The sequence below is a fragment of the Apis laboriosa genome, unplaced genomic scaffold, assembly GCF_014066325.1.
Source record: "Apis laboriosa isolate Shangri-la unplaced genomic scaffold, ASM1406632v1 scaffold14_cov150, whole genome shotgun sequence".
NCBI classification, from domain to species: Eukaryota; Metazoa; Arthropoda; class Insecta; order Hymenoptera; family Apidae; genus Apis; species Apis laboriosa.
The window spans coordinates 3,115,898-3,239,529 of NW_025221798.1; the positions used below are offsets into that span (position 1 = coordinate 3,115,898).

Here is a 123,632-nt window from a genome sequence, read left to right on the forward strand (position 1 = left end):
TGGCGACATCTCAACAACACTTGTTTCGTTACTTTTAATTTCAATTCGCCTAATAGAGGGCGCCGATCGAACAGCGCCCTCTTCTGAGAGATTGACGAGATTCCACGCATGCACCGCAGTGCCTTAATTATCAAACAAACAGGCTCGAATTCCTCTGAATTCGCTTCGAAAAAATCACTCGAGGAGAAAGATATCGAAAGGGATCGGTTCGAATGTGGTTAAAATGGATAATTGTGTATTAAAGAGTTCGAAATTGGCCATATAGGCGACATCTTACATTATTTGGGGTCAAATTATAGCCAGATAATATTACATAATATTCATTTAATTAAATTTATTTACAATTAATTAAAATCATGTTTTCAAGAAATACGATGTCCCTAACATATTATATAGATTTTCATATTTCAAAAGGGTGTGAGACGCAGATTAAATATGTTTATTTGCTAATTTTTTTCTACTAAACCGGAAATTTTAATTTACGTTATGTTCGCATAAAAATATTTTCCTTTTGATTGATTATGAAAAAAAATTCCGAGTTGATTGGTATCCTTATCGAATATATAGTGCAAAGGGTTAAGAATTCGTACGATCCCGCTTGGGAATTTTTTCTACCGAACAATCTCGTTGAAAATAAATTTTCGTAAGAAACACGATTCTTATCGATATATCGAAATTTATTGAAATTATATCGAAATTATCGAGGAACGATATCGATAATAGGCTCGACTCGCATCTCCATCGACTTCACGTTTCTGTCACGGTTCCGTCGGAGAAATTAAAGTATAACCTAAAAATTATGTGATTGGGAAAATATCAAATTTTTCTTTTTTACCTTCTACTTTCTCTACTACTTTCTCTACCCCTTCGAGCAATAAAACAATATGCCTCGTTCGAGGAAGGAAAAGTTAATGTTTGATCGTTCTAAAAAAGGACGAGACACGACTAAAGGGAATCCGAAAAAACAAGTTGCTTTGCCGAAGAAAAAATTCCAGCTTTTCCCGCCGTTCGTCAAAAAGCCCGATTTCCCTCCCAAGAAACTGAAAGAGAGTAGAGTCGTGTTCGAAGATATCAATCTGCCCGTGTGCGGCGAGGAAAAGTTCATTCCAGATATGAAAGGAAAATATATGGTTCGCTGCAAGGATATCTGCATCCTGTGCGAGGGTTTCCTGCGTGGAAAATTAGGTGCGTATTTCGATCGATAATCGATCGATACGTAATAAAACGACGTAACGATACGTAAATAAATCGAGTAAAATCGATAAAATCGAGATCAAGCTCGAAAAGCGACCTGTTCGAGAACGTGATTGGATGGTTGGAAGAAAAAAAAAAAGGAGAAAAAGAATTAACGCGGAATTTGTTTAAAAAGGGAACATTGATCACGTTTCGCTTAATTTTTCACAGATGACGCGGCCGTCGAGATAAACTTAAACCGAGTTTCGACATTTCTTTTGGACAGTGGCCTTTCTTTTTATTTTCTTTTTATTTTATTTTCTCGTTCGCGCTAAATGTGAAAATCGGATCGTATTTTCGTCGAAAAAGAGAAGGAGAAAGGAAAAAGTTTAATTGCTCGCTCGATAGTGATGGAAGATCGGTGCTTTTTCTCTCTTCGAAACCGGAGGTGATCTCGTTTATTATATTTCTCCGTTTCGCAGATACGTTGGAACATTTCGACGATGTTCGATTACCCGAAGTGGACGTGGACGTGGACGTGGACGTGGACGTGGAGGAGGAGGAGGAGGAGGAGGAGGACTTGGAGAAGGAGGAGGAAATCAGAAGGCTAAAAGAGGACTACTTTTGGACGGATATGTGCGAGCATCCCATTATGCATCCGGACTTGGACGAGTGCGAAGAGATGGAGGGTACCACGCATCGATACGTGTCTCACAAGATGTAAGCACTGAATAAGATTCTTCTCTGTTAAAAGAATTCGTCCTCCAGTCCGTTTTTTTAATTAAATTCTCAAAGAAAAACTTTAATCGAATCCCAATTAAAACAACGAATTCTTTCGTTCCGAGTTTAAAATCGTCCACCAATGTCCAAGTTTTCGTTACTTTTCCACCAATTTTCAATAATGACCGAGTCACGAGAATAGAAGCAATCGCAATTTCCGTCCACTCGCCGCGGAATCTTTTCTTGGAATCGCGAAAGATTTCCATAACTTTCTCGATTCATCACACGCAGGATTAATATCGACCTTTTTTTTCATTGATTCGATAGATACGTGCCGCACAATCAAATTCCAAGGCCGAGAACATTCCAGCGTCGCAACAAGGACATTTATTACTTCGTTATGAGCTTGCCTAAGAAGCCTTCCTCACCTGTCAGGTTCGAAATTCTCCGAAATCCAGCGGGAAAACTAAATTTCACGCAAAGAAACTTTATCCTTACTTTTATAATAAATGCGTATATAACCGCACCCACGTTCCTTCTAAATAATTAATTCTCAAAATTAACGAGATGATATATTTCGAGGACACTCTCTTCCCCTCCCCCTCCCAAAAAGAAGAAGCGAATGGCGGAGGAGGAGGAGGAATCCATGGAATCCGTTTCTAACCGATAGGAAGGATCCGAAACAATTCGATCTGGAGGGCGCGTACGAGGAGTGGCGTCGGAAGCAGAGCGAGAAAAAGGAGAAGACGATACTGGACGAGTCGAAGAAGCGCGTGCTGGACGCGCTGAAGGAGTTGATCGCGAGCAAGACGCTGCAGGAGGCAGCGATCGTATCCATGGCCCTCCAAGCGGTGTACGACCAAATCTCGTCCACGTTGACGGACGCGAAAATCCATACGGACGTTCACACGTTCATTAACGTCGCCCTTATCTGGGCGCTGTCCGAGCTCGAGCTTTTCGACCAAGATTTCGAACGGTATTTCAAGACCGGGTTAACCGTCCTCGGATTGCCGGAGGATTTCATGCTGTGCAGCTTCACCCGTACGTCCTTTCCTCGAGAGACCTCGATCCATTTCGGTTTCGTTTAATCAAGGCGGATTTTTTAAATCACAGGGAAAAATATCCTCGATATCACGAAGGATGGTGGGATGCGCAAGGTTCTGTTGACCGTCTACCGGATGCCGTTCAGCCTCAACGTCCACACGACCTTGCATCACCGTTTGCCGTGGGCTTACATAGGGCCCTCGCACCAGCAAGGCCACGCCAAATTCTACCCCAACACGATCGAGAGAATCGGGGAGATACTCGGCTACAAGGAGGCCGCCTTCGACTCCACCTACATCTCCGACGTCATATGTTTCCACTTTATGGACGTGTCCGAGGAGTCTTACATCGCGTACAGGAGGAAGATATATCTGTTCGAGCTGTCGGGCATCATCGATCACAAGTTGACCGAGAATCTCTTCCTGCAATTGGTGCACTTTATATGACGCTTTAAAACACGGATAATTATTTTTCCTCCTCTTTCTTAATGCTTTAACTTTCCTTTCTGCGCTCAACCCGTTTTATATATATATACATACATGTGTGTGTGTGTGTGTGTGTGTGTAAAAGACAGTGCGTATTTAGTTGCAAATTTAATAAGAAATTTAAGGAGAAAGACGCCTCTCACCGGTTGAGGGAAAAAGGAAAAGTTACCACGGGTGATCGATCGATTCCTCCATTTTGTTGTTTCGTAAAAATACACGAAATCGAATTCCTTCCTCTCGCCTCCAATTTTCGCCGGAGAAGCCTTTCGAAAAATCATCGTTATTTCGAGAGATTCGAAATTTCATCCTGGAAAGGAGTTTATCCAGTGATCTTTCGACGGAGGAGGGTAAATAAAGGATCGCGGCACCTGCGAGCGGTGCTTCGATAGATCTCGACGTAATTTCACTTCGCTGCCGAGTGGAAAGTCCATTAACCGACGCCCTGTTGCCTTTTTTCCCCTCCACTTCGTCACCTACTTGGCCCACGACCTTCCATTACGATAATACGTCGGTCGAGAAGATTAGGTTCGAGCCCGCCGGCCCAATAGAATGGGTGCCTCCTCTATCGTCCAGATATTGAAAATCGAAAGACTCCGTCTGACCCGTTAACCCTTCGAAAGCTTTGTGAAACGGAGCCTCCCCTATCTCTTTCGAGGCAAAATTTTGCAAGATTCAACTCGCGTTTTATTCTTATTTTAGTCCGCTAAAATTTGTCGACATTTATCGACGAGGGGGAAAAGGAAAATTAAAGTCGATTAAAGTACGTTAAACCTGTCTCTGTCACTCAAAACTCGAGGATCGACGCCGCTCCTCCAACTTTCAACCCGCGAAAAGAACACGAGCCATATAGGTTTCCAAGTTAATTGTTTAAAAGCCGCGTATCGGGAAGCCGGTTGAGAAGCAAATACGGTTACCAAGTAATAATTAATGCCCGCGTACGTTCAACTCTAAACTCGGTTAAAGTTAATAACGACGACGCAGCCAGGCGATTTTAACCTCCACCCGCCTGGAAATAAATTCCAATAAATTCGTTACTGGAGACACATTTTTGGTAAGCTCTTTCTTCCTTTATAATAAAAGTAAAATCGAATTTTGAAACGATGGTAGGCACGAAACGATTCCAAAAGTACTGCGACCGAATCTGGTAAATATTCATAGGAGCTCGGTGAAACGAGGCTTTAACGAGGCAGCCTCCGCGATGCTGGAGATCGACGACGATGGAAATCGTTCGCAATCGGAGCAAGGACGAAATAAAAAAAAATGTAGGATAATTTTTCTGGGCTGGAATCCAGTTTAAAAGGACGGAGGAGGATAGGAAAATTAGATCAGAAAGAAAAAGAAAAAAAATGGCGAAAAATTGGCTTTCTCGAATTCGAGGATAATCGAGCTCCGATAGTCGAATTTCCCGTACACGCCGCTTTCACGGTTACATTTTAATCCGGTATTACGGCGCAGACTGTACATCATAATCTCGGATCGAGCAACCGTGGCTAAATGCGTTGCACGTGTAGCGGCGGTGACTACTCCCTATCCCTCGTAACTGGAACTAACTGTCGCCAGCCGAGCCGCTGTCGTCGCTCCATTTCCCGCACTTTCCTCCGCCCGGATCAAACTTTGAATTCACGCGCGTAAAAAGGATTAAACTCTGACATTTCGCTTTCGATATTTCGTAAATTCGTCTTCGACGAGGTGAAATTTTCCTTCGAAGCTTTTGCGGGGCAACAAGAAGCCGAAATACGCGAGCCAAAAAATTGTAACGAGGCTAAATTAGTTTCAGCATTTATCATCGCAGGTATCGAAGAAACGAAAACGTATTTTAGAAAATTCCAAAAGAAAAAAGTTGGAAAGTGATCGAAGAGAGGAGAGGGAATTTTTAATACAGAAACGTTCGATTTATAGAGATTGGACGTCGAAGACGAGAGAACTGCGTTACAAACGTATCGGATTATAGAACACGATATTAACAGCGGTATAGAATTCAACGGTAATTGCAACAGGGTCAACAGTAATGGTAATGGTATCTAACAGATTACATATACTATGATAATGACGAGGCCAACAATGACCCAGTATCGTGTTTGCTCGTATTAAGATAAAATCGTGTCGATAATCTGTCCACGGATACAACAATATGAAACTTGTACATTCACGCGCTGTTCAAAGAAAGTTGTTTCCTTAAAAACTCGAAACTCGATCATCCTAAATTTCAGGTTAACCCAAGTTTCCCCAAATCTTCGATCCGAACTTTTCTCCCTCTGAAACTTATAATTCCGATCAGAAAACAAGTTAAAAAACTAGAAGAGGGTAACAGATGTAAGATAGTTTTTGCCCAGATCGCGAATATTGGCGAGAAGAAACGAGAAGAAGATTGTCCTGGATATTAATTTCGAGCTTACTATCAAGGGAGGAGCCTCGTAATCGACATTCCCTGGGGGATGGCCAGGACATTTTCCAGCTAGGAATGCGCGATAACGGGTAATGAAACGAATAAGGAAATTTCCTTTGGCACGTTGGAAAGGGGATTGGGAGGTTACTCGAAATTACTCGCCCTTTAACCTCGTTCGAGGTCTTCATCCGCGCGAAATAACAGAGAAGAGGGCGAAATTCCGTGGGAGGGTAAAATCCAGGAGCGCATCAAATTTTTCATCGCGGAGAGTCTGAGAAACTGGCTCTTTTCAACCCTTTTTCGAAGGCGCGACAACGTGCTTGGGTTAGAAGAGGAGAGTCTCGTCGCTCTCGGCGCTGCCTGAATGCCGGTGGTATCGATTTTGATACACACCTGATCCAAAAGGTCGAGAACTTTTTCCCTGCATCTGTACCAATTTGATTTGGGGATTTCGTCTCGATTTGTAGCCCGATCCAATGTATCTCACCCTCGTTATCAAAACCAGCATATATTCGAGTATTTATTAATTTTTTCCCAATTTCATTTTACGAATGGATTTTCTTTTTTTATTCTATGCTAATTAAATAAATGCGTTAACGTTAACTCGTTTTCTAAAAACGATAAAGCTGAAAAAATAACTTCTTTCGAGCCACTGTTATTACTACTTATTTTCTAGAATATTTAATAATAATAATAATAACCCGTTCGTTTTCGAAAGAAAAATTTCGACGATTTAAAAGTAGCTCGAAATCGCGTTTCGTCGAAGGATCGGCTCGTAAATAAAAGAATTTTCAATCTGCTCCCGCAACTCCCACTTTTCCGCCCGAATTTTTTGCTTTTGTTTCTTCCTCTCTCCCCGGGACGCGCGAGATTCATAACAGTTTCTGACCAACTTTTACGATGGAACGAATGGCCGATAATATTTTTCACGCTTGTTTCGGGCACCGTAGAGGGGTGAGACGCCGGCGGCAAGAAATACGATGGAAGATAATCGACGGGGAAGAAATAAGTAGATACGCGCCTCCTCCCGCGTTTTATGCCCCTTCTTACGACCGTTAACGAGCCCAACTTTGTCCTTACCCGTGTTTCGTAGCCATCGTCCACCAAAAACCATCGTTTCTCGCTTTCTCGCCTCTTCTTCCCCCTATGTTTTATATACGAGAGCGAAAAACACACCCTCGTCGTTCCTCTCCTCTCTAAACTCGAAGAAACTTGGAGAAGCGTTGTATTCAAGGGGAGGATGGGTTCGAGAAAAAGGAAACGAGGAATAAGGATCTCGAGGGGAGGTGAATTAAATTTTCCACCGGTGTGACAAAGTGTCTCTCGCGGGAGAGGAGGGAATTATTATTACGTTCACCCCCGTAATACGAATTTTGCGTACGAAAGGGAGGCGATAAATTTTCGAAAGAAGAAAACCTCTATCATCGATGACGCGTTATTTTTCATCGCAAAGGAGGAGGTTTAAAACCACTTTGCACCGCGGCCGAGTTACAGGCCGCCTTCGATTTTTCCTTCCTCCTCTGTTTACACTGAAATATTACTTCTGTCTCCCCCTCCCCCCGTGGCGAAAGAACATCCGTCGAATAAAAACGATTCCATCCTTTCGTCCCCTTCCTCGATTAATTTTTCAACGCATCCACTCGCAACAATCGCTCTCTCTAGTAGAGTTTACCGTAATTTCGATAATCGTGGAAAGTGCCTCAATCTTTTTTCAAAAGGAGAAGGGAAACAAGGTATAAAATGGCGAACGTGGCGGAAGGGGAGGAATCATGAGCCAAGGAAATGAATTACGAAGCGTGGATGGAGGAAGAGGGAGGGGGCGGTGAAACGAGCAGAAACTGCTCCCTTGGGGAATAGAAGGGAGGAGAAGTAAGTTCGTTCCTACCTTTCGAGGATCCCTGGGACCCATCACCGCGCAACAGGAGGATCAGGGGAATGAGAATTTAGGGAAAAGGGCACCTGATTTTATCATCCCTTGAATAATCCCGCGTTAACCCTTGCCTCGAAAACTGGGTCATGCTCGGGTAAATTCGATAAAATTCGAGCCAAGAATTTCGAAGAAAGAATTTAATTACGCGCCCCTTGTTGCGCCCTGTTTAAATAATCAATATTGACGTAATAACGTCGATACGCTCGGCAAACGGGAAGATTTCTAGACGGGTTTCGGCGAGCTCGTTGAATAATAAAACGGATACCGCTGAAACTTTTTCACGGACTCGTTACTCTCTCTCCATCCCAAACATTTTCTTAATTCTCCTCCCCCAATATTTGCTATTCCTTTCTTCCCTGTTTTTTCATCATTGTGCAACCATCGTGGAAACGCTTTGATCATCGACCAGCCGATATTCGAATCGAGACTCGGCCAATATTTTCCTCGAACGCGCGTCCCAGAAACAAACAAACTGGGACGGACACGGGTCGACTCGTGAGCCTGTAATACCTTTTCCAGCAAACTTAATTCTTCTATTCCAAATATTTTTCCTCCTCGTAAATCGTGGCCTCGTGGTTTTCCAAATTATTAAATTCCCGAACGGATTAAAAATTGCGATCCTGAGAGAGGAATGGAATTTTTAAAATTCCACTTCTCTTATCTATTCTCGCGCTAACGAATCGAAAGATAAATTCGGTCCGTTCGCGGATATTTTTTTCTTCCTATATTAGCCGTTAAGAAGCGAAATTTTTTTTTAAGTTCGCGTTTGATATAAATCATCGCGGAGGCGTGATGCGGAAGCGGATTTTCAAAGTACAATTAAAACTCTTCTACTCGAAACTCCACTTCGCTCCGGAATTTTTCTTCCGCTTCTCTCGTCATTTTTTCCTCTCTTCCCTCCTGATTCATTTCGAACGAAACGAATAACGAAACATTCCATCTCGATTTACGAGGTCCGATCACACCACTCGGATCGAAAGAAAGGAAGAAGAGCGGAAATATTTAACGTTTCCTTTTTTTCCCCCCCCCCATCCTTTTCATTTTCACCCACCGTCGAGGCAAGAGTTTACTTTGTTTATCGAAGGAACAATGCTTCTGTAACGGCGCGCAAAGAGGAATTGTTCTTTGGAACAATGAAATCGAGGGGGGGGATTTTTCTTTCCGTCGATGCACTTTCAACTCTGATTCAATTGTTGTCCTCAATGCAATAACCATATACGCTGAGGAAAAAACTTGTACTTGTTTTGTGAATAAATATTTCCAGATTATTCCTACCCTCTCCGCAACTTTTCGAAAAGGAGATTATTTAGACGCGTTTCCCTTCTCGAAATTAAAAGACGACTCCTTCTTAAACTCGTAAGCCGTAAAGTGCACGCGTCTGGCAAGTTGGCCTCGCGTTAGATCAGAAGCGAACGACTTGCCGGCCGCCCTAACTTTCCTCCGGAAACTTCACCTGCCGAATTCGATAAACAATAAACTTACCCTCGCGCCCCAAACTTGAAACACCAGAACAAACTCGACTCGCTTTAACCTACTCCTTTTAACCTACTCCTTTCTAAAATTTCGGAGGGAAAAGAATTCATTCACGAATTCTAAAAATTCTAAAAAATTATATTATATATTCTAAAAAAAATTCTAAAATTATATATTCCATAATTATATATTCTAAAATTATATATTCTAAAATTATATATTCTAAAAAAATCAAACGTAAATAAATATTGTAAAGAATATTAACTCTTTGCGCTCCAGGCTCAGAGCTTAATCTACTCACGAATTCTAAAAATTCTAAAAAATTATATTATATATTCTAAAAAAAATTCTAAAATTATATATTCTATAATTATATATTCTAAAATTATATATTCTAAAATTATATATTCTAAAAAAATCAAACGTAAATAAATATTGTCGCCGCAACATTTCCAGTTCGCGTTAGATCAGAAGCGAACGAAGCGTCCTTTTAACCTACTCCTTTCCAAAATTTCGGAGGGAAAAGAATTCATTCACGAATTCTAAAAATTCTAAAAAATTATATTATATATTCTAAAAAAAATTCTAAAATTATATATTCCATAATTATATATTCTAAAATTATATATTCTAAAATTATATATTCTAAAAAAATCAAACGTAAATAAATATTGTAAAGAATATTAACTCTTTGCGCTCCAGGCTCAGAGCTTAATCTACTCACGAATTCTAAAAATTCTTTTCTAAAAAAATCAAACGTAAATAAATATTGTCGCCGCAACATTTCCAGTTGGCTTCGTGTTAGATCAGAAGCGAACGAAGCGTCCTTTTAACCTACTCCTTTCCAAAATTTTGGAGGGAAAAGAATATTAACTCTGCGCTCCAGGCTCAGAGCTTAATCTATTCACGAATTCTAAAAATTCTAAAAAATTATATTATATATTCTAAAAAAAATTCTAAAATTATATATTCTAAAATTATATATTCTAAAATTATATATTCTAAAAAAATCAAACGTAAATAAATATTATCGCAACATTTCCAGTTGGCTTCGTGTTAGATCAGAAGCGAACGAAGCGTCTAGGAATATTCTGAAAAAATCAAACGTAAATAAATATTGTCGCAACATTGGAGAGAAAAGGGTTAAACGATTACGTTAATGTATGCTATCGGGAGAGCACGTTTGTCGCGTGTCTGGAACGGATCCAGGATTCTCTAACTTTATAAAATAATATTGACGCCAGTGCACGTAGGAGACTTTTTCAAAGACAAATAGATCGATGTCGGGGATAATGCTCCAACGTTCCGCATTCCTCTTGTTGTTATGTATCTTATTAATCGAAGAGAATCCACGAAAGCGAGAAATTGCAAACTCTCCTTTTTAACGCTTTTCGATAAAAATACTTGAACGATGTTTCCACGTCGATGACGCGATTCCAAGGAGGAGCCTTCAGGATTCCTTCGGAAGACGGCTCGGATTTCCCTTCGACTCGGATATCCTCGTCGATAATTGACGATATCAATTACCCGCCCCGAATTATATTTCGATTACGTATAATCCGCGCAATTTCCGGGGAAAATCGATACCAGGGAGAAAATTGTATTCCAACGATCGATAAAGTTAATACGTCTCGTTTTTCCGCGAGCTTCCAATTATGGATCCCGATAATATCTCGATTCGACGTCTCTTTCCGATCCAAGGATCTAGATCTAGTTTTAGAGTTTCTTTCACCTTTGTTCTGCGAAGCACTATTACTGGAAAAAAATTATATCGTATTCGTAAATATGAGATCAAAAGAGAATACTTTGGGGGATTTGGAATAATAAAGTTTAAAAAATAGAGCAAATCGCGATGAGCGAGTCGGTTGTAAGTCGCTGGGGACTACACGCTTCACGCTATTTCGCATTCCTCTTTTGTTTCCATTTCGCAAACGAGAAGGAGGAAAAGAAATAATCTTTAGAATTTTTTATATATATTCTTACAGGTTTTTAGAAAAATGAAAGGTAAATATCTCCAACTCGCTTCGTTTAATTTGGAACATTAAAAAAGGAGTAATAGGGGAATTCGAACGTGTTCGGGTAAAAATGAATAAAGGAGGATGGAAAACGTGTAAATATTATTTTTATACCACCGTCCGTCGCATAAAAACGCAGGAACCGTTTTAATGATCGTGGCAATTTCGACGGTTCACCGACGTTTTTTAACGGCAATCTGCACGTGTCCCCTTTCCACGTTCATTCGATAACACGCGAGCCGGCGAGATGCATAGCTGTATTGCGTTTAACGTATGCAGAAACGTATCCTGATTAACACCCCAATTATACGCACGCGTCGTTCCCTCATCCGATAGAATTCCGTTAAAATATTATCGTTCGCAGACGAACAACGGTAGACAATTTTCCAAAAGAAGGAAAGAAGGAAAGTGTGCAAAGTTCTCCTCGCTTTTTTCTACCTCCTAAATTTTTCTCCCAACAAAACCGCATAATAAAGCAATTAGCTCGGACAGACAGCTGCCAATCGATCGATTAATGCCGCGGAGGGAAAAACTGGGATATAATCGAAGGAAAGCTCGATTCGTTGTCATTTTTCGCGATAATTGTACGCGCCAACTTTTTCAAAATTGAAAAGCTTCCTTCTCCCGATTCACCCAAGTTTCCAAGGAGAAGGGTGATCAAAGGATGCCCTAAATTCTGCATCCTATGCTTCTTTCTCTCGCGCATAAACTCGTACGATGTCGCAAAAAAAAGAAAAGAAAAGAAGAAAGGGAACGTTTCCTTCCGATGCGAATCTGTCCTTTTTCTCTTCCTGTTCTATAAACTCGGTTTCTCGCGATTAAACGAGCAATTTTTAAAACTCTCGATTCGAAAGAAATAATAAAGGAACGATATATTCAATTTCTGTTGGATACAAGGCGGGTTGCATAAACGAGTTTTACAAAGGAACCGGGAAATTGCGAAACATTACGCAGTCTCTTTCGTCCATTTTCCACCTGACTTTCCTTCCTCTCCCTCTCTCTCTCTCTCTCTCTCTCTTTTTAGACATCTTCTGTATTCTACGCGGAAGTAGATGGGCGCGTCCCCTCGAAATAGTTTTTTTCAGCTCAAACGGAATACGGTACGACGTACGGCGTAATCGAGAGCTTCGCAGAGGGACGAAAGATGGAATCTCGATAAGGAATCTCTCTCGAATCGTTGAAATTCGCCGCCGAATGTTAACAGCCTCGGTGACTAACCGGATGTTTTCTCTTTCGTTTCGCCTCCGTAGTTCCCTTCGAACGAACGGAATACAGAAAACTGGGCCGCTCAAATATTCCTTTTTCCCCGATCGTCCACCTATTCTCCCAAAAATAATAATTTATTATATATATTTATTATATATATAAATATTATGTATATAAATATTTATTATATATATAATTTATTCCGACGAAAGGAAGCTCTACGTATTTAACGGAAAGGAAAAATTATTTTCAACTTTGGTCTGAGAAGTTGCTCGTTTTCTCTAATAGGAATTTCAGTTTCAGAGTGCAATAAAGGATCGATCATGAGCAAAGATTATCCAATCGCGATTTTGAGGCGAGAAACAAGCGATGGCTCTCTTATCGCGGACGTATCATTTCTCATTCGCCCGTTATTATTGCGAGTGAATAAAGGCCGTTACCGACTCGGGCCAGCGTGTCGCCCATTAATAACTTTGCTGGACGAATAACCGGACGTCGAGAGTGGTCGCGCCCCGGAACTGGTATTCGTGTCGTGGTGAAAAAAAAAAAAAAAAAAAAGCCTGTATTGTCGCGCGCTTTAATTAATCGCCCCCTCGAATTATGAAACCGGCGCCCTAACGCTTTATAAATCCAATCTCTCCCCCTTTAACCATGATTTTCATCAGCTTCCGGGGCGAAATTATTTCCCACGCGTGGTATAATTAGTATTTTTGTTGAAGTTAAAATTAATAAAAATAAACCTTCTTCGCGAATTCGTTTTCCATGCAGCATCCAGTTGCCGAAGTTTCATGCACAAGACGCTCGTCAGACGCTTGCCTGAAAATATTCTCGCGTTCTTTGTCCATAAATTTACGTCACCGTCGTCCAATTGTTACCACCAGCCGGATCGATCACATCTCCCCCCCTCTCCGTGCGCGCGTCTCGCCAGACACCGTAAGCGAAAAATTTTGGGACACCGAGTTGCACAAAGTCGACAAGTCGTTTAAATACTAAAAATTCCACTCATAAAATCAAGCGTTTTAGATCCAGCTGATTATTTATCCCGAATCCTGTTCCCACGCTGGAACATTGGCGACGGGTTGAAATCTCGAAAAATATTTCGCCTCGCGTGTTAATTCAACATACGCGTTCCGACGAAAAGCGGAGTGAAATAAATTTCGATCGAATAAAAATAAAGGAAATAAAGTAAAGGACGTGTTCTCGTCACTTTTTCAGATAAAGAAAAGAAAGGTACTACGAGGACATCGATGCACTTGGCTATCAAAGTCGATTGTTGCCTTGCGAAAGTGAGGGACGAGAATGAACGTGTCAACTGACGTCATATTTCATCCGTAGACGAAAATAGGGAAACGGGCTTTTCACGCTCGTACGTGGCTCGAAAGGGTGACGAAACTCTTAATCGATCTTTCTTAAGATTCGTCAGTTAATGGAAATAGAGAGAGAGAGAGAGAGATCTTTTTTGATAAAAATAAATATCTGTTATCGACGCGATTAAAAATATTCTTGGAGAAAATCTGAGATAATCTCTCCTATAAACGCTATAATTAGCATCTGAACTTTGAACCGAGGAGAAAGATAAAGGTTAACTACGAGAAAATACTTCCGGGTTATTTCGAACGGAAATTAATGATTTTCCATACGAAACGGGAGTCGAAATTACCAACAATTCGATATCAGGAATCTTACTTTCGAAATTGCACGTTCAAGATTTTTAAAAAAAACTGACCGTTAGCCAGAAGCGGTTCGAAATCGATTTTACGTTCTATATATGACGCAGGTGGCGTTCGACTATTTTTGATACTATTCCCTTCGAGAGTATAAGGGTTATCCAACTTAACGGCGGGGGAAATTGAAAAAGTGAAGGGCAAGTTTTGAAATATCGATAGAGTCTTGGAATCAACACGTGTTCCGCCGATAAACCCGTGTTTGTAAACACGATATTATTAAAACGATTCCGTGAATAAACACGCGTACGAACGAGGAAAATTGCGGACGGATTTTGAAGAAATTTGAAAAAATTACCCTTTTCCAAAGTTAAAAGCAGCTATATAAACAGATAGGAGGAAAGTTTCGATTGCTTCGAACTGTAAACAGTCGACGTTAATCATAAATTATTGGAACGAGCAAAGTTTTCCTATTGCAAAAAAAAAAAAAAAAAATTCATCGTATTCGATGATCACGAAAGAGTGCATCATCGAGCGAATAAATCTCGAGTTCGAGCGTGACAAATTTGATCTTATTAGTCGCGTGCGAGACGGAATTTATCGACTCGTATATATACGAGATGGCCGCCATTTCGATCGAGCGGTTTACGACACTTTCGACACCTGCTACCCTCTTCCTCTCGTTCGAAAGAGGCCATCGAAGGAACGATCGGGCCGAAAGATGTGGAGAGAGAGAGACAACGGGCGCCGTCCTCAAACTTGAATCGTTAAACTTTATGGCGTATCTTGCGTATTTACGAGGCGAAGGTTTCTTCATAGTCGCAGCGATCCGAAGACACGTCTGGACGACGTAAAATTCTGCTCGGAGTCTGCGGCAATGCAGGTGACGCACCGCGACTGCGGGAACACGATCGGAAAGGAGAAGGAGAGAATGAGGAGAGAGAGAGAGAGAGAGAGAGAGAGATCTCGATCCTGCAACGTAGCCAGAACCAACAGGAGAGGAGACTACTCGCTCCACCCTTGGTTCCAGAATTATTTATTTAATGGCCCTTCGAGTCTCCTCCTCGACGGAATCGGAAGATGAGGGGGAACAACGTGGAAGAAGTTTTCAGGGATACGTGTTTTAAACTGCGATCGAAAGAATCGATATAAATCGGTTCGTCGATATTTGACAGACACTCGAAGAGAGGAAGATGTTGAGGGATAATTATTTCGTTACGATCAGTGGCGACGTTAATACGATTTATTACCATCACACTGCCGTAGCCAATTACGATAGACGATCTTTCTTAATCTGATTATACGCGCTTTCAGGATAGGCTTTTAGAATTAATTCCATTCCGAACAGCCACTCGCGCACCCTTTTCTCGACGTATCTCAATTCTTACGAATATCCTTAGAAATCGGAAGAATCGAAATACGTTTCATAAATAAAGATACGGCTGTCTGGAAAGATCGATGAAACGTGTGAAATCCCGGAATACGAAAGATCCGCGAGAATTATAAAGAGGGAGTGAAATTTCAGAAGCTTGACAGTGTTAGATTGCGGTCTTTCGTTCCGAAACGAGGAAGAATCGGTTCTCCTGTCCGATTACTCTTGCACGGAGGGACACTCGAGATTGAAATGAAAAACGTCAGCGATAAATCGTTGCACCGTGTCGGAACGTGATCGATTATCGTAACGGAAGACGATTAATTGTTTCGGAAATTGATTGCCGAGAACGCTATTACGACGTGCAACGATATCCGTCCGAGAGAAGCCTCGACTCGAGAAATTATCGAGACGAAATTATTAATACATTCCCATAAAATTATTGCCTCAAACAAAATCATCCGTTCGATATTCCTACGCCACGGTTGCAAATTCGAATTATTCGAAATTACGCAACCGATTACCGATTCCGGAGTTAAAGCTCTCCGACAGGAGCGCGTAATCAACGGAGCGAACCTCTCGAAATCTTGCTTCGCTGTTTATACCATTAACGTGTCTACGTATACAACGGTTGCACGATTACGGAGAAATTTGCACAATCTTGTTCCTTCGTTCGATCGATAGTAATATAATATATATATATTATATTTGTTTCCAGTTGAAAAGTTGGATCGAATTTTTCGATACGGTTGGGGAATTGCCGGGAAACGTTGGTTAATCGGAAGTTGGCGCAGCCGAGAATTCATTTTACAATTTCATCCGGCACGTAAGCCGGATGCGGCACGATGCTTATCGCGCCGTGAATTTCGCGTGGACGGTTTTTAGCCACCCCGATACAACTAACTCCCTTGGCGATCTTCCGAATGCTTATCCGCGCACCCTTGTTTCGCGGCCGTATAACCTCCCGCCTCGTGAATCCTCGACGAAACACTCCGCGCACCTACTTGAATGGATTACGATTGTTTCGAAAAGTGACGGCTCTTTGCTTCGAAGAATACTCAGAGACGCTCTTTTGGTTAGGCGAAAACACTAGCGCGCGCATCAACAAGATACACCGTATAGAGGAACAAAACGATCCGACGAAATAAAAGAATATCTTTGTTCGATCGATTTCCGATAAACTCGCAGCATGAGAAAGGGAAAGATATAATGAAAAAAAAAAAGGGGGGGAGAAAAGGGAGAAACGCGAATAGTGGAATAATAACGAGAGAGAAACGAGCGACCCTGTTCGCGAAACGGTCGAGAGAAAAGGAGAGAGAGAGAAAAAAATAAGACGCGTTCCAGATGTGTGTGTATGTGTATGGACGGGATAATTGTTATCTCTATGGGAATTGCCCGTGTGTAAGTTGGTTTTTTCCCGCCGCAACTTCTCTCTAGCTCGTATCCCCTCGATGACCTTTACTTTTACAAACGCTCGCCTGAATTACGTCCACGGCAGCGGACTCGTTTCTTTTCCTTAAAAAACGATAAGTTAATATTTCAGGCGAAGCGCGGTGTATTACGCGTGAGATTATAACTCTCTTTTTTTTTTACCTTCCGCGTTTCTGCTCGACTTATAAATCGTTAATTCGAAAACACGTGTAAATTTATTACATTCCGTGTAATTGATCGAGTAGTTCCCTTTCAAAATTTTTTTCAATCGATCGTAAAATGCTCGACATCGCGGTTACTACTCGCTCGTATAAGTATTCAAGTTGTAAACGATTCGTTTAATATAGAAACACAGGTGTCTGACCAATCGTTGCGAAATTATGCGGAACAAGCATAATTCGCATAATTTCCAGCTATATATATATTATATATATATATATATACATACGCCATTTCCCGTAACCCGATACCGTTTTGGTAATAAATTGCGCGGTTCTTCGCGCTCGTTAGCAGACAATTTACACGTTGTAACCGAGCGGCGATTCGTTTCGAAGGGACTCGTTAAATGACACGCACACCCACGCATATTCGCCTGATTAATTTCACCGACCGTTTCAATGATAATTAAGATTGATGCAATCGTTCGCGCCGTCAATCTTAGTCGAACGCGGTTTATCCACGGATCGTTTCACCGCGCTTTCGATCGCATCTAATTTAAAGTTTCGCGGAAAAATTAAAGCCCTTTGGATCAATCCCGACACTTTATATACATAGGCGCAGTAATTTGAACTCGGTCGAAATATTTTATCGAACGATTCCATCTCGCTGGAAATCGAATCCCCGCCTATTTGTGTTTACGAAACTGGTGATCGGAGGAAAGCACAAAGAAACAATCTACGAGGCTGTCACAATGTCGGCTCTTAAACAACCACTCGAGGAGCGGAGTTGGCTGCTCGCGACAGGATCAAAAGGCCATTTCCTTGGGGGGTCGTCGATCGACGCCGCCGCCCTTGCAACAACCGATCGGCGTATCGCGCTTTACGCGTCACAGTGTCGCGATGGGTACTCGAGGCCACTTCACCGAGAAACAAAGCACGTCCCTTTGATCCGCTCTTTTTCCTTTCCCTCCAACGCCCGCCTTCTCTTGCGCTGCTCCGCTAATGCCCCGGATAAAAATGATCTCGCCACTTTTCTCGGTCTTACCGAACGGAAGTTATGGCCTCGTTAAAGGGATCAGCCAAATGAGAGCGCGGTAAGGTAGAGAAAGAGAGGAAATTTCCATTCTTACGCGTCTTCTCGCGTAACATCTCTGACTCCAAATTGAGCGTCCCGACGAAAATCGCACGAATTCCTCGCGAGGATCCAAAGCCGATTTATTATAGGGAGAATAAAAATTCGGATTGGATTCGAATTCGCGTAATCTCTGGACGATTCTCACTCGGTATTTAGAGAAGTTTTATTCGAAGAAATGGGGCGTGAATCCGCACGGCTCGACCGATTCGACCGTGTTAATTTTCGACCGGGTGGAGGAATAACGGATCAGTTTTCTCTTCCTCGAAACGACGGGGTATTTCACTTTAATCGTCAAGGATAATCGGCAAGAGTAGGAACGCGTTCGTTTCAACACCGTTTTACGACCGTCGAAAAGTTTCAAGTATCTAAGCGCGGAAACGTTTAAGGGATACTTGAAGAATCGTAAAATCTTCCACGTACAAATGTGTCTCGTTTCCATCTCGATTTAATCGTTCCGTAATTTTCTTCGAGAATTGATACGTTTTCGAGAGTTTTGAACGAGCTCATCGTTAAAAGGACACGCGAAGAAAACGTACGCGCGTCGGAATCATTCGCATGTTTCGCACGATTCGATGCATTATATATGTATGACGTACATTCCATCCAGATCTGCCGCAATATTCGTTACCGATGCATTCATGCATATGTAACGCCTATCCGATCGAATATTTGAAAGAAAATAGACCCGTGCAAAGATGTACGTTTGTGTAAAAAAAAAAGAAGGAAAATAAAATAAAAATACTGTCATTCGCGTCGCACGAAACGTATATCGAGAAATTATTTATCGATCTGGCCTATCGAAACAGGAGGGAGAATACGAAATGCCAAGTTTAGATCGAGTTGAAAAATTTAATGGACATCTTTGTGGTATCTACTTTGAAGCGGATAAAAGTCGTATCGATCCCGATCCTCCTTTTGCGGTATATATTCTTAAAAAAATTGCACACGTAGAGTATAGAAACGAGATTCGAGGAGAAAATTGCTCCTATAAAATTGCGGTCATAGACGCGACTACCTTAATGGAACTTACTATTTAACGTCCTAATTTACAGTCCTATTACGCCTCTTCTACCGACTACGTAACTACCTTGATATAGTCCGCGACTGGGAGGGCCACGCCTATTAGCACAACCGGACTATTAAGTCCTTTCTCATTGTCGGTAAAATTAAACTGCATTAACGCGTAGCGGGATGCCAAATTCGTTGAACCACGCCTGCGAAGATCGAGAGATCGTTAGAGGATCATCGAATCCCTACTTGCAGAGATAAACTAAAAAATGAATATAATTTCGTTGGAAGGAAAAGTTTTCGTTTCGTATAATTCCACTTCGATCGCATTTAAAAGGAAAAAAGCACCTTTCCTTCGCTTTATCCTTCGTGACAACAATTTCGAGAAAGCTATCGCGGATATCGATGAAAAATTCGTGGGACAAAGTGGAACGCGCGATACTCCAGAGATCTAAATAAAGGGGAGCCGAGTCGAGATACACGTGTAACGCGGCTGAATATCCCGCGTGGGGATTCCTTTCTTCTTATATCGTGTTTAGAGACGACGTCGTTCGTAAAGAATCCCTCACGTTCCCCGGGGTCGCCGCTCCTTCTTTCGTCCCTTGACCAGGAAACCGTAGCTCCACCGACGTCCGAACGAGCGCTTTCCCCCTTGTTCTCGCGCAAACGTGGTTCGCGGCCGACTCGGGAGGGGGGCGGTTGATAAATCGTGCCGGACGAAAATTTCACGGGGACGGTTGATAAATAGGACGCCTCTGCGCTTCCAGCGGAATTAACAGAGAGTGGGAAGAAAAGCGAGGAAAAATGAGAAACAGAGGCGTCACTGGAGAAGGCCGAGTTGGCCGGGGATCGATTCCTTCGTTCGTCGAGCAATCGAGAAATGACGAATCAACCGAGTCGAACGAACCGTGGTTGCCAGACGGGGAATGGCAGCGTGCCGTTCCTCCCCTCCGAGACACGAGTGGGACAGTTTGAAATCAGTTTCGCGATACGAAACTCCCGTGGGTGATGGCGAAATTTATGGCGTCGCTTAAAAAATGAAAATCGATAGCGGGAATGGAAGTCGGAGACGGCGAACGAGGTTTAAATCCGCGAAACTCCATATTGGAGTAAATTAATTCCTCGATATTTTGTTTCGAAGAACGAAGGGCGAAGGGTCAAAAAGGCCATTTTAAAAAATAGCTCAGCTTGAAATTCAATCTCCTCCAATTTCTTTAAATCGACCCCCCCCCCCGCGCCAATCGTCGCTCGCTGTAATCGATATTTTAGCGATTGGTAGTAATTGGTCGTTGAAACACAAGCGAACGGATTTTTAACGAGCACCGTTGATTAAAACGCTTCTACTAAATAATCCCGGTTAACCGAGGCGCTAGATCCACGCCATTGGCCTCGCGCGTCCATCAGGCCTCCGGGATCCACGTTTTCGCGGATACCTGGACAAATTAATGACCATTGAATTCGCAACATTCGTGTAGGTACGAATTTGCACACGCCGCTAAGCACCGATACCCGTCCATCTGCATTCCCTATCGTTTTCCAATCACCCGTGTCGTTTTATCCGTTTCTCTCGATTCCCTTTTTTCACCATGTTACGAACGACGTCACGCTCGCCTCGTATCCTTTTATTCTTACGAATAGAAATACAATACGTTTTAACGACGAGTCGTCTCTCTCCCCGAAGTAGTCGTCGAACGAGTGCATCGACCGTTCCATCACGCGCCACTGCCTAGTCCCGTGCGATCACACGAAAATTAACGATGCGAATTATACGCTTCATATACGTTTTGATCCTTCGAGTCAAAGATTTCTTTCTATTCCGAATAGATGAAAATATCTCTTCTTTCGATGCGATAATAATCGGAATTCAGCCGCGAGAATGTAAATCGAATTACTTCCGATTACTTTTTAATCGCGTTCGATCACGTTTCAACGGCGCGTTGCTTTTCCACGCGCATGCGCGTATTTATATACTTCAAGTGGAAATACTTCGCGCCCGTTAAACCGTTTTCGATAAAACGAGTTCACGCACGCCGTAATGAAACGAACGAATCGAGTTTGATTTCTCTCCGTCGATCTTAATTGCGAATTCGTTTTCACGCGCACGGCCGAAAGCATATTTCGTGCGTTATTCGGCACGTTTACGTACGCTCGAACAAATCGTTCCATCTTTCCCAGCGAAATAAATCTAATCGCGAAGCGATCAATCGTTTTCCTTCTCGGTCATTTTAAACTGTTTTCGCGGAAGAAAGAATACAAGAGAACGTATATGCGCGTTGTTATATCGATTATCTCGCGATCGAAATTTGACGAGAAATTTCAGGATTATCGCCGCCACGAGAAAAGGGAAGGTGGCTCCTCGATCTTTGAATATTCCGCCGAATATCCTCGTAACCATAACCGCTGTTACGACCTACCGAATAGCGGTTACGCTTCCGAGCTTCTTAGAATTTGCGAAACCGTGTAATAAACTCGCCATTCCACTCCGTTGTCCCGCGAGTCCGTGGCCTCCCTCCTTTTATATCTTTTGAAAATTCCAACGGCCGTAAACTTGTTTTTGTCGTTTTTATCGTTACTTCCCATTATCCGGCCGCCCTCCTTCTCTTTATTATTATTACGGGCTAACCTTCTACATATATATATATATATATACACGTTAATCACACTAAGAGTTCTAAACGCAGCTCGTAAAATTTCAAACTAACGAAACGTTATTTAAACTCCTTCTTTACGATCGAGTTTTAACGAGTTTATCATATCGTTCCATTCCATTACCGTCTTGAACGTTCGATCAAAGTACCATTCGAGAGTGACGAGATGAAAAATTAAAAATGCGCGTGGAACAAAAGTTCGATCGGATCGATCAGAGTATAATCGAAATTACAGGAGCGATGTTTTTCCCGGCTACACTCGCGTTTTAAATTTTGCATCGGTGTATCTGCCACGGAATGTATACGGATAATCTATTTTCGTCCCGGGACACGAGTTACGAAGCTGCGTTTTATTGCGTCCCGGAAAAATTGAATTTCGCGATAACTTTGAACCGGAATATCGGATTATAAATTGTCGTAAATCAGGGAGGAGTCGGATCGCGCTTACGATACTTTCGTAATGATTACAATTAATAGCGCGTGCTTGTGTACGTCGCCGCGACGGATTCTCCCGTAAAACGGATGATGCATCGTCCGGAATGAAATTTTATCCCCCTCGAATTTACAAAGGTCTCGGCAAGATCGTTGGCGAGAAATTTATTCACCTCGTCCACCTCGAAGTTAATTCGATAAATCCGATTGGAGGGATTTTGGATTAAAATTTTTCCAAGCGCGCAAAATCGAATGTCGATGTTTACGGACTTGCCGCGCGTTTAAATTTTAAAAAAGCGAAACGATGGACCGACTGCCACGACTGCTTATATTTAACATTTGCGAACGAAAGGGATCGTAAAAAAAATAAGAAAGGAGTATTATACGTGTTACATACGTGTATCGAGAGAGAAAGTTACTCGATGTCGTCGAGTTGCGTGCCTGCTACGAAATTGTACGACTTATATCCTCTCTCTATATTACGCCAGATAATAAAATGGTTGAGAGACGAGACAAAATCCAACGGCCGATATTTTTCTAGAGAAAATCCGCACGATCGGTATATAGAATCGATCCGAGTTGAGCAACGAAACCGAAAACGATCCGAAATCGTTAGCAAGATTCGCGAGGGAATGGAGCGTGATCGGAGCGTGACCGTAGCCCGACCGAAACGTAACCATAAATCGACCCTTAACTGGCGTCGTTCGCTCGGAGAACGGAGCCTATCGAGAGCCAAGGTCGTCTCGTTTACAGCCAATATAAACTTGCGCGGGAATTTCCTTCGAATTTCCCTCGTTATCATCGCTAATAATTTGGCGAATTTCCGTACGTCGTGCCCAATGCTCACTCCGCTTTCCTCCTCGACTAATGGATCCGCCAACCAACGAATGCATTTCGCGATGCATGTCGTCGGCGGAGAATCACCCCTCCACCGATGCTTTCTCCATCGGTTTATCGGTAATTTAATTACGTCGTGCAGCGGCCGCATCACGGGGCGCCGTAATTACTATCTCGCCCCTAATAATGCCGGATAATGCCACCCCCTCCCCCCTGACTCTACGACACGTACGAGTTAGTCTGTAAATTAGAGACGTCCTTTCGCCTCGCCTCGTATTCCTGATTTATCGTACGTGCCCCCGCTGCTTATCGTCCCTTGCGCAGGCCCTCCCCCCAAACGTCTCGTCTCAAGGAATCGTAATTCAACACCCTCGAAACGAAACTATTCCTATCCCCTTCCCCTCGTTCGAAATTCCTCGAAATCCATGCGACATTATTTATTACACGCGCCTAAAAAGTCGAACTTTCTTTCGACGGTAATCATAATTTAATCGAGGCAATTCGTCAATTACGCGAACGACGCGTCGGATTATCAATTAATAACAATAACTCGACTCGCTAGAACCGAGTTTCCATCTCGCGTATCTGCAAAGGGATCGGGGAACGGAGATAGTTTCGAAACGTGTTTTTCAATTAAGGGAATATTGCATTTCTAGCCGCGCCGATTAAATATGAGATTCGCCGGAACGGTAGAGAGAGGAAAAGATTTTAATTTCGATAGGAATTTACGAAAGCTCGGGAGCATAATCCGATCCGAAAGTTTTTAGAAATAATGGCGTGGGTAATTGGTTCGTAAGAGGATTAAAACCGATCTCCTTCTTGCCCGCTTCCACTATTGACACTTTAACGTTAACGAATCTTTGAAAATATCAGCCTCGAAAAAGGCGGCGCTCGATCTGAGATGGCCAACCTTGTCTACCCTTTCCGCGATCGAAAGATTAAAAAACTCGCGCAATTTATGGGATAGAATAATTCTCTTCCCCCGTAATTCTTATGAATTTTTCAAGAGCTCTATGCATATGGAACGAAACTCGAATCGCCGTGAACGATGTTTAATCACGGTTCCGTGATTTCCGTTTAATTAAACGAAAGGAACAACAAATCTCTCTCGATGAAATCTTGACTCGAAATTTTTCACGAACTTACCCCTTTTCCACGGGATACACGACGATTCAATTTTACGTACGAAACATCGGTACGAGAATTTCTCGAGCTAAAAATACGAGGAGATAAAATTTCACTTTAATTTTATCTCTTGGAAAATTCTTTAGAAATCAAATTTCAAATTCCACTCGTAATTGGATTAAAACAGCTTGTAAAAACGTTCATTAAGGCAACGTCGAGTTTTTTTCCATTATATAATTTTAATTATACCGGATTCTGATATCCCGTGCAATTACGAAATTTTGACCGGGACGGGAAGAAAAACATGGTGGAAATCTTTGAAATCGTCGAAAAATTACGAGAAATCACGTCGAGACAAGAACTTAATTTCCCGCGGAATGAAAGAATCAAATTTATCAATTCTCGAAACGTGTATGGCTGCATTCGGTCGAAATTTTTCCTTCCGTTTCGAAGTACCGAAATTTCGCACCAAGACGCGATCCCTTCTTTCTTATTCAAAACTTACCTCCTCCCGCGCGTAAATCATCGAAATACACGGAACGGGGTACATATACACGGGTCCAGAACGACCTCTCCTTCGCGTACCGTTATAAATTACATCTCTCCGTCTTTATTGCGTCTCTGTTCAAACGGCTGTCGTTCTTCCCGCGTATGCATATGTATTTAAATGAAGCTTAGCGTTTCGGGGTTACGCGATAAACAGAGGTAAACGCGGTGTCGTCCCCTGGCTGGCATAATGCCGTCCGAGGGACAGACATCCTGCGCGCTTAGACGGACAATGGAACGTCTCGTGGACATTCCGTAAACGTTTCGGACACTTAGCCGAACAATGGAATGCACAGGTTCCCGAGGACCCGCCACGCGAAGAATATTCGAGGCGAATAGTCGAGAACAGTTTGTGGAAAGGTGGGCCAACTCTATCCAAACTCGATGCGCGATTCCACTGTTTACGGGATGGTTGGCAACTCGATCGTTCGTATAATTCGATTGCGCGGCTCGGAGATTTCGCTTTCGGTTGGCGAGATTTTCTTCGCACTTCTCTCCAACAATTATCCATCTTTTTATCTCCGTTCAACGAATTTCGATTTCAATTTTTAAAACACGGAATTCTACAATTTATATCGCATCGTGTACTCTCGGCTCGATGTCATGTAAAAATTTTAAACGGGGATCGTTCGACGCGTAATTAAATATGCACGGGAAATAATAATATACGAGAGTAAAAAATAGTTGAAAATGGAGGCGTACTTGGAAATTGGGCGAAATACGACGTTTAATAAATTGCAGCTCGGTAATAAAATTATGGGATACATTGTATCCGATATTTTCAAAAGTGCTTCGTTTTAAACGTAGATTTAAATTCGAATCGAAAACCGAGTAGTCTTTCCATTAACTCGCCCCACTCACCGTCGTCGTATTTTCGCTCTACTCTACTTTCTACGGTGGAAATAACGGAGAGTAATAACCATCCAGGTAATACACAAGCTTGTTCCACCTTCCACGATTTACGTTTGCTTCGAAATCCTCGACTCGTGAAAATTGACTCCGAGAGATAATTTCGTAATAATTCAAAGCGAACCAACTTGATTTCCAATCTGCGCTTCTCTCTCTTTCTTTCTTCTTTCGTCCATCGATTCTCCCTATATAAACGAGATTAAAGAGAGAATACGTATATTTCGGAAGAAGATTCGTTCGAATTAGAATCGTCGAAAGGAATGTCCGATTGGTTCGATTTCCAAGGACGAGGAAAATTCCTCCGTCAAACATGAATGCCCCCTCAAGATTTATTATATCGTACGTCGACCAGAACCAGGCTAAATATTTCCACACGTTCAATTTTCTCGCGGGAAAGAAATCGTCTCCGCCTGATGGAACAATAATCGGGAAACCCTTTCTAATTTATTACGGACGAAAATTTTATCAGCCGCAACTGCGTTTTGTAATTAAAATTTCGCATACACTCGGATGTAATTAATTAAGAACCGTTTCTTCGAATTTTAAATTTAAAATAACTTTGCCCGGAGTTATTTTATCGTCGAACCGCGTTATATCAAATATTATAGATATTTAGAGAGTCTGTATCGAGAGATAAATTATATAACGGATAATTCCGTGGCATTAGAAACATAATATGTTGATCTGATTTTCAGAGGATGATTAATCGATGCGTTGACAAATGATCATCGCAAAGGATTATTAATCTCGCGTGGTAACGAGGCAAGCGAAATAATTCGGAATATATAGGGTAAGAAAGGAGGGGGCAGCTTCCGTTACATCGCCGGCTTTATAAAGAAATAATTTTCATTTTAAAGAAATAAATGGGATGGCCGTTATAACGGTTTGGTTCGTTCGCGTGGTTTTTTTTTTTGCAGAAACAAACGTGACAATGATACTACAAAAAAAGAAGAAAAAAAAAAAAAAGACACGTTCTGAATATTCCATGAAATACCGTATTTTAAAGAGGATTCTACGTTCTGTATTTTCATTTATACTCTTGTACGAAGGAATGTATAGTTTTATGAAACACGTTTCCATTTTGAAAATTCATCGGTGTAGCTAGGAAAAAGAGCAAGTTGCGAAAAAAATAAACTTCATTTTCGTATCGTTCAACTTGCTCTCTCCGCTTATTCCATCTTCTTTCTTTTTTTTCAACCGACAAACAACTCGTTAAAACTACGCACATCGTACACAGGGAGGAGCCACCAAGGATACATAATTTCCATAAAAGCCATCAATCGAACAATCCCCAAACGATATCGAGGGAAGAGGTATCGAAAATTTCGAAGAGGTATCCGCTTGCACGAGGGCGTTAAGCAGACGGATTTGCAGGTTGTGTGATAAAGCAGCGAAAGCTGATCCCAGATCTTAGGGGATTATAAATCAAGACTCGATAATGATCCGTAATGGATGGTTCCAGTGGTTCGGTGGTTTGCTCTTGCTCGACCAACCTAAAGTTGCTAAGACGGCCTTCACTCCCTCCGACATCGCGATTATTCATACTTTGGCGACTTTTCCATCGTTTCGACGAATTAAGCCCTTCGACGTGACGCGAATCTTCACGGGTCTCCTCCACTTTGCTTTCCAACCGAATTTTCTTTCTCTCAAGGGGATTAATTTCCCTTTGACCCCTTCGACCGGCAGCTTTCCAAGTACTTTCTTAAGTAAACGAGCAAAGGGGGTCCAAGTTTCCGAGCATTTTTCTCTCCCAACCCCGAGTTTTTGTCGTCGGTACTCAGCGATTTAGAGTTTATTACATCCACTATCTGAATTTATCGGGATGCTCTCAATTTCTCCTTTTCTTTTTGGAGAAAAACGGAGAGAAACAGCGAGAATAATCGAGTCGGGGGATGGACTCGCAAGATATTTTCCCATCTCTCGGAGAATTACAAACGACCCTTTGTAATTACGCGATTAAAACTCCCCACGGAATAATTATACCGTCGCGTATTAAACGGAATTACACTCTTCTCGCCGAATGTGTATTTTTTTATTCGAAAAATAAAGCCAGACACGCACGCCAATTTAATTAATCTCTTTCAATTCCAATAGAATTTTCGATATAAAACGAGCGATTTCGTTTCTTCGATATCGACCATCTCTATCGTCCTCTAACCAGAAAATCGACAATTCCCCCCCCATTTCTGTCTTCTCGACTAAACAAAAAAAAGAAACGAGAAAAGTAGATTCGATTCGGAGAAAGAAATTCCAAGCACCGCGCAAGGTGGACAAGGAGGAAAGAGGTGTTTAAATTGGGCGCGAAATCCGCGAAACTCACCCGTGTAACGGATTTCCATAACGATGCGTTCGACGAAAAATCTTTCCTCCATCGTACATCTCGGGATACACGCCCGCCGAGCGTTTCATGAATAAATAAGAAACGAGTTTGGAAACAAGCGGAGGAGGACCAAGATTCCAGAAATTCCGCCTCCGTTCTTTCCACCCGTATTCAATCTCCACGCCGCCTACCAGTTTTTCCTACTTTCCCTCCCTATCCTAAAGAGGGTGTCTTTGAAATTTTCATATATTACGCAAACGTCCCCTCCCTTTTATTTATCCCGCCACTCTCTTCTCTCTCCCACCTTAGGTAAACGCGTCACGTAGCCCTCGGCGTTTTTCCACGCGAACGCTCGCCCGAATTTCTGTCGTTCAACATCGGATCCAAATCGACGCCTTTCGTTCGTCGTCACATTTCTCCCTATTCACGTATCGAGGGGAATCAAGATTAGCTCGAGTGTGTAATTTTACACGGAATCCTCTTACCGGGGATGTTTTAATTGGACTCTCGTCGAGTGCCATCGATTTGAAGGAAAGGACGATGCTTATTAACGGAGTTGTTCGATAATGGCCGACTCGCCGTTATTCCGTCTCCCTCGCAATCCTCCCTTCTCTCCCCCTCCTCGAAATTAAAAATCACTTAGGTTTTTTAAGGAGAATAATAAATAGTTTACTTACGTCGGGGGATAATCGGTGCAAACGTAAATTATTACGTAACCTCGAATACGCTGAAAACTTTAAGCAGTTTTTAATTCCAACGATCGACAGAGGAGATAACGCGTTCTTCCTCGTTTCTTTCACGTTAGATAACTACGGAGAAAGTTCGAGGTCACAAGTTGAACTTCTCGATCGGATCTGATTGCCATGAATTTAAATATTGGCCGTTCCAGTCGGTTGTAACGCCGATATTCCAAAAGTTTCCGCGCTTTCTACGACAGGGAGTCAGCTAATTTCTTATAATCCTTCCCCATTCCTCCTCAACTTTTTCATCGATTAGCATGATTGCATTAAATATGCAAATCCGGGAAAAGTGATAACCCTTCTTTCGATAATTCGATTAATAATCCTTTTTTCTACGGGATAAATATACGCCATATCGATTTAAGAGGTAATTTTAGAATTATTTATAATGATAAAATTTTAAAACCTGCCGAGCTCTCTCCCTTCGAACTACTTCGCATCACGATTTTAATAAACGTTCGAGATTTCCAAATGTTTGTTCGAGAACGATAATTTTCAGCGAGGATACTCGACAACGTGTCCTAACGTTATTAACAACGCGCCAATGTCCACGCTAATATGTATGTATATACTCGATATCGTGACGCACGTTTTAACGTGAAATGAACGAAGACAGAGAGAGAGAGAGAGAGAGAGAGAGATATTTTCCATAAGCGGATAATTGTTATTTATCTACCACCCAGTTTCGTCAATGTTTGTCAGAGGGTTTCGATTTATTTTTCCACTCGCCATAACTGCGCTTTCCCCGTGTTTCGCTCGGGACGGACAGGCGTGAATACAACAACGTATAATTTCCCTCCACCCAGTTAACTGAAAATGTAAGAGGATTATGAAAAACCCCGCGGGAAAACCTTTGTCGGACAATCGTCCGCGTCGATAACGCGAAAGTATCCTCCATTGACGCTAGATCGATTTGCCATTTGCATAAGGAACGCTTCTTCCACCGATCTCTCCATTAAACATCGATGAACGTCTGAAAAGTTAGCGAGTTACGAGTTAAAAATGCAAATTCTTGTGGCGCGGCGTTATTTATAACGCGTGCGCATTAAATTTTCTTGAAATTCAAATTTCCGCGATTCCGCGCGCCATTAGCTGCCGCTTTTTTTCTTTTCTTTTGCATGGTCGTTCCATTCCAAATGAATTCCAAATGAAAAAGAGAAAAGAAATCAACGATCTCTAACGATCTCGCGAGAATTATTTCCCATCGAAATCGTTACATTTTTTCCAATAAACCCTCGGAAACGCTATTTCGAGGTTGAATATAGCCAAGATTCGTCGGGAAAGAGAGAGGAAAAAAAGATCGATTAAAAAGATTGCAACTCGATGGATCGGTCCGATCCGAATGCACGAATCAACAAGGACAGGGATAATTAGAAACGGGCATCATTAATTATCGCGGTGATTGATGGCCGTTCGTGGAACACGAGGATGAACAAGAACGGGAAATCGAGTTCTGTCGCGAAATTTGTGCGACAATCGGGACGAAAATTTATTATAACGTGGTGGCGCGAGGGCTCGTATTCGGAACTGAATAAATTCTTCCAACTTTGAAAAAGGGAACTTTGAAATTCGTTCGATTCGATCGAAAGCTTTCAACATTTTTCTACGAGCAAGCATAAAATTTTTAACCGTTGCGATCGAAGGAAGGAAAAAGTTATTATATCGATTCGAAATCGTAGGCGAAACAAATATTCGCGTCGGCGTAAATCCATCGATTCTAGAATTAGAATTTCATCGGCAGTATTCTACGGAGCGATAAATTCGAACGGTTGATGTCTTTGTCACAGCTATAAATAATTGATGAATTTTCGAATGATAGAGAACGGTGAAATGATGGTACAAAGGGAGGAAAATGACGCGATTCTTTCATTCAAATCCAGAGACGTTCTCCGCTCAATGGAACTGTCACAAAAGCTGGTGTCACAGAGGAAAATACGAACGCAATTTTCGTTTCGATGAAACGAAATGCGAGAATATTCTTCGCCGCACTTTCCCCTCTCCCCCATTCTCTAATTTCATATCGCGATCGTACAACGATAACCAAAGGAAATATACGATATAATAAAAGGAAATATACAACATAATTCCCGTCCCGAATTATAAATCTTTCTTATAAATTCAAATTTATCTAGCATTCACGTATTCCAAAGACGATTAATTTTTACATTTTGTAATAATATTGGTATTTACGATATTTCGCGTGATAAAAATACATATTATTTAGAAATTTATTTACTTAAACAATCGAGCTTCCATCTCGACTAAATATTTTCGTAATATTCTGCTACGAGAAAGAATTTGTGGACACACGGATGAATTCGAGTATCGGATCGAAGAAGGCAGTGTCGCGGTGTTGTTTGCCTCGACGCGATGTATTTTCATAGAAAGCGTATCTACGAATATTTACGGTTAGCCTGGAGCCAGCCTCGAGTTTACGAGCGTGCAAGAAAATTGTTTGAAATGAGTTGCGCGAGAACCGAGGTGAGGTTGTCTCGTTCTCGTAAACGAGAAATAACGCAATTGAATTTCTTGCTCGTGTTTCGAGCAAGGTTACCACTGCCCCTCCCCCCTCTCCCGTTCACGGCCACCATTCCTCGTCTCGCTTTCTCGCCATCTACCGCGAAAATTTTGTCGAAATGGAAACAAGTTCTCCACGGGGACAACGTGCACGGAAAATCCATCCATCGTTCGAGATCAGCCGTCTCTCTCTCGTGGTTTGGAAAAGTTTCGAGCGTATCTCCGATCGTTAACCGCGCAATCTTTCGATTAAAAGTAACGAGGAGGACGGAACAGGGATGATTGTTAATCTATCGGAGTTTCCTCCTCGGTAAACGAAACTCGGAAAGAACTTGTCCCAAACCGGAAACTTCGAAGTTTAGCGAACCGAGAGCCTCCTCCGCGGTTTTGTCTATCGATTAAATTTAATAGTAACGATAAGTTGAAGCCGTTTTAAGTGTTTTGTATGGTGCTTAACGATAGAGGGCGAGTCGGTAATTGCGCTACCGCGAGAAGAAGAGACGGTTTTTCCCAAGCTTTGAAAACTTTTTAATATCTTGGGATCAGATTTTATAAACTTTGGCCTCTAAGCTAAAAAAAAAACACTAAAAATGCGAAACATTTTTCCAAGAGATTTTTCGTCGAGATTAGAATTTAATTAAATTATTCTCTCTCTCTTTTTTTTTTTCCTTTCCCTTTTGCTTTCTTTCACTATATTCTACGAAATTATATAATTCCTTTGGATTATATTCGAAGAGATTACGTCGGTTTCGTATTCATCACGAGTAGATTCTAGAGAGAGAGAGTATTATACAATTATACGTGATATATGGATTACATCAATCTAATTAAATATATAATACAGAATTTGTAATTAACAAACGCATGTATATATATGAAGGATAAACTAAACAATAATTGATTACTGACCAATAATACTCCCCTTTCGTTCTGTCGATAATCACTTGCAAACTATCGATACCGATTATCGTATCACGATTGTGTTACGATCGTTAGAGGTCGCGTTACTTTTTCACTCGATTCGAAATTTATTCGAGAAAGATCGATAGTATCCATACGTCGTTAAGGATATAGCGAAACGTAGCTATCACGCATATTGCGCCTCTAGATGCGAACACGCATTAATATCAAATATCCAATTTGCTTTACACGCGTATGTGGTCGGTGTATCGATAATATCCGCATTGCCCGGTTTCTAATAAATAAGATAATATTATTAAAGTTATTCAAGTATATAGGGAAAATCGATCTTTTCGTGCAAAATTTAATTTTCGAATTAGATTCGCGTTTTAATCTCGTCGTGGCTGATGCTCTATCGCTCCAAGTTTTTTTATTCTACCAACTACCGACTCATTTCCGAGAGGCGAGTTTTCAAAACAATGAAACTCGTCACGACCAAAGTTTTCAAACGGGAAAGTTATGGAACTGGAAATAAAAAAACTTTGCAACGAAGATAAGGAAGAATCGCAGGAAACGAGGAAAAGATGTACTCCATCCACTAATTACCCGCTTAGATAAATTGTTCATTTTGGCAATAAAAATTTACGCAAAAAAAAAATTCGTATTGGAATATATTTAACGGAGGAAATGTTCGTAAAGATGTTCTACATTTTTCTTTTCACTCCTTCGTTCAATTTTTCCCGGTTACTCGGTTAAGGTTCCGAGGCTGACGAAGAGGATGGAAACTTTTTGCCAGATTATATTGCCGTCGACTCGCGGAATTAGCGGGAAGCTGTGTCGGATCAAGAGAGGCAAGATTTCGGTTTTCTCGTTCCCGGGGAACGAGCACTTCCCGACCGGAAACAAAAGCCGCAGACGGATCGCGTCTGGTTGATCGATAACAAGGATTAATTTGCCAGCCGAGGCCGGTCGCGCCTACGTTTCCACCAAGACGATGACAATACGCTACCCTTCCAGAAATTACGCGAAAATTCCCTCGATACCCTTCCTCCCCCCTCCCCCCAATCGATTCCTCTATTTTCCTTAGGAAAACACCAATTAAGCGACCGCTATCTCATCACAGATTTAATCGATCCGGCAAAACTTTGTTTACCTCGCAAACACGTTTCGAGGATTCGATTCTCGGTAATGCACCGCCTTTAATTTCATCTCTATCCAATTAAAACTATTTTAAAGAAATCGTATCGTTTGATATTTAGATCGAAGATGTGATATGATTTTGCTTTAACGTTCGCGTGTATTCACGCGGAAAAGAAAATAATTTTAATATTTCTCGTAGGAAAAATGAAAAAAAAAAAAAAAAAATAAAAATAGAGAGAAATGAAAATTACGCGTATATTTGTCTGGATCTGGTTACTATAACGAACGAAATATCAGAGTTTCCGTAATAAACTTTGTAAGTGCGTACAATGAATGCTAGCGATATTATACCATGAAAGTGTTTCCTAGCACAGAGTTTACATTACATTTGGTACAATAATAAAATATGTCTTTATTGCAAATTCGCTATGTTCCTTCGTAATAAATTCAAGTACTTAGTATCCTTGCTGTAATTTATTCTTCTTAATAAATTCTTGTACGTAAGTAAGAATTAAATCTATCATCAACGATGATAACGCGCGAGATGTAATGCATTGTGAAAATGCGATTCCCTTTTCCTTTTGAAACTTATTCTCGAAAATCTCGCACGTAAGGATCGTGATGACTAAAAGGCTAAGAACATTTTAAAGAAGCTCGTGGAAATATAGCGCAAGGAAGCTCGATTTATGACGTTGATATAATGAACTAATTTCCGTGCTTTCAAAAGCTTCCTTACTTTCCCAATGTTTATCGAGATCCCGCAACTTTTACGATTTAAAATCCCAACACGACTGCCATCGAGTTCGAGAACAGCGTTTATCAAAGTTTCGAGAACACGACTAAAGAAAATTTCCTCGAAACATCGTAATATAGAAAGAAAATTTAATAATTTAATAATTTCGATCGTAATTTAATTTCGAAGATAATCATTCGATACTTCGACGAAAAAAAAAAAAAGAGGAAAAGAAACGTAATTTAGGAAATTAATGAAATCTCTGTAAATTTTAATACTTTATCCGTCATTAAAAACGAAAAACGAAAAAGAAAAAGAGAAAAAAAAAATATATAAATCGATGGTCGAACCAACACGCGGATAACACGAGGTAGCGCAAAAACACGTTCTATCGGGGACGAGAGTTTAATCCTGACAACAGTCACGTGAAAATAATTACAGGCCAAAGCTGCGTGGCTCGTTCAGCGCGCGATAAATCAACGCGCGCAACGGGTGGGCTTAAACGGTAACGTACAGAGCAAACGCGGTAATACAGAAAATTCGTGCTGACATTTCGTCCAGCTATCGCCTAACCTAACTATTTTCCCTCCATACATTTATATTCGAGTCGAAAACGTGTCGCACGATGATATGGGATAAAGCACTACGATATCTTAATGACTCGCGTAAATAAAAGTAAAACATGCGAAAATAAAGATGTAAAATCACTCACCCTCATGGTCGTAACCTCACATGGTTCCTCCCCCGTTGTTGAAAGACACCGTCGAGCTGCAGCGGATCAGGAGTCTCGTGTTTATCACCCATTCGCCATGCCGAAACGACGACTGATTTCAAGGAAGAACTACCGCGAAACGTACGACACTTCGAACGGAACTAATCGATACACTGCTCGATATTACGTATCACTCTCACACTTGCCCGATATCTTTTGTTTTGTTTTCGCGAATAAACTTTACGATCGAACTACGATTCACTTTGCAACTATTTGGCACTATTTCTTGGGAGGGGAAAAAACCGATAGATAAACAACGATGGTTAGAATTATATCGAGATGTCGAGTAGGTGTTGTTAAAATTCGCGACACTCCGAGTTATAGATAGGATACGAGAAGCGTGGCTTTCGATGTTTCGACACGGAAAGGAGAGCAAAGCCAGACGAGATGCGAGGTCGTGGCCCGGCAGCCGGCGACTGGCTGCTGCTCGAAACCTCGCAAGCTCGAACCAGTCGGCCTGGCTAGGCGCAAGCTCCCTACTCAGCCTCCAAAACCCTCCCATGTGAAGCTCCCGATGCCCCTGAATTTCTTCGGTATGTCACCACGAAAAATGTTGCTGCGCGCTCCGTACACTCGCCTCTAACCTCCATTGCCACTCGGTCGCGTTCACAATGAGTTTTTGTCGCGTCGATCGAGTCGCTTACTCTTTGTCATCTTTCTCGACATTGACGATAGATTAATATACGTAATATCTACAATATTGACTCTTTAAATATTCTATATAGATACACAGATCGCGAATAATTTATTAAAACTGTATTTCTATCGTGTAGTAAATGTAATACATCTTTTGACGCCATCTATTGTGCAAATGAAAGATTTTTGTTCGGAAAAGAACGCGATTCAATCGCGCCAATCAGAGCACGCCTTTAAATATCTTTCACCTGATTGGCACGCTCTAGCTACAGAAAAATTTCGTACTAAGCTATGGCAAATATATCGATTGATTTTTAAGGTTAAGATCGATATTTTCTAAAAAATTGTTATATCTTGTCGTTAGTAATTTAAAATTGAATCGCTTGTTTTAAATTTGAATTATATTTTTAATTTTTAATTGAAATAAAAATTATTTATTCATTCGCATTCACTTAATGATTAAAACTGAGAATATAATGAATACATATCTGGCAAACATCCGTATATTTGTTTCATTTCTTGTAAAGAAATGAAACAAAGGTACAAGAATGTATTATTTGAAATATATTTTCTTGTTTTGAAATATAATTAAAAATAGAAAGTTTCTAAAGCGAAAAGCAATAAAGTGCAAAGAAACTTTTTACATTTATATCACTATTTTATTACCTTTGTCTCTACTTTCTTATTTACAATTTTATTCTATATATGCAATTATAATGTTTGCTTAATAAAATATACTTTTTATATAAATTACTTTACCGATTATCCTCCATACATAAAAAACTAATAAGTTTTTTTTTCAATCGAACGCAATAAGATATTTTTAAACACAGTTACGATTAAAAAAGGAAAAAAAAAGAAATAATAACTCTATTAATGATAAAAAAAACCGCCGATTAAGCTAAATAACACTCCGAATTACTGCGACGTGACTTTAACGTTCTCTCACGAGCGCGTCTCTTGTATAACTGCTCGAGTCAAGTAAGCGGAAGTACTACTTCAATCAATGTATATACGCTTGCGTTTCACTTTGAGTAAAAAGATTCGTTCTCCTAGCACTTTTAACATCATTGTTAAAACTACGATTTCTTACTTAAGCAATTTATTTATTTAAATGTTCATAGAAATCTTCATAAAAGAAAAACGAAACTTAAAATGCGCTTATTTTATAGTAATCTATATACGATAAATGATATACTACAACACGTTGGATAAAATATTTTGAATTTTTCTTTTTCAAAAACGCTTACCTCTTCTTTTAGATAAGAAGAAGTCTCATCCTTTCTTATCTCCTCTTTGATATCTTTGACGTTTTTATAAATATTCGTGATTCATCCAAGCACTTGATACAAACACTTTGCATACTTCCTTCTTTTCAACGCGCAATACTTTATCCAATTAACGTTTTACGAAAAATGTCGATCTTTTATAAACTTTCGGGTACCAAGGGCCAACCAATCAGAACACATCCTTAAATATCTTTTACGTGATTGGTGCATTGCTGCTATCGAAATTTTTCGCAATTAAAGAAAAGTAACAAAGGAATCTTTCTTGCTTGTTTAATCACAAAACAAATACTTTTATCCTTATTTTCTTTCAAAATTTTTAAACTAATTGGAATAATATAAGTAATTTGTATATTATAAATACATTGTAATGTAAATTGTTGTTCCATAATGCGAGAATTTATAAAATTAATATATTTTTAAATATTCGCGATTCAATTAAGCATTTTATACGCGTTTTCCACTTTTCAACACGAAACATTCTATTCAACTGACATATTTCACGAAAAATGTCGACCTTTTATAAACTTTTGAGTACCAAGGCCTAACCAATCAGGACACGTCCTTAAATATCTTTTACGTGATTGGTGCATTGCTGCTATCAAAATTTTTCACAATTAAAGCAAAATAACAAAGGAATCTTTCTTGCTTATTTAATCAAAATAAATAGTTTTATCTTTATTCTCTTTCAAAATTTGTAAGTTAATTGCAATAATATAGGTGATTTGTATATTATAAATACATTGTTATTCCATAAAACGAGATTTTATAAATTTGATATATTTTTGAATATTCGCGATTTCTTCAAAAATTTAATACAAAAAATTAGCACGCGTTTCTCTTCTTAATACGTAATATTCTGTTTAATTCACGTTTTATGAAAAATGTCAATATTTTATAAACTTTTGGATAAAGCCCAACCAATCAGGACACGTCTTTAAATATCTTTTACGTGATTAGTGCACTAGTGCTACTAAAATATTTCGCATTTAAAGAAAAGTCGCAGAAATTCGCAAAATAAATACTTTTATCTTTATTCTCTTTTAAAATTTTTAAACTAATTGGAATAATATAGGTATAGTATATATACTAATATAGTAATTTGTATATTATAAATACATTATAATGTAAATTGTTATTCCATAATGCGAGAATTTATAAAATTAATATATTTTTCAATATTCGCGATTCACTTAAGCACTTTGTACGCGTTTTCTATTTTTCAACACGAAATATTTTATTAAACTGACATTTCACGAAAAATGTCGACCTTTTATAAACTTTTGGGTACCAAGGCCCAACCAATCAGGACACGTTCTTAAATATCTTTTACGTGATTGGTGCGTTGCTGTTACTAAAATATTTCGCATTTAAAGAAAAATCGCAGAAAATCGTTTTTGCTTATTTATTTATAAAATAAATACTTTTATCTTTATTCTCTTTTAAAATTTTTAAATTAATTGGAATAATATAAGTAATTATAATAATATGTGTATATTATAAATACATTGTAAGGTAAATTGTTATTCCATAATGCGAGAATTTATAAAATTAATGTATTTTTAAATATTTGCGATTCATTTAAGCATTTTACACGCGTTTCTCTCTTTTCCACAAAGAAATATTCTATTGAACTGACATTTCACGAAAAATGTGGATCTTTTATAAACTTTTGGATAACGGAACCAAACCAATCAGGACACATCTTTAAATATCTTTTACATGATTGGTGCACTAGTGCTACTAAAATACTTCGCATTTAAAGAAAAGTAACAAAGGAATCTTTCTTGCTTATTGAATCACAAAATAAATAGTTTTATCTTTATTCTCTTTCAAAATTTGTAAGCTAATTGGAATAATATAGGTGATTTATATTACAAATACATTGTAATATAAATTGTTGTTCCATAAAGTAAGAATTTATAAAATTAATGTATTTTTTAATATTCGCGATTTAAGCGTTTTCTACTTTTCAGCATGAAACATTCTATTAACTAACATTTGACGAGAAATGTCGACCTTTTATAAACTTTTGAGTATCAAGGCCCAACCAATCAAGATACGTCCTTAAATATCTTTTACGTGATTGGTGCATTGCTGCTACCGAAATTTTTCGCAATTAAAGCAAAATAACAAAGGAATCTTTCTTGCTTATTGAATCACAAAATAAATAGTTTTATCTTTATTCTCTTTCAAAATTTGTAAGCTAATTGCAATAATATAGGTGATTTGTATATTATAAATACTTTGTGATATAAATTGTTGTTACATAAAGTAAGATTTTATAAATTTGTTATATTTTTAATATTCGCGATTTATTCAAAGATTTAATACAAAAATTTTACATGCAATATTCTCTTCTCAACACGCAATATTTTGTTCAATTGTTTTACGAAAAATGTCGATCTTTTATAAACTTTTGGATATCGAGACTCAATCAATCAGGACACGTTCTTAAATATCTTTTAGGTGATTGGTACTACTGCTAAAATATTTCGCATTTAAAGAAAAATTACAAGAAATCTTTTTTCCTTATTCTGATATTAAGTTATGCCTTAATAATTTTTGAAAATTTTTCCTGCTTTACAAATTCCTACTCTTTTTTTGTTGCAATAACTTGATTTTATTTTTTTATTCACTATTATTTTAAGAGTATAGAGAGTATAGAGAGTGTATTTAACCTCTAGGTAATTTTACTCATTTTCCTATTATATTTTCACAAGTTTTTTAGCTTGTAAATAAAAAAAAAGAAAATTTTTTTGTTTAATTATTCGCAAAATAAATGTTTTTAAGCAAATTGTTCGAATAACCTAAGTAATTCATATTTATTATAATAAATACATTGCGACATAAATTGTTGTTCCATAATGCGAGAATTTAAAAAATTAACATACTTTTAAATATTCGCGATTCATTTAAGCACTTTACACGCGCTTTCTAATTTTTAACTCGCAATATTCTCTTCAAATGACGTTTCACGAAAAATGTCGATCTTTTATAAACTTATCTGTACCAAGGGCCGACCAATCAGGATACGTCTTTAACTATCTTTCACATGATTGGTGCATTGCTGCTACTAAAATATTTCGCATTTACAGAAAAATCGCAGAAATTTGCAAAATAAATACTTTTATCTTTATTCTTCTTTAAAATTTTTAAACTAATTGGAATAATATAGGTAATTTGTTATAAATACATTGTAATGTAAATTATTATTCCATAATACGAGAATTTATAAAATTAATGTATTTTTAAATATTCGCGATTCATTTAAGCACTTTACACGCGTTTCCCTCTTTTCAACACGAAATATTCTATTGAACTGACATTTCACGAAAAATGTGGATCTTTTATAAACTTTTGGATAACGGAACCAAACCAATCAGGACACATCTTTAAATATCTTTTACATGATTGGTCCACTAGTGCTACTAAAATATTTCGCATTTAAAGAAAAATAACAAAGGAATCTTTTTTGCTTATTTATTCGCAAAATAAATATTTTTATCTTTATTCTCTTTTAAAATTTGTAATCTAATTGGAATAATATTGATGATTTGTATATTACAAATACATTATAATATAAATTGTTGTTCCATAATGCGAGAATTTATAAAATTAATGTATTTTTTAATATTCGCGATTCATTTAAACTTTATACGTCTTTTCCACTTTTCAGCACGAAACATTCTATTCAATTGATGTTTCACGAAAAATGTCGACTTTTATAAACTTTTGGATACCAAGGCCTAACCAATCAGGATACATACTTAAATATCTTTTATGTGATTGGCGTACTGCTGCTACTAAAATACTTTGCATTTAAAGAAAAATCGCAGAGAATCTTTTTTGTTTATTTATTCGCAAAATAAATACTTTTATCTTTATTCTCTTTCTTAAAAAATTGTTAAACTAATTGGAATTATATAGATAATTTGTATATTATAATATACATTGTAATAAAAATTGTTATTCTATAATGCGAGAATTTATAAAATTAATATTTTTTTAAATATTCGCGATTCATTTAAGCACTTTATACGCGTTTTCCACTTTTCAGCACGAAACATTCTATTAAACTGATATTTGACGAGAAATGTCGACCTTTTATAAACTTTTGGGTACCAAGGCCCAACCAATCAGGACACGTCCTTAAATATCTTTTACGTGATTGGTGCGTTACTGCTACCGAAATTTTTCGCAATTAAAGCAAAATAACAAAGGAATCTTTCTTACTTATTGAATCACAAAATAAATAGTTTTATCTTTATTCTCTTTAAAAATTTGTAAGCTAATTGCAATAATATAGGTGATTTGTATATTATAAATACTTTGTGATATAAATTGTTGTTACATAAAGTAAGATTTTATAAATTTGTTATATTTTTAATATTCGCGATTTATTCAAAGATTTAATACAAATATTTTACATACTTTTCTCTTCTTAACACGCAACATTTTGTTCAATTGTTTTACGAAAAATGTCGATCTTTTATAAACTTTTGGATATCAAGGCTCAATCAGGACACGTTCTTAAATATTTTTTAGAATTGGTACTACTGCTAAAATATTTCGCATTTAAAGAAAAATTACAAGAAATCTTTTTTTCATTATTCATACATTAATAGATTGTCTTAATAGGTTTTTGAAAATTTTTCCTGCTTTATAAACTCTTACTTTTTTTTTGTTACAATAACTTGATCTTATTTTTTTATTTACTATTATTTTAAGAGTGATGTAGAGAGGTATTTAACCTCTAGGTAATTCTACTCATTTTCCTATTATATTTTTACGAGTTTTTTAGCTTGTAAATAAAAAAAAAGAAAATTTTTTTGTTTATTTATTCGCAAAATAAATGTTTTTAAGCAAATTGTTCGAATAACCTAAGTAATTCATATTTATTATCATAAATACATTGCGATATAAATTGTTGTTCCATAATGCGAGAATTTATAAAATTAACATACTTTTAAATATTCGCGATTCATTTAAGCGCTTTCTATTTTTCAACTCGCAATATTCTCTTCAAATGACGTTTCACGAAAAATGTCGATCTTTTATAAACTTTTGGGTACCAAGGGCCGACCAATCAGGACACGTTCTTAAATATCTTTTACATGATTGGTGCATTGCTGCTATCAAAATATTTCGCATTTAAAGAAAAATTACAAGATATATTTCTTACTTATTTATTCGCAAAATAAATACTTTTATCTTTATTCCCTTTTAAAATTTGTAAAAAGCTAATTGAAATAATATAGGTAATTTGTATCACAATATATTATAAATACATTGTTGTTCCATAAAAGAAGATTTTATAAATTTGATGTATTTTTGAATATTATTCTCGTTTTTAATAAATTTGTAATATACGTATCTCAAAAGCTATTCCATCAATTCGTTTAAAAAGTTCAAGAATAATAAAGAAAATACTATTTATTTTGCGAATAAATAAGCGAGGAATATTTTCTACGATTTTTCTTTAAATGCGAAAAATTTTGGTAGCAGCAACGCACCAATCACGTGAGAGAGATTTAAGGATATGTTCTGATTGGTTGATTCCTGGTACTCGAAAGTTTATAAAAGGTCGACATTTTTCATAAAACGTCAGTTGAATAAAGTGTTGTGTGTTGTAAAGTAGAAGAAAAGAAAAGAAACATGTGCAAAGTGGTTGAATAAATCGCGATTATTCAATTTTATAAATTCTCGCTTTATGGAACTACAATTTATATCACAATATATTTATAATTACAAATACGAATTATCTAGGTTATTCGATCAATTCGCTTAATAAATTTATTATAATATAAAGCGAGAATATTATACAATTTTTATTGATATACTTTTGAATTACGTTTAATAATCTTTTTTCGTTCGAATCAGAAATTTTTTTTGACGAGAAGTGGACCATCAGTTTTCAAATGTTAGGATTACAACAACGCATTAATTATTACTTCTTCAGTCAGGTATGTAAGCTTGAAATTTTCATTATCTTCTATTTTATTAAATCTCGAGCGTACATAGCGGATATACTTTTACACGAATCTCGTAATTACGACATTTGATTTTATTATTTACATATTACATCTCGTTTAAACTCGTTTTTTTTTCAAAAAAATGCGCAAAACTTTAAATCTTTTTCTAATTATGAATAAAATAAATTAATCATTCCTAATTATAATCAAATTACAATTTGAAATGGATTAAATGGATCGTTATCGTATAATTAAAAGTTTCATTATCATATATCATACCTTCTCCAAAATTCATAATCTTTTTTAAAAACACGGATTTCGGTCCACATTTAACGTAAATTCAGAGATTTAAGTTATTTTTCGCAAATCGTTCTTATTACGTAATTCAGTCACGTATGAATCCTTCGAGTGAACTTTGCTCGGGCGGCATTCGATAACCATAAAAAGTCTTATCGTTCATTTCAAAGCCATCAAAGTTTAACGCTGGATCGATTTAATTCACAATCACACGAAGACGCAACTGATTTCTATCAATTATTCTTGTTGGCACATTAATTTTTCATCGTGACCTTTTCTCCCAAGAGATGCAAGCTCTAACCACGAGCTCGTAGTTGGTCAAGAACGATTGCTGTTAAATGATTAATCTCAAGAAGCTTTAAGATCTATGCAGACGAAAGATGCAATTTATATTTTCGACGTTGTAGAAATTTATCTTATCGTTCAATTTATGTTATTCGTTACAATTTCATCGATAAAAATATAATATAAAAATATAATATTCACACGTTAAATTGTATGATATTTCTCGAGCCAATTTACAGCATTTAATTAATTTTGCTTCAGGCATAAATTTCGTTATGTCAGATGATGGCAAAGTGAGTATACGAGTCGACGACGAATAGGTTTGCCTTCAGATTTTGCGTTAGTCTCGGCTAATGACTAATTCCAAGCGACTGCTTTGGTAGACGAAGATGCTTTCATTGTGTTTGCATCTCGTTGCTGTTTAATATTTAACGGTAAAGTGGTGCGGAGCTGGATGGTTGAACGACGTTTCAAACGCCGGAGGAATTCAAGCTTCGGTTACTTGATGAACGACCTCTTGTTTCTCGATAATTAAAGAGGTTTGTTAGAACAGAATTATCGAGTGTGAACGAAGAAGTTTGACTCGATTATCAGGATCTCTCGATAACGTAACGCGACGTTGTTATCGCATATTTTTCGTTACTCAAACAATTTAGAATTGAATTAAATCACGACATCATCGGGAAATGATGGATTAAGATAAATTTATTCATTTATCGCGTACGCAAGAATAGAATTTATTTTATTAATAATTCGAAAGAATTCGTTAAAAAAAAAGCCGAAAGATCGAATGTCAACCGTGAAACTGGACGAGCTTCGTAACAAACACGTATTTGACTTTTCAAATGTGCCTCTTTATGTGCCTGGTTTAGTCCGAAATCGATGCACGCGTTTCAATTCCCTCTCTTCAAAAAGTGTACACAGATATATTCGATCGATACGGTGTTTAAACATCCAAGTGCTACCCCGAAATGGATAGGATTTTGCCACGACTCAACAACTTTTTAATTATAATAGTTTCACGCATTATCCCCCCTCCCCTTTTTTTTTTACGTAACAATCCACGGCACAAAGAGCTATCAATAAAATACGCTTCGTTACTTTTCTCTCGAACCAAAGCCCGATGTATAATTAAAATTACTTTCACACACAGCTCTTTTACGAGATTCGCGCGTTCGAGTTTCCGTTACGTATTTTAACGAGAGAGAGAGAGAGAAAAAACTCGTAGCAATAAAAATACAATCATTGCGCAAAATCTGCGATTCATCCTGATACGGATAGCTCGGTTCAGCGGGTTCAGAAGTTCTAACGTACAACGTTCCACGAGCCAGGCAATAAATCAACGACCGTCAATTTTACTGCAAGTGGTATAACATTATTTTGGTCCGACAAAGCAACGTCTTTCCGGGCGCGCGCTGCTAGATACGAATAAATCGGTGGATTTTCGTTACGCGTAATCGAAAATTTCGAGGAGCCATTATTTTACCAATGCAGATGTCCTGCTGGGAATGATCCAACAGCAGCCGTGGCCTTGCGAGGCGTGGCCCAGCGACCTGATATTTTTCCCGGATACGTACAACGACCTCGTTACTTTTCGAGTCGTTGTTCCAGTTTCTTCGCCATTCTCCCGCAGGGTCCAATATCCTCGGAGTGTAGTGATCATGATCCATGACCGTTGATTCGTCTCCACCGCTACTTTGCAGTTACTCATATTTGGATATCTGAAATTATGCCATTTGAATCTTCACATTTCTCGAATTACGCATACTTGGTACACAGCCACTTCGATTACCTCGAGTATTTTTACATTTTTGGAACTCTACCAGTTGACCGGAACATTAGGAATAGCTCGATGCAAAATAGTTCAAATTTCGGTTCGCAAATATTTTCCAGCTTTTGTACGAGCATGTAACGTACAAAAGGAAGGAAGAGAGCGAAACGTACGTCTCGTTGATCGATATATTCTTATTTAGAAAATTTATTCGTCCGAAACTTCACTCGAATATCCTTCGATAATCGCAAATTGTGAAAAAGCGATGATTCAGTATGATAGTTTCGTAAATTCTCCTTGCTAGATCGGCGAGATGATCGAGGATAACCATCTATCTAGCGAATGGGGGGAAAGAGATCAATCGTCGCGCTTCTCCTTTTTCTTTCCACTTTTATCGCCATGAAAAATAACTAAATATCGTCGCGTCGAAATATTACGTACAGCGACGAATAAATTTTTGGACGTATCAAGTTTGTTTTAAAGCCGACGTCCGACGAACGATATTGCAAAAATTGTTTAAAACATTTTTAATATCGATGATATTACACTTATATAAGACACTCTTCTTATACCCGTTTCGAAACGAATTATTCTTATTTTATCGCGATTGATCTCGCTTCATTTTTCCTACTTCCATATTTCATCCCCGTATGGCCGGTTCACAAGACGGAAAATTAGGATAATTCGCGACCTCTGCTATTCGTTTATCCGTCCAAGGGAAGAGAGAAAAGCTGGTCCACGGGAACGGAGGTGGAAGAGATTGGAGCGTGATTCGAAGATGTGCATTTCCGCCCTCTGTTCGCGCGTGTCGAGCCGGAAGGACATTTTAAAAGCGACGCAAGCCTATTTGTCTGCGGTGACCCCGATGGTCGCGTCACCGCTTTTCACCATCTTCGTGTCATCTCGTCCCATTTTTTCCCTTTGTGCTTTTCCTCATCCGCGCCCCTCCCTTTCCAATCTTCCCCCCTGCCCGCGATTAATGACGCTCGTTTTCTCCCCCGAGAAAAAGGAAACATCCTCTCCCCTAATGGACTACAACCCTTCGAACTATCGCGCATAAGTTTCTTCCCGCTGATAATTACCGAACATTGGCCTCGTTTCACGAATTTGTTATCCTCGTTGGGGTAAGAAAAAAGAGGAAAAGGAAGGTTTAAAAGGTTTGCCAGAGGAGATGAGGAAGGGTGACAAGGTCTGTTGGAGGGGATCGAAACTGCCTTATCGACTGTTCGAAATGGAGGGTCGATTTCCTCGGAGAGGAGAGCGATTTAATCAAAACGACAATTACCGTGGATGCAGCAACTCGATGTGTTCCGCGATTTTCTCGATCGAACGATCCTTGCCCCGATGAAAGAATTCCGAGATAATGGCGCGTGGCGCGGAATCGAGAGATCCTTTTATTCGTGCAATCTCGGGGATATGGGGGAAGGGGAGGGCGATGATATAGAGAAAAGGGAGGCGAAGAGAGGCTCTTACGACCCCCTTCTTCCTCCTCCTCTTCTACCACGATCGTCAATTTTCATCGATTGCTCTTCTATTTCGCGTGCCAGGGATCCCCTATAAACATCACCATCCATCAAATACATGGTATCGTGACTCTGTACAACGGGGTGGCTTGGAGAATATGGCGGCGTTCTGCTCGGGACATCGATGGTTAATGTCTCGTTTAGAAATCGGATTTCACGCGTCTGTCGAACAATTCCAAACTTTTCCTTCGCAACTTCGTTACGTGACACTCGATGCGCGTAAACTGGTTCTTTTCACGAGCGCGAGAGGTATAAAGCCACGAAGAGAGTCAGCCATAGTCTGTCATTTATCGAGCAGAAGAAGATCGAATGGGATAAAGATCGAGCTTTCAGCTGCGTTATATCGTATATATTTTGTTTAAATATTTTTTTACTTCCACCGATAATTAATTTGCGAAATAATCCGCGAGGAGTCGAGATACAAATTTTCCCTATAGTAATTTACGAATGAATGAAATTTTCCAAATTTGCAAATCCATGCGTCAACGCTGCAAATTACGAAGACGAAAATAACGAAACGCTTCGAAATTTCATTTTGAAAATCACGGTCGAAAAAGTTCGAAGAAGAGAAGATTTGAAAAAGCAAGGCTTTCGAACGTTTTACAGTCGGCTAATCTAAATCTAGTGGTATAAATCTCGTCTCTCGCGATAAAATTACGTCCTTCCACGAATGTTTCGCATTTTAAAGTTTTCTTCTTAAAACGGTTGACCTACAAACACAATAGATGTAATCTTGAAAATTACACGTACAGAAGCACGGAAGAGAATTGAGCGGAAATAACGTTTCCGTTGTTGCATCATTTTTATCACGGACAAATTCGTTTAAAATTTTCAAAAAACATTCCCACATTTTTTTTTTATAGTAATAGATTATAAAGACTTTACTCGATTCACAAAACTCTGTCGTACACTCTGTTTCCCTCTGTAACAATTACAACCGATGACTCATCCACCCATCACGCTGGAACACGTGGCGCGCTATCTACAACGTTGCCGTGGTTCATATTGGCCGAACTCACGCGTCACACGTGGAAACCTTCGAAGAATCTCTCGTTAACGCAGCGCGTTAAAGGACGCGGGGTCGCGTTATCCGCGCGTGGACCTAATAAATGGGTTGATCGGATGAATTAGCGTGGTGCAATAACCCGGCGAACAAAGCGCGCTCGCATAACGAAACGTCACAGTGGCGAATGCGCGGCAGTCGTTAATTAATCAGCCCTCTCGCCTCTCGCTCGTATCGGCCCGCTCGAATAAATGGCGGAGCATCGGAATCATCTCACCACCGCCAGGTGATAAATATCTCCGCATTATTCGTTATTCATATAACATGCATATATGCATAGGCGGGGCGCATTGTGTCGGGAAAGGGTGGATGGAGGTTGGGATACAGGATGAACTGGTTAATTCGGTATAAATTTACATGTAATAATATTTCCGTTTCGCTCGACGGGCAACCACCATTCTTATCGCGACACTCGCGATATATCGCGTTCATTGAAATTTTCCTACAATTTGCGATTCCTTCGTGCTTTGTATGTTTCTCTTTTTTTTTTTTTTCGGACGAAATCGAAATTCGTTCCCGTAGGAAAATTGACGATATTGTTATCGTCGTTGGATCGAGTGAAATATTATTATTGCTATTATTATTATTATAGTTCGATCCTGGAATTTTCGTAGAAAGAAATTTTTCCTAGGAAGAAGTTTAATATTCAAAAGTCGGAGGGAAGAAAAAGTTTGCGCCAGTTTCAGGGATACTTAGCGTCGCGTAACTACCGAGATATGTTCCGATAGTGGGATGCTCCCTTTTGTAGAGTAGAAATCTCATGATTCTTGTACTTTCTCGGCCAACCTAGAGCCTCGCGAGAAGACAAAGAAACGAGGACGATGGGAGCAACGAGGCCTTCCTTTTTCCCCCCCCCCCACGTTTCCTGTATCGCGGTTTCGAATATTTCACGTCCGTTCTTTACACTTTCGATGTAGTAAATTTTCAAGTTCTCACGGGGATATATTTCGGTTTTAATCCGGATATCTAGTTTACAGGATAATAATGGGGCGTAGTTTGATTTGTTTTGTATTAGTTGCCAAGTAACACGGAACTATATAGTTTACGATGTTGTTTGACACCGAGCTAATATTGACGATGGCCCCGTGTTCGTCACTCCGCGCTCAATTTGCATAATCGATTAATCTTCCTAAAAATCGAATGTCTATCGCGTCGATGCGATTCTTGGAGAAGAAGGAAAGGAGACGAAGGGAGGAATAGAAAAAAAGGAAAATATCTCTCGAGGAAATTAAAATGCCAGGCTGACGCGGAAGCTCCGCTTGCTTATTTATTCCATTATAAAAGCTCGTGGTTGTTCCGTTGAACGCGCATTAAAAAATTCGGGGATACGATATTAAAAACGTATCCCTCTTGAACCCCGAGCTTTCGCCTATTGCTACAAAAATACGAAAATCGCGCCACGATTTATCTCTCCGTTCTCTCGAAAAATTTCAAAATATACGCTATTCTTTTCGATGGAACGTCTCCTTTCGAAACGTTCCTCTTATTATTCCACGTCTTTGTGCTACCCCACGCGGCGAGTCAGAGTTCAGTGCGGGAGAGAAGCGCGGTGGAAAAATTGCAGAAACGTCAGCCGCACAAAGTCCCGGTTATTTTCCCGAGGCGGAAGTAACAACAGGACAATCCGCGTCCGAGTGGAGAGAAAAATTAAAAGTCCTACGTACGTCTCGCGACGTGCAAAGGGTTAACGAAGAGTCGGGCGATGATCGAGGAGGGGATGGAAAAAAGTGAATTCTTTTTCGTCCGACCGACTACAGCTCCTTTCCGTTACGTGCCATCAGGTGTGACGCGACCCGTTTTCAAATTCTTTACGTTTCCGCTTTCGTTATCTCTCCCTTTTCTCTTTCCCTGCGCGCCACCCGAAAACAATTTTCTCTCGTCGCGAGTTAAAAATACGTTCGTAATTTTCCGGAAGCACGATCCTCCTCCTCCGCGTTGCGTCGTAATTTTTATGTAATATTCGAAGGAACTTTGAAAAGGAAATTTTCAAAGTCATTTTCCATTCGCTGTTATTCGGAGCCGCGATAAACTTTCGTATCTTTCCATTTTAAAATCATATCATCCGCGACGCGAGTTCATAGAACAACGAAATCTACGAAATAAAGTTCCCTTTTCGATAGATTTATCCGCGCGTGTTACACGCGTCGATACATCGACAAGCTGTCAAAAGCGGCGCGGCGTTTTGTAAAAAAAAAAAAAAAAAAAAAAAAAATATACGACGAAACGTGGCGGTGGATTTCATCCGACCACTTTGTCCATTCTACGCGCGAGTCGAATATTAAAAAACGTAAAAAGGAAAAAATCGAGGAAGAAAAGGAAGGGAAAGGGAGGGGGGGGGGAAATAGGCCCGACGAACGAGAGACGATAAAGGGGATCGATATCGGTCGGTTTTTCAATTGTTTAATCCGCCCGAGCCGTTCTCGGTGTTTATCGATTTTCGAAGAATCGGCTCTTATTATTCGAGGACAAAACTCGATGGCGAATTCGCCCCAACAGGGTGTTAACACGGAATACCGCCGCCCCTTTTCGATTATCCTCGCTTTGGCCAAGTTTCCGTATCTTGGGACGGGAGAATCGAAGGCCGATCGGCCGATAAAACTTTGGGGAATTATTTAAATGGCTTCGATTCGCCGTAGAGTTGCGCGGAGTAATCGGAGCAGTCGATCCTCCCCCCCTCCGCGAGATTCAATCATGCGACCTCGCCTCGTTCTCGAATTACTTTCGAGGAACGACCAATCTTCCTTCTATTAAACGGCCGATCGATTTTACAATTTTGTTGCATCCACGTTCTTGCTCGGGATTAAACTTTAAAACGTGCGAAATTTGCCAATCGGTTTCTTCCTCCTTTGTGATCGTAAACGAGTTCGAACGAGAAGCTTTGGAGGAGAGATACTCGAGATTAATCGAATCGGAGGGATGGATGGTTCGCCGTGTTATTATACCTTTTATCGTTTCTATCCATCGATCGTTGCTCGATAAGATAAGAGGACTGTAAACTTGTGTACGAACGAGTCGAGTGCGACCTTCGAAACTCGTTTTAAGAAAGGATCTTTACAACGATATATATATATATATATACATAATCGAAGATGATAATTTTGAAATCGTATCCTTGGAATGAAGACTTAATAGATGTTAAAGCGAAGAAATTAAGATGAAAAATATCCTCGACTCTAAGGATACATTACTTATTAAGGCACGAAAAAGAATCGATCCTGCTTATAGATGTTCTCAAGGCAAGTCGGTGTTCGAGTTAATAGGGATCTGAGGTGCGCGCCAGTTCGGAAGAGAATGGCTGTAAGGTGGGCCACGGGCGCAAAGCGTCGCGCTAATAGGCCTGCCAGTCCAACTGCTGTCGCAGTTCTCTTGTTCCGTTAATCGTTGCGGCCGCTTTGTAATTTGCGGTTCGAATAGCATCGAAGAGGCGATGCTCGATACGAGCGAAGCTCTTTCGTTTCGGAAAGAGGTCAAAGCAGGCTACGCTACGAAGCGATTTCTTCCAAGCGAAATCGGCCCGGATGTTTTCCATTATTAATTAACCGTTTTCACTCGTTCGTAAAATTTGAATAAATTCGCGCGATCGGGGTTTTTCTACGTAGCGTTTAGCTACGAACGTGTAATGGATCGGTATTCCGGGTCATCTGTGATAGGAATGTGATTGCATCGATAAAAAGCTTCCTTTCGGCGAATTGCGTAAACGAAAATAATGGCAAAGGTCGCATTTTCCACCTAGCTAACGATCGTTAATCACGAACGATCTTGCAACGACACGCTTCTTGTCGGAATTTATTATTATTCCGCGTTCAACTTGACCTTAATAAATATTCATACATCGATTATACACCGACGGCCAAATTTTTGTCGAAAGAATTTAAAATTCTTTACGGATTTCTCTCTGTTTTTCGCTGTTATATTAAAAAACAATCGATGGGCGATCAATTAAGCTAGCTCGACGCGTTTGATCCGGAGCAGTCGTTCGGTCGGTTCACATCTATACACCTTCCTACCAAAGTAGAAATCAATATTTTGAAACGAAACAATTCAGTTTCTACGTAAAATACTCTGCCCGTCCAACCTCGAACGTACAAATTCGTAATGCAAATTTACAAAGAAGCGTACGATGTTATTAATATTTCTTTTTTTTTTCTTTTTTTTTTCTAACGTTTAAATTAACATCAGCGTTACGTAGCGGAATTTCAGGATTGTACGAGAAGATGGCACGATTAGGTCAGCTATCTAGTTCAAATTTTGCGCGTAATTAACACATACCACGTATGATATTTTGGCACGAAATTTACATATACATACATATACATATATATATATATATATAAAGAAAAATCTCTCTCGATTCAACAAAATTACAATAATTAACCATCTTACGTACTTAACCGTGAACAAAATAAAATAAAACAAAGAAAAACGTCGGCCAAGCCCGCGAAATGAGAGGCTCTCCTTGTCTCGCGCGCGTCCGCTCAATGGCTGGAGAGCGAGAGGGAGAGAGGAGAAAATGGTGAAAAGCTTGAGCGGAGAGGCGCGTCCGAGTGGAAGGCACGATCGGGAACGGCGATCCATTCTCTCCCTCTCGGTTTCTTTCTCGTCTCACTCTCACCGGCTCAGCCGAGAATCGGGGAATGTCCTCGTGGCGAGAGCGGTCGTCAGTGTTCGGTAGACCTCCGTCTGGAACCTAGCTGTGTTCACAGGAAACGGCTCGCTCGCGTGTCTCTCGGTGTCACGTGTAAACGCGAGGCGGAAACACGCCGTGCCCGATGACGATCCCGAACGTAGACGAGGGATCACGGTGATCGCGATTCGACTCGCTTCCTCTGTCTTGTCGGTGGTACCATACAGAAGGTGTGCCATATAGAACGCTTGTTCGCTCGGTGTGATGAAACAGGATTGGGACTGGGCTCGCTCGCTTTTGCGTCGTCGTCTCGATGCGTCGTCACAGGTGACGATCCTCGATGACCCAATCATTTTCCCGTTATTCCTCTCTGTCTTCCACTTTGTTCTTGCAAAAGTATAATTTCTATCGCTTTTTGAAATCTTGAACGCGAGTTTATCGGTTGAGAAAAGAGAGACCATGTTTGTCCACCGTTTTGGAAAAGCAAGATCGATGGAACGACGAGAAAGGCAGGTTGTTAAACGCGTACGAGCAATTGATGGGAGGCATTGTATCGTTGATAGTTGGCTCGTTCGTTGTTAAACGAGGCATAACTCTTTCACCCGCGATCCCGATGACACTGCATCGGCGCTGTAGAAAGCCACGGTGTGGTTGGCGGCGTGATGCGACCGCGAAAGGAAATTGCTCGAAATGACGGTGGGGGTGAAAATCTCTCGAGTGCGATTTGCGCGCAATTTAATCGAACGATTCAACTGCATTAGACGCGGCCGGGGAGGGTGCGATCTGTGCCTGGCTGTAATCAGGAGGAAATAATTTGTTTGGTCAAGCACCAGTTACGCGAAATCTGATTGGTTACAGATAATCGATCGGTTTACGTAGCGCGAGGAGGAATTAGGGTCCGTTTGCCGGTTATCATTGCTAATCGTTCGACCGTGTTCACTTCACGGGAACCCGAATTTTGATTTTCATCGTATATTTACTCACCCGTTTCAAACGAATATTTCCCCGGAAAATATGAAATCGAAATTAATTCGTTTCAACGAATGTTTAATTGTCCGGTAATCGATCGATAACCTCTCGTTCGCTCGTTCGATATTTTCAATTACGTAGTAGTTTTCCTACGTTAAATTCGTTATTTCGATTTAGGTAGTATCGAGAAATCGAGAGATTCTTTTGATAACCAATTAAAAATATGTTGTATAAGATAGGCGTGAAATTCGGATATCGATTAAACATTTTTCACGTAACTCGTTTATTCGGAATTTTCATCCGCGGTAAAAAAGCATAAAGCAAGAATTTGAGCAATCTTTCTTTGATTAATCGATAAAAGTTGCACGAGAATATTCTCGTACGAAATGTTTCGTTTCCGGTTCGAGTCACCGGTTTTTCGCGTTCGCCTTTAAGATTCGAGCCAACAAAAATCGGCGACTTTGTCGGTTCGCGACGGGAGTGGCTGGCACGACGTTACACGACGGGAACGTTTCGCGAGGAGGGAACGAGTGAAAAGAGCGGAAAGCTCGGCAAGGATGAAGAGACTTCGATCCCTCTTTGATACCAGGATTTCGCCCCTACTTTTGCATGCGGTTTAAATTCACGAAAATCTTCTTTGGCGATTCCTTCCACGACACCGGAGAGCATGCTCGAATCGCTCGATTTCCAATTTTTTTCTTCCATCGAAGAACGTCGAAGAATTTCAAAAAAAAAAAAAACTCTAATGATTCGACCGTTAAACACCTTCAATTCGATAATTTTTATCTTTAGAATTTTAAATTTTTAAACTCCGTGAGAATTCTCTTGTTAACGAGTATTAAAAATAATCATTTTACGTTAAATGAACTTTGCACAAGACGCGACGTTATTTTTATCGTAATTAAATTTTCGCGGCATGCGATATTAGCCGCGCCCTCTAGCGGTTAATCGATAATCGATTCTGACATTAGATCGTGCGCGGCAGTCGTGCGCCCGGTACTGTAACGTTGTCGTGTTCTTTTTGTACGAATCGTCGTTAACTCTTCATTTTTCAGTTTCAAACCATTGAAATACTTCCAATTATCGCAGTGTCTTAATCTTGAGTGTAGTAATTCGTTCTTTTCGAATCGTGTGAACCTCGGGCGAAGCTTTCAATCGCGTAAATGCTCTTCGCGATTCTTTCTCGAGTGTCGATACACGGTGTTCTAATGGTGTGTTCTAGCTGAAACAAGTGTTGCGGGGAGTCGACAAATTTCAAGTGACATCGCTAGTGCCGCGAAACGATCTTACGCGTTATATGCCGTGCAATCGAAACCAAAGTTAAGGACGAGACGAAGAACGAGGAGAGGAGAAGAGAAAGACACCGAGGGAGCAACTCCTTTAACCAGTTCGAAAAAACGGTGAGTCGGCGAAATAAAGTTTAATAGCTTTTACGGTCGTTACTTTTGACGCATAATTATCCTATAGTTTAATAGTTTTCGAAGCGATAACTTTGTCGCAAAATCGCGAGGTAAAAGATCGATAGAAATTGGTAGGAAATGGCAGAAAATGGCGGGAAATGGCGGGAATATGGTGGGAATATGGTGGGAATATGGCGGAACATTACGTGACGTCACGATAACATTTATCGATTTCGCAACGATAATCGATAATCGATAGAGATTGGCGAATACATAAATCGAGACGAAATTTTATAAGACGTAAATGCTTATTTATTAATAATCATTAATACGATCTATTTTCAAGCGATGATATTCGGTCGTGATATTAGATTTTTCTTAAAAAATTTCGAGGCTATCGCGACATCTATGAATCGTAAACTATATTTCACGTACACGTGCGCAATGTTTTCGCGTTTTCTATATATTTTCTTTTCTTTGTATTCTTGATTATTTCTTAATTTTCTGATTAATTTTTTAGAATCGTAAAAAAATAAAAAGAAAAAATCTTTAATGCTTAAAACTTCGCATTATATATATGCATATATATACATAGGGAAACGGGGATCATCGTGTAGGAGGTTATGTTCGAGGTTATGTTCATACATATTTTCGAAAGAAACACGTTTCTATCCTTTTTTGATAAAGATAAAAGTGAAAAATTAGTTTTTGGAGATTTCATTTAACGAAATTACGAATTTTAAGTGTATATTTCTTACGTGTACAAAAATTTAATTTCTGTCCACGACAAAATATATTTAACGGACAAGACAGGGTAAGTTTTGACATAATCGCGGACGATAAACAGCTTCGCGAAGAGTTAACGAGTAATTAAATAAGCGGAAAATTATTTCCGTTCGCCCGAAGATAACTTTTTGCCAGGATATACCCGATAATTTTGATATACGAACGGTACGAGACGACACTAATTCTCGCGATAAAATTAACCAGAAAATGTTTTGGATATCCGATAATAGATGGTTCGTGGAGAAATTTTGTTTCGTTGAAAATAATCTTTACATTTTGAAATTTTTCACGTTTTTCCTAACGAAGATTACCGCGGGAGGAGGGTCAAGGATGGAGGTAGACAAAGCAACGAACGAATTTACCGAACATTTGCCTGCTAATTCACCTATGCGAACAGTGTAATCCGGTTATATTGTTGAAACCACAGGAATGTGCGGCTGCGTACCTGTGCGGTTAATAGAACCTCTCCTATTCTCCGTCTATTCGCGCGTATACACGCGTCCCCTGGTGTATTTACACGTGCGCGATTTGGTAGGCGCGCGCGCGCGCGTGCGTCGCTTGGCCGGTATGCATGGCTCGACCGCGAACAAAAGGGTGAGAAAGAAAGGAACTGGGTCAATGTGATTTCGCGAACTCTTTCCATACCCGCGATCGCAATTTAACTTGCACGACCGCGTGTTGTTCGTTGTGTTTTACGAACCTCCGTTGCCCCATTTCGCCCCTTCCTCCTCCACTCGACATCCCGTTTAAGTGAAAGAACAACCTTTTAATGGGTGTAATCGGGCCGATTTTCACAGACAAAGGAATTCCACGATGAAATTTGCGCTCACCTGCGAATAGTTTTCTTCGAGAGGAAACGTTGCTCCTGTTGCTCGAGTATTCGATATCGGCAAAGGTGTACTGTTTTACCGGTTTGATCACTTTCACTCGGTGCTAATATATTTTGCTCGTTACTCGAGCAACGCTTGGGAAACAAATTTATCCACGCATCGGTCCTAACACGATTTCAATACGATCTCTCTATTCTACACTCTTTTGCGTCATTCGATAACAATAATCGTCGGACGTCGTTCGCCCGGATGAGAATAGAGAAAAACCAGGAACAAGGTGGGACGAAATTCCGTGTCTCGATTATCGATTCCACACCCCCCTCGCTACGTGTCCCGCAATCGAATTGGCCGGTTTGTCGGGGCTTGGCGAACGTTTGCCCGCCAATTTACTTAGGCACGACGTGCGTGAACCTGCGACAACCTCGTTAACGTTATCGGGTACACGGTAACGTGCAAATGCGCCGCGATTATCGCCCCGTGCAAATTACGCTCATCCCATAGATTAAAATTTTCCCGTTTCACGCGACGTATTTCGCGGAATTAAAGAAAGAATCGAGTCCACGGATTTTATTCGCAACTTAATTGCTCTTGATAATGAAAAATAGGGATTTTTGTTAGGGGATAGATAGAGAGGGATATAAATAGTTGAAACAACTTGGTAACTACTAATCAAATACGAGTTGAAGACTATCGAAATAGAAAGTCAAATATTTGGGTGGGAAAAAATAAAAGAGAAATCTTGGAATAAACGTTGAATTAGCAGAAACTGATTATCCAACGCGTACTTATCTCCATCAAGAACCTCTTAGTCCTTCTTATCGTTATTAAGAGCTTTTCGCGAAGTGAAAATAGAAAAGAAAATAGAGAAAGTCTGCACGGTGTCATCCTCCTCCCGGAAGTTTTGAAGAGCATACGCGCGATTCGAAGAAGCTCGACAGAAAGACAAGAGAGAAATCGTAGAAAACCGTGATCGATCGAAGCGCGATTAATTAAGACGACTAAGTTCGTTTGCACATCTCGTTACATCTTCCAACGTAACGCGAAAAGACGTTTTGCAGTGCTCAATTATCGCTCCATCGTAAATTGGAATGCAATTTTAGACGTCGCATAAGTATGTTGCGAGTTGGGAGCAGTAGACTGGCACGATTGTTAATTTTCGGGTTGGACGTCGTATCGCGATTATCCGAGGGTGCAAATTGCCTCTCTTGGAACGAACTTGAGAGTTACCTGGACGTCTTAATGGGGTTGGCTCGTACTCGTCGCGGATTTAAACAACCTCCGCTCGGGAACCAACTTAACTTCCAGTTAACCGCGAATCTCTCGTTTCCTTTTCCTCGAGGGTTGAAACTCTCGTTTCGATCGAAATTAAGAAAACTCTCCGGTTTAAATTCGTAAACATTTTCCTACTACTTTCGTAGAAGACTACTCTTATCGATACATCGTCGCCAAGAGATATTCTTTCTTCTAGCATTTGTCCTCGAACATCCCATTTTGTCGAATAGTTATTTTACGTTATTCACGGGCGACAGAATGCGACGATACGTATTTTAAAGACTGGGAAGAAAAAAGGAACGAAGATTGAAATATTTCACGCGTAAAAATGAATTGTTCCAGGATTAAATTGCATTTTTCACAGCTTCCAAAATCGGTATTTATTACGTTCCGCGCATATCGTATCGCGTATCCTTCTCTCGGTATCCGCGATAATAAATCGAATCTCGGCTCGATTGTTTCCCGTTGTTAAATATTTACAAAGAACCCGTGTATTTTTTTTTTTTCCCTGCAATTTGTTCCACGGTAAACAGAATCGGCGAGCGTACGGTCATCGAAATTGCATAAATTTTATTATCAATTGACCAATTCTAGCGCTTTTCCCCCCGTACGGTATTATCGACGTCCGATCGAACGAGCATCGATCGTGATTCCGGTGTAATTCGTTTTGTATAAAAACAGAGTCGCTCGATAATTTTTTTCTTTTTTCCCGCGAATTTTGTTTCGGCAATTTCGGCTGTGAAATACTCGATTTCGATACTCGTTCGACGATGATCGATTCGACGCGAGAATTTATATTCCGCAGGGATTATTATTCCGTATGGTTTGTAGCGGGTAAATCTGCAGGGGTGAATTGGTTCGAATAAGTTGCTAGATAGACTAGAATACCGGTTGTTTAGATATTATCGATTATTGGATATTTGATTCGATTAAATCCGAGCATCGATTCATTCGTCCCCGATTATGTATAATCGATATAACTTTTGTTCGTATAATATTCTTTTATGCGATATTATACAATTATACTCGAATTATTGGTATCAGCTTATCCTTTATTGATGTAATCAAGGGTAATCAAGATATTGCATAAATGGTTTAAATAAATATGGGAATATTAGATGGTTAAAAGTTAATTCCCTCATTCAGGTGGCGTTAAAATTCAATTGTAAATTGTATAGATGAATAAAGAATAAAAAAAAATCGTACCGATATATCGCCCAAGTTGGAGCAAAATTCGCAGGGGGGGGGGACCCTTATTTGCATACCGTCTTACGTCACCCAATCTGGCGCGACGAATGCTATAATTCTCGTAACCGCGACACTCGTCCCCCTTCTAACAACGGAGACGGGAAACGGTTGGAAACTCGGGCGAAATGACTCGGGAAGTGCTAAACCGCGAAACGTCGCGAAATAATTGTCGTTGCGGATTCGTCCTCGCACCCGTCAATTACATCGCGATCCACCAACAATTCCGCCATCCTTTTTCCTCTTTCGTCTGTCCTCGCGTCTATTAATCTATCTTTAACAAGAAGAGTGTTCGAAATTTCCACAATTCGTCACAAACAGCGTTTCCGTGGAGAGCAGATAATTCCCTCGTTCGAATTTATACGATATTTTTTCCCGTGGAATATACCAATATATTTAAGTCGAAATTTCAAATAAAACGAGAGAAGCGAAGTACGTTAAACAAAACGGGAAAAATTTGTCGCTTTATTTCCGTCGATTCTTGTGGCCGATCGACGGTCGACGCGTATCGCGAATCGGTTAAAAATCGATGGCATTGCGCTCGAACAAGTTTGACCGTTGGTCAGATTGTTCGGGCAACATTCCAATCTTTTCGAAACTAATTACAGTCGCGGAAATTCATATTGATCTCGGCCCCCGATTAATTAAATAACGCGATCGCTAATTTTCTACCTCGAGGCTCCATCGTCGCGATACCGATATGAAATAATAATTTCGAAATTTTCTCACAACGACAGCCGGTAATCTCGATCGTAATATTTCCATTTCGTTGTTGCGGGCCGGCTATTCATTTCGCGTTACATACATTTCCAATAATTAAACTTCTCATTATCCCCTTCTTTCCGCTTCATTTTCGAAGCGTTGTGTTTATCGGTAACCGTGCTTTCCATGTCATTTAACAAACAGAATGGACAATTAACGCGACGATCGAGTTTAAAAATCATTTAACTCCCCCCTCTTTTGCGGTTTTTCACCGAGGCGATTCGAAAATTGTCGGAACAAATTCAAATTTATTCTCCACGCGGTGGACATCGAATCGAAATCGAGGGGACGGTCGAAAAATTCAAGGACCGATCTGTGCACGGAATAAAAATTTCGAGCGAAGGTGTCGTTCGAAACAACGGCCGTGCTCGATAATCGATCCAATACTTCTCTGCGCGCTGTCATTTTTCCTTCCTCCTTCCCCTCCTTCCCCTCCCCTCGAACCGAATATTCCGTTCCAAAACGATGCGTTCGGATTAAAGCGTCGCTCGAATTACGATTACTTTCCGTTCGCCATCACGTTCCGTCGTTACGCGCGATTGATCCAGCGAGTTGCAACATCCAGTGATTTTCTCGTATTTACGTTGACACCTTGTAATTCTTTTATTAACTGGCGATTTATTCAATTACGTCGGAGAAGACTCTCGCTCTCCGCGGAAAACGTTTTATTATTCGCTTTATCCGATAATAATATATTGATTGCTCGTTTCTGCTCGTTTTATTGCATCGTTAAAAACTTCATAAAAGACGATAGATCGAGGGAAAAAATTAAAACAAACGAGCGATTTTTATAAAACGCTTTTTTTTAACCGAACAAACGTGAAACGAGAGGCAATTACAGTGACAAAATACACAATAATCCTACGTAAGTAATTGTGAAAAGAAACAATTAAAACTGCGTATATATACGAAAGCAACACGAGCTTTCAAATATTTCTACGAAACATCGTGACTAATAATCCTTTTACGTAAACGTTAGACCGCGCCAAGGTAAAACGATCGCCGTGCGTATCCATCCATTTCCGCTTGGTCGTCGTTCCAGCTCTAATTACGCCCCCCTCCCCTCCGTATCTCCAACGTTAATGCTTTCTAATCCCCGTTCTGGACACGGTGCACACGTGTTCTTTTGTCTCGCAGAATGCGCGTTGAACGGAGTTAAAGAAAAAAAAAAAAAAGAAATCCGCGATCTCGCAACCTCGATTATCCGCGATACGCGAGATAACCGCGCTCGATTTCCCCCTCAACGAGGGAAAAGTTAGTTTTCGAGGGGGAGAGGGGATTAAAGGGGAGAGGAATCGGGGTCGTCCAGCCCGATATATCTGGGAGCCGGCTTCCCCGGAGGCGGAATAATTTGGTTGGAACCGCTTTTGTTTCGGATTGGGAAAAAATGGCGGCCCAAATTGGACCGTGTTTGTGAATTTTCGTTTCGTACAATTAACTTGGAGCATGCTAATTGCATGCTACTTCTTCCTCGTCGACCCTTTAACCGACAAATGTCTACGTTCCCTTACGATCCCTCCTTGAAACGGTGTATCCCATAATCTCGTCGGTGCATCGAGTTCGATAAGAATACTTTGTCAAATTCTCTATTATATTATAATATATTATAGGATTCGTTTCTTCTATTATCTCTCTCTTGAGAGTTAGAGGGAAACGTACGATTGCAGGAAACGCTGATACTCCGTTTGATGGAAGGTGATAGGAAACGCCGCGCCTTTTAACGTTAACCTGGTTGCGCTCTTGGTTACGAAACAATTACGTAAGGTCATCGCGTGGCAGTGAATGCAACCAGGTGGGTTTATTGTTCCGTTGTCGAAGGATATAACGGATCGCGCGCTTCTCTCTGCGATCGCGGTGAAAATGACGCAACATGCGAATACCTCTGTTTATTTCCCCTGCACGACGACGTAACGTAGAAATTTTCATCCATTTTCTTCGCGAAAGTACGAAAACCTCGTTGAAACGTATTTATACACGCGTCGATAGGTTAAATTTGAGAAAAAAATTTGGCAAGCGAATTTCGATCGATCGATTAATCGGTGGCGGAGGTAGCAAATGTTTTCGTTTCTCGTTAATTGGATCGCTCGTTTCCATTCGATTCGAGATAATTAATTTTTTATCGATCGACAATAAATGTTGCGAAACCGGAACTCCACCGTTTCGAAACAGCTATGGATTCGGTAGATGGGAAACAAATTTGGGAAAAATATTTTCGAGAGTTGGATGATTTCGAAAAGGCGTCCACTCGTGTCGCACCGATTAATCGCACGGTTGGCCTCCCTATCGAAGCGCGGAATCGAATTAACGATCGGAAAGCGGATTGGGACGGTCGATGCCTCGTACTTTGGGGCAAGAAACTGTTTAATCGGCTCGATAAAAACGGAGCTATTTCGAACGGCGGGGGCAAGAAGTGGGAAATGATCGAGGTTAATGGTAACGCGATTCGGCCCAGATATGATTTCACACGAGAGGAATGCGGCCTAGCGTCTCTATCAATCTCCACCGAAGCCACCGGTCGGATCGCAAAGAACTAGTCTAAGAACCCGTTTTAGAAGCGAGACGTGACCCGAGCAGCGAGTGTCCCGAATGCTTGTCGAGGCGACCACGTTTCGAAAGAACTTTACCATTTGCTTCGCGATACCGCGAATCCCGATAATATCCGCCGACACTTGGTAAATCGAAGCGGAGAGGAAGTTGGTGGAGCAAATATCAGGCGTAGAAACTGTTGTAGAAGCACGCGGAGTGGACCGTCGCCAAACTTTGACAACGATCGGGATAGAACCCACTTAGGATATGTAGAAGTTTGCCAGACCGTGGTGGACACGGTAGAATTCCTCTGGATTCGGCCAAATTTCGAAACTATGTAACCGAATCGATACCGGATATCTTTTCTTTCCATGCGTTCGTCCCGTGTTTCTAAAAATTCCTACCCCTTATCTTATTATTCGATTATCGTTTACCCTTTCGAAGAATACGATTCGGAGCAATGATTTATTTTCCTCGAAACGTGTGACTGGATATTCGATCGTTTTTCGCGTATTCCGATCGAGTAGAAGCGATCCAGTCTAATCGACGTGCCTCGATTCGACTAACTTTCCGATCGTCTCCGCTGATTCTATTGACGTTTCGCATTGTCCCTTGAATTTTGATCACGCCACCGATATACGGCGTCCGCGTGAACTATATTTACGTAGAGAAATATTTAGACTACGTTTGAAAATAAACTAGGAGGCAATACTTCCTTCAAATCATTAATTGATGAAATTCGTTGGCCGTATTTCTCTCGGTTCTCTCGGTGTATATATATATATTTGGTCGGTCGATTCTGGAGCAATTCGCGAGTAATTGAAACTCACGGCGCGCGCACGGACTTTATTAAACTCGAGCAATGAAACTTTACACGCGGCGTTATTCTTTTTAAACGATCGGAGGGAAAGTTTTCTCATCGCGATAAAAACGATCCTCGTTTCATCGAGACGAAATTCGGGAAGCAAAGTGTCGCGAAACCTAAAATTCTTTCCCCCCGTAAAACCGGAATAATTTCCGTGTTTATATCGAACGTCGCCTTACGCAAATCTTGCGTATCTTTCTCCGATGGAGACGCCTTTCTTCTCTTCGATTTTTCATTTTTCTGCGGAAAACCGGTTGGAGGCGATTTCTGTGAATTATTATTATTATATGCATGGTGAAAAGATTTGGATAAAAATTTTAGTTGGTTTTTTTTCTTCAGACAGAAGTGGATTAATTAATGAAAAAAAGAGAAAAAAGTATAATTCGAATTGGTTATTCGGTTTGTGTTTGTAAGCAAAATATATCGCGGTTTTATTTCGAGATAGCGAAGATGGGAGGGAAAAAACTGGAGGCGAAATCAAAGGGCAGCAACGTTCAATTTCAAAGTCGTCATAGTGGTAATTATGCCTCGCGGCCATTGCGTAATTATGCGCTTTTTATCCCGTCGAACGTAAAACGCATTTTATGGACGATATTAAGGGTAATGGACGCGGAGGTAGTAAAAGAGGGTCGATCCATGGAGTTTATCGATACTCTCCTATCTTCCTTTCGCGATCGCGAGATCGTCGTCTCGATTCTTCTCCCAGATATAGGTAAAATATAAAACCGTATTTCAATTTCAATCCGTTCGAAATAACAAGATTTATCGGCGAGTAAACCGTTTCCTTAATAATTAATCCTTATTTACCACGACGTAAATTTAGAGAATTACGAGGTGGAAGTTTATTAGGCGGTCGTTTGTCAGTTTATCGGGTTGGCCGTGACAACTGGGCAAATTAGCGATTGTTGGGGGGCAAAATTTGGTTTGCGCGGCGATCTCGTTTGACACAGCCGTGAACGAAAAACTCTTTCGTTTCCCCATTCAATTCTCTTTCGACTAATGAGAGTTTCATCCGCTCATCGGATTCCGCGTGACAAATGGTCCTTCCCTTCGCCAGTGCAAACTTGCTTCATTAAAACGGCTGCATTAATTTGTCACAGATTCGCGAGCTCCAATCTCTTGAATTTCCGTCTAGGATTATGTCAAAGAGGAACCACCCATCCCTCGGTGAATATATATCATATCCATCCCAACTTTCTACCTTCTATTTATTCTCCAGGAAACATCCGTTGTACGTATGCCTCTCTTGAAAAAAATTTCGCTTTATTAAAGCGTCAAAAATCATAGGATAAATTACGCGAAACTTTTGAGAACGTCATCGCGACTCGAGCCAATTTTTCACCTCAATCTTGGAAAGAAAAAACAAGGTGGAAAGTTTATCCCTTACCAAAGATGGATCTTCGCCTAATGGAAGTGAAAAGTTTCGAACGATTTTAAAAAAATTTCCCTCTTCGAATCGACGCGGTAAATTTTTCTTCGACAAATTTCTCGCTAATGAATTTATCTTAATAAATCTCTTAGAGAAAAATCTCTAGAATTCCTTCCCCTCGTCGACTCGTTCGTCCAACCGTTTTCTCCTCAAATGTCGCGACCCACTCTCGATATAGGCGTCGTAGCAATCGTCTCGTCGCCACGGATCGTTTCGTTCGAGAGATCGAGGCATCGACTTGCGAGTCGAGCAGGCGATCAGCTGACTCAGGAGATGGCGCAGGTGATTCGTTTCGACCCGTGTCTTCCTCCTCTTCGTTCGAAAAGATCGATCGCGATTAGGCCGACCTTTCGATAGCTGACCGCCCTGGAAAAGGTAAACCCTGGCTTCAGGTGAGCAAACAGGTGCATTCGACCAGGGGATCAGGTGACGCGAGAGATCGCGTTTCGAACCGGTTCCTCGCTCGCTGGAATCTCAGGTGCGCGACAAGTACTCGATCGAGAGATGTTCCCTCTATTTTCGTTATATTTTTCACCCTCCTACGTTATTCAATTATTAACGCATTTTTCCAATTTCGCCGTATATTTACATAATTTAGAAACATTAACGTAACCAGATTAATTAAAAATGATGATTTAGCTCGCTCGAGCGAAATTATATTATATAGCGGGTAATAAATTAATTATTTTAGTAATTGCGTTATAAACTCGCTTGATTTTTTTATCAACGCCTCGACCCTCCGTAATTAATATTGTTATAACGGTGTGTAACGAATTTACATATTTCGCGACACACGTTTTCTCCCCTCGGATTAAAATCTCTCCCGATCTTGTCGACGAAATTTAAATTTACGCGTTTCCACGTGACGAATAAGTTGATCCGCATTTACGAAACGCTAATTCAGCGTAGAATATTCGTCGTGTCGTAACGCGAACGCGACGTAGAACGAAAGCCGCGACTCGAGCGAGCTATTCCCTAAGAGGAGAAAAGAAAAGTAACAGGAAGATTGGCGATCCTCCTTCTCGCTTGTTGTCCTGGTATCGAACACCTGTTCGCGCACCTGAATCACCTGGAACGTGAATTTATCTGCGCACACGGGGTCACTCGTCGAGAATCCTCCTTGCGATCTTTACCGCTCTGGTAGAAGAGCTGTCGTTTTGTTTTAACCCTTTCAAACCTATGACTTCCCTTTCTAGAGAACAATCCTCCCGATCCAATCCCGGATACGTTCTTCTTCGAAGACACGTTTTCTCCTAAAATTTATTATTTTAGAAATCCGTATTTTCGTATACATTCTGGTCTCTCTGGAATAAGAATAGATTAGAATTTTAAAATAAACCGCGTATTTATATTCGTTTTAAAACGTGTTTAAATTTCTAGGTCAATGATCGGTATTAAAATATTGAAATAGGAAGAAAGGATGTCTGTTGTTTAAATACGAAGATACGTTATTACTTTTAACGTTCAGTTTGATGGTCGTGCTCATTTACATGCGTGTATAATTTTAAGAGAAGACGAAACAAAATTTCTTCGATCAACGAAGGATCGTTGTTAATACGTTGAAATATTGTGTTTAAACGGACTTGTGTTTAAAATTGCCGAGAGTCGTAAAAGTCGGTACACGCTAATATTTTTGAAACAAGAGATATGTTTTTTATTTACAAGATACACATTGGACGTATCGTTCGGCCGTTGGTCGTCAATTCAGGTATATCGGCCGATTCCGTATGTCAGGAGAGCAGGAAATGCAGGTAGGGAACATCGATCGCGTTCCACCTGAGGCGAGTGCAACGTGCAACGTGTCTTGGTGCACTCGACTCTGTGAATATCGTTGTAGTGCATCTCGGACTAGGACAGTATACCTCGACCATTCGTCGTTACAGTTTCGCCGTTTGCGCGTATTCCGAGTGAAATCGAAGGCAAGAAAGGGATAAAAAGTTTTTTAAACTTATTAAAGTTGGAACAAGCGTTGAAGGTAGAATGATTCATTGCAATTCCCTTCGGAGGATAATGTTTATACGCTTTGCGATGATAATTAGATTCTCATTTTTATATCCCTCTGTTTTATTATACGATTTTATTATACGATGCGATTTTTCACGTTTCGAACTGACACTTTGCAAATAGGAACGACCCGATATTTATGACCGTTGCATTCCATTCTCGATGAAAAAGAGATAATAAAGAAGAAAGGAAATACCAGAGAGGATGTTGAAACTCGTAATCATCTTCCGATTTCAAACGACTTTCTATGGAAAAATTTCCTCGATCGCTTCGCATCGACATTTATTTCATCTTGGCTCAAAAATTAAAATTCGAGTCGAAACTTGGAAGATGATGTTACGAATCTATTTTTATCGAGTCGGGATGATAATTAATTTCCGAGCAAATTAAAAAAGAGGGTTAACGAAGCTACGAAATTCATGTCGCGAATGTTGTCAGTCCAGAAGAAAATGGACTATCGATCGCGTGGAATCGCAAACGGGGACACGGGTGACAAAACTGGCGCAAAAGGTGTCTCTCCAAACTTGTTTTCGTTAAAAAAACGATATTAAGCTCGCGTTTATTAACCATTCGTTTATCGATTCGAAGCGAAGATTCGCGTTTCGAATGCTAAAAAAAATTAAAAGTCAGGCGCGACACGGCCAAACTCCCGTTCCCGAATAACGATAAAAGTTGGGGAGATTTGCATTTGTCCCAATTTCACGGAATACGAAATCCGTGTTAATTCAACGAGTAAACCGGAACGATCGAGCTTTTCTCCACGATTTAGAACAGTGACATTTGTTCGCAGCGTTGTCTAGCTGCCGACAAAGCGTAATTATGCGAAGCGAAATGAAACGGATGAAAAATTTGTTCTATTCGATTTCTATTCGTACGTGTTTTATTCGGTGAATGAACGAAGAAAGAAGAAATAGCGCACCGATCCATGCTTGGACGAATTATTCGTGCTCGTTCGTTCGTTAAATAATACACTGGCTATTGATTTCCCGTCAATAAACGCGTTCTCGTTTGGAAACAACATAGACGGGAACAGAATGGAAACAGAAGCTTCAACAATTCTCTATTCTGTCGTCTATTCGTAATAGAATCGAATATATTATTAATCGTCGTACATTTTTCACGCCAGTTCAAACTTTTAAATTCTTTCTTTTTAACGAAACGAATCGACGCTCCTTCCATTCGATCGAGCAAACGCTTGGAAATATACAAATTATTATCTCTTAAATTACGTACTTGCACGAGCGCGTATGCAGGAATGATACGTGCGAGAAAAGGAAAGGCGAGGTAACACTCGACGTCCACCGATTTCTTGTTAACCTGTTACCTTCTCGTGCGGTTTACCCCTACCATGGATGTGGACGGTTGGAAACAAACGGCGGCAAGAGGAGAAGGAAGGAAAGAAGGAAGGAAGGGATGGAGGAGCGATGGGAGGTGGGGATGGAGAATCGCGACCTTACACCTTGGCCGTCCCACGGGTGCGACATCCTTCCATATCTGGTACCCTGTTCGCCCACGCTCGTGGAATTTACCTGAAAAGGAAATCCGAGCTTCCTTTACCTGCTCACGCGCGTTGTACGTGTGCTCGTCACGCGGCGAGAACATTGACGCGCCACCACCTCGCCGCGTTGTCTCTCGTGCTCCCCTGGTATTCCCGACTCGTGCAAATCATCCAGACATCGCGTGAATCGGATCACGAGTGCAGCTACGAAACTTTCTCGTTTCGTTCGCCTTTCGAGTTCGGTAGGGAGCTACGAGAAAATGTTACTTGGGTGTATAGGACGAATGGAGGAGTCTCGAAACGAGTTAATTCGAAATTCGGTCTATCGATCCAATCTTTTTGTACCCAATCTTTTGGTACGTTCGAGATTTGCGAGTATTTATCGTGACGTTTCGATCGAGCGTTTAAAAGAAGAGAAAAGATTTTCTGGGTCGAGTTTCAGTTCGAGAAAAAATAATTTTCAATTTACTTTTGATTCCAAGTATCTGAAAAATAATTCGTAACGTTATCCTTTGCCCGATTTTAAATAATTGTTTCACGTATACGTAGATATACGTAGATATACGTAGATATACGTAGATATACGTAGATATACAAGTGCAAGTACGAAATACAACAAAATTAGGGAATCAAAATGGAATATATCGCGTATGCGCGTATGCTTTGACAAAGCATGGAATTCGGGTGGGAGGGGAATCGTAGTGGGAGAAGGCACGAACGAAAGCTTTGAAGATAAAGGTGGGAGGTGTGGGCGTTGGACCAGGTAAAAGGCTGCACCTCTGATTCCCAGGCGAGCAGCAAATGGAAGAATCAGCTTGATTGCAGGCGCAGGTTGCATCGATGCTAAAAGCAATCGCGTGTAACGCCCACCGATATCCTCTATCATCTGCAAAAAAATGATCATCGATGTAATAAACTTCGATATTCGTGGATCCCTCGCGTTTCAACCGTTTCACAGCTAACGTCACGAATCGCTTCAACGCGTAAAATTTGATTTGACGTATCGTTGTCGTTTTATCGAGTATTTGTCATCCTTTTTTTTTTTTTTTTTTGAAACTATAACGAATCGTTCTCGGTAAAATGAAATTCACCGAGATTCAGAAATCGAATTATTTATAGAAATAACGATCCTATCTTTCGCGTTTTTCTTTCTTTCTTTTATTATTATTACATCGATATCTACGACGATGCAAGCGTTGGTGGACTTTATACCTTGCTTCGATATTCTTACGCGAATCTTTCGTAAAATTTGAACGACGTTACTCTTTCTTCCGAAAACTAAGCTACTTGGTGATTGTTCCTGCGAGCGAGGGCAGTCATCCGGCATCGATTAACATTCATCGGACGACGGTGGACGGCGGCGGACGCCTGCGTAATAATCCGTAAGGGTTGGTCACGCAGGTGCAAAACGTAGCGCGTTGCCAGACGAATCGACGTGCGCAGAGTCGCTGGTTATTGGTATCGCGTTAACCGGCTAGCAGAAACGCCTCGAAGCTCTTCCACGAACGAGAACCGAAGTCGTTCCACTTTCCTCGTTGCAAAGATTCTAGAGTCCAGTCCGAAGGACGAGTCGGGTCGTTGATCCTGGCGACAAAGACGCTGATCGAGCAATTATCCGGAGCTGGTATTTTTCTTTCGAGATCCGTTTTGCGCGTTACCTTTGAATAAATTGGTTCAATTTGGATCGAGAAACGGGTCCACTGCTGGTATCCGCTCGATTTAAAGGGAAATAGTTGGAAATAGATACGGTTAATCGTTAAATGTTTTCTTTTTTTTTTCTTATTCACTCGTGTCAAATTATTTTTCGTTTGAAATATTATTCGTTTTAAGGTCGATCGTTGCTCGTGGCGGAGCGAGTATCTTTATTACGTCAATCGGAGCGTCGTTAAACGTTACGACCGTTTTTCTCTCGTGTCACCTCGCACGACGGATGGAACGAGGTTGCGGTAGCGTGCAACACTCGCCATATAAGAGGGTATCATGAGAACGAGAAAGTGATCCCTGGTTATGCAAAAACCCTGACATTCTCACCGCGTGCTCGCCGATTATTCCGTGTTCCAACGAGTTAAACGACAAAGCGATCCCAATGGTTTTACACGCGAACCACAAATTAGCGAAACGCGTTCGATATTCATTCGAATCGAAGCGCGCGTTCGAACGAGAGATAACTACGTTAAAGGTATTACATCGTAAATTAAAAGAGATTATCGATATATCGGATATAATTTTATTTTATTCGTAAGGAAATATATGTATGTATCTTTCTCTAGACAAAGTTTCGTTGATTAAGATGCGAGTCACGACTATCCATTTAAGTTTCGGTCGATCGATTAAAACAAAATAATCGACTCTCTCTCTCTCTCTCTCTCTCTCTCTCTCTTTGGATCGTAAATTCGAATTACGAAAACGGTGGTAAAAACGATGGTGTTGTCCAATTTCCAGGCACGCGTTCCATCGATCACAAAGCGGCAAAAGCCCTCCCCTCCCCTAGCTCCCTAAACCACGACGTTTAATTAAATTCCGCAAGCTGGAAGGCCGATTGTAATCCCGGACTAATGTACGCACGGTCTGCTTATGCTTACCATAAAGCTACCCCTAGAGAAATCCCGGCCCAGGTGAGCTCCCGGGACAGGTGTATCGATCAGTCGGTTAATTAAATGCCTGCTAGTCTATCCCCACGGATTCTCCACCGGTCCTCTGATACCCTGTTACCCTCCACCGGTCCCTTGCCCCCGCGGTTTTTCCGCTCAAACTCTCGAGACGAGAGCGGATTTTCATCGATCAACAGGTGGCTTTTAGCCCTTACACTCGTCTACCATCCTTTCCCAATCCCCCGAAACCTACAACTTTTTTTCTTTTCCTCCCTCCCTTTACTTTCTTTCTTTTTTTTTTTTTTCTTGACGTTGAGTCACGTTTCCTGGAAATCGACAAGATTCTTCGATCCTTCCCACGTAAAATCAACAGAGATCTTTTTTTTAGAGTTGAAAGTTTATTCTCGTCGCGGTTAATTGTTTCGAGGTAGGCGCGAAAACCGAGCTCGAATATAATCGTTTCCGCGCGCGTGACTCGCAAGCCAGCTCCACTCGCTTTACGAAGTGGCTTCGCATGTTACGTCGATTAAAATTTCACCGAAGGCAGAAACGAGATCGGCTCGTACACCATGAATTCGCGCCTTTTAATGGGCGAGGCGAAACTTTTCTTTCGCGCGTCGATCGCTTTTGTTCGCCCTTTTCATATCGTCGAAGCGAATTCGTCGAATTAAAGCATTTCCCCCTGATTTCGGTAGTTAACGTCGCGTTTGGAAAATGAGCGACACCTGTCTAAAACGGCATAGATCGGTAATGAGATATTAAACAGGAGGGGGGCGTAATGAAATTTCAAATACGATTTAAATTAATCGGAGGCGGTTTAATTCATCATCTTGTCTCCTTTCGTAAAATATTAATAAGCCGGCCAGCCGACGAACGACAGCCCCTGGATTTAATATCCGGGATTGGAAAATATCGAGTCCCGACAGTTGCGCGGATCGGAAATCGAGCGAACGTTTTCACGAGCAATTATTCCTGATCGACAGAGGCCGGGATAATTGGATGCGATTCGATTAAAATAATTCGGAATCGGGATAATTATCAAAACTGGGGGAAAGGGACCGCCTACCAGGGATCGATAGTTTCGCGAAGGAACGGTTTCCACCAAAGCGGACGGGAAAGAAAAACTCGAAGCGTGTATTATATATATGCAGATTCCTTGGGAAACATTGGATGGATCTTCGAGAACTCTCGATACGCGAGATTTCTCCTCCCTTCTCGATCGACGAGAACAAAAATACGCGTTCGGTATTACCTTGTTTCCTCGCCCGTCACGTTCCAATCTCGCCACGAACACGTTCACCCCCGTTCGCGGCCTATTTGCGAAGGGAAACGGAAAATGGATAAAATATCGGCCACGTTCAACCCGTTTTCCGCTTCTTTCGCCCCTCTTTCGCCATTACCCCTCCCTTACACGCGGCCTCTTTCGGCCATCTCGAACAAATCGGGACGCTATCATCCTCTATTTTTCCAGATGATCTTCCCACTATTAAGAAACAGCGACCCAACTATCACTTTCCAGTGGAACAAAGTAAATAAATTCTTGGGAAGAGAATCTTGGCGAGAGTTAATAAATCGTATACCATTAATTAATTAATTAATTAATTAAATCCGTAGGCAAAGCATCGATTAAAAGTAAGGTGGAATACGATTAGTGGAGAGTTCGTGGAGGGTCGAGGGGGAGATGGGTGTCGGTTTATTACTTTCCGCGTGCGAGGTCACAATAAGGGAGACGAGGAGGGCGGGACGCGATAGCAATAAGAGCGGCGAAGTAATATCAAGACTGGAAACATACCGCGGAAAACGAAGCAGACGCAACGTTCAGGTGGTTCATCTCGGTGATTCCGGGGTTGAACCTTCATCTTCTTCCGGCTTTATCCCCCGCTCTCTTTAATTCTCTTCCCCCGAGCCGAGAATCGGGATGAGACGAGAGTTGCTCGCCATTAATAATCTCCCAGCTATCGTTCCTACCGTCCCTGCAAACTTGTTTCTGTTTATTCCCGACCTCGCGATACACCCGGATTAACTTCTTCCCTCTCTTCGAGAATCTTTCTCGAAGGCCGAGAGCCTCGTTCGGTCGATGGTGGATCTCGAAATTCTTCGGTTTTCGAGTAATTTCCCTCGAGTCCGGGCTTACAAAGTTTGAAATACAATCGAGTATTTTACGCATCGGGAGCGGGCGAGTTCGGAGTAATAAGGAATGGAATAATGGAAAATGGAAAGGAAACGTCTTGCAAGCGTTTACGAGACGCGGCCGGAATACTCGCGCCGTATAACGCGATTAGCAAAGTTTACCGAAACGTAGCCGCCAAAGGCCGAAAGTTTGCGGAATGATTTCATTAGTGGCGAGGTTAATTCGGAATGGCGGGCAAGTTGGGCACAATGCCTCGCATCTTAATCGTATCGACGATCAACGCGACCACCTCCGGTTGCCTGGATGATTTCGAGAAGAGCGACGCGTTTCTTCCACGAAGAACTACCACTTTCGAGGTGGATAGGATATCCGAAAACGATCGCAAATATCGTTAACAAAGTTTGGAAAGTTTTGGATGGAAGTGAATTTGTCGGCGGTGAACGGAGCCGCACCGGTTTAATCTCCGGGGAAGCTACTTAGGGAAGCAAGTTTGCTCGATCGCCGGCTTTTCTTGCGGCAACCTTGCCCTTCTCCGTTCCGTGACGAACAGCCCTAATTATCACTCGGTCGGATGTGGCCGCGACTCCGCCGGAAATTCCCTCGCAAATCCTTCCATTCTCCTCCCGCCTCCTCATTTTTCCTTCCGAGAATTCCGCCTCGACCGAATCCCCCTCTCGCGAGGACGTTTGAGAAATGAAGGTACGCGCGGAAAAGAGCCACCATCCGTTTCGATAATCCCGACAATCCCAATTTCCAAGCCTTAACGGGACTGTAATCGTCTCCATCTTCGGTTTTTAGAATTTTTAGAATTTTTAGAATTTTTTTACGATTTTTAGAATTTGGGGGGAGGACAAGGGAATTCACTCGTTCGAGGATATTGTCCAATACTTTGGAGCGTACGCTGCGGGTTTCCAGAGATCGTGGAACGAGTTAGTTTCCACCCTTGTGCGTCTAGACATCCTATATTTGATGAACATAATATAAATCATATTAAAGATGGTATAAAATTAATCATTCCTTTATTTACAAATATTAATCGTCTATTAGTTTGCTTATAAATTACATTAACTTAAAAAAAATAATCCAGAAGATTTTAATCCATGAGAAATTATTATTATATATCTTCCAATTAATCTTAATTTTAAAAATGTTAATATTCTTATAATTATTAAATATGAACAATTGAAGAAATTGCAATAATAGATTTTATATCATATTGTATTAAACATATTAATCTTAAAATTAATACTCCAAATAAATTTACTGCAATTAAAATTTTTCTAAAATAAATAAATTCAATTTTTATTATTATTATTAAACGTAATATACCATATCCCCCTAATTTTAATATAATAGATGCTAAAATTATTGATCCATAATATGGTGCCTCGACATGAGCTTTTAATAATCATCCATGAAATATATAAATAGGAATTTTAACTAAAAATGATATCAATAAATAAATAAATAATATAAAATTTAAATTAAAATTTAATATTTCTATTAATATAAATCTATTATAAATCTATTATTTATTCAATAAATATAACAAATAATATATAATATTGGTAAAGAAAAAAACTATTGTATAAAATATTAAATAAAATCCAGCTAATCATCGATTTTCTCTCGATATCCTCATTTTACAACTATATAAAAAATAATTAATAATCCTAATTCATAAAATAAATAAAATACTAAAAAATTTATTGATAAAAATACAAATATTAAAGATATTATTAATAATAAATTAATTAATAAACAATTTATTCTATTATCATTTAAAGATAAAAAAAATTAACCCAAAAATCCATAAAGTTAATATTACTAATCCATATGAACAATCATTAAAACTAAAATTTCATATGTTAATAATAATTCATTCAATTCAACTAAAATTAAATAAATTAAATAATAATATAATTGTAATTAAATTTCTAACAATTAAATTCAAATTATTATTTCTTTTTAAAAATAATATTATTAAATAAAAAAATATTATTATAATTATCACTATATATTTTAATAATATATCTAATTAATTAAATTTAATATATTTAATTTTTGATGACCCAATTCATAATTAATTCTAAGATCTATCAAAGATAATCCTAAAACTAATTCACAAACTGAAAATACTAAAAAAACTAAAAATAATCAAGAATTAATCTCAATATCAACACACCTACGAACGCTCGCTGTTACATTCCGTGTATCTCTATCCCAACCTCCCCGAAAATACACCCATGTTATATCCGCCCGGACAACTGGATCGCGACGAATCTCCTCGATTTTACATTCCATTATTTTAAACATCCCTTCGAACTTGGATCGATCGTTTCGCCGAGCTTCCAAGAGAGATATTTTAGATCCGGGTAACCGTGAAACGAGATACTGGCCAGCCCCCTCCGTATCGATCCGACGTAGCTCGAGGATCCTCCGAGGTGACGCTCCTCTCTCCAAATCCTCTTACTCCTCGGAGGAGGAGCTTGGACAGGGTTCCCCCTTCTTTCGAAAAATGGAATGGTCTCGTTCCGGGATATTTTTCCGGGGATGGTAAGCCTCGGTGAGAGATGTCGTAGGCCGGCGCTGACAAAGTCGTCTATCCAACCTTTGCTCGTCCGTCCGCGAAATAAGCGAGAGATAAACCGCTCTATCCATCTTGGCGCGATAACTCGTCCGATCCGAGGTACTCGATTCGAGAGAGCGCTCCAAGACACCCGCGAAGAATTCAGCCAAGATGAGATCCCACCCTCCCTAGTTGGAATAGAACGATAGAAATTGGCCACTTTACTACGCGATAGGGCGCAATCTCCTCTGTTAACGAGGGGCCAATCGACGTCGACGATCGAATCGATTCTCGCTTTTGATTCGTGACATGGCCAAGTGGCGGCAGAGAGAGAGAGAGAGATTCCTCGCTGGTGAATGGCGCGAAACCATTATCGATCGCCTATACAGGACAGGAGGATCGTCGTCCATTTCGCGTTAATACTAACATCTGTTGGCGGAGTCACAGTGCGCAAATTGTTGGCCGCTTTTGTTTGCCGGGGCGGGAATACCAGCACGGTTTCACGATATTGTCGGGGATAATGGGCGAGTCCTCTTGTTCGAAACGATGATCGACGTCATCGATCGCGCGAGATCTTTGAACGCTGTGGAGGAAAACGTCGAGTTGCGATTAATCGATGTATCTGCTTGCAGGTCGAAATGAGAAGGTGCGGCTTCGTCCTGTGGTTGGTCCTCGCTTGCCTCACCAGCGACGCGTTGCAACAGTACAGGGAAAAGAACATAAGTGAGTGATATCTTCTTACTTGGCTTCCGAAATTTTCTTTGAATCGACGCGCGAATTTTAAATCAAAAGGAAAGGTAGGCGGTCGATCGATGAAACGGTGGATCGAGCCGGGAAGAAGGCCGAGTTGATTAGAGCCGCGTGTCTTCTCGCCACGTAACAAGAGTTACAGCGTTCCCTCCGTGTCGTCGTTGCCAAAAATTAGGTTCGTTAATCTCGGCTCCAATCTCGGCTCCAACGTTACGTACGTATTTTCTAATCTAAATTTTTACTCGATACTCCGCCCTTTTTAGAAACTTATTCTTCTTCGCCTTTTGAATTATTCATCGTTCGTATATTACCGATGTTTTTTAACGAACCGTGTGATATCTTGTTATCGATTCAACTTTCGTACAACTATTTTCCACCAGGTAGAAACGTCTCTGGAATACGTTATGTATTTTAGATAAGAATATTTATAAATTTCTCTTCCATCCTCTGTCGCGTCGGAAGATGCACGTAAGTAATTTTAAAAAATTGTCTTCGATGTACGAGCGAGATCGCGTAAGATGATATATTTTCTATACGTAGGAAAACCTGTCTAATTTTGAAAAAAATTTATTCTTCTCGTAACGCGAAGAAAAAAAAAAAAAAAGGAAGAGAAAGTCACGCATTTCGAATCAATCGTTTATCCCACTTTATCGACTCGTTTCTCTTATTACGAAGAGAACGCGTAAGAAGCGAAAAAGAAAGAAAAAAGAAAGAAAAAAGAAAGAAAAAAGAAAAAATCCAACGTCGTATTTCTCTTCCTTCCTGAATCGCGTTCCCTTGCCAGTGGCATTGAAAAAAGGATGAAAAAAGGAGATGGCACACCCCTTCGCGTACGCCATAACTATAAATCCGCTCGAAACGAACGTTCCGAAATATCTCTGCCGAAAAATCACGAGGGATGACACACGCTTTTGCCAACTTTTTTTGTCCCCTCCCTTTTCGATATAAATGAATTTACAATTATATCCATCCACAAAATCTCGATCAACAAAAACAAATAATTTAAATAAAGATTCGAGCTTCTTCCAGTTTTTCTAATACGACGCTTTTGTTCGCGTCGAAAGGAGAAAAATAATCGTTCCTCCCGCGATGATTTTCCACGATGTTTATGAATGAATATGATGTATATACATGCATATATATATATATATATACATATATATGGAATGGGTGGAATATGGAAAGAAGGAGGAAGGAGAGACACGCGCATATGGGACGAGATTCTCTATCCGTTCGATAAACTCGACGCATCGAAATCGAGGGGGTGAAGGGAGGCAGGAGGGGGGGCTTTGGAATTCAAGGGAGGAACTCGAAAGCAGTCGACGAATACCCGGTGATATTGGGAGCAGATTGGAAGCGAAGAATCCGCGGCGAGATTGAAAAGTTCACTCCCGATTCCCGTGCCGGCTTTTACAAGACGGTGGGATGGTAAAAAGGGCAAATTAAGCGCGGCCACGTAAGCGGAAAAACCAACCCTGTCGCTCTCAAAGCGCCTCTTCTTTTTTCCTCCTCCTCCTCCTCCTCCTCCTCCTCCTCCCATTTTTCAAACTTTTCCTTCCGTTTTTAAAACATCCAGGTTGCGGGGATATTAGGGGTTGGATCCCGCTAGATTTTCTTCTTGCGAGAGAATTTTAATTTTAAACGGGTTATCGATGTCGCCGTTTCCTCGAGGTGTCTTAAATTTTGATATCGAGTGATTTTCGAATTTTTTAAGATATCGTCGGATCCAAACTTTCCAATGTTAAAATATTTCCTTCCCTCGAGAATGTATCGATCGGAGCATAAACTCGTGGAGAAAATTCTTTCGCCGATATCAAAGATTTTTCCAACCGAGTAGAACAATCGTATTTTTCAATCGGAAAAAGACGTATTTTCCAGCTAAATAATCTTGGAGGATTCGTTCCGCGAAATCGTATTACGGTTAAGAAGATATACCAAATAATAAAGCAGATTCGATATCGAGCATTTTTTTTCTCATAAATTCGATCGGGGAACAACGAAAGACAGGGGAATGGAAAAGAAATAATCGATTCGATTCGATACCGGGAAATCGTTTTTTTCCAAACTTTTTCTATTTACCTATTTATTTAACGGTGAACCGCGATAATCCTTCCATTGAAATGAAAATCGGCGCGGGTATCTTTTGTGTCTCGGCACCAGACATGGAATAATCGTATTACTTTGAAACGGTTTAACCGCCGCATTAGTTTGTCCGTTAAACGAGCAATAACGTTATCAACTATTTTATACAATCTTCTATTTATATATATACGGATATAATTATAAATTTTCTTCAAAGCTTGGAAATATCGTGGAATGGTAAAAAAAAAAAAAAAAAAGACGCGATTGTTACATCGACAAATACCATAATCCTCGTGAAATTTTATCGTAGAAATAATAGAACGACATTCCACGCGATCAATAAAATAATTTAATAGATGTCGTTAAAGTTATAGTCCGAATAATAAACGAATTCTCGTTTTTTCTCTCCGATATTTAATAATACGAGGGAACGGGACGAGCTATTACGATCCTAATAATCGATATTTTTTGTTATCGTAAAGCGTCGTTTAATTACCGGTTAATAGCGGTTGTAATCCCCGTATTATTCGTATACTCGAGTATACGAGTATACAAGATTTGCACGCGCGATACAACGCTTCACATACGCTTCCCTCCAACCTGTTTCCGTAATCCGACGTAAGATAACTCCTGTTCTATCGAGACCCCTCAAAATCCGATAACCGCGGAGGAAACTCTAGAAACCCTGAAACCTCAAGATCGTAGCGTGGCCAGAGATATCTGGGGTCATCGGGATCGCAAAGATCCTCGGAATCTTCCGACCCTCCTCACATTCGCCAAATTCTTCACATCGTCCGGAATCCGCCAGACGTCCGATTATTCCCCAAATTCCAAACGCACTCCTTATCTCTCCCGACCCCCGTCGCCACTTTCCTCGAGTACTTTTAAATTTTACTTTCGAATTTCGATCGATCGAAAAGGACGCATTCCCCCAATTTATGCGCATGCGGAGTAAATGAACGGATAGGACGAAACATCTGTCGCGCGCCACGGAGCTTTGTGTACACCGCTTAATTGGTAATTAGCTGGCGTATTTAACGTGAGCAGCGGCGAACAATCGGTATTCTCTTTCCAAATTCGTTTAACAAACGAATCGCAATCCCAATGATTACCGACGAACCAACGCCCCGATTGCGATTTTGTTCGCCCGTCCATTAACCTCCGATAAAAATTACCTATTCTCCTCTCTCTCTCTCTCTCTCTCTCTCTCTCTCTCTCTCGGTCTCGCTCTCGCTCTCGGTCTCGCTCTCGCTCTCGCTCTCGCTCTCGCTCTCGCTCTCGGTCTCGCTCTCGCTCTCGCTCTCTTTCGCTCTCGCTCTCGCTCTCGCTCTCGCTCTCGCTCTCTCTCGCTCTCGCTCTCTCTCGCTCTCGCTCTCTCTCTCTCTCTCTCTCTCTCTCTACATCTATACATACAATCGTACATCAGTTTTCTCCTTCGCTTAGCCCCTTGGATATCGCGATAAACGCGGGAAGAGTGTCTTCTTTGACCGCGTCAAAGAGTCAACGTCGAAGAAATGGAACGTGACGGTCGGGGGAAAGGCGAGATATCGCTCCGCATTTGCATACAATGCGGCGCGATGCGTCGGCCAGACAATGCCGGATCGCGGGCCCTTTCTTCTTCTCCTCTCTCGTTCGAGCAAGGCAGAGAGGACAGCGTTCGTAAATCATATCTCGAGATAGGTTCGGACCACCGTAAACGGCACAATCCGGCCTCCAATCTTATCTCACTTAGTCGCGGAATCGCGTGTCGGCCAATTTTGCAACATAATTGCCACGGCCTCTTTTCATTTTCTGCCTACTCCCTTTTCTCTTTTTCCTTTTCTTTTGATCCTCGTTATGATCCCTTTCGATCTAAAAGTGAAATGAAATTTCTCAATAATTCTAATTTGCTCGCGATAGTTTTCGAGAGCGTAAGAGAAATGAAGCGTCAAAGGCGTTAAAAAACGGTGACTGAAAATTTATCACGGTTGCCAACTATTATACAACGTATACAACGTGTACACGACACGATACTCCTGTCCACCGAGATGGGCAAAAAGGCTCGATTGCTCGGGCAAAGATAAATGATAAAGCGAAATTCGTTCCCGAATTTCTTTTCTTTTTTAAATTTTCTCGCTCTTTCTTTTCTTTTTAACGCCACTCTCGAGAAAAATGACGAACGGGTAATCGCGTTCCAATTTACTTTAGACGAGAGAAACGTTCGATCCGATGTGTAATCGGCTTAGCGGTTGATTAACGAGGACGCGTCCTTGATTGAATTGGGATCGCGAGCGAGAAAAGGCGGGACTCTCGACCATCTTCGATCTCGTTGAGAGCGCGCGACATTTCGCAATCGGGGCGCTCGTTAAATGGTTACACTTTTGGCTCGCGTCGTCCGACTGGAAGAAAGCTACGACGATTCGATTCTCCTCTTTTTCGTGACGCAGGATCGTTGAGAGTTCTTCTTTCGAAAGGTGTGCGTGATTTGTAAAAATCGATAATATTTCGTTCGAATCCAAGTTGGTTCGTTTCCTTGCTCGATCGTCGTAGAAATCGATGTTTCGCCTCGTTGCGTCATTTTCGTTCCAACTTTTCTCGAGATTCTAGGGGAGGACGCTTCTCGACTGGCTCCAATTATCTCGAGAGAGAGAGAGGGAGAGAGAGAAAAGAACTACCAATTAGGAAACACGATTCTCGTTCAGACTCGAACGGCCTTGCCAAGATTGGCGTATTACGCGAAATCGTGACCGGAGTTGGAAAAAAGCGATCGTTGAAAGCGACGATTTACACCGTTTTTAATTGCTACGCGATCGAGAGGATGCACGATGCTTTTGGCCCATATCGAGTTGGATATTTTTCATCGTTTAATTAAATAGCAGTAATCTTCGTAATCCATCTCTTTTTCTTTTTTTCTCTGAATAAATCGCTCTTGCGATCATTCCATTTGACCTGAACTTTTTTTAGGATAATTTTACTTCTTTAAAAGAAACTGCGACGAGCGAAATTAAATTGTAAATTTTCACCGAGATATCTCTGCCTTAAAACTCGATCAAACTTTGTGTCAAAATTGGAAAAATTGTTAAGTTTTCCAGTTTTATCCATATAGAAAGATTCTTTTTATCGCCTCGAAAAAAAATTTCTCTTCAATTAACGTGATTTTTTCTTCGTCGATCCGATTATCCTTTGCCTAAATCGTGATTCTTTCCTATTTATCGCGTGTCGATCCGCGAATGCGAAGAATAAAGAGGAGATAAGTTCGAATTTCATTGGGAGAGAAGGAGACGTGTCCTTTCTGACTCTCGCTCGGAGCTGCAGAGTCGGAGCAAAAAGACGGAACGACAATGGGGAGAGGAAACACGCGAGTTAAAACGTAACGAGTACAAAGAGAGAGGAAAATGAAAAAGTTGCTATCTCAGCTGGGATAGGAAAAATAAAAAGTTTAGGAACGAGACCCGTGTTTGAAAATATTCGAGAAATAATTGAACTAAGCTTGACGAACGTAAGTGAAATATTAACTAAGTTATATATATATAACTTTACACGGATCTACAATTTTTAGAAAAGTTAAAGAGAATTTCTACGAAACGTAGAAAATTTCGAAGCAAGAAAAAGAAGAAAGAGCACGAGGGAAATGGAGCGAGGAGAGTTTCGAAAAGGGAAGAAAAATGACGGAGATGAAGATGGAAAGAAGCTGTTACCAGATTTCTTTCCCTTTCCCGTTTCGCGAGGAAAAGAAGATCGGAAGATTGCCAAACACCCTCCACGATACGAGTCTATGGGGGAACGCAATTTTTAGGGATAAGCATTAACTGCGATTAATATCTGGATGAAAAGTGCCCTGTTCGTGGACATCACCGACGGAGAATTTCTTTTTCCTCCTCTGGAAAAACAGAGAGTGGACGGAATTTCAGATCGAAGATCTGCCAACATACGTTTCTATCAATTTCCAAAGGAAAGTAATTATCTTTTCTTCCGCGTGAAAAATGTGAAAGTATTCCGACGTGGTGGGAAAAAATAAACAAATAAGATATAAAGTAATTTCGTTCCTTTCTCTTCGCTCACATTTCCATTTTCTATCTTCTTGCGCGCAATAATGCAACGAAAAGGGGGGAGCGGTTTATTCTTCGAACGCATTGGCAAACGAGCTTGCGAGGAATCTCGGGAGTCGAGGAGGAATGCAAGTGATCGCCAGAGAGGAGAGGGGGAGGGAGAGAGAGAGAGAGAGAGAGAGAGAGGAGTTAAGGGAAAGTGGGGAGGGTTGTAGGTACATACGCGCGAATGGGCGAAAGCTCGTTCTTATTTCCGGCGTGGTTCATTGTGCATTGTTCGTAAAAATGGAAATGGAGTCGGCGGTAATTTGCGTTTGAATGAGAGACCCTCCCCCTTCGCTTCCTTATCCTTCCCGCCTTTTTCATCCCCCGCGCCACTTTTTAGCCTTTTTACCCCGAGTCCGAGAGAGTCGAGGAGAAACGTTTTACGATCACCTACGACGTTCGCGACAATCCGTTGTTTAGAGAGTTTATTTTTAACGACGAACAGCGATGTCGAATAATCGAATTACTTTCATTCCCGTTTGCTCGAGGACTAAAGTATATCGTGGATGACGTGAACGATAGGTTCGTTTTTATTCGATGCTCGTATCTCCGTCGAAAAGTAACTTTCGAGCATTCTTCTTATGCACTCGGTCGATAATGCAGAGCATTAATTTCGATTGGAAGGAAGGTTCGTCGCGTATACGTCCAAGTTGAAAGAGGCGAGCTTTTTCGAACTGCATTCGGTGGATTCGGTTTAATTTATGGAAATGAGTCGATAACGGAGAATGAAGTAAGATTTATGGAAAAACTAATCGAGTTGATTTAGTGATCAGAGAGTGAGAATCGGAGGATACGAAATATAATGATATTTAATTCGAGATAAAAAAACAATTTCCAATTATATTTTACGTTTAATCGGGAGATTTGAAAAGGATAAGAGACAAGGAAATTTTTCTTCGCGATATTTATATTATTGCATCCGATTTACTGCGAAAAGATAATGAGGCAGGAATAAAATTTCTTTCTCCCAATACGAAGCGAGTTATTTCTAAGAAACGGAGAGATAAATTATAAATCTTATAAATTATAAATTATCCATTTGTTATTGTAATTTCGTTGCTTACAACAATGCTTCGAAACAAGAAACAACTCAATTAGGAGAAAGTTAATATATAGTCAATTTATCGACATTCCATTTATAATATTTTCACGGTTAAATTTCATCCAAACGATACCCAATCATGGAATGTATAATAAAGATCCGCAGCTAGGAAAAAAAAAAAAAAAAAAACGGGAATTTCAATCGAAGAAATCGTTATATAATAACGAAGAAACATCGTAGGAAAGCGAGGTCGAACAGGATCCGCCCAATTTCTCGCTGAGCAATCATTTCGCGGAAAAGAAACAACGGGTTGCTCGTTTCGTCGTGTCATCCGTTTCATTTGTTTCCTTCCTTGTTCGACGAGAAGGAAGAACTGCAAAAAATTCGGCAAATTTTTGTTTCGGTGGACGCCATCTTAAATTAAACATCCATTATTCGTTCGATCCTCGTAATTCCAAATTTTTCTATTCTCCATATCGAATAAACTTTTTGCAAGAAACGTGCGATACGATCAATCGGCGACGAGAGACACGACAGCCGCGCCAAGCTTTAACCACTGTTTACAATTACTCGAGTCTCCCAGCACGTACGCTACGTACTTTTTAAGAGTTTACTTTGAATCCTGACCATATTTGCACTAGCGGTATGAATCTCTCTCTCTCTCTCTCTCTCGTCTCGCATTTCTCCGGTGAAAACAGTCGAAAGCTTGTCTCCAAACATCAAAGACGATCGAATAGCGTTTACTCGCTGCCTCGAGAACTTATCTCCAAGAGCTGGTCGTTTCTCGAGACCTTTCTTTTCCGATATTATCCTACCTTGTCTCTCTCTCTCTCTTATTCGAGGTTATTGGTCGAAAACGACTAGAAAAAAAATTAGGTGAGATCGTTTCGATATAGAACGATTTTGAACGGTTTTGAAATTCGGTTAATTGCGATAATTGTTGAAGAATATCAGCGTTCCAGAAAAGAGGATATTTTGAATATTCATCGTTTTTTTTTTTTATTTGTTGAACAAACATTTGCGAAAGATTTCTAAACGTTTTTCGATTTCGAGGATTATGAAATTTCAATTATACGTATAAATATTTAGACGAAACTGTGCGTTCTCGTTTGGCGAGATGTTTTCACTTGTTTTTACTAGGCGTTATGTATTTCCATCGATGCCTCTCCGGGGTGGGTATGTAGCTAGGGCTGCGACTGCCTTTACCCTTCTCGTAGATGAGATTATCCGAAGCTTTCCGGAAGATGAATGTCGAGAGATCCAGACTCGCGAAAACTGTTTTCGAATAAATCGCGTCGGAATTCGATGCTAGTTGATTTATGTGGAACTGCATCGAGACGCGTTTCTTTCGAAGGGGGCAACTTCTCACTGCTCGAATTACATACACGTATTCTGTCTGTGTCGATTTGTTCGCCTGATTTTGCTGATTGATCACGGTAACTCTAAAATGTACAAATAATCGTTTTCAACAAAATTTTCTCTTTTCTTTTTTTCCCCCCGCTATTGGACCGGAGAAATTACCAAAGCAAATAAAGCCTAGATTCAACTTTGAAACAAAACACGTCTAAATCTTTCTCTATGCAATCTATATACTTGGAAAGATGGATATACAAGAAAATTGATTGGTTTAAATTCGTTATTATTTTTTAACGTCCTCCGCAGGATATATTTTTATACGGAAGGATAGAGAATGGTCGTTAAATAATTGGTGGAGCAACGTACTTTCTGTGCCTGATCGATCGTTTTCCCTCCGCATCCTTGAGACAAGACGCGTTCACTTTCCTCTCGAGCTCGATATTCGAGTCCGACTTGTAAGCGGTTCCTATCGAGTTTAGAGAGTAGCGGGCAGGATCGATCGTGGTCACGTCGATATCGTTCCTCGACCGATTTTGTTCTCGCTCGCCGCTATTCTCGAGTTTCGCGATCGGCCGATCGATCTCGACCTTGTCGGTCAATTGGTAATCCGATTCGTTGTCGCTCCGCTTACGAAGGCTTTCCTCGAGCTCCAGCAAATCTCGGAAAAACGTTTGGCCTTTGCCGCCGAACAGACCTGTTCTGAAACAATTCCGCGTGTTTATCGAAGTTGCGAACGTTTCCGCGCCCAAATCCAAATGACGGTACCTGCTGTCCTCGCTTCGCTTCTTCCTCGCCAGCGTGCTCTCCGTGTCCGAGTGAGCCCTCTTCAACACCGTCTCCTTCTTCCTGTGCCTCTTCAACTCCATCATTATCATCCGTCGAATTATGGCGTTCAAGTCGTCCTCTTGTTTACCGTGACTGGTCGTCGGACTGAATTTTTCACAATTTTCACAATTTTCGCAATTTTCACGTTTTTACTCTCTCCACCTGCTTCTCTCCGCCTACGATCTCTCGCCCCTTTTTCCTTTTTCCTTTTTCCTTTTTCCTTTTTCCTTTGTGCGCGCGATCCCAACTCCGAAAGGCCAGAGATCGTACGCGCAGCGATCGTGGTAATAAACGAGCGTTTCTTAGAAACGCTTAACGGCAGGCTTGCCGCGATTAATTTTCCGAGGAAACCGAGCGAGTCGAGAATGAAAAGCGTTAGAAAGCGTTAAATCGTCGCGCGCGGTTCCCTCCATTCCTTGTGAAATGATAAATAGATGGGATGGGAAACGATTTTACTTACGATCGACTCAAGAAGATGGTGGATTCGGTCGCGTTGCTGTTCTTCAACGCTGTGTTCACGTCTGGGGACGACGCAACCTTCTCCTCCTTTTCCTTCGGATCGTTGTTCTCCAAATCCTTCGAACGCGTTACGTCCGTACAAGTGGCTTCGATTTTCACCACCGTTTCGTCCTCCTTGCTCGCCTCCTTGCTCGCCTCATCCTTCTCCTTCTCCTCGTGGTGGGAATCGGTAATTTTCTCCTTCGAATCGGCCTTCGTGAGATTTTCGTCGTCCTCCTGCTCTTTCTCCGAGATACGGTCTTTAGATGGGTGAGATTTTCTCAACACGTTCATCTGAATGCTTAAAAGTTCCTTCGAGTTGGCCCTCAGCACGCCGCTCTCTTCCAAAATCGAAACCAAAAACTTCTCCTCCAACGATGGATCCACCATCGTCTCCTCCGATTCTACCGTTTTCACCTCCAAATTCGCCTCCTTCCTCTCCCTGCCTAAACGCTTCCTCCCCCTCTTCTTCGCGTTCCTCGTTTCCTCCTTTTTCTCCATTTTTCTCGTCGCGACAGCTTCCTCCTCCTCGGACGTTGTCGTTGTGTTCTTTCGTTCGTTCGCCCCTTCTTTGTCCACGAGCAACGATTTGCTCGATCTTTTCAACAATTTGATCGGATCGTTGCCCGAATCCATATTTTTCTCATTCTCCGCCTCGATGATTTTCATCAATGATACGGAATCATTACGATTCCCTTTTCCCTTACAAATGATGCAATCGATAATCTTGATCAAACGTTTCACCATATAATTCCGCGTCTTCTCCAAATTTTTCGCTACGTTAAAATCGATCCGCGTACCCCTCTGTACGCTGAAACGCAGATATATATATATATATATATATTTTTTTTTTTCTTTCACAGGAATCGTTTCACTCTTCGAAATTAATAATTAATTGAGAGAAAGGAATACATCGATTAATAATTATTGATTATTATTATCATTATTATTTTCAAATTTTGATTCTCGATCGCGGATAACGACGAAGCATCGCTCGATCCCCTCCTCCCCCCTCGGAATGCACGTATTCCCGAGGACGAAATTTAACTCGAACGAAAATCGAATCGAATCGATTCGATTCGACCCGACTTAATTATTTCCTTCTTTCTTAACGCGATGATATTCGTGATACGTGAGGAGATGGAGGGGAAAAAAAAAAAAAAAAAAAAAAAAAAGTAGGGAATCGAAATAATCGCGGTTACGAGCGAGCTTACGGGATAAAATTACACTCGGGAAGGCGATTGGCCAGAAATTGATGCCCACTCTGGCACAGGACACTGGTGGCGTTTAGATGATTCGAGACGATGTCTTTGAAGCTGGTTCTCGTTTTGACTACCTCGATCGATAATAGCCTCGAGACGGTGGTCGTGATGAGGAAAAGATTCCAAGCGAGAACACCGAGCAGGCAGACGCAAATTAGTGACAATATTGAGCTATCTTGTCCCACGATACTTGACATTTGCATAGTAGATGGGTTACTGGAATTGGTAGCACGCGATCACGAGCACGAAAATTTCTCCATATCAGCCTAAACGCATCGTTTACGCATCCTTTTTTACTTGATTGACGCTTAACACGATTAATTTTCACCCAAATTTACGCCTCGCGTCCTAAAATTTCCTTCCTACGAGAGATTTAGGTTATCCAAAGATATGAATTTTGCAAATTGATTGCACTTGTTTTCGCCTCACCGTCGAATTTTCCAACTTGGATTCTCGACCAAAACCAATTGAAATTGGCATCGGAAATTTTCCGCGGTTATTCGTTCGATAACGTTGCTTCTTCCACCCTAGTGCAAAATTTACTTTACCGACCTCGATCGAAGAAGCTTGTTCCAAATACGAAAATTTGTCTTAAACTCGAAAAAATGATATATTTTAAACGAGATAAATATTCGAAGGAAATATTCGACGAAAATCGATTTCAGCGAAAGGGAACGCGTAATAGAGAACGGTCCGTGTAGTTGGGATATAATTTCTAGTTGGAATCGTTTCGCGAATCCTGCATTTTCGACGTAAATATTTCCCCCCTCCCCCTCCCTCCGTGAATACGAAAACAAACGAGGAGGAAGACGAATTTTTTCGAACACGTTCGATAAATTATAAGATACAATTTTATGCAAATATTTTTGCTCGGATATTAAACGTCTTTAGAATTGCAAATTCTCCATGTTATTAATATTTATGGAATTTAACGATTTACGATCGAATATCATCGACATATCATTACCCACGATTCAATGTCGCCAAGTTCGAGGTCACGAATCGTAATTGGACAATTATCTCGAATATAAAACGATCTAAAATTATAACTTTATCGAAAAAAAGGAAAGAAAGGAGGGAAGATAACTACATCATTTTTCCTTATCGACGGATTCGTTCGAATCGAATCGAATCGATCGATCGGACCCCCCTTTCCCCTCTTTTCCTTTTTTTTTTCTTTTTTTTTTTTCCATGCAAGAGGAATCTGGACGACCACCGATATCGAGCACTGGTTTTTCACCATTTCCCCGAGTGGCGTGTATCGAGTATCCGGTTCACCCTTTAATCCGCACGCATCGCACGTACACGTTGACGTTGACGGTTGGAGGACGTTGTCGAGCGTCAAACGCATGCCCGCGTTCCGGAGGGCTCTCTAATGGAGTGTCCTGCCTGGATCCTCGAGTGGATCCGTTGCATATCATTTACCTTTACGAGCGAACGCGGTTACGCATTACGCCCATGCTTTCCATCCTGTTTCCTCTCCAATCTTTTTCGTAAGTCGTCGCCGAAATAAGTATTTCTGCTTCGTTAAAATTTCCATCTACGAGCGTGCAATCCGTTAAAGCGACGACCGAGTGGTTCAGCGATGGACGACTGGCCGAAGATAAAATCTTTGAAATCTTTTCAAATCTACGGATATTTTCCACGCTCCGCTTGGAACGACGGATCCTTTCCGGCCTGAAATGCTTACGTAAGATTACGCGAAGGTGCATTATTGTTTCGACGAGTTAAACGACGAGAGGAGGGAAAGATGATCGAAGCTGGGGAGAGACTGGATATCCGAAATCGATCCGACGAAAAGAAAATTTATCTACGATATGGATCTACTCGTCTCGACACCCAACGATTTTTCACTCGAATTACGTAGGCGAGGATTGGAAGAAAGGGGGGGCTCGAGCCGCCACAAAGCGTTTCCTTCAAAAAGAAGGGAAGAATGGAGGCGAACAGAGGCCGAGGTATTACAGTTTCTCTTAGGGACTCTTAGCGAGTCGTAGGAAGGAAAGTTTCATGCATACGAATGTACGGATAACTCTGGATGCGAGCCGTTTCGCGTCGCGTTTCAAATCGAGACGCTCGAGAGAAAGAGAGAAAATGAAGAAGAAGAAGAAGAAGAAGAAGAAGAAAATTTCGTGAAAGAAGAAGCCTTGGCCTAATTACCTACAGAAGAGGAGAATACGATCTTTTTTATCTCGTATATGGCACAACGAGAGGGGAAAAAAGAGGAAGAAAGCGAAATAAAACCGAGAAAGGAGAGAGAGAGAGAGAGAGAGTAAAGTATCGGCCTGATTGTTGGAATAACGCGATCTCTTATCTTACAGGCGGCACGAAAAGGGAAGGAAGAGGGATTATTTGATAATAATATTTAAGAGGAAAATGTTAGCCCGATTACCAGAGCAACGTGATTTCTGTCTTACAGGCGGCGCCGAGACAGACGCGGTACACGCGATATTGGCCAGATACCTTCAGAGGCGTCTTCAGGGGTCTCAGCTGTCGACGCCTCCGCCTCCGGCGGTCCTCTTCAGTAGCCATAACCAGGCCAGAGTGAGACAAGGTCAGAGGACGACTGGCAATGCATTGCCGAGGAATGTGAGCGAGAAAGAGAGGAGGGGAGGGATGGAGGATTACGAGGATTACGAGGACGACCTTGAGGGCTTCGAGGACAGTGAGAGGAGCAGGACCAGATTCGATTTGTTCGCCGGTAAATCCTTGAGCCTCGCTCGAGCCACATTCCATATTTCCAATCGTCTCGCGCTTTTACTCAATTCACGCGTTTTCTTATTTCAAGCCTTCGAGATATTTTCACAAGATGCCCATGCGAACAACTTTTTCATCGATTGTAAAGAATATATCGCCGAAGTAGAAAGTTGATTAGTAATAACCACATTAGCACTTGCACGGGAAGAAGAAACTTTGAGTATATCTAAAATAGAAAGTTAGAAGGCCTTAAATTTTTCGTTGTAGCAAACCTATCCATCTTCTATCCCGAAATAGAAAACGAACTTTGAAAAATTTGATTGATATCAAAGTATTTCCCCACTTTTGTCTCGAGTTATCAGCTCACGCGTCCGTTTGAATATTGCGTAGGCGCGTGATAACTCTTGTGCAATTAGCACGTTTAATCCGGTTATCCCGTTATTTAGCCAGCCATTTCTGTTATTACACGTAAAATACAAGGATGGACGGATTATCGAGGCGGGCCTGTGTGTAACCGTGCAACGAGGATAATCGAATAAAACGAGGGCTAATCGGACAATCGAAGATAACGCCATCCCCTGCTATTAATATCGCGATATTCCACCGAATAACGCTTCCTAATCGACCGATTCCGAATTATTATCGTTATTTCTTTCTTCTCGCGCTTCAATCCGATTAATTAAATCGCGAATTTAATTAATGGTGAATTTTTACCCAAAAATGATTCGTATACGAATTTTCCTCGCCTTTTACCATTATCTTCAAAAGTCGAAAAAAATTTATCGACTACTTGCCGCTTGGAATTTCGATTCGAGAGAGAGAGAGAGAGAAAGATCGATGTCCACCGCCTCGAAATTACCCATCTGCCGTATGTAATTCGATGACAGGGATAGGAGCGTTCTCGAATCGTTGGAAACGCTAGTCTCTGCGCCGTTTCGAATAGCGAAAATGCGTTTGTCCACCTTCCGACTCGTCTCGATCCTCTACTACTTTTTCTATCAACAGAAATCGGAGATAAAAGGATCCTGAATATATCATTTCTGTCACTTTGCTATTCCAATTTAATTAATTTTCGAGCAGTTGTATATTGATATTGGTTCCATCGTGATAAAACAATAATACACGTAATACAGTGTTTATCGAATAACCGTGCATGTACACGTAATAATAACAATTGGAATATATATAATAGATATAGAATAAATTTACATATAGCGTAATGTCATACGTCGCAAAGTTAATTTATTTCCAGTGTAATTTGAATTTTTTTTCGTGGAGGTAAAAATCGTAGTTTTTAAAATGTCATTTCCAATTTTTCGAGAACAAAATCAAAAATAAAATTTCAAATATGATTTCTTCGTTGCGCGACGCACCAACGTGCGTAATCGTACACAATTTCGATTAATGTTTTTCGTCGGAACTCGTTTAATAATTTTTCCCGAGGAAACTTTACACGGCTAATACCGCGTTTCGTAGTTGCCACGATTCCTATTCAATTTTCACGAGGCTCCTTTGAAGTTCTCGACGAGGCGCACTTTATCGCGGAAAAATGGGAATTGAAACTTGCTCTTTGTCTTTCAAATTTCAAACTCTCGACAAAGTTCTTACGCGACCATCGCGTAAAGTCTTGCGTTCCTTCCATTTTCCGCTACAGGGAATTTCATTGCCAGAAAAGACCCCCTTCTCCTCGATCCTTAATATTTAATCCCTCCGTTATTACCAGAACCAATTGCCAATCGATCGCAGCGAATTTCCTATCGAAACTCAACGTATTGAAAGCAAATTAAATTACTGAACCACCTCGACGAGTTAACAAACTCTCTCGTGGAGAACGTCTATCCGGAAAAACCGAGTGATTCGATCGAGCGATTGGTACGTACGAATAGAAGAGAGAAACAAGAATTCCGCGCAACGATTGACACGCATAGAAACGTGACGTATCCTTTTTTTTTCCTTTTTTTTTTTTTTTTTTAACGAAAACGTTTCCCTACAATCACCCCCGTCCGACGATTCAAAGTCGGGGAGCTCGATATTCCGAACGAAAAGCCCGTCGTGCTTTTAATCGAGCGCAAGGGATTTCGATATTCGGCCGATGCGATCGAGCCAGCCATCCAATCGAACCGGTCACGGCCCGTCGATCGCGTGCAACGACTTGTTGATAAGTTTTATTCGTTGCTCGTCACCGCTCCCCCTCTGCCTTCCACAATCGGTTCCACGTTCGTCCAATTAAATGTTCGCGGCCTGCTTCTCGTAAACTATCTTTCGACTTTATCGCGACCCCCCCTCGCCAAATCGTCCGATCGCGTTCGGCTTCGTTAATACCCGGATTCTGGCTTTCTATCGAATACTCGAGTCCTCCATTCCCGTTTTCTCTTATGGACACGGAATTCTGGAAAATCGTTCATTAAAAGAAAAAGATAAATTTTAAATTTATGAAAGTGTACAAGGTTGTCGTTTCAACCGTTTTTAATTTCATAAGGAATAAACGGAGGATAAAAAGTCCGTAGCGAATTGCAAATTTCTTCGGTACGGTTTCAAAGCAAGTGTGTCAAAAGTGTTTGCGGTATTTCGTTCCAAAGTTTTCTTTGGCCCGCGGCGGCTCGAAAATTAGCGGATGCGTAGCAGGCGTGTTTGCATAGATTCCAGAGGGGAAAAGAAGGGCGAAGAACAACTTTCAAACAAACGTTTAACCTCTTTCGATTTTTTTTCCTTTTTTTAAAAATTCGGAAAGAGACGAATCTATCGATACAAAAATCGACGTAAAAATGGTAGAGGAAAATTGTTAATCCGTAGAAATTACTATTTTTTTCAATAAAGTTGAGCAAACTCGGGAAACTACGTAGCCGATATTATTGAATATTATACGTACAACGTTACATATACGTATACGTAATCAAAGTTTCGTATCGAGAACTTGATACTTCGACTCGGCCTAAATCTTAACCATTGTTAGAATTCTAATCTAACTCTGCTAATTATACGGTGGTAACTCGGTGGCAAGTTGGAACGCATCGAATACTCGATGAATTTACCGTTGGAAGTTAATTAGAATAATTTCGTTCGAGAAAACTTTCGTAATCGGTAGTTTGAGTCAATTATTCTCAATTCCTTCGTTTTTCCATTTTTCATCGCCGATATTTCCTCCTGATCACTCCAATATTAAGGATACTCGATTCGATTCGTAAGATTTCGCCGTAGCTTCTTTTACGCCTCCAAGATATTTTTCGTCGTTATTAATCACGCAGGATCCGTGGAAATTGTATATTTATAAAATGACGTTTCATTGTGTCATACGTGATATAATATGTTGCATAATGGAGCGTGAAATTAATGCACACGTGTTTCGGTTGAATAAATGCGAGAATAGTTGTTTATCTGGATCGAATGCGTTTTCGTTAAAATATTCGTATAAGGAAACGAAAGAGATTCGATAAAATTATCATTATCCAATAACATTTTTCGAAACGTTTCTTTTTCAAATTTTCACTCGTACGTTTACCAAAACTCCATTTTCCAACGAAATTTTTAATACTTTTCGAAGAATCGTTTGCATTTTTTTCTCTTCAACGAATAATATATACAAATTACTATAAATAAAAATAAAAGTATTTATCACGGGTATAGAAAAAAGTAACGCGTTACCTTCCAAAACATCGTCCATTTTTATATCGTTGCCATTTCGTTGCCACCCGGTTTTAATCTAGGTATATTACCGTCATTCTTCCAAATATTCCAAGTAAATAATTTCACGGAAGATATATCTGCCATAACTGTGGCGGCCATTTCGAAGCCGCGGCGCAATTTCGCGAGTTGGTCGAATTACGTTTAACCATAGAGCCGGAACGGGCACGCCACGGGCAGACCGATCGCGTAAAATAACGATGAAATTGCGAATAGAGCCGATATCTGCTCATCACCTGTCACCTGGCGGACCCCCCACCCTACCGTTTCGTCCTTTTCTCCACATTTCCCAGGGATTAATATTATCCATCCACGCGTGTAACGCGCTTCGATTCCCAAATAATACCTATTCCCTCTCTCGTTCCGATTTATTTGCACGGCCATATTACCCACGTAGATCGTTTTCGCCTTCCTTCCGAGAAGATACGTTCACGAGCAATTTATAAAATTCCTTTAATATACTTTCGTACATTATTCGCTTTATTTTAGGCTTTATTTTAGCGGAGCAAAATATTTATCCGAGAATTTTAATCTTCCGAGAACGTGAATCGTTTATTCTCGTTCGATCGGAAGCGGAAAGGAGAAGTTTGAAACTCGATATATGTATAAATTATGTCGCGGCTGCGCTAAATAATTCTTTCCGACGTTTACAACGCCCAGGGGATGTTAACAGAGGGAAAATTCGAAACCTCGTGTTTCCTGATAAATAATCGATTCTTGTTGGAACGAGAAATGGATGTGACGCGTCCTAAACCGAGTACCCGTGTCGCGAAGACAGCGGGCGAATAGGAACGTGAAATTTCTATCCCGATATCGCAGTTCCGTAAATAGGATCGTTCGATTTCGAATCTTTGAGAAACCTTTCCTCGGACTTTTACCACTTCGTTGCGAAAAACTTTTTACCCTTCGACGAAATCTCGTCGGTTTTCGCGGGAAAAATGGAACCTTCCCCTTTTCGAAATTACGTAATAATAATAATTGATCTTTGGAAACTTTGCTTTAATCCGAATCGATATAAAGATCGAAGCACCCGAAACTTAAATTATTCGCGCAGTTTCGAAATAAATAATTCGATCAGATTGATTGCCAGTTTCTTGAAGCAGTTTTTAATCACGATTTCGTGGCGATCGTTGCTGTTTTTCCGGCTAGGATGCATTGTACACTCCATCTCCAGCTTCTCGCGGAATGTAAACCCGGTTTAATTAGGGTTACAGTCACAATTTTGTCGAAATTACCTTGGCTGCGCAAAGGGCTCGAGGAGGCGCAGTTATTAAAATTACGACGTGGTATTAGCACACATTGCAAAGTCCCGAGAAAAAGTCGTTCCTTTCCAGGAATAGTTTTATTTAGCAGCACCGTGCTTCTTCTTCTTCTTCGCAACGTATCGATACGTGGATATCAATTTAGTAGATATTATCGTTTCATCTCGGTGAAATGCCATTTATAGCGTATTTCGCGGACTTAACTTTGATTTTACGAGCGACGGAGAGCAAAACGAGGAACACGAGGGCCAGATCCTCTGTTAATTACGTTTCTTGCGCTATCTAACGTAATTCGAGCGTTGCGCGGTGTTTGTCGATGGCGTGGCGGCAAAGACGCCATCCTCCTCCGAATGATAATTCATTCTAAAACGCATCTGCCCCGCAATCTTGCCTCGCTATTCCATTACCGACTATTCCCTCCTGGCCACGAGTGCACTCGATCTGCCCTTTCCCTATGCATCCACTCGATCAAAATCGTGTGATCGTGTCGTAAAGTTGCAAAGAAAACGGCGAGGAGATATTTAGAGAAATAGGGAGAGAAAGAGAGAGACTTCTCTTTTTCGACTTTCACGAAAAGTTCCGGAGAGAGGAGATTAAATTTAACGAAAATCTCGATTAAAATCTCTTTTCTCGAAACTTGTTCCCAGGATTTTTTAAAAACTCTCTCCGAAGAGTCCACCGATGATTATGCCAAGTTTCGTTAACTCGAACGGAAAAGTTTGGAGAGCGGGAAGGAGAAAAAGTCGCTGTAAAATCTTCACTATGTATATATATATATATATATACATACTTCTCTTGAAGACAAGTAGAAACAGAAACAGAAAATTTCGTTTGAAAACTTTTCTACGAATCTCGTAGCTCGTTCAAATCTAATAAAGATGTTTCTTTCCTTCGATAAGATTCATATTTTTCCCTTTTTTCGCTCGATTCGTTGTAAAAGCATTTCTATATTTTCAAAGCAGGCTGCGGGTTTTTCGCCTTCTTTCGCGGCTGACTTACTTCCGCTCTTTCTCTTCGGGCAAAGTGTAACCAAACTATGGAAATTTTGTTACGCAACGCGGCTCGAGTTTGTTTAGGGTAACGCACCTCCCTCGTGCATCCCTCCTCCCCCTTTTTCCGAATACATTTCAACTTCCATCGTTCTCACGTCGTTCGTTCAGAGGTCATTTCACCACCCGTCACTTTCCTTCGTCGTTTCGTATTTCCATATCGTAAAAAATAATTTCTTTACGTCGTTAAGAATTTTTCTTCTTCTTTTCTTTCCAGTTTGCTCTTTTTGTCTATAATTCAAATCCTTTTCTTTGAATCAAATTTCTCTTACAGTAAATTTTAACCACTTTCGTTAAAAATTTCGATCGATTCGATAAACGATCGTTTTCTCGATCGTCTCGTTCGATGCGTGCTCCTTCTTTCGCTTTCTCTTTTCTAAAATCTGCCATGTTTTCTTTATCTTTATAAAACGGTTTTTTACGAAAAAAAAAAAAAAAAAAAGAAAAGGATTTTGCACGTCATAACGACTTTCTATTTCTTTCCACGTAATAAGTAAATGTATAAACATCTCTCGTTACGAACGAGTTATTTACACGGTGTTCGAATAAAGGCAACGTTCTCGGAAGGCCTCGGAAGGTTATGAGGATCTGCGCGACGTTGATAAGCAGCTGCAGACAGAAGGAGGCATTATCGCGCTATAGTTTCCAAGCGCGCAAGCCTGGATCGTGCCTTCTCGAGATGGCTTTCTCGAGTTAACGGCTCGACTGCTGGTCGAAAGGATGCATCACGAATTCCTCCTCAACTCGAATTCTTAACTTCTTTCCTCTTAAAATATCTTCTACCTGCGTTACGTACGTACACGAGACGAGTTGCAGCCGTATTTCAATTAGAAAATTAATCGCTGACCGTTTCGCTTTCGTGGGCCGTAATTAATTTAATCCGTATCAAGATGCTTGTCGAGATTTGGGGTGACGAGCTCCTGAAAACCTCGGTCGGTTGTTGCATTCGCAATTTTCGATCGATCGTGAAAGCGGCGAACATTTACGTAAGACGACAGGTTTCGTCGTAACCGAATGGCCGCGAGACTATGTAAGTACACGGCGTTCGATCCAGAGAAACGTATCGTGAAGTGTATCCAGTTCGCTCTGCCAAGGCCGGTCCTCTTTGGAGAAAGCCACTTTTCTCTCTCTCTCTCTTTCTCTTTCCCTCTTTTTCTCTCTTTTTCTCTTAAAGTGTCCACGATAATCGTTAGACGTTTCAGATGAACGCATAAAACGTAAATTACACTTATCCGAATGGTAACGTCCATTTACGAGATAACGCGTCTCGGACTATATAAATTTCATCGCGAGTTATAATTTTACGAGATACGTACAGTGGATAAAGCGTACGAACGCTTACACTTTGTGTTTTACACATTTTCGGATTCGTTTTCAATATTATACCGCGCAGTTTTGCGTTACTTAACGGAACGATAGCTTGACATCGACTGAACGTAAACGTGCTCTCGCTTAATACCAGTGTTTACATTTCTGGGCAAAAACTATCAACAACGTACCAGCGTTCGAATACATTCGTAACCTTTGTAATAACGCGTTAATAGCGCGCGTATATAATAATATATTATATTATAATTACTATATTAATGTATTATATTATATTATATTTTATATACAATTATATACAAATATAATTATAATTACTACGTAAATCGTGCATATTTCGTTCGTCAAAAATTGCAAGCGTTCGAATATTTTCGTTAGTCACTGCATCATGAATTATGTATCCTATTTATTAGATGATGTAATTTTTTAAAACCCCAATTTCTCGTAGAGCGTATACTTTCGATAGAGAAAATTATCGATCATTCGATTCGACAATCGCGGCAATTAATTAATCGTAACGCGTTCCACGATGTTGACGTTGGGGAAAATTTATCTCCCGTCTTTCTAAATAGCTTCAAATGTGGCTTAATCCCCTCTCGCGATATGAAACAATTAATATTCTCCAATTTCCCGAGCAAATTTAATCTACCAGACAGAAATAAATGGCCGAGCTTCCTTCGAGTTGAGACGGTGCTAACCTCAGATCTAGACGCTTTTTAATCAAAGTTAAATATCGGTCGTGTTTAACGCGCAATTAACATTTATCTTCGAAACCAGATTACTTTCCATCGATACTTGATCCGGATAAAAATCGGGGAAGATCGATTCAGGATCGATTCGAACGGCTTGTACCGATTCGATATCGTGGAAGATCGCGAATCGTTTAATTAGTCGTCAATTTTGCTTTAGCAAAATTTGATAACAAGAAACGCACGGTTCGTTAATTCGTTGATTATTAAATTGAATATCGGCATTTTCGCTTCCCAGAACATGGAAACTACTCGCGACACGAAACGTCAATAATTTTAATTAGCGATCGATCGACCTTAATTTTCGAGAAAGATGAAAAAGATCGCTGCTCTGATGAACGTTCAAGGAAGCTAGAAGATCACGCGTTTTGTCTCTAATGTGATTCGATATCGAAGAAATATACGTTTAATATAAATTTTAATATAAATTTATGAATTTTAAATATTTTTATCGTCTAATATATCAAATAAATTCTATTTTCATTCCGTTCCGAGAAATGGTCTGTTTGCACGATCTAAAAGACGTTTGAATTTAATGAAGAAGCACTAATTGTTAGATGTAAGCACTGTGCTACGTTCAATTATGGCTGGGTGCATCATAATCGTCGTAAATGCTCCACTTCCACCTTTCCACCGTCTGAACATCGTTGAAACGTTGAATTATTATCGTTACGAAACAGGGAATGGAAACAATAAATTAATCAGGATGATCGTAATAACGATGAATTTGCTCGGTTGGAAACGTATATATTCAAAAAGGCGAGAATCTGATAAATTTTAAATCATCATTCCGATCTATATTTCCCGTATTCCATTTCAAATTTTCCCCCAGTATGAATGATTCAGTAATTATAAACTCTCTCTCTCCAAAATCTCCTGCTAACGAGAGTTAAATTGCGAATCGGGAATTTCGAGAAAAACTTTATCTCCGTTCCAACTTATACATCCCACTTAACAGTAATGAATCCTTTTAAGGATTCTCGAACCCAATTAGTCCAACGATATATTTTTCTTTCGCCAATCTTACTCGATAATTCCTACCCAACTTGCTGAATAATTACTGCTATCGATATTACAAATATTCTACGTACACTTTCTCTCCCTAAAAAATTGTTTTCACTTCTTCTTCACCGAATCACCGCAGAATTACAAAGAAATCGAGGGAGTACTCATTCGACTGCACATGGTCGGTTGCACGAGTTCGATCGAGTTGTGGAGGCAGCGACGATTTTGTCGCGTTTGGATTATTGGCGTCCGACGGTGGTTTTAGAGCGGCGCCGCAAACTGGTTGGCCCTCGTTCCACGTTTAAAACGGCGAAACGATTGAAATTTCCACGGTGTCATTCGCCACGGCCGGCCGAGAGTTAGACGACCTTGAGTCGGTGAGCGTGCTCTACCGTCTTTCGTCCTTGTCAAGATCGTCTCGTCCAACGATAACGCTCGATTCTGCCACTTTTCAATTCCTCGCAAAGAAAACTTTTCACCTTTCGAAAGTTTTATCTCTAATTCTAAACGCTTTCATGAAATTACCTATTTCCTTTTGTGCAAATTAACACATAGTACTGCTCATCTTGCAAACATATATCATTTACAATAATAAAAGAAGTAATAGAGAATTTATACACAGCGACTCGAAGCTACTTTGAGTAAGATTGGATAAAAGAAAAGAACGTAGTAAGAGAGATACAAGAAATGTTTGCCTAGTCGTCAGTGTCTAATAAGCATACTTGAAATGTTTACCATAATCTCATCGAAATTCTAAATCAATACAATTCTATGCTATCTGAGAATTAGCAATTAACGAGTTGAGCCAAAGCGGTGCATAATATAAACGTGAAAGGGATGTTTGGATTCGTATCAAGTATTTGTCCATGCGGTTGAAAACAGGCAATTGGGAGCGAGTAATTGAAAGTGAGAGTTTCGAGAGAGAGAGTTTAATTCGACAGACCGTGAGACACAATGCGACGTATCATTATTGTCATCGTTCTTAAAATAACTGTTATTACTCTCTGCAGCATTGGCCGCGACCCAACATTCCTACGATACAATTAATTGCAATTAAATAATAGATTTGTATAAATTGCTATATCGATGTGAATTCGTGTTCGAGTCGGCAAAAATATTATATCAATTTATCATTGGTTAAAAGTAAGATTTACTAAATTGTTACCAATTTATAATGCAATCCGTTGTAACTCGGCGATTTCACAACTTTCACCGTTATAAAATATCGGGTGTTCGTCGGGTGAAATTTCAACTTCGTCTATATAGATTTTATTCGCCTCTTCTCGCGAAGTTTTGAAGTTGGTAAACAACGATGGACGAACGGAACGCCTCTTCGTGCCTTTCTAAGTATGACCCTGGTTACGAAACGAATCACCGAGGAATCTCAACTTTCATTTTCTACGCTCGTATCTGCTCGGGACGTGCTCGGTGCATGCTGTTGCACGTGACACGCGTCGTGCACGTGCACGAGCGTGTGTCCACGCGTGGCAAATACATAATAACGACTATTAAGGAGGAGCTCGAAAGACGAGCTTTCGATCCGGGACAGTGGATCTTTTTTTCTTTCTCTCTCTCTCTCTCTCTCTCTCTCTCCTTCTTCTCTCTGGAAACACAACATTGGAATGTTGTTGATTACCTTGTTACCATTTTATATTATGTAACGAGCGTGCCTCTTCTTCTTCTTTGTCGTCGATTAAATATATACATTTGTGTTTTTTCCAAAATAAATTGATAACATCTTCTTTTCAATATTCCGTATAAATCCAGATATTTCGAGCATCGATTCGATCACGAAGATGATATAAATTAGCCAAGCCTCCAAGAGAAGAAGAAAATAAGAATTCCAATTCCAAAGTGTGTATACTAATAATAATAAAATTTCAGTCCTCTGAAATCTATTTTCAAACCACTTGATCTGATCCTGACAGGCTGACCGAGGCCTACATTCTTGGGACGTGCGTTCATTGGTAAAAGGCGTTACGAAAGAATCCAACAGCTTCATTCCTTGATTGCTATATTCGACGATAATCGTACAATAATATTCGTTCATCCCATCGGAATCGATTGGGAATATAAAATGTAGTGGAAGATAATTATTTCGTAAGATTTATAATGATTACCAAGCCTACAAGGATTATTGCGTCGAAATCGAGAGAAAAGAAGGAATACTTTGTTTGATCTGTTGTCGTGTTAATAATTTTTCGTTGCCGCGTGAAAATTTATGAAACTATAAAGTATATTAAACTTTCATCGAATCGTAAATAATTTATCCACGTCCGTGTAATGTTCGAATATAAATTAACAATTGCTATTGATGTAATACTACGTCCATTTGTGATTAGAGTCTAGGGATTTCTAAAGAAAGAAAAAAAATGCGTGCATCGTCTCGATCGAATATCAGAGATTATTTTTACTTCGATCGACTAGATAAAATTATCGATTGCGTTACGATAGAACTTCATTTATCGAAATGTGAATTTTAATTAGGGTCTACTTAATTGAAATCCTGCCCATTGAATCCACTTATCTAAACGTAACCTCTATTATTGGAACGAGGTATCGTAGGTAGCGAGGAAAATCGATGATTCTCTCTATTCTACGGAGCTTCGGATATATCAATTGTTTCCTCTCGTTTAAATTAGAAATTCGATTCTGAAACATTTGTTTTAATTATTAGTATTGTGTTTTTTTTTTTTTAATAAAAAAATAACGTTGAAATGGAAGCAACAGAAAAAGTTGCATGGAAACGTTACGAAATTCGCGAAAGTTTCGAATAATCACGATTATAAAATGGAGGAAAAATAAGATTAATTTATCGCTTCGCGATATCGCGATATCTAGAAGAGAAAAGAGTTACGTTCGTGATGAGTTTTAATTTCAATTTTCAAAGTTGTGAATAATTATAGAGTAGTTTCGAGTGTTTTTTTTTTTTTTTTTTTTTTAACTTTCTCCATTCCAGCTAAATCTAGCGCATGACGTTATTTCGACATCAAAAGGGAAAATAAAAACAATACTGTTGTAGTGAATCGTCGAGAAATAACTTTTACTCGAACCTTTTGACAGTAATAAGTCTCGATAATTTTTAATATTTGTGTTTCTCGATTTATTTTGTAATGGCGTTTCTCGACTAACGTAGTCTCGCCTTTCTCGAGTGTGACGCGAATTCCTCTAATTATCCCGTGTGCGTTCGTAGTTTCCGTTCTGACGACATCGGGATATCGCACGCTATAACTCATTACCGCCAATCCGTGTGGAATTGTTGAACGAGAGGAAGCGAAAGTTCTGTTCGGCAAATAAAATTCTAATAAAATATACGATTGGCCTTTACCTGAATATCTTTTTCAATAATCCTTTTTCAATAACTGGAAACTCATTCTTCCAATCGAAATGGACAAAGCTTAATTTTCGTAAAGAATTAAATGGATTTCTAAATCAATCTGGATCCGCTTTCTCTCGAGTCCATCTCGACCACTTTGTTCCACGAAACGAATCTGCCTGGAACAAAGGACAGGATCGAACGGTTATTTATTTTCGACTCACGAGGGATGAAACGATACTCGCACCGTTAAAAGCACTTCTACAAATAGTAGTCGTTTCACCGTGGTGAACGACGCTCTCGAACAAGGACTCGCGCTTGTTACATCTATCGGGCCCAGGTTGTCGATCGATCTCCCTCCTCCTAGCTTCGAGAACAACGTGCATCGGTTTACCCGTCGTCTCGTATTTTATTTCTCCTCTATTTGGGGGAGAAGGGAGGGGTGATTTATCGGGAAAGGTGACGACGTCTCGATCGAAAGTACCGGGAATTGGATTCTCAATCGCGTCACACGCGGACGCGTCGTCGTCGAATAATCTCGCTAGAAATCTCTCTCATGAATAATTCGCGCCCGAGTTGTCGATACTTGCGTATTTGTTCGCCGCTTTTGTAAATAGCACGGACTTGACATCCAACGCTCCATTCCCCAATCCGATCGCTTCGAATCCTCTTCTCAACCTTTAGATCCGACCGTTGCGTATTCCTATCGCGTATCGGCGGCCAAAAATACCTCGATCTTTCTAACGAAACGTTTCTACGCGGCCAACCAAAATTTCGTAGTAATTTTCGCCGGAGTAGAGGAATATAATTTTTTAAAAAATTAAAATTGTGTAAAAATTGTTAGTGTTAAGTGTCACTTTTCTTTCTAATTACAATGTTCGTAATTAAAAACAACCGTCTATACGCGATAAAAAGCGGGAAAGTTGAACGCACGTGTTCCGGCCAGCTAGGAGGATAGATTTAATTAGAAAAGATATTTTAATTTAAAAAAAAAAAAAAAAAAGAAAAATTTCACTCATGAAATCTATCTCTTTCGAGATATAATATATACTTTTCGACTTTTTTTAAAGTCGAATGAATCGTAAAAGTTTCGTTCTTGAGAAAAAGACAATGAGGTTTTAAAAAGATTTTGAAAGCATAAAAGATCTTGGCTTCTTTATATCTGTATACAATAGCTATATATAAAATTTTTTTTATCAAATTAGTGGGTATAAAATGCTTTATTTTTTTCTTCTTTTTGATAAATTTTAGTCACTTGTCTTTTTTACTTGTCTTTTTTTTCTTTTCTTACGACTGTTTCAATTTGCTTATTTTAAAAGGTTTCATACTCTTGTTGGTTATGTGCTCAACGTAACGAGTCGAGTATAAAAAACTAGGCTTGTTTTCTTTCGTTTACGAGACAGCTACTTTTATTAAAAATTTCGAGCCGTAGCGGAACTATGGCGGCTTTGTACGATGACCTACGCATACTGGATATTTTAATAAGTTATGCTCACAGTATAACGCTTATCTCTTCAACAGTATGCAACGATTTGAATATCCACACACCGAAATACTCGAGTTTTTATTATTAAAATCGTTCTAAAATCTCTATTATCACTTTTCATTCAAAATATAACAACAATTCAAACAGATACGAAATTCACACTATTCCCTACGTAGATAAGGAAAAATTATCACATTAGTCTGCCCTCGAAACTAAATCCATCGGAAACCACTCCGTGGAGCAGCTCTATTCCCGAAACGATCTATCAACGGACGTGTCTACGTGTCGTTGGTCCGTAAATTTGGTATACGACGTTCGTTCGACTTAGCCGTATTCCAAGTTCCGTGTTCAGCTTCGAAAGTCGAACTCGAGAATAGGAGACAGCTCGTGGAGCACAATTCGAAAAGTTGTGCGCAAACAACGGTGGAGATTTCCAATTGTTGTCGTTTCATTTAGAGGATTAACGAACGTGTCCTCGACGCAAACGAGCCTTTTAACGCGTAATCAGAGCTCGATCCTCCCCTCTCTCTCAAACCGTTGCCCATCGCGCGCGAATTTCGACCCCGAGGAAAACTGACTGACTCCAACTCTCGGAGTTTCTGTGACGTTAATCGAGGAGCTACAACAGTTGGACGGAGTATCGCGTATTAAATTCGTTTGAGCGAAGGATTTGTGAAATTTCACAAAGTTTGCGAAAGTTTGGAGTTGAACGAAGTTGGAGGGGGGATTTTTTTTACTATATCGCCTCGTAGGGAGATACGTCGTGCAGTTTGTTAATAATTAATAAGAGAAGAGAGTTTGTTAAAGGGGAAAGAATTTTTAAAGGATCCTTTCGATCCGTTTTTACTCCGCAAGGTTCCTCCTTTCGAAGACTCGAAATTCCTCATTGTTCGCGGAACAGTCTCGATCCTCGTCCTCTCGTGGTTACTTTGGAATTCCTGGAAGCTCGAGGACTCTCTCGAGAGTCCGTTTACTACGCGTAGGATACGGCGATCCGTGGTGGTGGTCTCGCATCCGGTGAAGGCCGCCGTCGTCGAATCCGATTGAAAAGCGAAGGTAGCCGCCGGTTGCCGTTCAGTTGGCCGTCGTTTGCCCAACGGGATTCGCCACTTTCCTCTCGCTCACTCGGCTACCCGAAAATCCTATCCTTCCCCAATTTTTCCTTGACTCAAAGTTCGTTTCGTAATTCGCTTCGTCGAGAGAAAAACTTACCACGCGTTCTAAAAATCGTTTCTAAAATCGATAAACGTCTCCTTCGAAACGGCAGAGAGACGGGGAGCGATAATGGAGTAGCAAATCGTCAATAAGCTTCCTAATTCGTATCGAACTGTGTAAACTGTCTCCCAAACTTGAAATCGGACGAGTGGTGGCGCGAAAATCGGTGGTGGTGGTGGTGGTCGCGACATTCCACGATCCATTCGCGATAACCGCACGTGCGAGTCTCTCCATTCACTTTGAGCCAGCGAGGCTCTCGGCATCGCGGCGATCCTCGAACGCGCGCGCTTCCACACGCGTGGACCTGTTGTTCGAGCTGTACATCGTGACACATGCGGGGGCAGTTCTGATTCGAGGCGAGAAGAGGTCGAGAGGACAGGATGTCGTGGAGGCTGTTCCTGCTCGTTGCGCTCCTCGTCGGTTGCTTGGAGGCTGTCCCTGGCAGATTGAACGGTAACGTGTCTCCAACCGCTGTGGGGATAAGTTTCACTCGCATTTCAACGCGTTTCGAGTGATACGCGAGTGCACGTATCGTTACGAGTGATTTTATACACGCAGTGTTGCCTCCTCGTGGAAGAAGAAAGTTCGATACTGTTTTTGATATATCCCATTCGAAGGAGAAAGCCGAAGCCTGTTTTTCGAATCGAGTATTCGAACAAGGAAGTAATAATCGAGGTTTGAAAACGAATATTATATATCATTAGTTTTGTTTCGAGGTTTTAAACCTTTTCCTTCCCCTTCATTCTGAATCAATCTTCATTCTAAAACGGAACGAGCTTTCGAATGGGTCGTCCGATTTTAAAATATTCGGTGATTACGAAACGAGGAACGATCTCTCGCGCGTATCGGATCGATTTTCGAATCTATGGACGTAAGTATGAACGGCGATGATCGATGCAACTAACACCGCTATTATCGAGATCGATTCGATAGTTTCGAAAAGATCAAGATTCTCGGTGAAAAATTCGTTTCTCCCCCGATAACGGATTAAACTTTTCCCATAGTTCACGACACATTTATCTCGTTTCCCGATCCGTAACTCACACTCCGCACGCTTGGCGCAAAACATTCTGATAATACATTCTGAAAATTCGAAACACGAGATCGCGACCGATCTCTAAAGTCTCTCTAAAATTTTTAATAACGCCAGCCCAAGAATTTGCCAATTTTTAATCTCCATTAGTCAAAGTCGTTCGGTTTCGAAACGATAATAATAAAAATATCGGAATGTGATGGAAAATCTTTGTGAAAAAAAAAAAAAAAAAGAAAAAACACTTTTCTCGTTATAAATTTTAATCGTTTCGTATTCTTGAACGGAATGTTAAAAAACTTTCCTCTTCTTTTTTGAAAGATCTTGGTTCGCCCAGTTTGGACAACCTTTCGCCGACCATGATCGCTAATACCTCCCCGACCTTGAACGGTACGCTCGTTGAACGAGCATATGGCTCGTATAGCCCCGAGGCTGTGAATTCCTTTCCTTCGATCTCGTTTTCAACGTTTATCGGTTAGCCAATAATTTCGTGTCATCGATCTCTCTCTCTCTCTCTCTTGGATCGAACGGTTCAAGGTTAGCCTCCGACCTCCCCCCTCTTCTCCGTTCGATCGATCATCGAACAAAAGTAAATCAGCTTCGATTTCTTCGAAGCGTACGACCGACCTTTAAAATTTCGTTACGAATCTTGATATCGCGCCACGAGTTTCCACCTCGTCCTCAGAGATAATTTTCTATATACGAAACCAGTTTCACCCACGCGAACACAAACTTAACTATACCTGCGTCGAAAGTAATTTCTAGCGTTCCCCAAAAACTTTTTATCCAAGCGAATTAACTTCTTCCTTCTCTCTTTCCTCTCTCTTCTCTCCTTTTCTAACTTGTAATTAGCGCATTCGGTTTACCGGTTCGAGAAGCAAACCAAGCCCCCTCTGGATCGATCGCTCCCCTCTTCTCGCCCGTTCGCTTCCGCCTATTCTCGAAACGATCTCTCGAGGCGGACCCGTTTCCGGCGCGCTCGTCCGGAGGAACGCACCAGGAGGGTATAAATCACGAGCCGCGCGATAGCTGAAAAAGATTAATGAACCCATTGTGAGCAAAGAACGCCAGTTTGACGGTATTAGGAAACTGGGAGCGGAGAAGGAAGAATTATCCATCCGCGGTTTCGACTCGGCCTCCACTTTTCCAGCGTTTTCCTCTCTGATTTGAGAAAGTCGCATCGTCCACGGATTTCATCGCTTCGGCCTCCGATTATTAAATCAAAAGGAAAGGCGTCACAATTTCGTCGAAATTTAAAACGATTCGAAGCGAGATGGATTTTACCTCGGTCTAATGATTTCGTTCGTGTCCTTTGGCTCGATTTCGTGCAAGACAGTCGGTGAACGCTCGTCACGCTCCACGAGATTAATTTACAAATCGAACTGCGAGGTAAATGGCGAGCCGTTCGATCTCGAATTCTTCCCCGGCCACCGTTTCAACCGATGATCGAAATCTGAAAGAAAGCAAATATCGAGATTGCTCGGTAAATTCAAAGTGCGTAGAGAATAGTGAATTATATAATCTCTATTAATCCGCAATTTATTTTATCAATGCAATTATTTTCCAGTGTTTCTTAAGCTCGTTCGATCTCATTTTATATTTTATAGAGTGTCAAAGATCCGTTCGTTTAATCATTCATTCGTGTTAATTATCGTTTAACGCGATCGCGGATTAAACGGTTGGACGCTGTAGAATGTTCTCTTGCGAAACTCCTTGCGCGCGTTACGCTCCAGAAGAGTAATTTCTTAATGAGCCGGATCCGTACCACAACGAGAATGCAGAGTAGCGGATAAAAGCAAGGAGCTTTTTATTTCATATACGAATTCTAAGCGTTCAACGATAATGCTAGACAATGTACCCAATGTCGAATATTTTATGATACTTTTTTCTCCAATGTTGACGTGAAATCGCGTATAAAGAATAAATGTAAGGGAAACAGAAATTCGAGAACCTTTTGCTTTTTCTACGTTAATAATTTCAAAACTTTACTTTACTGTTTCCCTTAAAAGCTTATCCATATTTTATCTTGCGAAAATATGAGATGAACATTTTTTTTATCTCGATAATTTTCAACGTTCATATATAATATATTTCGTACAAATTTCGATATTTAATCAAACAGTCGAAGAAAAATTGAGAAGAAATTTTTCACTTTTATTCTCGTTACCTTGGAATTCCAAATAATTACGAGATCCTTTGCATCCGTGAATCTACAGCTGATTTCTAGGGAAAGTTTAACGGATTAGTAGCATATTTTGCACGAGAGTAAACCAAGTAATCCTACTTAACTGGAAAAGCAACTTGCATTTTTCACGAATGATCAATTTCTCTCATCGACCGTTGCACGATCATTGTAAATGCTTTCGTGGAGGGCTCCAAGGATAAATCCGTCGGTAAAACATTTAACGTTGTATCGCGGTTCATTTGCGAAGCTAATCCTTGTCGACGTATTCTCTGTCAGAAACAAAATTTGGAGACGAGTTAATAATGTTATCGTATTCCTTTGTTCACCTTTATCCGAGAAAATGACGGCTCTTTAATTTACATTGGATGATAAATAATTTGGTTTTTTTTGAGTTGGGAAAGGGGATTTATGCCGTTTTTCCCCCGACGCCGATAAATCACTTTGGGACGATGATCGCAAGTTTGGAAAGGGAGGAAAGTTGTGAACGAACCTTCGCAATTGGAATTTCACGCCTCGGGGAAACTTGGAGGCACGTGCACGCGATTGTGCACGCTTATTTCCGATGAAAATCTCGGATTACGCGACTCTTTGAACTTTCTTACCGCATTCCATCTAGTTTCGCGATTCCTCCTGGAAAAGAAAAAAATATTCACTTTTTCTTCGATAAATTCGTTTTCTACCGAAAGGTCACGTAGATTCTCCCTCCTGTTCGTTCATTATTAATAAATATAATAAATATATGCACACCTTAACGTCTTTTAGAAAACTATCGGAAAACTATTCCGTCGAGTTACGAATATTTGCAATTCGAACGAGTTTACTATTAAAGTTTCGACGAGTTTATAGTTTCGTCAAACTCGAGATCGAGGAATCATCTCGCTCTTCCTTCGCGTGTATGTAATTCTCACGTGGTCATCCGCGTGCTCCTCTCCTATTTCCTCACATTTCCTAGCAATCTTCAAAATGTCACTGCATCTCATTTACAACGAACGAGTTGAAATCGCGAGTTATAAGTAAAACAATCGATTCGAAAATTTCGAGGTGTATCCGTTTTACGTAAGCGTTTACACCGTGACATACGCCAGAATGGATTTGGGAAACTTCGGTCCCGGGAGAGTGGAGCCGTGAAACGATATCGAATTTCAGATAAAACGCGAAAACGGATTTCGTTCACGGTAAACACGCGCCTTCTGCTCGCCGTCGATAATATCTTGGCCAGGCTGGAATTTACGCGGCCACGGGAAATAAATCGATCGATAGGGAAAGGGACTGGCTGTGCTCTCCGTGTCTCCCCGATGAATTACGATTTCCTCGTTTTTCTTTCTTTTTATTATTTTTGTTTATTTATTTCTTTTTTTTTCACGAACGAAAGCGTTGATCGTTTAATGGAAAATAAATAGCGCGCGAACGGGAAAGGTTCGGGTAAAAAATATAGTTTGATTTTTTTTTTTTTTTTTTTACGCGGCAAAGTCGCGTAGTCTTTCGAATTCTTCAATTGAAAACGTTATTGCGTCTCGGAGATTTAGAAAAGCGATACTTAGAGAATAGGGAGGGGAAATACGGATCCCATAGACTCGTAATAATAGGGAAGATGTTTTGAGCGAGAAATATGCATGAAAGAAATATTTGCGATTATTAAAAAGACGCGGTATTATTCGAAGCAATGGTAGATTAGACACGTTGACGAGAAACACGCGTTTATTTTTATCCCCGATCTTTTACGAGCGCGAGTCAAACATGTTCTTTTTTCTTGGGTTTCTTTTATGTCACGGTTGATTGTCAGTTCGTTCCCCAAAGGAAGTTTAATTATCCTATTATCCCGACTCGAAAGGTCATCGCGGATTCACGCGCAGAGGCGCTTACTTCGAAGAAGAAAAAGCAACGGAGAAAGTTTCGGAAACCGGTTGCCTCTACTATCCTCCTCGACGTAACCGAAAAGAAAAAGAAAAAAATAAAAGGGAGTAGGTCGTGCTAGCCATACCCGATTGTTTCAAGTTTCTCCAATAATTCCTCTACGTAATCGCCCACGTACCTTTTTTCTCTCTCTTTTTTATCGCGAAATTCATTTCATTGCAAAAAAAAAAAAAAAAAAAANAAAAAAAAAAAAAAAAAAACGAAAATAATCAAGGTATCCGTGACATCGATTTATTTTTAACGTTTGTATTTTTGCATTAACGGCGAGTTTTTTTTGTCTATTTTGTTAAGTAATTTTTTTTTCGAAAGCTGAATCAACGGTATGCGTTTTATCAAAACTTGTATTAAACTTGTACAATGAGAGCTCGAATTCGATGTTGATTCGCATTTTTATATACATACCCTGCCTTTTTGCGATAAAATAATCAACGTAGCTTTTAAATCGTATAATAAATGTTATTTGACGGAACGTTTAACCATTGAATACTGGATGATTTCACAGAACTGTGAAATTAAATATTTCACGTGTAACCTAATATATTATGATATATAGTTGAGAGTTGATTATCGCAGGAATTTCAATGAAATTTCAATTAATTCTGTATTTCGTCGAAATTTGAATCAAAAACGATAATTTAATCGTGATATAAAATTCAATGGATCGAATCTTTTTTCATCTTTTTTCTATTACATCGTAATTAAAAATCCTTGAATTTATTATATCTTTGAATATACTACAAAAAATTTGTTTCGAAATACTTTTGCTTTCAAAATTTTCTTCTTCGTCGCTTCGTAAATAGAAATAGAAAAGGAATTTTACACCGCAAATATTACATTCCAGACACAGAACGCGCGACTTATTTCGATATTCTTCTTCTTCTTCTTCTTCTTCTTCTTCTTCTTCTTCTTCTCGTTCCGCCAAACTCGTGCATCGCGTTCCGAATAGGATAAGACAGTTTTCCAATAGAGACATTTTTGGAAAGTCCAAGCCCGACCCACTTAGATCAAAACTTCCAACTTGATTTTTCGAATAACTCGGTTACCCGAATAATCTTCCGCTTGTCCAAAGAATTTTCCAACCTTTCTTAAAAAGCCAGCTTTCAACCATCCTCCCTCCGTCGCGTTTAATTTTCCACTGGACGCGTTTACGCACATCTTTGCCAACACCCCGAAAAATTGAGATAAATAGCGAGCAACTAGACTTTTACCAATTAAGTTGACAAATTTCTAATCTCGACGTTGGTACGAGTTTACGACTTTACGACCAACTAATCTTCCTCGCGACTATTTATCATTCTTATCCTGAAATTCGCGCCATTATTATGTAATCGTTAATTTTGACGGGAACGAGTATGACTATGATTTCTTTTGGAAATCTCGTTGGAAAGAATTTTGCTTCTTCATCTTTATTTCATTTTTAAAACGATTCGAAATTGCGAAAACTCGCGGAAAAACTCGGTATTCGGTTAAATATTTTCTTCTTTATATATTTTTTTACACCACGTTCGGATTTTTATTTTCGAGAGGAAAGAAATATCTTGAAAACGTGTAACCAGATTTTGATTTTCGCGATCCACGGGACGCAACAACGGAAACGAGTGGGAAACGGCTTACATACGTTTCTCCGATTCCGTAACTCAATTCCAGCTGTTTTAACGTCAGATGGAAACCTGCCTTTTCCATTCCCATGAAGCGATCCTACGGCTTTCTCCTCTTCGCCGGTTCAATTCGGCAGAATTGTTTCGTCTCGAGTTGTCTCCGATCATTGTACGCGATACGACGAGCTACAACTTCCATTACACCCAACTTCTATCCATGTTCTCTCGCGCGATAAATATACTCGAGTAATGGGGTTGAAAAAAAAAATGTCTGTTTCCAATTCCAATATATCTCGAAAGAGTTTTTTATCAGATAACTATCTAGATTAAATTCTATCTAGAAATTCTGAAATCCACGCATATTTTAATAATCCCGATCGAAACTGTAAACGTAACGTATGGATTTAATTTAATAAATAGTCAAAATATCGTCGATTATTATTAATTATTACATCGATCGAATACGAATCTCTTGAAATTAGGCGTCGATAATCGCTCGATCGACGCGAGATCTTTAAACCAATTATCGCGTTTCGTTGTAATCAAGGGTAAATCAGATTTATTATCGCTCATAAAATTATAGGGCGGATGATTGGACGCGTTCCAAAATAGGTGGCAGACAGGTTCACGCCAACTTTTGTAACGCGTTCATTAATTACGACAATTATTCCGAGATTCGAGCTTATTAACGATCGTTAATGATCGCGTTACACGCGAAGATACCGACGTTTAACAACAAACTGGTGCTCGATAATCGAGCAACCGCTCCAATTAACATACAGCATCGTTTGGGCGTTTCGATAAATTGCCGCGATAAATCGCTTACCATTAAACATATTTCGCGTAAATAATTAATTCGTTCAAGGACGGAAACACGAGGATCGAATATTTACGAATTATTTTATCGTCGTATAATCGTTAGAACGAATTATCGAATTAGGGGGATCCGAATATTAATAATCGGACAATTTTCGTTATATTCGCTTTTCCTCGAGGCAATCGTACGATTCTCGATCGATAACCGGTTCTGTTCCTGGCTCGGTCGACAATGGGGACTTGAAGAACCGATAATGATTATATTTCCTTCTCTCTTTATCGCGCAATTTTATTCTTATCGTTAAAAATATTTACGTAATAGAAATTGAACTTTCCTCTCCCGCCGTTTTTCCTCCTTTCCTCTTTCACGACGATATTTTTCCTTCTACGCATTCGCATAGAAAGTGATCACAAAGGAAGGACACAGGCTCGTTTCGCCTCGCGTATTTCGCTTTATATCGAAAAGGTGTATCAACGTTCGGGTGAAACGATTTCTCCAATTTATTATCCGTCTATTTTTTCTCTAACAGATTTTATTTCGTTACTTCCTGTTGCAAAAAACGACAAATTTAAGAAACTAATAATTACCACGGAGAAAAACTGCAATTCGATCAAAATGGTAAATGGACTCACCTCTTTGCGGAGACGATCCTGTAACGCTAAATCCAATCAACTCTCGAGGACAAGCAAGGATTCGAATCGTTCCAAAACGATCTGAAATTGCATCTCGAATCTAGCCCGGACTCGAGTTTACCGTTGCATCGCGAAACAATGGCCAAACAGTAGGTTTCGATTTAACGTCGCTGGACCGATCGATCGATGGATTCGTATGTAATTTCTCCTCACAAACCTCCTCCTACGATAATCAAAATAATTCTAATATTAAATTTGTATCGTGAAAATCGGCCGAATATTCGCTCGTTATCGGAAAAATTAAAATTTAAATTCGAAAAGTTGCCTTCGTATATTTACGAAGGAACGACGACGGGGCGAGTCCCTGGCGGGGCGTTTTCGCGCGAAGATAAAAAATAACGGGAATAAGGGAATAAGGGCTGGTGTCTATTAAGCGATCCGTTGAATATTAATGGAGGGGGCACGGTGGGCCGCGGCGCGACCATTAACCGAGCGATTATTAAAATATGCAGAACGCCCGTCCTAATTAGTCCAGCGACGAAAGCGAGAAGAGTTTTTGCCCCTTTTCTTCTCACCAACCGAGTCCCAACCGCTTTCTTTCGTTACCCCTGCTCGGTTACTCGCGCTCGAACGCGACAATTGCCAACTCTCTGCCGGGTCGATTAATCGCGACGGTTGGCCGGGTAGAGGATAATCGAAAATGAGCGGCTCGATCGGTGTACACCGATGCTGGAATCGAGAGCCGCCGGGTATCTCGTTAAAATGCATGGCCCTCCCTTCTCGTTGAGAAATCGTATCACGGAGCGGGCCGTAAGACCGTTTTTTGCCAATTTGGGAACGACCGTGTTTTCGAAATTAGATTTCATACACCGCGCTACTATTCTTTCGAACACCTACGACATTCTCTTGTTATTCTTGGTAATTATCATTATCGATCAAATACGCGTTATCGGTGAGTTATCGGTTAATATGAAAAAAGAAAAGGCTGACTCGTATTTAAAACGCTTTCGCAATTTGACGTATGGTGTCGCTCGATGCGCGTAAGGAAGAAGAAAAAGTGAAATTACAATCGTGTTATTTACATAACGTTAATAAAGTAGCATTACATTCCGTGATACGAAACTCGGAGGTAATCGAAGAGAAATTTACCTCGATCGATTACATCTGGCGCCGAAAATTTGTCGTCGAGATTACGTAAAACGAAATACGTAAGTTCTTCTTCTACCTCTCTCTCTCTCTTAACAAACGAATCTTTCTCTTGGTAAATAAATTATTTTTTTTTTATAACAACGCCAGTTTAAATTTTAACGAAAATATTTGATAAAAAGTAAATTCGGTGCTTTTATCTTAACTCGACCTAAGTCTAGACTAATTAACTTCGTGCTAATTAAAAAGTTCATTCCTTTGTTAACGAAAGGCTTTCTTTCTGATTTCTCTACAAAGTAACCCTCTTCTCCACCTTTCCACCATTGTGCTTTAATAAATAATATAAAGAAAAGAAATAAGCGTTATTTTTCGAAAAGGATGATATTAATCTTAAAATTTAATCCCTAAACGAGTAAAAGTTTTGAATCGAGTCATTTAATTTTACAACAGCAGTTAAATCTAATTTTTCAAACACTCGATCAAAGAGCTCGACCATCACGTTTCGAATAAGTTCACATGCTCGTTTCCATAGGGGTGTTTTATCGGCGGGAACATTCGAAGAGAGCTTTTGGAGAGCTCGTCGACACAACAGTCGATGAAAGTAGATGTTCGATTTTTCCTTGAATCGCGCCGTCGAAGAATCCACTTTTCCGCTTTACGTAACGAATCCTCCGTGAACGTTGGTAATTGCGTTTTCTCGCGACGACGTCCAACGGAGAAATCTATTACGTGAATCAAGAGGGAACTCTGGAAAAGTAAATACCGGTAAAAACGTAATTATTACCGACAATACTTGGCAGAATAAAAATCTCTTCTACTTCCCCCCTCCCCCCACTTTAATCCCTCGTCTCAACGTTGCCTCTGTTTTCACAGACGACTGTCCCAACTGCGTGGACGAGCACAGCAGCAACCTCGCCGCCTCCAGATGGACCATGCCGCTGTTGAAGCTCGGCGAGAAAAGATATTACCTGGGGATCTTCTTCAAGGTATCCTTCGACTGCCAATCACTTTGATTTATCTAGCTCGCTCGCCGGACATTATCCAATTATTTCCAAGCCCGTAACTTTGCTCGCTTTACGGTGCATCGAATACCAGACCGGCCTGTTATCGATCCGCCGCCTATCCGACGTCCCCTCTCCATGCTTTTTGTATCGCGCGCCAAAGAACCCGGAAATCCTCTTGTCCTCGAAACAAATTCGCCCGGAACTTCGTCAACACCCGGTCGATGTTTCTTCCAAGGAAACGAGGGAAAGGAAAAATATTGTTATATATTTTATTTTCGAACGACGAACCATCGTTCCTCTCTGTCTTCGTTCAATCCTCACCGATTGTATTCGGGACTACTTCGCGTCAACGTCAGAATCTCAACGACTCTTCCTTCCTCTCTGGCGCAACCTCGCCTCCGTTCCGCGCCACTTTAAAACAGGAACAGCGTCGTCTCGGCGACGATCAATGCCTGCGAGTACCATTAACCCATTTATCGCGTATTCGTGTCTAGTTTAAACCCACTTTGACACACCTCTAACCTAGACCCTACGCCCCTTCGAGTTCCCAGTTCGTGGCCACGAATTCCTCTTCGTTCGGATCGAACGACTCCCTCTCTCCCTCTCTCTCTACGATTGCTCCACGGTTCGAATCGCTTCGATCGCACGCAAACGGAACCGTGTTATTAAGATTTTGCAATGGCGCGTCCGGCCTTGCATCCAACCATCTTTCCGAAACGGTGGACGTGACGTAAAGCGATAAATGAGGGTGTTTCGCAACAGCGTCAAGGAGCGGCGGCCCGATCCATCCTGTAATCCGGATTAACGGACGTCCTTCCAGATATTCGTCTTACCTTTCGTTTCGCAGGCGAACGAGCGATCCATGCTGTTCCCCCGATAAATCTTCCGTTACTCCGTTATTCCGAATATCCGATCCAAGATTATATCATATTTCGTAAAACGTTTCACGAAACGTTGGATGACGTTGAGAAAGGAAAATTCTGTAATCGGGGGATTTTTATTTAAATCAATTTGGTAAACGCAGGAATTTCGGAAATTCTTTGGAAGCGCGTAAGCGTTGTTTAATATTAGAAATATTTGAATGGGAACGAAATATGCAAATGTCGCGGACCACCCGTGTTTCTTTTGCGCTTCCCCTATCGCTTGTAAAATACGAGAATGCTTGTTGCGTGGTCATTTGCCAGCCGTAATGGAGCCGGCTGGCAAAATTTATGCGGATTTACGCTCGCGTTTTTGAGCTCGTACTTTCGCGTGGTGAATCGTGCCGCTCGGACGGTCCCCTTCCCTCCGCGGATACGCGAAATTCATGGAGGAAGGTGTATCCGGTGACAACGAAAAGGAGGGAAATACGATTTATGAATAAAATTGAACGTAATGTAAAGTGGGCGGAGAATTTCACTTGAAACACGAATAATTATAACGCAAATATTTCAACGGAAAAATATTTTATATTTTTATTTCCACGGTCGCAGCATCTCGTCCCCGCTTTAATTAGATATCGTCCAAATAACTGTATTAAAATGCTTTCCCCTGTATTTGCATACGTATAATTTTTCACTCTCCATTTTTCCTTTTTCCGCTACACTTTACGAAAAAACACACATTTCCAGCGTATCGAAGCGACACGAGAGGAGAGGAGAGGAGAGAGTTTGAATCGATGCATCGGATCGATACGCGCGAAATATCATTTCCTCGAAACGAAAACTTTTCTTTGCAACGTCTACATAAAATAATTTCCACGTGGGAAGCAAATTTCCGATCGTTTTATCTCGTCGCAATTGCGTCGAGATCTCTTTCAATTTCGAAAAAATGTAAAGAACAAGGTGGATTGTTCGAGGACAGAAAGGAGGCACGTTCGAATAGACGTTCGTGAACGTTCGATTTTTTTTTCCTTTTTTTTACTATGGACAAAGTAAAAGGGTAATTACGGGAGAAAACAGGGTGGCTCGGTATACGCGATCGCGAATAATTCTTTTCACGTTCATCGATTGCCATGGGTAATTTGCTAGACGGAACGAGCGTCTGCGCTGCCCTTTCTGCCCATAAAGAACCGGTATTTTCATCGGAATCGAGTAATTTTCAAGTAAATTCGATTAAGGAATAAATTAGGGGGACGCGATTATTCGAAATGTTTCTCGATTTTTCACGCAACGAAACGATTTAACGGAGGAGGAAATGAGAAAGAGCGATGGAAATTGGTCCAGAACGAGAGAAGACGCGATCCGAAAAGAAAAAGAATAACAAGCGGGATATCGAAAAGATTGGGTGTCGTAAACGACACGGAGAAGGTAGTTTATCCTACGATGGTATACGCGAAACCGGTATCGTACTATGCAATCGCAACCATTTTCTACTTATCGCGATTTATTTGCATTCTGGCCGAGTTTTTCGCGCGTGATTTTTTCGCCTCCTCCTCCATTCGCCTTCTTTTCTCGTTTCCACTCTCGTGCAGAAGGTGACACGTGTCTCGAGTACTTTAACCACGGGAAAAAGTTCCTCCGCGTCGAAAACTCGACCAAATCTTGACGACGTGACGTAAGAAATATGAACGACGTATGAAAAAAATGATATCGCGTGCGAAACGAGAATGGCTTATATATAAAGTGCTTAGAAAATTCGAGGAAAACGCGTTACTTCTCTGAAAATCTATTATCAACGGTATCATATTAATGGAACTAAGTTGCAATAAAAAGTGATGCGTTAATTTCAGGAATTATAATACAAAATATTCGTAAAATTTGCTAATTCGATTTTTAAAATTCTTTGATTCCACGTAGGAGCATTATATTTTGACAACGTTATGCGAATATTTCGAATTTTCGAAAGAAAATATCAATTAATTTAATTACATAAACCCGATGCATTAAGCGTATCACGATATAATACTGCAAATTGTATCTACGGTTTAAACGTACAAAGACTAGTGTTATATCAAAGTCCATAATTTAACGAATAATTATTGTTAATGTCCAAACCAGTGTCCAGTTTTAATTACATCGAATCTCACTTTACGATAACAAATTACCATTCAAATCAATGCATGTATTATTCCCTTCAAAGATAACATTTACCGTTCACATAACTTTATCATGTACGATCTATTCATTTTTTATTTAACGTGAAACATATACCCACGTAACCTAACCTAACTAACCTTTACTTACATCTTTGTACTTAATAAACTATAAGATAAAAGTGCCATTGATTTTTCTTTTCGTTTCGTATAAAAAGATGAAAGTAAAATTCGCCTCTTTTTAATGCCTCTTATGCGAATTATTTTATTCGTTTTGCAATCTTCCAGGCCAATTGGTACAGAGCGTCTCAATATTGCCGATACCACGGGATGCATCTGGCGAGCATAGCGTCGCAGGAGGAAAACGACAGACTGGAGAAACATATTAAGGATTTCGGTCTTGGACACGAGCACTTTTGGACCTCTGGTACGGACCAGGCCGAAGAAGGTACTTTCTTCTGGATGGCCAATGGCAGACCCATCACTTTTGAAAATTGGAACGTAGGCGAGCCGAATAATTTCAGGTACGTATTTCTTGAATGCTGATACCCTATAATTTAAGCTATTAAAAAAAATTGCCATTTTTCCCCACCCTCCCTTTAAAAAAAACTTACAATTTTTCGCGAGCGAGTATAATAAGAAATAAATGAATGTATTTGGTTACAGATACGAGAACGGCGAGGAAGAACACTGCCTCGAGCTGTGGAATAGGGATGGAAAGGGATTGAAGTGGAACGACAGTCCGTGCAGTTTCGAAACCTTTTTCGTTTGCGAGGTGCAATGATCGATCCATCCAACTACGAGATTGACGAAACACGAATCTTCCAAGATCATCGATTGGATACAACATCGATCTACTACCTTATCGAGTCAGCTAGCTATTGCCCGATCGATTCCTCTCCATCGAGGCCATCGAACAAAATAGAACAAAACTGACTTGTTATGTGTGTACGTGCGTGTATTTCACACGAGCAGCGCTCGATGGATGTAGTCGTTGAAGGAATCGTAGTCAGAATGATGAATGTGTGTGTAAAGATATTTTTGCGAAACTTATATTTTAATCTTCGAGAACTTTTGGAGAAAATACATTTTATTCTCGCTATTGTAAAGTTTGTTTGTGCGTTCTATTTTCTATTTGAAGAATATCATAAGCGTATAATAAACAGAAATAATGAAAATGTCTTTTTTATCGGATAAGAACTGATTTAACATTTAGCTTATTACCGTTCACGTTTCTCGTAGATATACTATTTGCTTTTTAAACTTAAAGATTAGAAGTAGAATAAGAACTTATAAGTTTTAATATCGATATAAGTATAACGTAAATTAGTCATTTGTCGTTAATATAAGAATTTTTTTTTCTTTTTTTTTGGATAATAGATAGATTTAGATGGTAAATAAATTGGAGTTCGCGTGCTATTTATTTTTCTAAATAAAAAAACTTATAGAATTATAGATACATCGTTTAACTCGTAAAACTCCAGTGAATGCAAAGATCGTTGTTAAGTCAGTTAAGTCAGAAAATCAGGGAATTTTTCAATTTTACCGATCAATGGAATCGACGATTATTCGTTAAAATTTAAAGTTCCATCGATTGGCAAAATTTTTGATTTCTTATCGTATATAAGCTATCATTTTCCTTTTTCATTAACCAAAACTTGTTAAGAAAATATGAAGAAAAAGAAAAATATAAGGAACGTTAAAGCGCGAGTATGATTAACAACGATATGATTAAATCGAATAACATAAAATATATTTTTATTTTCTAATTAATAATTAGTAAGCAAAAAATAAATAACTAAATCAATAATCAGAAATTATTATGTTGAATATCATATAGCAATTAGCGATCAATTTAATGTTTATGAGCGAAATATGTTTGGTTGAAATTTTATGATTTTGATATATGAAACACTAAATTCAGATGTTATAAACGAAATTATGTATTTACACGTGGCATCATATAGCATTATGCAATAAAATCCAAGTCAAATATTACTATTTTTTAATATTTTTCGATTTTTTCAATTAATGATTCGTAACGTTATATGATATATAACATTAAGAATAAAATAGAAAAACTTTATTTGTTTTTAAATCTTTAATCAATTGTTCAATCTCCAAAAAACCAAAAAGTTTACGTGCCCATTGTGTTTTTCAATGTAAAAGAAAATTGTAACAAAAGTGTGTAAAAATTCTTTGATGATCGATCGTTCTACGATTTACTTACGTTTCAATGAGTGAAAAAAATCTCGCGTTTTGTACAGGGATGTTGGTTTAAACATCATGGCGACTAAACATCGAAACACGGCCAAATACTATGAACAAGTACCGCGGCAAACCGCACTTTTAGAAAAAGATAGAAAATCCGATAATAAAACGAGCAGAAAAATACAAAAAAAAAAAAAAAAAAAAAAAAAAGAAAAATGAAAAAACGAATGAACGAAGCAAAAAAGGCATGCAACTGTAATGAAAGTTGTTCTCCCGGAACGTTGTATTCCCGTAACGGATCTTTCCGGTCGACGTGACCCTTGCTTCGTCGTTTCAACGTTCTTCCATCCTTTCCTTTTCAAGCCGACATAGCCCATCAACGTGTGAGTCCCCTCTATAGGATTGACAGAACCAATTAGTGGTTCCGTCGATTTTTCGTCGTTTCTGAGGGGAAGCAACAATACCGTGGAGAGAGGTAGCGGACCGGTAAAAAGGGAAAATAATAAAAAAAAAAAAAAAAATGTACGTAAAGTAACTGTAAAAGCGTGCGATTGAAAAGGGACAAGAAAATCGATATAGGATAATGAAAATGAAATTGATAGAAAAGCGAGATAATGTTGTCTAAATTTTCGTGTACAAAACAGACTTAATATATAATAGGATTTTGTGCTTCATGTCCAAAAGTATTCGATTCCGAGTATTAAAATACAGAAATTATATTTAATCCAATCACAAAAGTTGATAAAGTGAATAATAAATAGTCGTTTAAAAATCTTTATATATATATATATATATATTCTCTCATAAATATTTTTATGCGTTATATGTAATAATGGATCGTATTCATAGATTTCTTAACTATTAGACAAACTTATGTATGAGTTTAATCATTCATAAATGAAAAATATGTTCATATTTTTTTTGTTATAGTGCAATGAAAACAATATCAGTTTTTTATAAAATTTTAAACTTCAATATTTATTATTCATATTTATATAAAACGGATAAAAAAGTATGGATGATTTAAAATTTTTAAGATTATTTATCAATAAATTATACAAAGAAGATGATATAACGGATATCAGAGCGCGTACATTTCGCAAAACAAGAAAAGAAAATAGTGAGAGAAGCATAAAGAAATTAACGTCATCTCTGAAATGTTAAGGAAATCTTCAAAAGTTGATTGAATAAAATAAGAATAGAAGATCACGTTTTGTATTTCAAAGACATATTTCCAGAAGAATTAAAAAAAATTCAAATTTATATATATTTATACTGTGTTTATTGGCTTGTAATAAAAAATACAATTTTAATTCAATTTATATTTGAATCTATTATTAATAGTAATTATTTATGAATACAATATAAATACATATAATGCACAGCAATATTTATAAAAAGATGTATCAAAGGAATTATTTTTAAAATCTATTGATCTTTTATTTATCAATTTTTGTGATTGAAATAAATATTCCAGTATATTTAAGCAATTCTTTCTATTGATTTGTAAAAAATTTTATCTGATAAGAAATAAAAATATGTAATAAAATATACGAAGTATATAAAAATGTATATGTACGTAATATTTGCATATTTTTTACCGCTCTGAAGAAACCTTCTTATTATCATTTGATATTTAAATCATCAGCAAAATATATTTTATAAATACTGTTAAAGCACTTTATTCGTTGTGATTCCAAAATGAAATGCAATTATTTTTCTTGCCGTTTTCATACCTATTTTCTTGTCTTTATAATACAGTATCTATATAATTTTTTCAACCGAATGTTCGTCACGTTCATTTATCGGCGCTGAAATATGATTAAAAATCATAAATTTAACAAGAGCGTAAAAGGCCCAAAATTATTTTTTTATAATTTTATCATTACTTATTATGTTAATAATAATATAAATACAAATATTTGTTAATATCTATAAATGTTTATAAAATTAGAATAAATGATATAGAATAAAATAATGTAGTTATTTCTTCTTAAAATTTTCAAATTCATTTAGCAATTAAAATTAGATTATACATACATAAATATGAAAAACTTAAAAATTATAATATATAAAATACAAAAAGCAACTTTTCGATTTTTATTTATGTTTTGTTCATAATTTTACCAGTTAAACATGATCAATTCATCATACTTAGTATCTTATGTATATACGTAATAACAATATTTTTAATTATCCTCAATCTGAAATACGATAATAATAAATAAATATTGTAAAATTTATTGTAAAAATGTATATGATTTATTTGTAATATAAAATTAATCTTAATCATACATCTATATAAATTAAGAAACAATATTTATACATATAATATACATTTAAATAAAAATTTACTTACACATGTATAATATATATATTTTGAAATAAATCTATTTCTTCAAAAATATTTTTTCTTTATTATTACATTTAACGTATTCTTTACAAATAACATTTAAATTATATTTTATCCACTGTATTATTCTTTGATCCTGGGATATCCATAAGATACAAAAAATGAAAAAATTTCGACGATCAGCGCCATCTCGCGTTTGGATCATGGAAGCTCCGATTTGTTACTAGCATAGCAGAATATGCAAGGAGGTATACTCATCAGCGTGACGTCACAGACAAGGAACGTAATATAGTGGGAAAAGGATAGAAACATTTTCCCGCCAATTCAAAAATGCCATAATAGTATTCCTTAATTATTCATTTTCTCGGCAAAATTTCGATATTATTAAGATCGCATCTAAAAACTGGAATTCCAAGAAAATTTCTCATCATTATCAATTTTAATGTAAAGATTTTAAAATATCTTAAATATCTTAAAGATCTTAAAGAGCTGAATTTATAAAACATGAATATAAAACAGATATATATATATTGAATTCTGTGATTAATGTTAAATTAAATGATATCTGAAAAACGTTTTTTTTTAAAAAGTAAGAAGTAAGAAATATGACATCTGAAAAAATAAGTATAAAAGATAAATAAAAATATAATACATAATATATATTTATATATGTAATGTATATAATACCTCAAAGAACTGAATTTGTAAAAAAGAACGTATAAAACAGATATCAAATTATCAAATTACATAATTAAACAATATTAAAATAAAGAAAAAACGTTTTTTTTTTTAAGTTTGATATCTGAAAAAGTAGAAAAGTATATATAAGTATATAAAGATAAGTAAAATATGAAAGATAAATAAGATATGGAAGATAGATACAATTCAAAGACAAATTTAGC

General features: G+C 39.8%; 3 protein-coding genes across 3 annotated transcripts in view; 1 reads left to right on the forward strand and 2 right to left on the reverse strand.

Annotated features, from left to right (window-relative positions):
- Positions 1 to 35,269, reverse strand: part of LOC122710599 (dipeptidase 1-like) — a 64,367-nt gene extending 29,098 nt beyond the window's left edge. The window contains exon 1 of the mRNA XM_043928546.1: positions 34,760 to 35,269. Within this exon, the coding sequence (XP_043784481.1) occupies positions 34,760 to 34,765 (6 nt within the window). The 5' untranslated portion in view covers positions 34,766 to 35,269. The remainder of the gene's footprint in view (positions 1 to 34,759) is intronic.
- Positions 35,270 to 54,279: 19,010 nt separating this feature from the next.
- On the forward strand, positions 54,280 to 121,694 carry LOC122710558. Its single transcript, XM_043928478.1, has 6 exons — positions 54,280 to 54,648; positions 75,789 to 75,879; positions 89,461 to 89,742; positions 115,023 to 115,135; positions 118,455 to 118,690; positions 118,833 to 121,694. The coding sequence occupies exons 2-6, from the start codon at positions 75,795 to 75,797 to the stop codon at positions 118,948 to 118,950; spliced, it is 834 nt and encodes a 277-aa protein (XP_043784413.1). The 5' UTR covers positions 54,280 to 54,648; positions 75,789 to 75,794; the 3' UTR covers positions 118,951 to 121,694.
- Positions 84,227 to 86,418, reverse strand: LOC122710557. Its single transcript, XM_043928477.1, has 4 exons — positions 85,745 to 86,418; positions 85,225 to 85,389; positions 84,826 to 85,158; positions 84,227 to 84,545 (listed from the first exon to the last, which is right to left on the reverse strand). Exons 1-4 carry the CDS (start codon positions 86,416 to 86,418, stop codon positions 84,227 to 84,229), a joined length of 1,491 nt encoding a protein of 496 aa, XP_043784412.1.
- Positions 121,695 to 123,632: the final 1,938 nt, after the last annotated feature.

Excerpts from the sequence above, each read along its gene's own strand:
- LOC122710558 (XM_043928478.1), top strand. The coding sequence starts at position 75,795 with ATGAGAAGGTGCGGCTTCGTCCTGTGGTTGGTCCTCGCTTGCCTCACC. Across the intron at positions 75,880-89,460 it reads GTACAGGGAAAAGAACATAA|GCGGCGCCGAGACAGACGCG; the intron begins GTGAGTGATATC and ends TCTGTCTTACAG. Across the intron at positions 89,743-115,022 it reads CAGATTCGATTTGTTCGCCG|ACGACTGTCCCAACTGCGTG; the intron begins GTAAATCCTTGA and ends CTGTTTTCACAG.
- LOC122710557 (XM_043928477.1), bottom strand. The coding sequence starts at position 86,418 with ATGGATTCGGGCAACGATCCGATCAAATTGTTGAAAAGATCGAGCAAA. Across the intron at positions 85,390-85,744 it reads ACCATCTTCTTGAGTCGATC|TCCGACGACCAGTCACGGTA; the intron begins GTAAGTAAAATC and ends TGAAAAATTCAG. Across the intron at positions 85,159-85,224 it reads AAGCGAAGCGAGGACAGCAG|AACAGGTCTGTTCGGCGGCA; the intron begins GTACCGTCATTT and ends GAATTGTTTCAG.